The following is a 122709-nucleotide window of genomic DNA, read 5'->3' as shown; positions in this document are numbered from 1 at the left end:
CCCCAGGGACCTGAGCGAGCCCCAGACCCACACCGAGGCAAGCTCTGGCACCCAGCCGGTGCCCCCGGAGCAGCCCTGTGAGCCACCACTCCTGCTGCCAGGACAGGCGTTGCAGCCACACAGGACCAAAGGAGGTCTCAGGGCAGTGCCAGGACGGGCCCTGGTTCCCAGTACCAGGTGTGCCCACGGAGCCACTGTGGGCACTGATGGGGCAGCCCCCGGAGATCCCCGGGGCATCCAATGAGCTGGTCAGTGTGAGCAGTCACTGTGTCGTGCAGACCCTTTGCTGCAGCAGGGCCGAGGGCAGAGGAGGTCTCACCCAGGCTGGCAAGCCCGGGCAGCACCCGGTAAGGTGCCACGTAGACACTGCTGAGGCACCACACGTGGGGCGCTCTGTGCTATCTGCCTGGACCTTGGACTTGGCTGTGGCCTGTTCCTCTTTCCAGCCTTCAGCCAGTCTGCCAGGAGCAGGGCAGGAACAACACGGGCAGTTCTGCCAGCCCCTGCCCCCCTGCCGCAGCCAATGCCTGCTGCACATGCAGGAGGCAGAGCCCTGCTTCAGCCTTGCCTGGGGGTCAGGCGCTCGTTTGTTCCCGTTCTGACATCTGAAACAGGGTTTTCACAAACCTTGGCCATAATCTGGGGCAAACTTTGCAACCAGTGTGCTACAGACCTCCCCTGTTGTCTGTGACACATTGAAAAGCAAGGATTTCCTCACATTCCCCCCAAAACTCGTGGTGAATTATTTTGCAAAGTTTAAAATCATTCTCAGTGCAGAGTTCACCCTGAGCCCCCAGCTCATAGTGAGCCCCATAAGTGCACTTCAAGATTTGCTACCTGAGCTGAAAGGAGGTTGTAGCCAGGTGGGGTTGGGCTCTGCTCCCAGGCACCCAAAAGCAGAACAAGAGGACACAGCCTCAAGCTGCACCAGGGCAGGTTCAGGCAGGATGCTGGGAAGAAGTTCTACATGGAAAGAGTGATTGGCATTGGAATGGGCTGCCTGGGGAGGTGGTGGAGTCCCCATCCCTGGAGGTGTTTAAAAGGAGGCTGGATGAGGCACCTAGTGCCCTGGGTTAGTTAATTAGAAGGTTTAGGTGGTAGATTGAACTTGATGATTCTAGAGGTATTTTCCAACCTGGTGAATTCTGTGATTCTGTCATCTTCAGTGATCCACAAAATCACAGAATTGGAGGAGTTGGAAGGAACCTCTGGAGATCATCAAGTCCAAACCCCTGCCAAAGCAGAGTCACCCAGGGCAGGTCACACAGGAACACACCCAGATGGAGCTTGAAAGTCTCCAGAGAAGGAGACCCCACAGCCTCTCTGGGCAGCCTGCACCAGGGCTCCAGCACCCTCCCAGCAAAGAGGCTTTTCCTCATGTGTAAGTGGAACTTCAGTGACCAGTTTGCATTCACTGGAAAGAATCACAGTCAGTCAGGGCTGGAAGGGAGCACAAGGATCAGGCAGTCCCAACCCCCTGCCATGCCCAGGGACACCCTACCCTAGAGCAGGCTGCACACAGCCTCAGCCAGCCTGGCCTCAGACACCTCCAGCCATGGGGCCTCAACCACCTCCCTGGGCAACCCATTCCAGCCTCTCACCACTCTCCTGCTCAACAACTTCCTCCTCACCTCCAGCCTTGCTTCATCCCCCCCCCCCATTCCTGCCACTCCCTGAGAGACTAAAAAGTCCCTCCCCAGTTTTTTTGTAAACCCCCTTCTTGACACCCACCCTTCAGATATTTATAACCACTGATAAGATCCCCTCTCAGTTTTCTGTTCTCCAGACAAAACAGCCCCAAGTCCTCCTCAGACAGATGTTCCAGTCCCTTCATCAACCTCACAGCCTCCATTGGACACTCTCCAGTAGTTCCCTGTCTTGAACTGGGGAGCCCAAAACTGGAGACAATACTCCAGCTGTGGCCTCACCAGGGAAGAGTAGTTTGATCCTATAGTGAACAGTGTGGGCAGAAAGACAAAGAAAGGAACTGTAGCCCTAGAGCAAGTCCATGTGCAAGTGATTGATGTTCAGAGTGCTGCAGGCACACCAGCACACCTGATACCACACCAAGCACTTGTGTAAATCAAAAGGTGCTCAAAGAGTAGCATGGATGTTAGGAGCAAATACTGCACCACGAGGGTAGTGGAACATTGGAACAGGTTGCCCAGGGAGGTGGTTGAGGCTCTATCCCTGGAGATATTCAAGGTGAGGCTCAAAAGGGCTCTGGGCAGCCTGATCTAGCTGAGGATGCCCGTTTGCCGCACAGGAGGTTGAACTGGATGACCTTTGGAGGTCTTTTCCAAGCCAGACCATTCTGTGATCCTGTCCTATCCATTGCCCTGGGACAGGTTCACCTCAGTTGTGCTTTCACTGGGTTACATCACCAACAGCCTGTTGGTCACAGCTCTGCAGCACTGGCTCACAGCAGCAGGCTTTGACACTTATCCATGCACTTGTCAGAGACACCAAGGCTGTACATCTGCTTTGCTCTCTTGAGACCCCACCTGCAGTCCCTGGGGGCAGTTCTGGAGCCCCCAACACAAGCAGGACATGGAAGTGTTGGAGGCAGTGCAGAGGAGGCCACCAAGATGCTGAGAGGGCTGCAGCAGCTCTGCGGTGAGCACAGGCTGAGAGAGTTGGGGCTGTGCAGCCTGGAGAAGAGAAAGCTTGGAGGAGAGGTTGGAGTGGCCTTGCAGGATCTGAAGGGGGCTCCAGGAGGGCTGGGGAAGGACTATTGACAAGGTCTGGTGATGAGAGGAGGAGGAGGAGGAATGGGTTTGAAGTGGCAGAGGAGAGATTGAAAGTGGATGTTAGGAAGAAGTTGTTTGCAGTGAGGGTGGTGAGAGACTGGCACAGGTTTCCCAGGGAGGTTGTGGAGCACAGAAGCACCCAATGTGATCAAAGATCAAAGATCCCATTGGGTGCTTCTGTGCTCCACAACCTCCCTGGAGGTGTTCAAGGCCAGGCTGGATGGGGGCTTGAGCTATCTGCTCCAGTGGGAAGTGTTCCTGTCTATGGCAGGGGGTTGGAACTGGCTGAGCTTTGAGCTCCCTTCCAACCCAAACCATTCTATGACTCTGCCATCTCATGTTTAAGTAGTCAGTGCCTTGACTACTCATGTACACCCCAATCCTTTCCCTGTCGTCACTAGTGGATTTGGGACACCAGATGGCACAAGATAGGCTCCAAATGGATGGAATGGGATGCAGAGAAGAGGAAGGAACAGGAAAAGGAAGAGAAAAGCATTTTCAGAGCTAACAGGGAGTACATGAAACAATAACAGGATGTTATTTATCTTATACATCCCATCACAGTTTCATTTACTGCAGTAGTTCAAGTAGGGAAGCTCTGTGTTGTAAATGACTCACAGTGACTGCAAAGCTGTGAGACTCAGGGGAAAAAAGAATCACTTCAGAGATGGGAATATGCTATTCCCTTAGAACTGTAGTGTTTTAAAAGGGCTTGCTGGCATAGCTAGGGAGACCTTAGGCTCAGGGGTGACCTTATTGCTGTCTACAACTGCCTGAGGGGTGGTTGTGGCCAGGAGGAGGTTGCTCTCTTCTCTCAGGTGGCCAGCACCAGAACAAGAGGACACAGCCTCAGGCTGTGCCAGGGGAGATTTAGGCTGGAGGTGAGGAGAAAGTTCTTCCCTGAGAGAGTCATTGGACACTGGAATGGGCTGCCCGGGGAGGTGGTGGAGTCGCCGTCCCTGGAGCTGTTCAAGGCAGGACTGGACGTGGCACTTGGTGCCATGGTCTGGCCTTGAGCTCTGTGCTAAAGGGTTGGACTTGATGATCTGTGAGGTCTCTTCCAACCCTGATGATACTGTGATACTGTGATTTCAGACCCAGAGAGTCACAGAGCAACCCACTGCTTCCCTTGGGAGATGATTCCAATGTCAGCTGTGCTCATGGGGAAACATTTCCTTCTGCAGTGCAATAGGAATGTCCCCAGCAGGAACTTGTCCCTATCAGCCCTTCTCTTTTCCACAGGACTCCTTGTCAAAAGGGAGTCTCCATCCTCTTGACATCCTCCCTTTCTGTACTGGTCCATGGTGGTAAGGTCTGCCCTAAGCTTTCTATTCTCAAGGCTGAAAAACCCCATAGCTCAGTTCATCCATAAGGAGCAGGCAGATTTCATTTAGACACACATTGCAAAACCAAATCCATGTCTGCCTGTGATGCACTATGGTATTGTTCTGGCAGCACTCAGCAGCCCTCTAAAGCAGAGACCTAATGTTAGTTCACCCTGCAGTGGGGTTTGATGAGGGCTGAAGAGTTCCCACTGCACCCTCAGCAAGTTTGCAGATGATACCAAGCTGAGTGGTGCAGCTGATAAGACTGAAGGATGGGATGGCCTCCAGAGGGACCTGGATAGGCTGGAGAGCTGGGCTAAGGAGAATCTCATGAGGTTCAACAAGTCCTAGAGCCGGGTCAAGCCAATCCTCAATATCAATCCATGCTGGAGGATGATGAGGTTGAGAGCAGCCCTGCAGAAAAGGCCTTGGGGGTGCTGGTGGGTAAGAAGCTGGACGGGAGCCAGCAATGGGCACTGGCAGCACAGAAGGCCAAGGACAGCCTGGGCTCCATCCAAAGCAGTGTGGGCAGGGATGGAGAGAGGAGATCCTGCCCCTCTGCTCTGCTCTGGGGAGACCTCACCTGCAGGGCTGTGTACATTTTTGCTGCCCCCAACACAAGAAGGACATGGAGCTGCTGGAGTGGGTCCAGAAGAGGGCCACAAAGATGATTTGGTGGCTGGAACACCTCTTCTTTGGAGACAGGCAGAGAGATTTGGGGCTGTTCAGCCTGGAGAACAGAAGGCTCCAGGGACATCTTAGAGCTACATTTCAATATCTAAAGGGGACCTAAAGGAAGGCTGGGGAGGGAAAGGGCTTTTGGTGACAGGACAAGGGGCAAAGGTTTGAAACTGGTGCAGGGCATTGTTAGGTTGGATATCAGGAGGAGGTTCTGCACAGTGAGAGTGGTGAAATACTGGAACAGGTTGCCAGGGGATTAGGTTGGGACCCCATCCCTGGAGACAGTGAAGGACAAACTGGAGGAGGGCTCTCAGCAAGCAAATCTAGTTGCAGGTTGTTGGGGAGGGGAAAATTAATTGATGCGAGATGATATTTTCCAAAGTTACTCTTGTTTATTAATGTTCAGAGAATCAGAGAATCAGGCAGGTTGGAAGAGACCTCCAAGATCATCCAGTCCAACCTGGCACCCAGCCCTATCCAGTCAACCAGACCATGGCACTAAGTGCCTCATCCAGGCTTGGCTTCAACACCTCCAGCCACGGCCACTCCACCACCTCCCTGGGCAGCCCATTCCAATGCCAATCACTCTCTCTGACAGCAACTTCCTCCTCACATCCAGACCAGACCTGCCCTGGCACAGCTTGAGACTGTGTCCTCCTGTTCTGCTGCTGGCTGCCTGGCAGCAGAGCCCAACCCCACCTGGCTACAGCCTCCCTGCAGGCAGCTGCAGACAGCAATGAGCTCTGCCCTGAGCCTCCTCTGCTGCAGGCTGCACCCCCCCAGCTCCCTCAGCCTCTCCTCACAGGGCTGTGCTCCAGGCCCCTCACCAGCTTTGTCGCCCTTCTCTGGACACCTTCCAGCACCTCAACATCTCTCTTGAATGGAGGGGCCCAGAACTGGACACAGCACTCCAGGGGTGTCCTGAGCAGTGCTGAGCACAGGGGCAGAAGAACCTCCCTTGTCCTGCTGCCCACACTGCTCCTGAGCCAGCCCAGGATGCCATTGGCTCTGCTGCCCACCTGGGCACACTGATGGCTCATCTGCAGCTCCTCTCTCCCACCACCCCCAGCTCCCTCTCTGCCTGGCTGCTCTCAGCCCCTTTGGCCCCAGCCTGGAGTGCTGCTTGGGGTTGTTGTGGTCAAAGTACAGAACCCTGCACTTGGCCTTGTTCAGTCTCATCCCCTTGGCCTCTGCCCACCCATCCAGCCTGGCCAGGTCCCTCTGCAGGGCTCTCCTACCTTCCAATGTTGCTATTCAGAACTCTGCCACCCCCCACCACTGATTTGAATAATCTTTGGGTTCTTACAGGGTTATGGAAACATTCCATGGCTAATATCTACCTCTAATAGAACCAGCAAAACACAGAAACATGACATGAACTGGAAGAGACTATTCCTGCGCTCAGATGCTGCTTGTGGTCAGTCTGCCACCTGCCCAGCAGCTGGGCTCAAGGAGCTCTTTCTGCTCCCTGGCAGAAGGCAGTAGAGAATTACAAAGAGGCATCTAAGCATTTACTCACAGTTTCTTATGCTTACCCACTCGTGGAGCCCTAGCCACAGTCCAGACAGTGCCCAAATGCTTTCAGGGGTCTCTGTCTTGTTGGACATTGAGGCTTGAATTTTCCTGGCTCCTGGGGACGGGATGCAGACAATCTCTGCCCTTGTCTGCTGGCCTCTTCTGGGTGATCTGTGTATGTGTGCAGGGATTCCAGGCAGGACCTGCAGGTGCAGAGCAGATGTGGTGCAGTCTCAGCAGGGTGTCACACTGCCCACACAGGCCGATCGTGTGCAGGCATCCAGGGGCTGCTGCTGGTGAGTGTGGCCGTTTGAGCTGATCCTCTAGCTCAGACACAGGGGAGAGATGAACATTCCAGGGACAGGCCACATAAATGGCAACAATAGATAAATTAATGTAATTTCATTGGAGCATCAAGAACTTAATGTCCAGAAGCACAGCTTGTTCTGCCCCTTCTCCTGCTGGCTTCTGCTGCTGCAGCTTCGCCTATCTTCCCCGGCTGCTGCTTTGGCTGCTGCTGCTTCTGCTGCTTCGCCGCCGCTTGACCCCTCCCCCATCTCCCTTAAGGTTATTGTATTGTTGGTTTTTTTTCCCTTCCTTCCTTCTCTAGTTATTATTTCTCTTTCCATTGTTATACTATAAGAAAATACTGGAGGCTGAGCTCGTTGGATCGCTTGAGCCCAGGAGTTCTGGGCTGCAGTGCCCTATGCCGAGCGGGCGTCCGCGCTAAGGCCACCATCAATATGGTGAGCCCTGGGGAGCTGGGGCACACCAGGTTGACTGAGAAGGGTTTTGTGTTGTGCTGAGTCGACTTCTCCCCAGGGGGAACCTCCCCCAACCTGGGACATCAATTCTTGGTGCTTTTTCCAAACGGAGACTTCTCTCCTTCTTAGGTGCATTGGCCAGGACTCGAACCTGGGCCACCAACACAGTGAGGTGCAGCAGTGGAGGTTAGCAGGCAGCAGTAAGGCAGTGTGCAAGAGCAGCAGGGCTGGGCACAGCAGAGGGAGCAGGCACAGAGCAGGGCAGCAAAGCAGGGAAGCAAAGCAGGTTGTTCACCTGCATATCTCCTTTTAGCAATGTGGGCTGAGATTCATTGCCCATTGGACACAGAACAGCCAACCAGGATGGCAGTTAGCCAAACCTTACCATATCAGCCAAAGCCACAGGCTCACTTCTCCCTAATTTGGGAAGAACACAGGCCTTGCACTAGGCAGGCACAAGCTGAGTGTGTGCACCTTACCCCACAGGGCCCTGGGCAGCCCAGACTCAGCGGCTCCAGGTTCTTCTGCGTCCATTTCCCATGCCTGCCTCTCTGGTGGAGCAGCAAAGCATGCCTAGGCAAGGCAGGGCATGCACAAGCCTACTTTGGGCATATCAGGCCTACCATAACAGAGGTGTCCCTGCTGATTGCAGTGGTGTTGGATGAACTGACTGGCAAGGGTCCCTTCCAACCCAGACATGCTGTGATTCTGTGAGTGATGCAGATGAAGGAGGTGTTGCACACCTGCTGCCCCAGCTAGCAGCAGTCACTCTGTGTGCAGTGTGTGGTGATCCAGTGAGACCATTCCACGGCCAGTGTCACAAGGTGCCTAATGAAGGTTGTAGCTGTGATGCACAACATTGACATCTAAGTGCCTTACAGCTTGTGAGAGCCTCAGCCAGCAGCTGAGGGTTGCAGCAGCCTTCTTAGATGGATGCTGGATGACTCATGGTGCTAATTTAGCTAGAAAGGGTCCCATGTGAACTAGAGCCCTTGTTGCTTCTGCCCTAAATTGGCTTTTAGTACAGTGCTGCTGCAGGTAGCATAGACATGCACATAGAGCACTCACAAAGCTGTTTCTGCTCATTGAATCAGAGAGATTGGAAAAGACCTTTAAGGTCATCAAGCACAACCACAACACAGCTACCATGGCCACTAAACTATATCCAGGAGCCAATGGCATCCTGGGCTGGCTCAGGAGTGTGGCCAGCAGGACAAGGGAGGTTCTTCTGCCCTGTGCTCAGCACTGCTCAGGCCACCCCTTGAGTGCTGTGTCCAGTTCTGGGCTCCTCAATTCAAGAGAGATGTTGAGGCTGCATCAGGAGAAGTGGGGCCAGCAGGGCCAGGGAGGGGATTCTCCACCTCTACTCTGTTCTGCTGAGACCCCACCTGGAGTCCTGCATCCAGCTCTGGAGCCCCTGGGACAAGAGGGCTGTGGAGATGCTGGAGTGTGTCCAGAGCAGGGCCAGGAGGATGCTGAGAGGCTGCAGCAGCTCTGCTGTGAGCATAGCCTGAAAGAGTTGGGGCTGTGCAGGCTGGAGCAGAGGAGGCTCCCAGGGGACCTTCTTGTGGCCTGCCAGGGTCTGAAGGGGGCTCCAAAAAAGCTGGGGAGGGACTTTTGAGGCTGTGAGGGAGTGGCAGGAGTGGGGGGAATGGAGCAAAGCTGGAGGTGGGGAGAGTGAGGCTACAGGTGAGGAGGAAGTTGTTGAGTGTGAGAGTGGTGAGAGGCTGGCATGGGTTGCCCAGGGAGGGGGTTGAGGCCCCATGGCTGGAGGTGTTTGAGGCCAGGCTGGCTGAGGCTGTGTGCAGCCTGCTCTAGGGTAGGGTGTCCCTGGGCATGGCAGGGGGTTGGGACTGCCTGATCCTTGTGGTCCCTTCCAGCCCTGACTGACTGATTCTAGGTGCTGGAAGGTGTTTGGAGCAGGGCAGCAAGGCTGGGGAGGGGCCTGGAGCACAGCCCTGTGAGGAGAGGCTGAGGGAGCTGGGGGGGTGCAGCCTGCAGCAGAGGAGGCTCAGGGCAGAGCTCATTGCTGTCTGCAGCTGCCTGCAGGGAGGCTGTAGCCAGGTGGGGTTGGGCTCTGCTGCCAGGCAGCCAGCAACAGAACAGGAGGACATAGCCTGAAGCTGTGCCAGGGTAGGTCTAGGCTGGATGTTAGGAGGAAGTTCCTGGCAGAGAGAGTGATTGGCATTGGAATGGGCTGCCCAGGGAGGTGGTGGCGTGGCTGTGGCTGGAGGTGTTGCAGCCAAGCCTGGCTGGGGCACTTAGTGCCATGGTCTGGTTGGTTGGGCAGGGCTGGGTGCTAGGTTGGGCTGGCTGAGCTTGGAGCTCTCTTCCAACCTGGTTGATTCTATGATTCTATCTGCACATTTCTTCACCACCTCTGGCATGGGAACTCCATCACCTCCCTGGGCAGCCTGTTCCAATCCCTGACCACTCTTGCAGCAAAGATTTTTCCTAATGTCCAACCTAACCCTCCCCTGGCACAAGCTCAGGCCATTTCCTCTCATCCTATCACTAGTTACTTGGGAGAAGAGACCAACACCAGCTTCACTCCCACCTCCTTTCAGTGAGTTGTAGAGAGCAGTAACATCTCCCCCCATCCACTCCTCATATGATGACCTCCAGACCCTTCATCAGCCTCATTTCTCTGGACACACTCTAGGATCTCAGTGTCTTTCTTGTGCTGTGGCATCCAGAACTGAGCCCAGTAGTCAGGGTGTGGTCTCCACAGGTCTGAATACAGGGCACAATCACTTCCCTGCTTCTGCTGGCCACATCATTGCAGATCCAGTCCTGGATGCTGGTTGCCTTCGTGGCCACTTGGGCATGCAATATCTCATGCTCAGCTGCTGTCAACCAGCACCCCCAGATCCTTTTCCATCAGGCTGCTCATGCTGCAAGTGAACTCCCCCTCCCTCCCTCCAGCACAGAGTGAGACATTCATTGCTTCCTGTGCTTGCCTGAAGCCCTTCACGATGTAATTTCCTGCTCACTGTCACCCAGTGCAGCAGTGCAGAATAATGCCTCTGAGACCTGGTTCAGTTAATGCTATCTCCACCCACAGCAGCAATTCTTCTTCTGTGGAAAGCATTAGCATGATGCTGGCAATACCACCTGTCCCAGGGAGATTAAATTCAACACATCCCAGATTCACTGCAGCTAACTTTCTATACTACAGCCCCTCCAAGCTCAAGAGGAACCAGTGAGCCATGGCTTTGAAATGGCAGCAGGGTGGGTGCCACCACAGTGCTGGGCCCAGTCCTGTTCAATATCTTTATTGATGATCTGGAGCAGGGAATTGAGTCCAGCATCAGTAAGTTTGCAGATGACACCAAGCTAGGAGCAGTGTGGAGCTGTTGGAGGGTAGGAGAGCCCTGCAGAGGGACCTGGCCAGGCTGCATGGGTGGGCAGAGGTCAATGGGATGACACTGAACGAGGCCAAGTGCAGGGTTCTACACTTTGGTCACAACAACCCCAAGCAGCACTCCAGGCTGGGGACAGAGTGGCTGGGAACAGCCAGGCAGCAGTGTGCCCAGGTGGGCAGCAGAGCCATTGGCATCCTGGGCTGGCTCAGGAGCAGTGTGGCCAGCAGGACAAGGGAGGTTCTTGTGCCCCTGTGCTCAGCACTGCTCAGGCCACCCCTTGAGTGCTCTGTCCAGTTCTGGGCTCCTCAATTCAAGAGAGATGCTGAGTTGCTGGAAGGTGTCCAGAGAAGAGCAACGAAGCTGCTGAAAGGCCTGGACCACAAACCCTATGAGGAGAGGCTGAGGGAGCTGGGGGGGTGCAGCCTGCAGCAGAGGAGGCTCAGGGCAGAGCTCATTGCTGTCTGCAGCTGCCTGCAGGGAGGCTGTAGCCAGGTGGGGTTGGGCTCTGCTGCCAGGCAGCCAGCAGCAGAACAAGGGGACACAGCCTCAAGCTGTGCCAGGGGATCTTAGGAGGAAGTTCCTGGCAGAGAGAGAGTGATTGGCATTGGAATGGGCTGCCCAGGGAGGTGGTGGAGTGGCCGTGGCTGGAGGTGTTGCAGCCAAGCCTGGCTGGGGCACTGAGTGCCATGGTCTGGTTGGTTGGGCAGGGCTGGGTGCTAGGTTGGGCTGGCTGAGCTTGGAGCTCTCTTCCAACCTGGCTGATTCTATCGTTCCATGATGGCATTCAGCATCAGGATCGATGGGGCTCTGAGCAACCTGATGCTGAGATTTTGTAATCCTATGATTCTCCTCAGCAAAGGCTTCTGCACTTTACCAGCTCCTGATGTTGTGTTTATGGTACCATCCACTTCCCGTCATGAACTGCCCAACAGAGGGCAGAGGGAGCCTTCATTCCGACTCCTCTGCGCCTGAGGACAGCAGCATTCCAGTAAGTTTGGTGTGGTCCAGACGGTGGCTTTGCAGAAGAGCAGGGCTAGTCCAAGGGTCACAAGGAAGCTGTGCTTTTGTTGCAAGAACCCTGGAAATTATTTACTTGTCAGCAGGCTCTCTGGACACACTGAAGCAAGAACTAGAAGGTAATAAATGAACTGGTAGGCTCAGGGGTGACCTCACTGCTGTCTACAACTACCTAAAGGGACATTGTAGCCAGGTGGGGTTGGCCTCTTCTCCCAGGCAACCAGCAATAGAACAAGGGGACACAGTCTCAAGTTGTGCCTGGGAGAGTATAGGCTGGATGTTAGGAGGAAGTTCTTCCCAGAGAGAGTGCTTGGCATTGGAATGGGCTGCCCAGGGAGGTGGTGGAGTCACTGTCCCTGGAGGTGTTGAGGCAAAGCCTGGATGAGGCACTCGGTGCCATGGTCTAGTTGACTGGCTAGGGCTGGGGGATAGGTTGGACTGGATGATCTTGGAGGTCTCTTCCAACCTGGTTGATTCTATGATTCTATGAAGGGAAGCTTTAACTACATTTACCTCTTGCTTTCCTTATAGCTTCAATAAGTGAAAATCCACCAGGTTTTGCTTCTTAGAGGAAACCTAGGGCCAGGCTGTTACACAAGGGGCTGGGTTAGACACCAAGAGCCTGAGGCTCTGAGCTGGTGGTAAGCACAACAGCATCTTCTCCTTGCTCTCACAGTTGTAGCAAGCATAACATGAACTGTGGAGCAAGCCCTGAGCCTTGCAGAGCAAGTTTAACCAAGTGAGTTCTCCCTTAATCCAGCCTGGGAAACAATGAGCACTGCACCTGGCATGTTAATGGCATGTGATGGGAGTGGTACAGCAACCTCCCTGCCCCTTGCTGTTACTCACCTGAAGCTTGCAATTCAGCCTCCCAGTTACTTAGTGCACGCTGAGCAGGAGAGAGGTTGGACCGAGCCAGGCTCTGCTCAGCGATCTCCAGTGACAGGACACAGGGCAGTGGCTGCAAGCTGCAGCAGAGGAGGTTCCACCTGAACGTAAGGAAAAGCTTTCTCCCTGTGAGGGTGCTGGAGCCCTGGGGCAGGCTGCTCAGAGAGGCTGCAGAGGTTGTGGAGGCTTTCAAAACCTGCCTGGCTGCGTTCCTGTGTGACCTACTCTAGGTGATCCAGCTCCGGCAGGGGGGGTGGACTGGATGATCTCTAGAGGTCCCTTCCAACCCCTCCCATTCTCTGATTCTCTGTGAAATGGTGAATGAGCACAATCAGCACTCAGCAAGGGACACTGAAAGCCTGAGCCTGTGAGCTTCCTTGCAGCCCAAGACCAGAGGTTTGGCTCAGAGATCTTGTTCAGAAGAATAATGCTGCAGCTGCAAGGCACAGAGAGACCTCTCACTTATCAGGATTGATAGCTTGGGTGGCTTTGTCCTTTGCAGTGGAGGGGGAAGAGCTTGGTGTAGGTGAACTCTTAATTTTGGGTAGATGAGGTCTCCAGACCTAGGTGAAGGTAGGTGGTTGTGGAGATGGTTTGGAAATCATCGGTTTGCCTGGCCTGGAGGAGAGGAAAATGAAGCACTTAGTGCCATGGCCTGGTTGATTGGACAGGGCTGGGGGATAGGTTGGACTGGGTGATCTTGGAGGTCTCTTCCAACCTGGCTGATTCTATGATACTATCATAAAAGAACTGCATAAGGTAAAGAAAGCACAGACCCCTGCAGCCAAGAAAGCCTCCTAAAGTGGTCATGAGGACCAGCAGTCCATTCACTTTCTTTGGCTTTGGATCAAGCCCCAGGTACTGCAGTTGGACCTTCTCTCTCTGCATTAGTTTAGGCTCTGCCTTGATGAGCATCTGCTGTGCTCAGAAACATGAGCTGCTTTATACCAGTGCAATTGGCAAGGAGCTCAACCACTTAGGGGGTGAATCAGCCTTTCTGATGAGGATAATTTACCAGTGTATAAACGAGGGAGGTTATCAGGGTGGGACAGGGATAAACCTGGCTCTAAACAAGATAAAGGCTGCCTCTCTACTAGCATCTCCATTTCAAAAGCTTTTCTCAAGGAGCCTAGGAGAAGCAGGCATCCCTCACACCACCACTGGCCAAATGCTTGTGCTCCTGCCACTGAATCACAGAATTGTCAGGGTTGGAAGAGACTCAAGGAGCATCCAGTTCCAACTCCTCTGTCATGGGAAGGGACACTTCCTACCAGATCAGGTTGCCTAGAGCCACATCCAGCCTGGCCTTAAAAACTTCCAGGGATGAGGCTTCCACCACCTCCTTGGGCAACCTGTGCCAGGCTCTCAGCACCCTCACAGTGAAGAACTTCTTCCCAAGGGGAAGAACTTCCTTTAAGAGTCCTAGACACAGCATGGTGCCTGTGGGTACCCTGCATTTCCACCCTGCTGTTTCACCATGCTCCCAGCTGGCCTGATGTGCTAGTTTGAAGCAGGGTAGAATGTTTTGGTGAGAAAAACTAGACCATAGGCTGTGAAAGGAAAACAAGGGTGATGTCTGCTCCCCTCAGAGTCTTGCTGGAGGAGAAGGGTAAACATTAGATAGCACTCTCACCATTTTTTGTGGCACTTTCTGGCTGGGTTCTGACTGAGCTGCAGCTCCCTAACCTCACCTTCCATTTGGACTAACTCACCTTTGCTTTATAACCTGTTGGCTGAACCTCTGTTCTTCCTTAGGACTGGGGTAAGGTTGAGAGGGGCAGGGGTAGTTGAGAGCCCCTCCTGGGGACTCAGGTTTCTGGCAGGGCTGTTGTGTTTCTGTATTACCTTTTCCCTTGTCTCTTTCTGTCTATAACTGTATATACTGCAAATATCTGCTTGTATATGGTGCTAGCTGTAAATAAATAGCTTCATTTTATATTCCCAGAGCCTGCTGAGACTAGCTGGGTACTTCTAAAAGTGTGGGGGGGGGCAGGGTACACCCAAACCATCACACCTGAAAGCTGCATGCAAAGTCTGTTCAGGCAAGAGCTTCAGTGGACTTCAGCAAAGCTTTGACACTGTCTGCCACAAGAAGCTCCTAGCCAAGCTGGCAGCTCATGGTTTGGACAGATTCACTCTGTGCTGGATTAAGAACTGGCTGGATGGCAGAGCCCAGAGAGTGGTGGTGAATGGTGCCACATCCAGCTGGCAGCTGGCACCAGTGGTGTTCCCCAGGGATCAGTACTGGGCCCAGTCCTGTTCAATATCTTTATTGATGACCTGGACAAGGGGATTGAGTCCAGCATCAGTAAGTTTGCAGATAACACCAAGCTAGGAGCAGTGTTGATCTGCTGGAAGGTAGGAGAGCCCTGCAGAGGGACCTGGACAGGCTGGATGGGTGGGCAGAGGCCAATGGGATGAGATTTAACAAGGCCAAGTGCAGGGTTCTGCACTTTGGCCACAACAACCCCAAGCAGCACTATAGGCTGGGGACAGAGTGGCTGAGAGCAGCCAGGAGGAAAGGGACCTGGGGGTACTGATAGAGAGTAGGCTGAAGATGAGCCAGCAGTGTGCCCAGGTGGCCAAGAGAGCCAATGGCATCCTGGTCTGGCTCAGGAGCAGTGTGGGCAGCAGGACAAGGGAGGTTCTTGTGCCTCTGTGCTCAGCACTGCTCAGGCCACACCTGGAGTGCTGTGTCCAGTTCTGGGCCCCTCAATTCAAGAGAGATGTTGAGGTGCTGGAAGGTGTCCAGAGAAGGGCAACAAAGCTGGTGAGGGGCCTGGAGCACAAACCCTATGAGGAGAGGCTGAGGGAGCTGGGGGTGTGCAGCCTGGAGAAGAGGAGGCTCAGGGGTGATCTTATTACTGTCTACAACTACCTGAAGGGACATTGTAGCCAGGTGGGGGGTGGCCTCTTCTCCCAGGCAACCAGCAATAGAACAAGGGGACACAGTCTCAAGCTGTGCCAGGGGAGGTTGTTGCGGAGGGCAGGATTAATTCGTGGCCGAGTCGAGAATTTATCAAAAATAGATATTTTTTATTTTTACAAAACTCGCCCCCACAACTATATATACAAAGATTAATTTCGTTTGATAAACAGGTTAAGTTGCATGAGAATTCTACGAGGATACCATTAATAATCTGACTATATATATTTGGAAGTCAGAAGTTGGAAAAGGACTCAGCTATTAATTAATAGCGGTTTCTTACTAAATTAAGCTAAGCCAAATAACTCACTCAGGCTGGCTCCTGCGGTCTGTCTTCCTCCTCCAGCGGCTGCAGGAGTCGCTAAGGGTCGTTAAGGGTCGTTAGGCAGACAAAGGTGTGTGCCTAACACCAAAGCAAGTCCTTAGTCTCTCTGCAGTCCAGGCACAGGAGAGTGAACGAACTCAGGCAGAGACATACGTCCAACACGGGCAAAATCCAAAGCGGGAACCCCAAAGGCGGGAAGACCCCCAATATTTATAACCTTGGCTAGACAAAGGGCAGAGTTACCACACTTTAGGCGCGAAAGCGCACGGCCAATCCCAGCCTGGCTCCAGCGCGGGAACTCACGGGGCAGTCCCCGCCCCCTTCTCGGCTGCAGGGCAGGCGAGGGGGGGGGAAACCAGGCGGCTTTTCCCCTTTCCCCCCGAAGTCCGGGCAGGAGAGGAATTTAGGGGTACAGGACTCCAGGACATAGGTATAGGCTGGATGTTAGGAGGAAGTTCTTCACGGAGAGAGTGATTGGCATAGGAATGGGCTGCCCAGGGAGGTGGTGGAGGCACCGTCCCTGGGGGTCTTCAAGCAAAGCCTGGCTGAGGCACTTAGTGCCATGGTCTGGTTGATTGGATAGGGCTGGGTGCTAGGTTGGACTGGATGAGCTTGGAGGTCTCTTCCAACCTGGTTGATTCTATGATTCTATGATTCAGCTTAAAGAACACACAGCATATTTCCCCTAGCCCAGCACCAGCGTTCCACATCTTCTCCTGGAAACTCCAAGATGTATGGTGCCATGCTTTTCAGACCCAGGGAAAAATAATGCTCAGCCTTTTGTGTGGGGGAAGAGAGGGACAATTGTTCCAGCACCTTGTCCTTGCTTTAAAACTACCTACCTTGGTTGTGTCACTTCCGTTCTCCAGACACCTAATCACTCCTTCCCAGTCCTCTGATTATGCACCATAGAGCAATTGAGTAATAAAACACTTCATTAAACAGTCTCATGTCTTTATTTCACCCTTTAATTAGACTACTCTTAAGTAATAATAGCTTCTCACCAACCTGAGGGGTTTGTTCATTCCTTCTCCAGATAACAGGAAGCAATTTACCTTTTCCCACTGATACAGTTCTAAATCCTAAGTCCAAATGGATCAGTTCTGATTCAAAAGTCAATTCAAATAGGTACAGTGGCAAAGGGCAGATTTAGACTGGGTATTAGAAAGGAATTCTTTACAGTGCCTAAGTCAAATGGATCAGTTCTGATTCAAAAGTCAATTAAAATAGGTACAGTGGCAAAGGGCAGATTTAGACTGGGTATTAGAATGGAATTCTTCATAGTGCCTAAGTCAAATGGATCAGTTCTGATTCAAAAGTCAATTAAAATAGACACAGTGGCAAAGGGCAGATTTAGACTGGGTATTAGAAAGGAATTCTTCATAGTGCCTAAGTCAAATGGATCAGTTCAGATTCAAATAGATATAGTGGCAAAGGGCAGATTTAGACTGGGTATTAGAAAGGAATTCTTTACAGTGCCTAAGTAAAATGGATCAATTCAGATTCAAATAATATAGTGGCAAAGGGCAGATTTAGACTGGGTATTAGAAAGAAATTCTTTACAGTGCCTAAATCAAATGGATCAGTTCTGACTCAAAAGTCAATTAAAATAGATATAGTGGCAAAGGGCAGATTTAGACTGGGTATTAGAAAGGATTCTTCATAGTGGCTAAGTCAAATGGATCAGTTCAGATTCAAATAGGTACAGTGGCAAAGGGCAGATTTAGACTGGGTATTAGAAAGGAATTCTTTACAGTGCCTAAATCAAATGGATCAGTTCTGACTCAAAAGTCAATTAAAACAGGTATAGTGGCAAAGGACACTGGATATTAGAAAGGAATTCTTTACAGTGAGGGTGGTGAGCCACTGGCACAGGCTGCCCAGGGAGGTGGTGGATGTCCCCTCCCTGGAGGTGTTCAAGGCCAGGTCAGGTGGGGTCTTGGGGGCAACCTAGGCTGCTGTGAGGTGTCCCTGCAGACAGCAGAGGGGTTGGAACTAGATGATCTTTAAGGTCCCATCCAACCCAAAGCATTCCCTGGTTCTACGATGTGGCACTGTTGTTCTCATGAGTGAAATCATCAGTTCAGACTCTGTTAACAGAGCAGCACAACAAAAGCCCTTTTTTTAGGGATGAGAATTTCGAGGCAGTTAAGACTGATGTCAAAATACTCTGTTTTGAACAGCATTAGCTGCACTAATTACCCTACTTAACAGAAAGCTCCAGAAGACTTAGTTGCAGCTTGTTTGTTTTTTATAAAGTGCTTTGAAATCCAGTCATGAAAAAAGATGGGAAACCAAAATGTTCCTCTCTTTATAAACCACCACCTTGACAGAGCCTTAGGTGAGACAGAAGTGTGAAGCCACTGGCAAAGGTTCCAAATAGCTTAGCAGCTAATGGGTGCTGATGACTATGCAACAGTCACTGTGTGATGCTGGCTTGGGGCTGTGTCTAGCCCCAGGTGAGTAAGGATTCACACTGTCAACATTGCTTCCATGGAGGGATTTCAGTCCAGATCTTCAGGACCAGCTTCTGTTGTTGACTTAGCTACATTACCATTAGTGGTTGACCTGCTGAAGAGGAGCTCCACAGAGAAGAACCTTGGAATCCCTGTGGACAGTGTTCTCCATGGTACAGCAATGTGCTTGGTGGTCACTAATGGTGTCCTGGAGTACTGTGTACAGTTCTGCAGCCCCCAGCACAAGCAGGACATGGAATTGTTTGAGCCAGTCCAGAGAAGGCCACCAAGATGCTCAGAGGGCTGCAGCAGCTCTGCTATGAGGACAGGCTGAGAGATCTGGGGCTGTGCAGCCTAGAGAAGGCTTGGAGGACACCTTGGAGTGGCCTTCCAGGATCTGAAGGAGACCTACAGGAAGGCTGGGGAGGGACTATTGACAAGGTCTTGGAATGGCAGGATGAGGAGGAATGGATTTAAACTGGCAGAGGCGAGTTTCCAACTAGACGTTAGGAAGAAGTTCTTTGCAGTGAGGGTGGTGAGACACAGTCACAGGTTGCCCAGGGAGGTTGTGGCTGCTCCTTCCATGGAGATGTTCAAGGCCAGGTTAGATGAGGCCTTGAGCAACCTGTTTTAGTGGGAGGTGTCCCTGCCTATGGCAGGGGTTTGGAACTGGATAAGCTTTGAGGTCCCTTCCAACTGAAACCATTCTATGATTCTATGATTCTACACTCAGGTGCACTGAGAGTGTGGCCAAGGGTTCTCTTCCCTCTCTACTCATCCCTAGTTGGACCACATCTGGAATATTGTGTACAGTTATGGGATCTCCAGTTCAAGAGGGACAGGGATCTACTGGAGAGAGTTCAATGGACACCTAAGAGGATGATGAATGGACTGGAGCAGCTGCCTAGTGAGGGAAACACTGAGAGACCTGGGGCTGTTTAGTCTAGAGAAGAGAAGACTGAGAGGGGATGTTCTCAGTACCTACTCATATCTGAAGGGTGGCTGGCAGGAGGATGGAGCCAGGCTCTGTGCACTGATGTCCAATGATAGGACAAGGGGTGACAGAGGTAAGCTCAATCACAGGAGATGCCCTGGAGCAGGCTGCCCAGAGAGATTGTGGATCTCCTTCTTTAGAGAGACCTACCTTGATGTGTTCCTGTGTGACCTGTACTAGGTAACTCTGCTTTGCAGGGGGTTTGGACTAGATGATCTCTGGAGGTCCTTTCCATCCCTTACCATTCTGTGATCCTACGATCCACAGACTGAGTCTGTAAGTGAAGGTGGATAGAAACCTTGGGAAACTCAACAAAGACAAACATGGGTGGTCCAAGATGGTTCTGAATCAGGGAGGCAGTAACCCCAATTCAGCAGGACATGAGGCCAACTGCCTCGAAAGCAATTTGGTGGAAGAGATGCTGGGGACCTAGGAAAGAGTAAGAGTGCTCCTGTGACAAAGAAGAGTAACTGAATCCAGGTCTGTGTCATCAAAAGTGCAATCAGCAGAGTGAGATAAGGGAACCTTGCTCTTTATTCTACAGTGGTAAGACTCCATCTGCCAGTGCTGGGTCCAGTTTGATGTCCCTGTGTAAAACAGGCACCGAGGTACCAGAGTCCAGGGGAGGAGACCAAGATGATCAGGGGTGGAGCACAGGACATGCCAGGAAATGCAGTGAGAGATAGTCCTGTCCAGCCTAGAGAAGCCAAAGAGAGGCTTTCTGCTGTCTGCAACTGCCTAATGGGAGGGTGTAAAGAAAACAGAGCTCTACTCTTTACACAGGCTGCCCAGGGAGGTTGTGGAGTCACCATCCTGGAGGAGTTCAAGCAGTGTGTGAAGATGGCCCTTTGGGGCACAGTTTAATGGCCACAGTGATGTTGGGTTGATTGTTGGATTCAGTGAGCTTTTCCAACCCAAACAATTCCATGATTCTGTAAAACAAGCCAAATGTTAGATACCAGCTGGGAGGGAGAACAAATACACTGCAAAGTGAACCCAGTTATGCAGATGCAGAACCCCAGCTGATGAGCCTGAGCTTTGCTGTCCTGCCAAGACAGAAATCTGCCCTGCAAGAATGGATGAGAGAGGATTGCTCATGCAGGCAATGCATGAGAGAGAAATGTCTGTTGATTAAGGCTTGTAGAACTGATGTTAATTGGTTTTAATTTCATAAAATCATAGAATCATGGAAAGGTCTTCAAAGATCAACTTGTTCAAAGCCCCCTGCCATCGGCAGGGACATCTCCCACCAGCCCAGGTGGCCTCATCCAATCTGGCCTTACACACCTCCAGGGAGGGAGCATCCACAGCCTCCCTGGGCTACCTGTGCCAGGGTCTCACCACCCTCACTCTAAAGAATTTCTTCCTAATCTCCACTCTCAATCTCCCCTCTCCCAACTCAAAGCCACTGCCCCTCCTCCTATCAATACAAGCCCCTGTCAAAAGTCCCTCCCCAGCTTTCTTGTGGGCCCTCTTCATTTGAATGGATGTAGGCTGGGGTCAGAGTGGCTGGAGAGCAGCCAAACAGAAAGGGATCTGGGGGTGCTGATTGATACCCACCTGAACATGAGCCAGCAGTGTGCCCAGGTGGCCAAGAGAGCCAGTGGCATCCTGGCCTGCATCAGGAATGGTGTGGCCAGCAGGAGCAGGGAGGTCATTCTGCCCCTGTACTCTGCACTGGTTAGACCACACCTTGAGTGCTGTGTTCAGTTCTGGGCCCCCCAGTTTAGGAGGGACATTGAGATGCTTGAGCGTGTCCAGAGAAGGGCAACGAGGCTGGGGAGAGGCCTTGAGCACAGCCCTACGAGGAGAGGCTGAGGGAGCTGGGATTGGTTAGCCTGGAGAAGAGGAGGCTCAGGGCAGACCTTATTGCTGTCTGCAACTACCTGAGGGGAGGTTGTGGCCAGGAGGAGGTTGCTCTCTTCTCTCAGGTGGCCAGCACCAGAACGAGAGGACACAGCCTCAGGCTGTGCCAGGGGAGATTTAGGCTGGAGGTGAGGAGAAAGTTCTTCCCTGAGAGAGTCATTGGACACTGGAATGGGCTGCCCGGGGAGGTGGTGGAGTCGCCGTCCCTGGAGCTGTTCAAGGCAGGACTGGACGTGGCACTTGGTGCCATGGTCTGGCCTTGAGCTCTGTGCTAAAGGGTTGGACTTGATGATCTGTGAGGTCTCTTCCAACCTTGGTGATACTGTGATTAAAATGTGGATCTCTAAATGTATGTGGAAGTGGTCATATACCTGCAGGAGAATGCAAAGACTTAAAGGTTAATAGGACACTTTTAGAGAGGCAAAAAGCCCTCAGGCTCCAGAACTTATTTCAGCTGTTGAGTTTGCTTGATTCTCATGCTGGGTTTCTAACTTGCTCCCCAGGGCTAACAGAGCTTTCTCAGCATGCACAGGCTCTGGCTAAGCAGCAGTCAGTCTGTGCTGGAACTGAAGTGATTCTTGTGCTTGAAGTTACATTCATATATACCCTGGGCAATCATAACTGCTGCTTGGCACTAAAACAGCTATGTTATCCTGCTAGGGGGAAACTATCTCAGCTGTTTTCTTGCTCAGGCCTCAACATCAGAAACTCTCCCTTCATTGTAGTGATGAAATCTTTCTTTTTGGAGCTCAGTGTGAAGTAGGGAAGATGAAAGAGATTTTCTCATCCCTACCAGTTCTAAGAAAATGCTAAACTTTGCACTTTTATTTTCCTGGCAAACCTCATGCATAATCATACTGAATGGCCTGGGTTGGGAAGGAGCTCCCAAGCTCATCCAGTCCAACCCACTACACTCAGCAGGGTCATCCTCCACTAGATCAGGTTGTCCACAGCCCTGTCCAGGCTCACCTGGAGTATCTCCAGGGATGAGGCCTCCACCACCTCCCCGGGCAACCTCTTCCAGCATTCCAGCACTCTCATGGTGCAGAACTTGTTCCTCATGTCCAATCTAAATCTGCTCTGCTCTAGTTTGAAACCATTGCCCCTTGTCCTGTCCCTGCAGACGTTTGCAAAGTCTCTCTGCAGCCTTCTTGTAGCCTCCTTCAGGTACCAGCAGGTTGCTAATAGGTCTCTCTGGAGACTTCCCTTCTCCAGACTGCACAACCCCAGGTCCTTCAGCCTGGCTTCATAGCAGAGGTGCTCCAGCCCCCTCCTCTGCACCTGTTCCATTAGGTCCATGTCCTTCCTATGTTGAGAGCTCCAGACCTGGACACAGGTCTCCAGGTGAAGTCTCACCAGAATCACCTCACTTGAGGTGATTCTCTTGCTCTCTGAAACCAAAGGAGTCTTCCTTCTGATTTCAGTGCAAGGAAAATGAACTCATTGCTCACTGTCAAAAGAGGAGGTGTACTGTCATTTCTATGTGTTCAGTTATGCAACAGTGCATTCTGGCTGAGAAAAAATACACTTGAAACAAGAAAGGGTTTAATGTCAAGGTTATGTAACAGCAATTGCTTAATTGCCATGGTCTGGTTGATTGGATAGGGCTGGGTGCTAGGTTGGACTGGACGAGCTTGGAGGCCTCTTCCAACCTGGTTGATTCTATCTGCAGTGGATACATTTAAACCACATAACCTTAGTTGTGTGTTAGGAAGCCAGCACTGCTGCCAGTGATCATAGAATCAAGCAGGTTGGAAGAGACCTCCAAGATCATCCAGTCCAACCCAGCACCCAGCCCTGGCCAATCAACCAGACCATGGCACTAAGTGCCCCAGCCAGGCTTTTCTTGAACATCTCCAGGGATGGTGCCTCCACCACCTCCCTGGGCAGCCCATTCCAATGCAAATCTCTCTGCCAACAACTTCCTCCTAACATCCAGCCTAGACCTACCCCAGCACAACTTGAGACTGTGTCCCCCTGTTCTATTGCTGGTTGCCTGGGAGAAGAGGCCAACCCCACCTGGCTACAACCTCCCTTCAGGTAGTTGTAGACAGCAATGAGCTCTGCCCTGAGCCTCCTCTTCTCCAGGCTGCACACCCCCAGCTCCCTCAGCCTCTCCTCATAGGATTTGTGTTCCAGGCCCTTCACCAGCTTTGTCGCACTTCTCTGGACATGTTCCAGCACCTCAACATCTTTCTTGAATTGAGGAGCCCAGAACTGGACACAGCACTCAAGGTGTGGCCTGAACAGTGCTGAGTACAGGGGCAGAAGAACCTCCCTTGTCCTGCTGGCCACACTGCTCCTGATGCAGCCCAGGATGCCATTGGCTCTCTTGGCCACCTGGGCACACTGCTGGCTCATCTTCAGCTACTCTCTATCAGTACCCCCAGGTCCCTTTCCTCCTGGCTGCTTTCCAGCCACTCAGTCCCCAGCCTGTAGTGCTGCTTGGGGTTGTTGTGGCCAAAGTGTAGAACCCTGCACTTGGCCTTGTTCAATCTCATCCCATTGGCCTCTGCCCATCCATCCAGCCTGGCCAGGTCCCTCTGCAGGGCTCTCCTGCCTTCCTAGCTTGGTGTTATCTGCAAACTTACTGATGCTGGACTCAATCCCCTCATCCAGACCATCATGATGGCCCAGTTGTTTGTCTGGCAGAAACTTGGGTTACTCACAGTGTCTCTTTGTGCCATCATAAATTTCCAGTCATTAGTGTAACTGTGATAATGCAGCACCACAGAGAGCCAAAGGTTCCATAGGTATTCTTGTCAATGCAGAGGAGCATTAGCCTGGCCTGCAGGGCTGCTTTGATAATCACTTGTTTCCACTGTATATGCACACACACACACACACATATATATATTCTCTCTGTGTGTATATACATACAAGAAGGACACTGAGTTGCTGGAGCATGTTCAGAGAAGGGCAGCAAAGGTGATGTGGCAGTTTGGGTGTTACCTGCTCGCCCACACTTATGAAATCACCCAGGCTAGACTCAGCCAAGCTGGAAGTTAAGGAATGAAGCTTTAGATTTACAGCTTAGCACAATTTACAAGCATATATACACAGCTACATGCAAGTTAAAAGTAATACAGAAACACAAAATAGGCCTCCCAGAACAATCGGGCTGCCAGGAGGGCTCCTGACCCACACCTCTTCCACCCCACCACCTGCTCCTTCCCTCCCTTCAGAAATAACCAGATCAACCCACATATATCTCATGGGATAAATCTGGAGGGATCTGAGGTGAGATGTCAAAAAGATGCCAAGGAGGTCAGAGGCAAAAGGGTTAGGTCAGATTAGAGCTAAGGCAGAAGCAAGCAGAGAGACCAGACCACCAGAAAGAAGGAACAGAACTGAGAGCTGAGCAGTGTATGAGAAGTGAGTGTCTTATCTATATTGTGACTGGTTGTGTTTCTCAGCAGAATGAGCGATGCAGGGTACTGGTTTGGGGTTTTTTTCTTTCTTCTCACAGCTAAGGATTTCATTTCTGTCAGTAAAATATTCCAATTAGCCTCAAAGTAGCATAGGGTCTGGAGGACAGGGCTGGGGAGCAGCAGCTAAGGGTGTTTGGCTTGGCAGAGGCTGAGAGACCCCTTCCCTCTCTGCAGCTCTGTGAAAGGAGGTTGGAGCCACGTGGGGGTTGCTTTCTTCTCCCTAGAAACAAGTGATGAGAGGAAATGGCCTCAAGTTGCATAAGGACAGGTTTAAAGTGGAGGTGAGGAAAAAATTCTTCACTGAAGGAGTGGTTAATCATTGGAACATGCTGCTCAGGGAAATATTGGCAGCACAGTCCCTGGAAAAGGTCAAAATACATAGAATCATGGAATCGAGCAGGATGGAAGCTCCAAGCTCATCCAGCCCAAACAATCTCCCAGCCCTGCCCAACCAACCAGACCATGGCACTAAGTGCCCCAGCCAGGCTTGGCTGCAACACCTCCAGCCACAGCCACTCCACCTGGGCAGCCCATTCCAGTGCCAATCACTCTCTCTCTGCCAGGAACTTCCTCCTAAGATCCCCTGGCACAGCTTGAGGCTGTGTCCCCTTGTTCTGCTGCTGGCTGCCTGGCAGCAGAGCCCAACCCCACCTGGCTACAGCCTCCCTGCAGGCAGCTGCAGACAGCAATGAGCTCTGCCCTGAGCCTCCTCTGCTGCAGGCTGCACCCCCCCAGCTCCCCCAGCCTCTCCTCACGGCTTAGCGGTGGTCTTGGCAGCGTTAATAGCTGAAGGTCTTTCCCAGTCATTACGATTTCACGAGAATTCTTCTCGGGGACCTGGCCCAGGAGATTTCCGTGGGTAGTGAGTGGGATGACCGGGCCCAAACGGCTCCCTGCTGCTCCACCTGGGCGAAAGCCAGCTACGGCCCGGAGAACCAAGTGCCATTGCGAAGCGTTCAGCACCGCAGCCCAGGCACACCACCAGCAGCCACCAGCACCGCACCGCCGCGGAACGCACCCGCGGCTCCGCCGACACGCCGCGGAACACGCACACCGGCGGCTCCGCCACACCACCGCTGCGGAACACACCGGCGGCTCCGCCACACCACCGCTGCGGAACACACACACCGGCGGCTCCGCCACACCGCCGCTGCGGAACACACACACCGGCGGCTCCGCCACACCGCCGCTGCGGAACACACACACCGGCGGCTCCGCCACACCGCCGCTGCGGAACACACACACCGGCGGCTCCGCCACACCGCCGCTGCGGAACACACACACCGGCGGCTCCGCCACACCGCCGCTGCGGAACACACACACCGGCGGCTCCGCCACACCGCCGCTGCGGAACACACACACCGGCGGCTCCGCCACACCGCCGCTGCGGAACACACCGGCGGCTCCGCCACACCGCCGCTGCGGAACACACATACCTGCGGCTCCGCCACACCACCGCCGCGGAACACACACACCGGCGGCTCCGCCACGCCGCCGCGGAACACACACACCGGCGGCTCTGCCACACCACCTCCGCGGAACACACCGGCGGCTCTGCCACACCGCCGCCGCGGAGCACAGCCCCGCCGGCTCTGCCACACCGCCGCCGGGGCGGGGGCGCGTGGCGCAGGCCGCTCGGCGCGGGGCATGCCGGGAGTGGTAGTTCTGGCGCCGCCCGTGGCCGGCGCGGACTCTGCGCGCGCGCAGCTGCCGCCCGACTTTGTGAAGTCGCTGGCGGAGGTTGGGCCGGGCCCGGCTGCCATCTTGGCCGAGGGACGGAGCAGCTGCTGCGCCGCCGAGCCCGGTGAGAGGCGCGGGGAGTCCGCGCTGCGGGCAGGGGGGAGCGGAGGAGAAAGGAGGAAGGGGAGGAGGAGATGGTGGTGGTGAGGAGAGGGAAGGGACGGGACATTGCGGCGCGGCGGGACGCAGCGCAGTACGGCAGCCCCGTCCGGCAGCCCCGTCGCTCTCCTCGGCTCCCGACGGCCGTTACGCGGTGGCGAAAGCAGGGGGACGAGGGAGACCCCAGCCGGCTTCGGCTTGGCTCTCTGAGAGTCCTTTCGCCCCCAGAGGCGTGCTTCACTGAAGTGGCCTCTCAGCGCCGCGCTGCCTCCCCGTGTCCTGGTGGGGGTAGCTCTTGGGCCGGGGGCCCGGGCTGGAACGGCAGCATCGTTCCTTTCCCGGGACATGGGGCGGCGGTCCCGGGACCCCTGCGTTCCCCTGCGGGAATTGCCTGGCCCCGCGTCCCTTTCTCCGGCGTTGCCGGCCTGCGCTGCGGAGCCGTTTCCCCGCTCCGGCTGGCAGGGACACCAGCCCGGACCGTGGGCTGTGGTGTCCATTCCCCCCAGCTCTTCATCGCCTCTTCCACTTGCGCCTAGCAGTATTTGCTTTTCTACCCTGGTCACATCCTGCTATCCCCTTTCCAAGCTCGTTGTCGCTGAGATAAGCCTCTAAACCTTCACCCTCGCAGGGCCTTGGGGATTCGCTCCCGTCAGAGGCTTTGCTTTCCGGCAGCCGTTCCCGCGGCGCTGCCTCCTTGCCAGCCTTTGGGTTTAGTCCCCTCTGTGCTGGAGCCTCCCTCCGCGTTCGGCTGCTGCTGGAGCCGCTTGACCAGAGTTCGCTGCCTTTGTCCTGTCCGGGTGCAGCCGTGCCTTGGAGTAATGTTTCCCAGCGATAAAGCCAGAGTGTAGCTGTAGGTCTGTACCGACCTGTGTTCGCTCTTGTAAACACGGCGGAATGGCAGCGCTGCTGCTGCCAGCGCTGTATTTTGGAAACACGGACAGGTTCTAGCTGTTAACCCTCCTCCTTCCAAGCAGGGTGTCTTTGACCTTGTGTGGAGTAGTATTCCGATAAAAGCAGAAGAAGGTGTTTGAAGATGGCTTTGTCTCATCGGCTCTGGTAGTCAGAAACCCATCTTGCTTTAGTGGCACTAATTTAGGACGTTAAATTGTCCAAAGCACTTGGGATCTGTTTGTGATGCAGAGAGAAAGGCAGGTGTAGCGTTTGGGGTGTTGGTTGTTATTCGTGTGACATCCTTTACCCTTGAAGCTACAGCAAAACTTAACCCTTATACCTTACTTAGAGCTGACGGAGTTAGAAACCAGGGTATTTTAGACTATCCTTTCCCAATGTATTAGTGCTTATTTTAGCGAGTTTCTCGTTGTTTTGTGCCGGGGAAAGTATAGGCTGGATGTTAGGAGGAAGTTGTTGGCAGAGAGAGTGATTGGCATTGGAATGGGCTGCCCAGGGAGGTGGTGGAGGCACCGTCCCTGGAGGTGTTCAAGACTGGATGAGGCACTTAGTGCCATGGTCAGGTTGACTGGATAGGGCTGGGTGCTAGGTTGGACTGGATGATCTTGGAGGTCTTTTCCAACCTGGTTGATTCTGTGATGTCTTGAAAGAGAAAAGGAGAGAAATGCAGAGAGAGATTTGTAAGAAGCTAGTTCACGTCCAGAGAATGCCAGTCATTTATACCTGAAAAAGAGACATAGGTGGTCAAGAAGGAAACATCTACTTCAGTCTGTCTTTATTTCTGGCGATTTTAATGCTTTAAACAAAAAAAAATTGTTTGAAAAAAGAAATGAATATTCTATTTTTCCTCCTCTTAGAGTTGAGAAGCAGTTCTGATTTAACTAGTTACATTGCTCTTTGCTGCAGCCCTTTATATCTGGGCTTTCTCTGGTCTGCTTTCCTAGTTGCGCTTCAGCTGACAGTTTTAATCGCTACACTGAACTCATTCACCTTGAGTGACGATTGGATAATATGTAGCATTTGGATCCAAAGTGAATTTTATTGTCTTTAAAGCAAAGAACTGCTCGAGTGCATGTGGAAAAAAAAAAGGTGATGTTGCAGTGGAAAATAACTGACACTTCTGAGCGCTAACTTTGAAAGCTGCTTACAGATTAAACAGTTATTTTGGGTCTTAAGAGAGATTGGGAGAAGATTATTGATATATGTTTATTAGTTAAGTGGCATTTTGTTGCCTTCTCTCCGTTTTTCTCTCCCTACAGAAAGTTCTGTTTCTTTTCTAGTGAAATTTGAAGTTGCCCTGTTTATTTGTTTCCAAATGGTTCGAGGAGGTTTACTGCAGGACAAGTAAGCTAATGGGAGGACAGGTAGTATAGTGCAAGAGAAAACATTGTGCTAGAGTTTTAATGAATTGTTTCTAAGAAAGCTTGCTGTAGGAGTGCTTGAAAAAGAAGTTTCTGGAGAGATGAACAAAGTAAATTAACGTTCTTCTGGTTTACAGCATGTGTAATAGATAAGTTGCTTTTCAACAGCATTATCTCTTGATGATAGCATCTAAACAAACATCTGTTGTAAATTTAAGCTGTTTTAAACGATGTGGTAAACATATTCAGCCGTAGTCAAGTGCTTTTCGTGTCACAGCAAATCCAATTTCATTTCTGCTGGAAAGCAAGGTAAAGAGTCTGTAGGGGGAGAGCTGAAAACCCCTTGCGGGTGGTAATGGTGAAGCTTCTGGGAGTGCTTTCATGGGTACTGCTTGTTTCTGAGACTGTGTGTTTGGCTATCCTGTTCGTGTGATGTCCCAATTTTTGTCAGTCTGCTGCACTCATGTAATTGAAGGAACTACTTTCTGCTCTGCCACTTAATGAGGAGTGAATATGCCTGCATAACCTAGAGGAGAGGATTTGCCTCAGCCGCTTATTGTAACCGTACTTCACCCAGCTATAGCAGCCCTCTGGAGTGTCTGCTGCCTCAGAAGAGAAAGTAGACAAGCTGTGATTATAGTCCAGCTTGGGAATATTTGTTTTTTCTAGATACCCAAGTTATGAGACAGTAAAAAGTATTTCCAAAGGTTAAGCAATCTTTCTTGGGCTTGGTTCGTCTCTTACCTGAACTAACTCTGTGTCCTTGTTTTTGAGAAGGAAAAGTAGTTTTTCCTCCTTCGCCCTTCATCTGAAGAATAAAGCAATAAGCACTTGAGCATTTTCCATAAGTAAGTGACATTCAGGTTTTACTGTAGCACAGAGCTGAAGGATTGATCTTCGTGAGAATTGCAAATGATGCTTCATAGCAATGAAGGTGTTGTAACGAAACAGGCAAGAACATTCTAAGGAGAGCAAGACTGTTCCATCTGGCCAACTCTTAAGTTATGCCTGGAATTTCTACTTTTACTATACCAGGGCATACAACACATGAAACCAGCAGTGTTTAACTTCCTGGTAAAAACATCAAGGGCAGATAATTTCTTCTCTCCTTTGAGGAAACACAATACCAGATCTTGTTACACTGGCTACTCAAATAATGTAAAAACTTGGCAGTTAGTCTGCTGGTTCTTGGGGTTTTGTTATTACAGTCCTCTTATTTAGAAACTGATAATGCCTGCCTTCCCCCCACCTACCTGAGCTGTTGTGAATTGTGCTGGGAGAGGAAGCCTGTTGTTTCAGTTGTGAACAGAACTACTTAACATTTGCATTTGGATCCTTGAAGTCAAGATCTTAGCCTCAAATGGTACTGTTGAGTAAGAAAAGGCCTATTCTCTTAAAGTGGATTGTTAAGTTGTGTCGCGTGGAACCTCGTTTCTGATCCAGAAGTGTAAGCTAGGTGACTTACCACTTACCTGCAGATCTGCTTCGGGATCAGGGAGGTCGTGGTGGGCAGAGGCCAATGGGATGAGATTGAACAAGGCCACTTTGGCCACAACAACCCCAAGCAGCACTACAGGCTGGGGCCAGAGGGGCTGAGAGCAGCCAGGCAGAGAGGGAGCTGGGGGTGCTGAGAGAGAGGAGCTGAAGATGAGGCAGCAGTGCCCAGGTGGGCAGCAGAGCCAATGGCATCCTGGGCTGGCTCAGGAGCAGTGTGGGCAGCAGGACAAGGGAGGTTCTTGTGCCCCTGTGCTCAGTACTGCTCAGGCCACCCCTGGAGTACTGTGAACAGTTCTGGGCTCCTGAATTGAAGAGAGATGCTGAGGTGCTGGAAAGTGTCCAGAGAAGGGCGACAAAGCTGGGGAGTGGCCTGATTGCCTTAGTATTAGCTAAGCACCTGCTCATCTTTTTAAAGTCTTTTTTAAGCTGAGCAGAAGTAAGGTCAGTTAAGGTTTAAAGTGATCTTGAATAGAAAGAAATAGTATAGGCAGATCCATAATCTGGTTCTGATTTAATCATTAATTCATCAATTGGATAGCCATTTACAGTGCAATGTCCATCATGAGTAGAAACTTTACGACTGGAAGCATGTTTTTTTACTTAAAAATAAAATGGGCTCTTGATTCCTTCAATTTTCCATGATTGTGATGAAGCTTTTGCCTGTGCAAGACATTTGTAAGTGATTTGTGCCTTTTTTAGTTCTGTCTCCCCCAGCACAGTGAAAAAAGCTATAAAAGACTGGATGCTGGGCAAGTGGGAGAGTAGGTATGGAGAAGAGTGGATGGTGTTCATCTTGGAGATGCTTTTGATCAGCATCCATCCCTAGTGCCTGTCTCTGTCCTCAGCAATAGCAGTCATTTAATTATATACTAATAATCATTATTCTTGCTTGACAGAGTTGTCAGATACCAGCAGTGAAGAAATAAAACAATGGCTTTTAGAGCCATTTGAATGGGTTAAGATCTGTAGCTCCAAATACTGCAGCTGAACTTCTCTGACACTTCAGGTTTTATTCTTTGCTGGTGCCATGAGCAGCTCTTCTTATCTTCATTTATTTGCTGAGCAGCTAGGTGGGGTGAGTTTGTTTTTTATAAGGATTCCTTAACTAAGGGTTTTCTTTAACTTTGGCTTGTCAGAGCCTGAATTAATTGACCTTTAGATCACACTGATTAGAATCATACAATCATAGAATCAGCCAGGTTGGAAGAGACCTCCAAGATCATCCAGTCCAACCTATCCCCCAGCCCTAACCAATCAACCAGACCATGGCACTAAGTGCCTCATCCAGGCTTTTCTGGAAGACCCCCAGGGACGGTGCCTCCACCACCTCCCTGGGCAGCCCATTCCAATGCCAATCACTCTCTGTGAAGAACTTCTTCCTAATATCCAGCCTGGACCTCCCCTGGCACAACTTGAGACTGTGTCCCCTTGTTCTATTGCTGGTTGCCTGGGAGAAGAGGCCACCCCCCACCTGGCTACAATGTCCCTTCAGGTAGTTGTAGACAGTAATAAGATCACCCCTGAGCCTCCTCTTCTCCAGGCTAAACACCCCCAGCTCCCTCAACCTCTCCTCATAGGATTTGTGCTCCAGGCCCCTCACCAGCTTTGTTGCCCTTCTCCAAACACCTTCCAGCACCTCAACATCTCTCTTGAATTGAGGAGCCCAGAACTGGACACAGTACTCAAGGTGTGGCCTGAGCAGTGCTGAGTACAGGGGCAGAATAACCTCCCTTGTCCTGCTGGCCACACTGCTCCTGATGCAGGCCAGGATGCCATTGGCTCTCTTGGCCACCTGGGCACTCTGCTGGCTCATCTTCAGCCTACTCTCTATCAGTACCCTCAGGTCCCTTTCCTCCTGACTGCTCTCCAGGCACTCAGTCCCCAGCCTGTAGTGCTGCTTGGGGTTGTTGTGGCCAAAGTGCAGAACCCTGCACTTGGCCTTGTTCAATCTCATCCCATTGGCCTCTGCCCACCCATCCAGCCTGGCCAGGTCCCTCTGCAGGGATTATTTCATCTTTGTAGAGACTGCCTCTGTAAGAGTGTATGTGGCTTGTGTGCATGTTTATATTTCTTACTGCTGTAAATATGTCATTTCAGAGACCTGATCAAAAATGTAGCCATTAACACATAAAAGATATCTCTAAGGTGATAATGTGTTCAGTCTGATCTTTAACTAGGCCTGGGAACTTGTGTGAAAGTAGCTTTGCCTTTCCTGTCTGAGTTAAGATCTCCTGAGGCAATCCTCATATGGAGGGCACTTCACTCTCTAAAGGGAGTGAGAAAAAAGAAAACACAAGAACCTAGAAGATAAAAAGTAGCTGTGTGACTTGGCTTCTTTTTTTGCAACACCATAACAAGGCTGCTTCTGTTCTTAAAGCTAAGCTGTTCATCTAGTACCTGTGTTGCATCAATGATACAGCCTTCGGAGGAGCTGCCTCTTGCTCCAGCCGTTTGGAGTGTAAGAATGTGTAATGAAAACAGGAAAGAGAAGTGCTGGAGGTTTAGAAGAGCTCTGAGCACCTCACTCTGCATTCATACATTTTCTGCAGCTATCCAAAGGAAGCAGTTGTCACCTCTGTTTTCATGGCTTTTGACATTGTGGTGTTTAGTAAATACTGACCATGTGCAACATTTCTAATTCCATCAGAATTCCAGAAGAAAATGTCAGATCAACAGGCAGTTCTTCAGGTAACTGACAGAGAGAGAGCATTTACAAGGGCCTGCAGTGTACAGTGGCTTCAGACTGAAGATCAGCAGATGTAGATTGGATGTGAGGAACAAGTTCTTTACTATGAGGCTAGTAGAACACTGCAAGAGGTTACTCGGGGAGATGGTTGAGGCCCCATCCCTGGAGATATTCAAGGTGAGGCTCGACAGGGCTCTGGGCAACCTGATCTAGTTGATGGTGTCCTTGCTGACTGCAGGAGGGGTTAGACTGGATGACTTTTGGAGCTCCTTCCTAACCCAGACTATTCTGTGATTCCATGATACACTCAATTTGGGACTTGTTAAATGAAGTTTCCCACTAAGCCATGAGAAGACTTTTGCAGATGTGGCATGTGCTGTGTAATGGACTGACCAATTTCCAGAGCAGTGCTACAGTTGTTAAACATTTGCCTGAACCAGATCTAATTCAAGTGAAGGAATGAGCTGTCGCAAGGCAACAGTTGTTCTCCTGTGCACCCATCAAATCCGTGTAATTTGCCCTGTGGGAAAACCTGTTGGCATTACTGGTGGTTTATTTAGATGTTCTCAATGGTGTAAAGGCTTTAAACGGAGTCTTATGAGGTGTGGCACATCATTACTTTTTCCCTTCCTAGATCCCCTAGACAGGGATCTATTGGAGAGAGTCCAGCAGAGGTTACAAGGGTGATTAAAGGACTTGACACATCCAAGCTAGGAGCAGGTGTTGATCTGTTGGAAGGTAGGAGAGCCCTGCAGAGGGACCTGGACAGGCTGGATGGATGGGCAGAGGCCAATGGGATGAGATTTAACAAGGCCAAGTGCAGGGTTCTGCACTTTGGCCACAACAAGCCCAAGCAGCACTACAGGCTGGGGCCAGAGGGGCTGAGAGCAGCCAGGCAGAGAGGGAGCTGGGGGTGCTGGGAGAAAGGAGCTGCAGAGGAGGCAGCAGTGTGCCCAGGTGGGCAGCAGAGCCAATGGCATCCTGGGCTGGCTGAGGAGCAGTGTGGGCAGCAGGACAAGGGAAGTTCTTCTGGCCCTGTGCTCAGCACTGCTCAGGCCACCCCTTGAGTGCTGTGTCCAGTTCTGGGCTCCTCAATTCAAGAGAGATGTTGAGGTGCTGGAAGGTGTCCAGAGAAGGGCAACAAAGCTGGTGAGGGGCCTGGAACACAAACCCTATGAGGAGAGGCTGAGGGAGCTGGGCCTGTTTAGCCTAGAGAAGAGGAGGCTCAGGGGTGATCTTATTACTGTCTACAACTACCTGAAGGGGCATTGTAGCCAGGTGGGGGGTGGCCTCTTCTCCCAGGCAACCAGCAATAGAACAAGGGGACGCAGTCTCAAGTTGTGCCAGGGTAGGTATAGGCTGGATATTGGGAAGAAGTTCTTCACAGAGAGAGTGATTGGCATTGGAATGGGCTGCCCAGGGAGGTGGTGGAGGCACCGTCCCTGGGGGTCTTCCAGAAAAGTCTGGATGAGGCACTTAGTGCCATGGTCTGGTTGATTGGTTAGGGCTGGGTGCTAGGTTGGACTGGATGATCTTGGAGGTCTCTTCCAACCTGGTTGATTCTATGATTCTCCTATGAAGAAAGGCCTGAGACTGTTTAGCCTTGAGAAGAGAAGGGATTTTATCAATGTCTATGAATATCCGAGGGTGGGTGTCCAGGTGAAGGTGCCAGGCTCTTTTCAGTAGTGCCCACTAATGGGATAAGGACCAGTGAGTGTAAACTGGATCCCAGGAAGTTCTACCTCAGCATAAGGAAAAACTTCTTTACTGTGAGGCTGCTTCTTTGGGGACTTTCAAGCCCCATCTGGATGTGTCCTTGGGTGATCCTGCTTTGACAGTGTGACTGGACTGTATCAGGACCTGTATCTTCACCTGTATCAGGAATAGTGTGGCCAGCATGACTAAGGAGGTCATTCTGCCCCTTTACTCATCATTGTTGAAGCCTCACCTTGAGCTCTGCCTGTGCAGCTCTGGGCCACTCACTTCAAGGAGGATATTTTGAGGTGCTGGCGTGGATCCAGAGGAGAGTGACAAGACTGGTGAGGGGACTGGAGGGAAGGCCTGATGAGGAGAGGCTGAGGGAGCTGGGGATGTTCAGCCTGGAGAAGAGGAGATTTAGAAGGGACCTTATCACTCTCCACAACTACCTAAAGGGAAGCTGTAGTCAAGTGGCGTCAGGCTCTTCTCCCAGGCCACTAGTGACAGAACAAGAGGACACGGTCTGAAGTTGTGCCAGGGGAAGATGATCTCAGAAGTCTTTTCCAGCCTGGTGATTCTGTGATTAGGGAAGATGAAGGGTTTGATCAAACCACATCTGCCCAAGACATGGTGTCACAAGAACTCACCCTCCAGAGGTCCTTCCACCCCATGTTATTCTGTGACAGCAAAGTAATGCTTGCCTTCCGGGGGTCTGGGCAGCAGTGGCTGGCAGGGCACACAGAAAGGTGTTGCCAGGTGTTTGATCTCTGGTGGGTGCCTTCCAACCCCTACCATTCTGTGATTTTGTGATCCCTTTCAGCCCCTGCTCGGGCCCTTCAGATCTACAAGACTTTTATGGCATTAGTGACAATTAGAATTGATATTGAACATTTAAGTCTTGCTTTCATCTGGGATCTGAGCGTCTGCACAAAGTAATATTGTCCTGATGATGATATGAGAGGTGCAGATGCTTTCAGACTGATGTGTACTCACTTGGAAGCTGTGAACTTCCCAGTCAGCTGGATGTTTGAGTGTGGCAGATACCAACAGTTGGACAGTGTGGGAGTTGAGAAGGAAGCTACTTTGTAGACAGTAGTGACAGACTCTGCTAGGAGAGAAATCTCGTGCCACAGCTGGGATTTCTTTGCTTTCTGGAATCTCACTTTCTATTTTTAAAACAGTAGGCTTTGTACTTTGTGTTTCTGCCTCTGTGACTTAAATGCAGTAAGCTTCTTCTGCACTACAAACTAACTAAATAAATAAATAACAAGTGTCAGAACAAAATGTAGAGCAACTGTCAGAACTTTTCACATGACTTAGAATCAGAGTTTGTATCTGGAAGGATGTTTTGCTGATAAAAAAAGGGCATTAAACAGCATTATCACCCTGTAGACCTTTGTTGTGGTTTAAACCCACCCAGCTGCTTGCTTGCTGTCCACTGCTGGGATGGAGAGAGAATCTGAAGAGTCAAAGTGAGAAAACTCATGTGTTGAGCTGAAGACAGGTACAGCAAAAGGCAGGGGTGCAAGCAAAGCACAGCAAGGAATTCCTTCACTTCCCATCAGATGCTCAGCTGTCTCCAGGAGAGCAGGGCTGCATCACGTGTAGTGGTGACTTGGGCAGGCAAACACAGCTCCTTCCTTCCTCCTCCCTCAGCTTTATGTGCTGAGCTGGGCATCATATGATCTGCAGTATCCCTTTGCTCAGCCAGGATGAGCTGTGTGCCTTCCCAATTTCTTGTGCTTGCTGGTGGTGTGAGGAGCAGACAAGCCCCTAACTCTGTGTAAGTGCTGCTCAGCAATAAGGAAAAGATCCCAATGCTGCCAGCAATGTTTCCAGCACACATCCAAACTGTAGGCCCACACCAGGTGCTGGGAAGAAAATAAGCTCTGCCTCAGCCACAAACAGCACAGCCTGTACTCATACTCTGGTATGTGAATACCTGTTTGGTTTGTCACCCAGTGCCTGGATGTCCCTGTAGGGCTGTGTGTATGCTGTGAGAGGTGTTGTCACAGCAGGTTACACTGCTTACATCAAATGCTTTAGCAGGACATGCAAACTATGGCTAGTTAATTTAAAAAACACATAGAACTAAAGTTAGTTTGCAATTAGTACAAGCCCCAGGCTTTAATTTCCTGAAGGTATATTTGATTTAAATAGGTCATTGATTGTCAATTCAGGACTAAAGTTGACACAAATGTAGGACTGTGTGCTGGGAGGAGTGTGAAGGGAAAAGTGGGACCCCACTGCTTCAGCAGTATCGAGCTGCCCGGCTGGAGCTCACCATCTGCGCTGCCCTGATAGCTGCTGCAAGCTCCCTTGCTGTTACTCTTGTCCAAGTTACCTCTGGCTCACTGCCAAATTTAGGAGACAGTTTTCAGCTTCTTGAGAGGTGAGCTTTAAGATGTATCCCTGCAGTGTGGATGTTCCCTTGAAATGGAAGGTTGCAGCTAATGTTTGTTGTTGGCAGGTAGTCTGTTCTATTTTTAAGTGTGCAGTTGTCTTCCTACAGAAGATTTAGGATGTTAAGAGTGAAACTTTTTCATTCAAGGGTTTTATTTATTACTACAGTTAGAGGTCTTGGGTAACCCAAGATTTCAGAGAAGAAATAGCAAAAGGGCTTTTAGGGCAGCCCCACAAAAAAAAGTTAAGTGGAAGTGTTCACAGCATGTTAGGGGTTGGAAGGGACCTCTGGAGATAGTCCAACCCCTCTCTACCAGAGCAGGACCATAACCTAGTGCAGATCACACAGGAACACATCCAGACAGGTCTTGAAAGTCTCCAGAGAAGCAGACTCCACAACCTCTCTGGGAAGCCTATTCCAGTGCTCTGTGACCCTTACAGTCAAGAAGTTCTTTCTCATGTTGAAGTAGAGCTTCTTGTGCTGCAGTTTAAATCCATTGCCCATTGACAGTGTTGAAATGGTGCAGTTCTGAGCCTGGTTTCCTATAGCTTTTGGTCTGTTTTTCAGAGAGGTATGAGCTGGAGTGTAGCAAGCAGTTGTTTCACTAGGTTGGAATGGTTGTGTTGTCCACTCCTTGCCATGCTTTCATGTTACCATCTGATCTTCCATCAGCTATTCCTGGGAAGCAGGTGATGGACTTCTGCAGTTAGAAAACATGAAGGTGATTCTTCTGGAACTGAAGGATTTGCTTGCAGCAGTTTGCAGTTTTAAGAAAGACATTGACCCATAGTAGACTTTCAGATAGTTCAACATTCACTTGATCCTTTACTTTAGTAATGCCTAATTTAGGTTGGAAAGATGCAACCTTTGTTTCTGGCTGGCACTGCATTTAGAAAACAGGAGTATTGCCTCATTTTTTTGCTTGTGATACGTTTCCAGTTCTAGTTTCTGTGGTTATTTGTAATGCTTAAGCCTGTTCTGAGAAGCAGCTTATTTTTCTTATGGGGCAGTGGATGTGTATTCTTATGTTCATAGAATGGTTTGAGTTGGAAGAAATCTTAAGGATCATCTAGCTTCAACCCTGCTGCTATTAGCAGAGACACCTTCCACTAGCCCAGCTTGTTAAAGGCCCTGTCCAACCTGACCTTAATACCACCAGGAAGGGGACATCTGCAGCCTCCCTGGGCAACCTGTCTCAGTGGTCTCTCCACCCTTACTGTAAAGATTTTCCTCCTAACATTCAGTCTAAATGTGCCCTTCTCAAACTGGTTAGCTGCAGGAATTTCAGTGCGTTGACTCCAGTAGTTCTTGCTCTTACAGCAGAGTCAAGAGGAACTGTGCCTTATTGCATCTAGTTTATTAAAGCAAGTACAAACAGCATTTCTTTTTGAAGAGACTTCAAATAATCAGCAGATTTCAGGTGTGTTTTGTCACTGGTAGTAGAGAGTGATTCATGGTTTCTTTGAGCCTTGCCAGGTTGAGTTGCAGATCAGTGATGTCTGGTTTGGTTTATTGCTCCAGTACTGACAGTGACAGTCTGTTTAGCAAGATAGTTTTTCTCAGGCAGTATCATTTGTCATTCTGCTGATACCTCCATGGCCCTTTTTATCTGTGTTCTTGGAAGCAAAGTGGGGGCTTATCTGGGGCACTGTGTTGTTATCCCTTGAAGAAAGTAGGTCTGTTTACCTGTGAACCTTCATCAGTGGTACTGAACACTCAAACACCCTGAAAACAGTGTGTTGTGTGCTGTACAGTTCTGTGCTGCACACAGTAAAGAATCATGTTGAGATTTGTGGAGATCCCAGCTTTAGTATCCTTCTGAAGAGTGTCTGCTGGGCTTGAGTTTTCCAGGTGACAGGGTCTGGTTTTGGCTTTGCATTTACCAACTGCTAGTAAAGAACAGCCTTTCAAAAGGCCAGGTTTAAAAATACTTTTTAGAATCACAGAATCAACCAGGTTATAAGAAAGCTCCAAGCTCATCCAGCCCTGGCCAGTCACCCAGACCATGGCACTAAGTGCCCCAGCCAGGCTTGGCTTCAACACCTCCAGGCACGGCCACTCCACCACCTCCCTGGGCAGCCCATTCCAATGCCAATCACCCTCTCTGCCAACAACTTCCTCCTCACATCCAGCCTAGACCTGCCCTGGCACAGCTTCAGGCTGTGTCCCTTTCTTCTGGTGCTGGCTGCCTGGCAGCAGAGCCCAACCCCACCTGGCTACAGCCTCCCTGCAGGCAGCTGCAGACAGCAATGAGCTCTGCCCTGAGCCTCCTCTGCTGCAGGCTGCACCCCCCCAGCTCCCTCAGCCTCTCCTCACAGGGCTGTGCTCCAGGCCCCTCCCCAGCCTTGCTGCCCTTCTCCAAACACCTTCAAGCACCTCAGCATCTCTCTGCAATGGAGGAGCCCAGAATTTGACACAGCACTCCAGGGGTGGCCTGAGCAGTGCTGAGCACAGGGGGCAGAAGAACCTCCCTTGTCCTGCTGCCCACACTGCTCCTGAGCCAGCCCAGGATGCCATTGGCTCTGCTGCCCACCTGGGCACTGCTGCCTCCTCTGCAGCTCCTCTCTCCCAGCACCCCCAGCTCCCTCTCTGCCTGGCTGCTCTCAGCCCCTTTGGCCCCAGCCTGTAGTGCTGCTTGGGGTTGTTGTGGCCAAAGTGTAGAACCCTGCCCTTGGCCTTGTTCTGTCTCATCCCATTGGCCTCTGCCCACAAGGTCCTCTGCAGGTCTCTCCTACCCTCCAACAGATCCTCATCTGCTCCTAGCTTGGTGTCATCTGCAAACTTACTGATGCTGGACTCAACCTCCTGGTCCAGATCATCAGTGAAGATATTGAACAGGACTGGACCACGAATCACAGAATGTTAGAGGTTGGAAGAGACCCACAGAGATCATAGAATCTAACCCCTCTGCCAAAGCAGGATCACCTGGGGCAGGTCGCACAGGACCACATCCAGGTATGTCTTGAGTCTCTCAGAAGAGAAGACTCCACAACCTCTCTGGGCAGCCTTCTCCAGGTCTCTGTCACCCTCACAGTACAGAAGTTTCTCCTCATGTTGAGGTGAATCCTTCTGTGTTCTGGTTTGTATCCATTGCTCCTTGTCTTATTACTGCACACCACTGAAAAGAGATTGTCCTCAGGCACTTGACACCCACCCCTCTGATATTTATAGGCATTGATCAGATCTCTCAGTCTTGGCTTCTCAAGAACTGTAACAGTGGGTGAAGCTGTCATTCTTAACAATGAGCACAGGTGATTGTGTGATTTAGTAGTCAAGCTTTTTGCTTCCCATTCCCCCCAGAGTGAAAAGCTTTGCCAGTTTGTTTGTTTGATCAAAGGCATGTGTGAACCACTGATAATGAAATGTAGCACTGGGAGTGGAATGGGGAAATGTGATGAAAGTGGCATTCAGCTGTAAACAACAAGAAAAACTTAATGGCCAGAGATTACAAAATCCTCCCTAGATGCTGTCCTCTGTTATAACTGAATGTGTAGCTGCTTCTCAAGTGACTTGTTAAGGTGGATGCTGGAACAGAATGTAGTGGCCTTGTGATTTTAGTGTGAGAGCTGATAGTACAGAGTTGTTTCATTGCCACTTCTAATGCAGTGCCTTTGCAGTACATTTAAAAAGAGCTGGGATGCAAACCCAGCTTCTTCTGATGCCAGATCACAACATAACCACGTTAGTTTAAAGCTCAAGTAGTTCTCCATCACATCTCCTGGTCTCCATCTCTTCCACCTATCAGCATGAAATTAAGCCCTGAAGTTTCTGGAATTATCTCATGGAAGTTAATGATTTCCACCTTTTTAGTTGGAAAATAACAAAGCTGTAATCTGAACTGTGATGCTAGGCCACCTGGGGAGGTGGTGGGGTCACCATGCCTGGAGGTGTTCAAGCTGCATGTGGCCATGGCACTTTGGTACATGGTTTAATGGCCATGGTGGTGTTAGGTTGGTGGTTGGACTGAATGATCTTAGAGGTCTTTACCAATCAAAACTATCCTGTGGTGCTGTGATTTCTATGCTAATGAGATAGGGTAGCTAAATGTAAGCAGTGGCAGCTGTGAAATTATGGAGGTGAGTGGATGTGTTCAAAGCATCAGGCTGGAGTGGTAGAACTCCACTCATCGATGTGAGCTCATCAGCTTGCTGTGTGCTCTTCATAGTTATGCCTCTGTGATCAAGTTAGCTGTACACAGCACTGGGCAGCATCACTCTCTTTTGAGGCCTTGAGCGATCAATCAAGTCTGTTTGAGAGGTATCTCTGGCCATGGCAGGGAGATTGGAGTAGGCATCTCTGAGGTCCCTTCCAATTTAGGCCATTCTGTCATTCTATTACTGTCATCAGTGAAACTTCACTGATGTTTTCCCACTGAGGTTTGGTTAATTTATGCAGATACCTAGGAGAAACTTTTAGAAACAGAGGGTCAGTATCTTTTAAGTGACACTGCAGTCCAAAGTTGTGACAGGTGAGGTATTTTTTATGTAAATAGCTTGGAAATGCTGCAGAGATTAGGACAGAGGCTTTAGAGGTGTGTAAGTGAGACCCAGAGCTGCTTAAAGGGGAACTGTCTGGCTTTGCTCTGGAAAGTTATCATCCTGTGAGTTAAAGGGAAGGAAATTCTGAGGGGAATGAAGAGTTGGACACCTACCACTAGCAAAGTAAAATGGCTCTTAGAATTAGCACAGTGTTAACCATGATAGTCAATGGATTCCCCATCTCTGATGTTGTATAAATAAGGAAGGGATACCACAGGTACCACGGCAGTGGTATCTGACTGTGTGAGGTTTCTTATCAGGGCAAAGGCAAATGAAAATGAGCCAGGAAAGGAGTGTGCGTATGAAGCATTCAGCAGCATTCTCTCTGTTGGGACAGTTGAACTTAGCTTTTATCTTGGCATGTGTTTCAATCTGACATTGCCTGATTGTCATGAATTGAGACCAACCAATGCTTTTGTACCTGTGGTCCTGGATAGTTCCTAGAAGGTTGACTCAAGCTCTACTGCTTTGCTCTTTGTAAGGGAGAGCAGCAGTCAGGTAAATGGAAGTAGTTTTTCAAGCTACCAAAAAAACCCCCAACCCACCTACTGTAGGCCTGTGCTTTGAATTTTAATGCAGGACTTGAGAAAACCCTTTGAGCCTGGCAGTTCAGTTAGGTTTTCAGTCCACCCCACAGCCCTCTGTCTGGCTCCTACTTCTTTATCTTGTCTATGAGGGTGTTACAGGAGACAGTCTCAAAGATAATCAGCTTCCACTGCTCCCTTCTCACCTAGTAAGTCATCTCATCATAGAAGGCTGTCTGATTGTCCAAGCATGACTGCCTCTCCTGCAATCCATGCTGACCAATCACCTTTTTGTCCATGATGTGTTTGGCAGTGGTTCTTAAAGGATTTGATCCCTGGCCTTCTCTGGGCTTGAGATGACACTGACCAGTCTATAGCATCTTGGATCATCACAGGCTCATGGGATGTCAGGGGTTGGAAGGCACCCAAAGAGATTGAGTCCAACCCCCCTGCCAGAGCAGGACCATACAATTTAGCTCAGGTCACAGAGGAACACATCCAGATGGGCCTTGGAAGTCCTCAGAGAAGGAGATTCCACAACCTCTCTGGAGAGCATGTTCCAGTGCTCTGGGACCCTTACTGTAAAGAAGTTCCCCCTTGTGTTCCCTCCTGTGCTGTAGCTTCCATCCATTGCTTCTTACCACAGGGAGCAGTGAGCAGAGCCTGTCCCCTCACTTCTGACCCCCAGCCCTCAGATATTCATAAACATCTATCAAATCCCCTCTCAGTCTTCTCCAGACTAAGCAGCCCCAGGTCCCTCAGCCTCTCCTCATCAGGCAGTGCCCTCCAATCCCCTCATCATCCTCATAACCCTCTGCTGGACCTTCTGCAGCAGATCCCTGTTGCCTCTGCAACTGGGGAGCCCAAAACTGAAGGCAGTACTCAAGATGAGGTCTCACCAGGGCAGAGTAGAGGGGAAAGAGAGCCTCCCTTGAACTGCTGGACACACTCTTCCTAATATACACCCCAGGATCTCATTGGCCTCTTGGCCAGCAGGGCACATTGCTGTGCCATGAATGTTCTCCATCAGGACTCCCAGGTCCCTCTCCTTGGGGCTGCTCTCCAGCAGTCACCTCCCAAGCTGTGCTGATGAAGTTTATTATTCCTCCCCAGGTGTAGTACTCACCACTTGTCCTTGTTGAACTTCATCTGGTTCCTCTGTGCCCAGCTCTGTGCCCAGGGCTCTCTGGATGGCTGAGCAGCCTGCAGCTGTCTCAGCCAAGCCTCCCAGCTGGGTGTCAGCAGCAAACTTGCTGAGCAGCCTCTGTCTGTCTGTGCCCTCAGCAGTGGCATTGATGAAGATGTTGAACATCACCAGACCCAGCACTGATCCCCTGGGGGACTCCACTGGTCACAGCTCTCCAGCTGGACCTGGCACCACCATTGATCACCACTCTTTGTTCTCTGACTTGTAACCAGTTCCTAATCCACCTCACTGCCTGCTCTTCCATGCCACACTTCCTGAGCTTGCTCACTAGGATGTCATGGGAGACAGTATCAAAGGCCTTGATAAAGTCAAGGTAGACTACATCCTCTGCTCTCCTTGAATCTACCCATTCAGGTATGGCAGCATAGGGTGCTATCAGGTTAGGTAATCATGGGTTCCCCCTTGGTGTTGGTCTCTTCTCCCAAGTAACTGGTGATAGAATGAGAGGAAAAGGCTTAAGTTGTGCCAGAGGAAGTTTAGATTGAGTATTAGGGAGAGTGTCTTTGCTGCAAAAGTGGCCAGAGGTTGGAACAGACTGCTCAGGGAGGTGGTGGAGTTGCCATCAATGGAGGTGTTCAAGAAGTGTGTAGATGTGGTGCTTCAGCATACAGTTGAGTGGTCATGGTGAGTGGGTTATGATTGGACTCAATGATATTGAAGGTCTTTACCAACCTTAACGATTCTCTGAGTCTTGTTCTTTTGAAGCAATGAGTAGCATTTGCTTTCTTGCAGTACCTGCAGTGTGGAGAATCACTCAGAGCACTTGAGCAGCCTTTTCACTTTCACATGGCTCAGTATAGGCTATCCTGAGCTCAAGCAGGACTTGGGAGAGCATCAGAAATGTCAGGTTTCACCCATGGGTTTCTCTAGTGCGTGGAACAAGTGGGGAAGGAAAGTTAAACTCTCAGCATCTCTGTAGGTGCTGAATGCTTGCTGAAATTTATCCTCCTCCCTGTGAAAGGAAACACTTGTTTGCACGGGAAGTGGTACTCAACTGCTGGTCTTCCTTCCACATGAAACAATGAGTTCTGTGGTCCAGCTCATTGCTGAGGCCTCAGAAATGACATCTGTTACCCTCTTTGAAGACACAAATACTTTGTGCTTTGTGACAGAGCTTAGAATCGTAGAATCAGTCAGGGCTGGAAGGGACCACAAGGATCAGGCAGTTCCAACCCCCTGCCATGCTCAGGGACACCCTACCCTAGAGCAGGCTGCACACAGCCTCAGCCAGCCTGGCCTCAAACACCTCCAGCCATGGGGCCTCAACCACCTCCCTGGGCAACCCATTCCAGCCTCTCACCACTCTCCTGCTCAACAACTTCCTCCTCACCTCCAGCCTCACTCTCCCCACCTCCAGCTTTGCTCCATTCCCCCCACTCCTGCCACTCCCTCACAGCCTCAAAAGTCCCTCCCCAGCTTTTTTGTAGCCCCCTTCAGACCCTGGAAGGCCACAAGAAGGTCCCCTGGGAGCCTCCTCTGCTCCAGCCTGCACAGCCCCAACTCTTTCAGTCTGTGCTCACAGCAGAGCTGCTGCAGCCTCTCAGCATCCTCCTGGCCCTGCTCTGGACACTCTCCAGCATCTCCACATCCTTCTTGTAATGGGGGCTCCAGAACTGGATACAGTACTCCAGGTGGGGTCTCGGCAGAGCAAAGAGGGAGAATCCCCTCCCTGGCCCTGCTGGCCACACTTCTGATGCAGCCCAGGGTCTGGTTGGCTTATTCCAGTTAAATAGATGCTTTAAATGTGTTCTTAATCTGTTTGACTGAAAAAGTCCTTACTACTTTAGTTTTAACTGATGTGGTCATACCTTTGAAATATTTTATTTTCTTCAGAAACAATTTTCTGGCCTAAATTCTGTGCAGAAGGGAAAAGGCAGGTTTGACCCAGGGATGGAGAGTGGGAAACTTTGGGATTTTCTTTTTAAAGCTTTATAAAGGAAAATGTTCTGTGAGAAAATCTCCACTGAAACTTGAAACAAAGTGACTAAGCATACCCATGCATGAAAGTACTTACATCCACTTGGACAGAGCTGAAGGAGGAGAACAACAGTAATGCCAAAGGATGAGGTTGCCCAGGGAGGTTGTGGGTGCCCCCTCCCTGGAGGTGTTCAGGGCCTTGAGCAGCCTGGTCTAGTGGAAGGTGCCCCTGGCCGTGGCAGAGGGGAGTATTTTGCCTGTGGACCTGTCTTGCTTCCTAGCTCCACTTGATCACATTGCATTGCTTGCTGATACAGACACAGCTGCAGTAAACGAGGCTGAGGAACAGACACAGAGTTCAGAGTGTAAATGGCTGTTGTCATTCTGATAGGCACCATAACAGGGAAGAGACAGGTCTGCTACAGTGTTTTCAGAAGGAATGTGCAAGGTGTTTGTGGAAATAACAGTACAGGAGGTGACAAATGGATCTGTAACAAAAGAATAACCTATTTCAGCAGATATTTCCCTCAGTGAGACTCAGAAGCCTTAAGGTATGGCAGTAAGCTAAGAGAAACTAAAAGGGAGCAACCAGCTTTTATTTAGAAAGGAATGATTTTAATTTTCCTTGGATGTGTTCAATATGAACAAACGTGGGGGCTGGGGAAGCAGTAAAAGCCTTCAAGAAGTGCCAAGTGGAGGCTTCCAGATTAATTCTTACCTTTTTTTGTCTCATAGCAGCAGGCAGGAGGAGACTTTGGATGAAGCTCTTCAGATTTCTTTCTCATGCTTTCATAGAGTCACAGAATGGTCTGGGTTGGAAGGGACCTCCAAAGCTCATCCAGTACAACCCCTCTGCAGTCAGCAGTGATATCCTTAACTAAACAGGTTGCCCAGAGTCCTGTCCAGCCTCACCTTCAATTATCTCCAGGGAAGGGCCTCAAACACCTCCCTGGGTAACCTGTTGCAGTGTTCCAGCACCCTCATGGTACAGAACTTCTTCCTTACACCCAATCTCAATCTGTTCTGCTCAATTCTGAAGCCATTGCCCTCATCCTATCACTGCAGGCCTTTAACAGTCTCTCTCCATCCTCTTTGAACGACCCTTCAGGTACTGGAATTAGGTCTCCCCAGAGCCTTCTCCTCTCCAGGCTGAACACCCCCAGCTCCCTCAGCCTGTCTGCACAGCAGAGCTGCTCCAACTCCCTGATCATTTTCATGGCCCTTCATAGAGTAGAATCAGCCAGGTTGGAAGAGACCTCCAAGATCATCCAGTCCAACCTAGCACCCAGCCCTCTCCAGTCAACCAGACCATGGCACTGAGTGCCTCATCCAGTCTTTTCTTGAAGACCCCCAGGGACGGTGCCTCCACCACCTCCCTGGGCAGCCCATTCCAATGCCAATCACTCTCTCTGCCAACAACTTCCTCCTAACATCCAGCCTAGACCTACCCTGGCACAACTTGAGACTGTGTCCCCTTGTTCTATTGCTGGTTGCCTGGGAGAAGAGGCCACCCCCACCTGGCTACAATGTCCCTTCAGGTAGTTGTAGACAGCAATGAGGTCAGCCCTGAGCCTCCTCTTCTCTAGGCTAAACAAGCCCAGCTCCCTCAGCCTCTCCTCATAGGGTTTGTGTTCCAGGCCCCTCACCAGCTTTGTTGCCCTTCTCTGGACACCTTCCAGCACCTCAATGTCTCTCTTGAATTGAGGAGCCCAGAACTGGACACAGTACTCAAGGTGTGGCCTGAGCAGTACTGAGCACAGGGGAAGAACCTCCCTTGTCCTGCTGCCCACACTGCTCCTGACCCAGCCCAGGATGCCATTGGCTCTGCTGCCCACCTGGGCACACTGCTGCCTCATCTTCAGCCTACTCTCTATCAGTACCCCCAGCTCCCTTTCCTCCTGGCTGCTTTCCAGCCACTCTGTCCCTAGCCTGTAGTGCTGCTTGGGGTTGTTGTGACCAAAGTGCAGAACCCTACACTTGGTCTTGTTAAATCTCTGGACAAAGTTCTTCTCTGGACCCTCTCCCTCAGGTCTGTGTCCTCCTTGTATTGAGGGCTCCAGACCTGGTACGATCTTTCATGGTAAGGTCTTAAATAACCTGTTGCTAACCCAAGATGAGTATTTGACTGAGGTGCTCAAGACAGGGATTTTTACTTTGTAGGAACCTCTGAGCCAGCTGGAGCATAAATGTAGCTCTAGGGCTAAATGAGATTTCACAGGGCAGACAGAGCAAACACTCTTGCTGCTTTGGGTAACTGTTTTGTAACTATCTTGGACTTCAATGCCTCTTTGTGCTCAAAGTGGCCCTTTGTGATAAAACTGGAGTAATGTTGAGAAACATAATCTCCAAATTATGGAACAAAAGAAGGTTTTTTTTCCTACAGTCAGGCTCCAATCTTAGTTAGGTAAAGTCTCTCCACAGCTGCATGCTGTGGAATATTATGTTTATGAAACAGATGCCATGCAAAACGTGCACTGAATGAGGTTAACCTGTCAGCTTAGTGCACAGGCTAACAGGACTGCTTCAATTGGCTACATTATCTGCTTTTTCCTTGAGGAATTTCTCTTGCAAAGTTATCACTGGAAAAGATTTCTACTTTCTAGGTGCTTTAATTTTAGAAATAAAACAATGTTGGGTTTTTAATCTGCACTTTAAAAAGATTTTTTTGTCCATTAAGGCTCCTTCAATATGTCAGAAAACTGAGAGCACTCAGACAGTGATCTGTGCAACACTAATCCTCAGCACCAATTGCCTGTCTTCCACTTCCAAAGACAACTGGACACAAGAAGCTCTTCTGAATCCAAAGTTTCTACTTCCCTAACCTGAAAAACTCTTAGCCTGACTATCAAAACAAAGATTTCCCAAGCAAAGAAAGAATAACTCTGGAAATGTTGAGGTCAGACACCCAGCAGTATTCACACTGAAGCCTTCAACTCAATACATCATATCCCACAGCACCCCCCTGGAGAAGCTGGCAGCTCAGGGCTTGGATGGGTGGACACATTGCTGAGATAAGAACTGGCTGGATGGCTGGGCCCAAAGACTGGTGGAGAATGGATTTAAGTTCAGTTGATGGCTGGTCACAACTGGTGAACCCCAGGGCTCTGTACTGGGGCCAGCTCTCTTTAATATCTTTACCACTGACCTGGATTTAGTGGAGCTTAGTAAGCTTGCAGATGACACTAAATTGGGCAAGACTCTTGGACTACTGGAGTGTAGGAAGGATCTTCAGATAGACATGAACAATCAGTGGGCTGAGGCCTAACAGCTAAGTGCTGGGTCCTGCACCTGGATCACAGCAATCCCATGCAGGCTCCAGGCTTGGGGCAGAGTGGCTGGAAAGTGCCCAGCACAAATGGATCTGGTGGTGCTGGTTGACAGCAGATGAACACGAGCCTGTGTGCATCCAGGTGGCCAGAAGGCCACCAACATTGTCATCTGGATCAACAGTAGTGTGGCCAGTAGTAGTGCCCTGTACTGGACACTGGTGAGGCCACACCTCAAATACTGGGTTCAGTTTTGAGCCCTTCACTTGAAGAAGAACATTGAGGAGCTGGAGCACGTCCAGAGAAGGTCCATAAAGCTGAGGAGGGATCTGGAGAACAGGACTGGTAAGGAGGGAGCTGTGGGTGTTTAATCTGCAGAAGAGAAGGCTGAGGGGAGACCTTGTTGCTCTCTACAACTACCTGAAAGGAGGCAGCAGTGAGCTGGGGTTGGGCTCTTCTCCCTAGTACCAGGTGACAGAAGGTGAAGAAATGTCCTGAAATTGTGCCAGGGGAGGGTTAGGTTGGACATTAGGAAAAAGTTCTTTGCTGTAGGCATTGGGACAGGCTGCCCAGTGAAGTGGTAGAGTCCCCATCCCTGGAGGTGTTCAAGAAATGTGTGGACATGGCACTGGGGACATGGCTGAATGGTTTTGGTGGTGCTGGGTGGATGGTTGGACTCACTGATCTCAGAGGGCTTTTCCAACCCAAGCAGTTCCATGATTCCATGATAACATCAGCAACCACCAGCATTCCTTATTCAAGCTGCACTAATCAGGAAGAAACTGCTCTACCAACTTCAACCTGCAGAGAAAAATGCTTCCAACAACACTGCTTGCAATCCAAAGCAAACTGTCTTCAGGCCTCCCAAACCAAAGCCTCACACCAAAATTAGAACTAATTCATTCATTAGCATTTCTATGCAGCAAGAAGCCTGCCTGCAGAACCTGCACCTCAGCAGAAACATTGCATAGGATTTTTTTGGTGGGACCAGTCTTGTTCAACATCTTTGTGGGTGCCATGGACAGAGGCACTGAGTGCAGCCTCAGCAAGTTTGCTGCCCACACCAAGCTGTGTGGTGCAGCCAACATGCTGGAGGGGCAGGGATCCATCCAGAGAGACCTGGACAGGCTGCAGAGGTGGGCACAAGATCAGGAGGTTCAGCAAGACCAAGCACAAGGTCCTGCAGCTAGGTCGGGGCAATGTCAAGCACAAATCCAGGCTGGGCAGTGAGTGGCTGAAAGGCAGCCCTGAGGAGAGGGATCTGGGGGTGCTGCTGGCTCAACAGGAGCCAGCAGTGTGCACTTGCAGCCCAGAAAGCCAAGCAGAGCCTGGGCTGCAGCAGCAGAAGTGTGGCCAGCAGGGCCAGGGAGGTGATTCTCCCCCTCTGCTCTGCTCTGCTGAGACCCCACCTGGAGTCCTGCATCCAGCTCTGGAGCCCCTGGGACAAGAGGGATGTGGAGATGCTGGAGTGTGTCCAGAGCAGGGCCATGAATGGGCTGCCCAGGGAGGTGGTGGAGTCATTGTCCCTGGAGGTGTTGAAGCCAAGCCTGGCTGGGGCACTTAGTGCCATGGTGTGGTTGCTTGGCCAGGGCTGGGTGCTAGGTTGGGCTGGATGAGCTTGGAGCTGTCTTTCAACCTGCTTGAATCTTTAATTCTATGATTCCTGTGAGCACAGACTAAAAGAGTTGGGGCTGTGCAGGCTGCAGAAGAGGAGGCTCCAAGGTGAACTTCTTGTGGCCTGCCAGGATCTGAAGGGGGCTACAGAAAAGCTGGGGAGGGACTTCTGAGGCTGTCAGGGAGTGACAGGACTGGGGGGAGTGGAGCAAAGCTGGAGGTGGGGAGAGTGAGGCTGGAGGTGAGGAGGAAGTTGTTGAGCATGAGAGTGGTGAGAGGCTGGAATGGGTTGCCCAGGGAGGTGGTTGAGGCCCCCTGGCTGGAGGTGTTTGAGGCCAGGCTGGCTGAGGCTGTGTGCAGCCTGCTCTAGGGTAGGGTGTCCCTGGGCATGACAGGGGGGTTGGAACTGGCTGCTCCTTGTGGTCCCTTCCAGCCCTGACTGATTCTGTGATTCTATGAAAGCAACAACAACAACAAAAAAGAACTGGGAAAAAAAAGACCTGTCAAGAACCAGCACTGCAAGAGAGGAAACTGAAAGAAAGAAAATCCTGTCATTTGACAGTTTCTTCCCCTTTCAGTAGTGCATTCAGTGATTCCCCTACTCCAAGCTATGTCAGGCAGGACAAAATGGTCAAAAGAGCCTTTGCCACCAACTCAGACAACTTGGCAATGCATTTCCTTTGTAACTGAAAGGATGTCAGCTTTTGCTAACTTTCAAGAGATGCTCAAAGAGGGGGAAAAAATAGAACTAAAGAGACAAAAGTCTTCATGACCATGGTATGTTGATTCCAAAAAGCCTGGCAAGAATAGGCACTGCAGAGAGCTGCACAAGGTAATTAAAACCATTTGTGAAAACAGTGAGTCTATTTTTATTTCAGCTGTTTCCTTCTCATGGTACAATCCATTTCAAAGAGGACAGCACTTCGTATGTGCAAACCACCACCAAGCTCAAGCCTGCTTCACTGCTGGAGCCTTGAAATAGAAGAATACCTAAAATGGTTGGGGCTGAAATGCCACCCTGGGAACAGAAGATAGATTGGACTTGGCATGCCTGTTACCCCAGGGGCAGAGAGAATGAAAGGGAGAGGAGGACAGAGGAGAGGCAGTCAAAGTGGCATCCTAACTACCCTAGATTTTCCCACTGCTGCATTTACTGCTATTAACTGGACACTAACTGGGTCAGCTGCTGCATTTTACAAACCACTGCTTGCACAAATTCATCTCAGCCTTTTCAACTTCTTTTTTATCACCTTTTGTTATTATGTAGCTTCAACCCCACGCTGCACTGCCTCAGAACCACATTTTGTCTTAATACCTCTGTGACAGAAGAAGTTTTCAGTGGCAGTGCCCAAGCAGAACAACCATAGAATGGGTTGGGTTGGAAGGGACCTCAGAGATCATTTGGTTCCAACCTCCCTGCCATAGGCAAGGACACCTCCCACTAGAATAGGTCCCTCAAAGCCTCATCCAACCTGGCTTTGAACACGTCCAGGGAGGTTGTGGAGCACAAAATGTGATCCATGTCTGAGTGCTTGTAGGAAAGCTGCTGAAGGCTGCTGGTCTGGGGTTCCAGAGTCTTTGCTGCTGGAATTTGAAGTCCTTCATGACACAGAGCAGAGCCACCTTTTGATGCTGCTGTGTGATAGCAGTGTGCAGTCAGACTGGTTATTAGGACCCAGGAAAGTGCTGTGTCAAAACACAGTGTGGGGGTTTCCAGGAAGGGGACAGCTCTTTGCTGTTCAAGTCTCCTTTTCACCTGCTCACACATCCCCTCATGTTTCAGTTACTCTTTCCCTCACACTTGTGTCGTTGCTTTCAAGCACCAGGATGGGCTTTTTGTGTGCATAGTGCCTGGGTGATGGCGCTACCTGTAGCTGTCATCTCTTCCTTGTGGTGGCAATGAAGTATTTGCTAGACTGTCACAACAGGTGTTCTGTTAGTCACAGAATGGGTCGGGTTGGAAGGGGCCTTCAAAGTCATCTTGTTCCAGTAGCCCTGCCATGGGCAAGGACACCTCCCACTAGCCCACGTTGCTCAAGTCCCCAGCCAACCTAGTCCTGTACTCCTCCAGAGAGGGAGCATCCACAGCCTCCCTGGACAACCTGTGCCAGTGTCTCACCACCCTCACTCTAAAGAATGTCTTCCTCATCCCCACTCTCAGTCTTCCCTCTTGTAGCTCAAAACCATTGTCCCTCATCCTGACACTCCCAGCCCTTGGCAAAAGTCCTTCCCCAGCTCTCCTGGAGCCTCCTTCAGGTACTGGAAGGCTGCTCTAAGATTTCCCTGCAGCCTTCTTCAGGCTGAGTAGCCTCAACTTTCTCAGTCTGTCCCCTTAAAGGGAGGTTCTCCAGCCCTCTGATCATTTTTGCAGCCTACTCTGGACATTCTCCAACTGATTCATGTGCTGGGATCTCCAGAGCTGGCTGCAATGCTGCAGGTGGGGTCTTGTTTGGGAGATGAGTTGTTTCATGCTAGCCCTTTGCTTTAGGTTCTGGCTTACTTCAGCCTCCATGGATCTGGAATGAAAGCTCATGATGGTTGCTGTGGCCTTATCTGGGGAACCTTTACAGCTGCAATCTGTTTTCCCATTGGGCTGACAGGAAAAGCAAGGGCACACGAGGTGACATAAGGCTGCTGACACTCTCCTCTTTGAAGCACAGGCCCTGTGCTGGCCAATCAGCTGTGCTGTAGTCCTAGCAGAGTGGAAGCATCCCAGTCTTGACACAATTGCTCCTCAGTTTTATTGTTGCAAGAAATGGCCTTTGTAAAAGCCATTCCTTTACCCTTTGTTTTGCTGGGTTTGTACGTTTCCTTTTAGTCTCCCTTCATGGCATCTCCATGATAATTCTCTACAAGGTAGCAGAAAAGCATCCAATAGAAAGATTCAGGGTGGTAATTATTTAAAATAGAGTCAAATACTATAAATTAGAACTAAGCATGTTGCATTAGACCTCACCTGGGGCTCTGTGGCCAGTTCTGTGGCCAGCAATGCAAGAAGGACGTGGGTGTGCTAGAGTGGGTCCAGAGAAGGCCACAAAGATGATCAGAGGGCTGGAGAACCTCTCCTACAAGGACAGGCTAGGAGAGTTGGGGCTATTCAGCCTGGAGAAGGGAAGGCTCCAGGGAAACCTTAGAGCAGCCTTCCAGTACATGAAGGGGCTACAGAAATGCTGGGGGGGGACTGTTTAGAAGGGCTGGAGGTGATAGGATGAAGAGCAGTGGTTCGAAGCTGGAGCAGGGCAGATCTAGATTGGACATCAGGAAGAGGTTCTACACAGTGAGAGTGGTGAAATACTGGAACAGGTTGCCCAAGGATGTTTTTGAGGTCCCATCCCTGGAGACATTGAGGGTCAAACTTGATGTGTTCCTGGGCAGCCTGGTCTAGCTGGAGGCATCCTGCTGATGGCAGAGGTTTGCACAAGATGACCTTTGAGGGTCCCAATGCAAGCTGAGAATCTGTGATTTAAAGGAAATGTGACTTTTGAATCTGATCTACCACTGTACTTTGTAAGGGTGTAGAAATGAGTCTGTGAGCAGAACAGAACAAGGAAGTGGTTCTTATGTTGAGCCAGAAGCACAGTGGATCATATCTTAAAATCAAGCAGACCTCTGAGCTCATCCAGCCCAACCTAGCACCCAGCCCTATCCAGTCAACCAGACCATGGCACTAAGTGCCCCAGCCAGGCTTGGCTTCAACACCTCCAGCCATGGAGACTCCACCACCTCCCTGGGCAGCCCATTCCAATGCCAATCACTCTCTCTGCCAGGAACTTCCTCCTAACATCCAGCCTAGACCTCCCCTTGTATATCTGTCATACACATTAACTAGGGAAAAACCTAGGATGCACTTTTTTAAGACAGCATCATGAATGAAGTTTGTACTTCAGTGTCAGGAATTTCCCATGAGCAATCCTCCCCCTGGAGGTGTTCAAGGCCAGGCTGGATGAGACCTTGAGCAACCTGGGCTAGTGGGAAGTGTCCCTGCCTGTGGCAGGGGATTGGAACTGGATAATCTTTGAGGTCCTTTTCAACCCAAAGCATTCTGTGAAGGAGTCAATATTAGGGAAAGGCCAGAGGCTGGACACTTCTTCTCCCATCTCTTATGCTACATGTGTCTTGCTGCTCCCTCATGGCAGCCTCTGGAGGTCCTATTACTTTGGTTATCCCAGGGTGATGAAGTTGTGTTTCCCACAAGTATATTTGTAGCTAGTACATTGCATTGGCTCACATGTTATCTTTGGGTCTACATCTCACTTGTTCTTATCAGAACAGCTGCCTGCATGTTAGCTCTGTCAATAGTTGAACTGTGTGTACACAGCAGAGGGAAGGTGCCAGCTGCCCTATCAGTGCTGCCTCTAATCTGGGGAGCACAACTGTTGATAGCAGTGGAGTTACCACACCAGCAGCTCAGGAATTTGCCCCAGAGGCTGATTGTGAACCCAGCCTGTGCTGTGCTTCACATGAGTTCAGAAAACATCTGGATTTTACACTGCAGCAGATGTTTTGTGGCTTTACTGCATTTTCAGTGGAGGTGTGGTGCTGCTGACAGGCAGTAATGGCAGGGCAGCTAAGCTGCCTTCTGCTGCTGCAGCCCTCTTTGTTCCTGTTCCTTAACATAAATATCCCTTGATGTAAACCTCAGCATTGCTTTCCTTTCCAATCTGTACTCAACACTTATAATCTGGGTCTGATCTTTTTTTCCTGGTTGATTGCTCAGCAGTTTCTTTCTGTGTGTTTTCTTGTTTGGGCAAAACTGACCATGTCCTTAGAACTTATTTTAGAGTCAAACTGGTGAAAATGTAAAGCAAGAAGAATAGATTCCTCCAACCTCTCTTTACTTTCAAGATGAGGCTTGACCTTGTAGTTGCTTTCCATTACCTAAAGGGAACTTACAGGAAGGCTGGAGAAAGGCTTTTCAGGAGGGTGTCTAGCAGTAGGACAAGGGAGAATGGGTTTAAGCTGAGGAGGAGTAGGTTTAAACTGGATCTTGGGAAGAAGTTCTTCATTGTGAGGATGCTGAGACACCGGAACAGGTTGCTCAGAGAAGTTGTGGATGTCTCCTTGGAGGTATTCAAAGCCTTGAGCAACCTGGTCTAGTGGAAGGTGTCCCTGCCCATGGCAAGGGGGTGAACTCAATGATCTCTTATCTCTAGAGGTCCCTTCCAACCCAAACCATTCGATGATTCATTCTGACCTATTCATGTCATCGTTCAGGTAAATGTAGAACCAAGTTACCCTCTTCAATAAATCATTTCTTTAGCAGCTAAACCCTGGTGCTGAGTAGAGTTCCCAGAAGGTAAATTGGTGTAACCCTCTGAAGACCTCTTAAGCCTTTGATAGCATTTTTCTTCTATTTATACTCCCTGATGTTGTGGGGTTAGAACATCCTTCTCACCTCTTCCCTGCCTTTGCTGTAACCAAGAAGCACTCAAAGCTGCTCTTCTCCATGCTTGAAAAACAAGTAAAGATCCTCCATTTATGCCTTCCTCCTTCTGAAAATGTTTGTAGCACCTGAGCTGCACTCCCCTAGAATTTCTCCTTTCTCCCACACCACTCACAAAAAAAATCTGTTGATGTAAGTTTGCTGATGTGGATCAAAATGCCCCTGAAGATGCAAGCTTGGTCTCACAGCATCAGGTCATGCCAGAGGGGAGGCTTCCCAGAAGGCAAATGTTGTGAAAAGTGGAATTCAAGTGACTGAATCCCAGTTTCCTGCTGTGAGGTGGATTTATTTTAAGCAGTGTTTGTTCAGACCTGCCTGAGTGCAAACAATGGCACATGCAGCTATGGAACTGGGCTTGGTTTATCTAACAGTCTGCACACAGGGCTGGCATGTTCTCCAAACCAGCAAACCTACCTGGGAGTGGGTCTGCAGCCACTCAGGAAGGTCAGGCAGGCTTCTGAATGGTTCTTTGCATGGTCTGCTGTGCTGCCCCATGCTTCTGTCACAGCTTTCAAACCTTTTCAACTGATGTTGGGGTTGCTCAGCCCAGCGAAGACTCTAAGGGGACCTTAGAGCTGCCTTCCAACACCTGAAGGGAGCCTACAGGAAGGCTGCAGAGGGAGTTTTCATGAGGGGGTCTTGAGACAGGGCAAGGAGGAATAGTTTGAAGCTGAGGGAGAGTAGGGTTAGACTGGAGCTAAGGAAGAAGTTCTTCAGTGTGAGGGTGATGAGACTGGAACAGGTTGCCCAGAGAGATTGTGGATGCCTCCTCCCTGGAGGTGTTGAAGGCCAGATTGGATGAAGCCCTGGGTAACCAAATCTAGTTGAGAGGTGTCCCTGTCCCTTCCTTCTGGACCCTCAGCCCTCAGATACTTGCAGACATTGATCAGATGCCCTCTCAGTCTTGTCCTCTCCAGACTAAGCAGCCCCAGGGCTCTCAGCCTCTCCTCATCAGGCAGTGCTGCAGTCCCTTCAGCATCCCTATAGCCCTCCCTTGGACTCTCTCAAGTAGATCTCTGTCCCTTTGGATTCTATTTCTGCTTCTTCACAATATAGTTCAATAATCATTCTGGATTTTTACTGGGCTAATTAATCTATTTTAGCCTTGATTCTTAAGAAATCTGTATCTCTGTGTATATGTATATATATATAATTCTAGCAGCCAGTCCTCATCTGCTCTCTTCTTCCTCTTTTCCTGTGTGCTGCTCCAGTTGCTGATCTGTTCCAGGTAAAAATGGATGGAGGTGGAAGTATTAAAGTTGATTACATGTCTCTGTGTTAGGAAGAACCTTAGTGGCTGGAGTACATACATGCAGGGCAGGGGAGAGCCTTGAATTAGTGCCCAGCTGAGAGAAAAGCAGCAGTGTGAGTTCAGTGATCAAATATTAATAAAAATAATTTAATGAGTGCATTTAGCTTCAGTAGGTGCTTCTTTGTATGCCATATGTGCTTGCTGTGTGACTTCAGCTTCAAATTAGCACTTTGAGTAGCTGCATTTGGATTGCATGCAGCTCCTCTTGGAAATGCAAACTCCTTTAGGCTCTCCAGGATGTCTGTGTTGCTCTAGGCACTATGGAACTGCTTTCTTAAAGCATGAAGGGTACCTGGTGGGTTTCATAGAACTAAGCACAGGATCAGAATTAAGAGTTGCTCTCTAAATCTCTTGGATTTCCTGGAATCATAGAATGGAGGAGTTGGAAGTGATCTCTGGATGCCATCAGGTCCAGCCCCGCTGCCAAAGCAGGATCACCTAGGGCAGGTCATACAGGAGCGCATCCACGTGGGGCTTGAAAGTCTCTGGAGAAGGAGACTCCAGAATGTCTTCTGAGCAGCACCCTCACACAAAGACATTTCTCCTCGTGTTGAATTGGAACCTCCTGGGTTCCAGCTTGTACCTGTTAACTCTTGTCCTATCACAGGACACCACCAAAAAGAGCCTGGCCCCTTCTTGACACCGCCCTTCAGATATTTGAAACCATTGATCAGATCTCCTCTTAGGCTGCTCTTCTCCAGACTAACCAGCCCCAGGCTCTCAGCCTTCCCTCATCACATGGATGTTCCAGTCCCATCATCATCCTCATAGCCTCGGCTGGGCTCTGTCCAGTATATCCTTGTCCCAGGTACTTTAGAAATACTTTCATTAAAAGCTTTTCTACTCCACCTGGGTTTAGGTTTGTGATTCACATTTGGATTCTAGTAATTAACAGTGCTGAACCCCACTCTATAGAAGCAAGTCATTGGTGCCATTCTCTCCAGTGGGTAACACTAGCATCAGCAAGCTGTAGGAAGCAAAAGACTGAGAGCCCAGGGGCTGTTTAGACTGGAGAAGAGAAGGCTGAGAAGGGAACTGATCAATGTGTACAAATACCTGAGGGTTGGGTGTCAAGAGGAAGGTGCCAGGCTCTTTTCAGTGGTGCCCAGAGCTAGGACAAGGAACAAGCTAGAACCCAGGAAGTTCCACCTCCACATGAAGAGAAACTTCTTTGGAGTGAAGGAGCTGGAGCCCTGGAGCAGGCTGCCCAGAGAGATTGTGGAGTCTCCTTCTCTGGAGACTTTCAAGGCCCATCTGGATGCATTCCTAGGTGACCCTGCTTTGGCAGGGGGGTTGGACTCATTCTCCAGAGGTCCCTTCCAACCCCTACCATTCTGTGATCTTGCTACTTTGGAAAGAGCTGTGGGTTTATACAAATGCTTAGTTCAGATTGCAGCCTCTAAAAAGAAAATGAATGATACTCAGATGTGATCTCACAGAGTCACAGAATGGTAGGGACTGGAAGGGACCTCTGGAGATCGAGTCCAACTACCTTGCCAAAGCAGAGTGACCCAAGATCACATCCAGATGGGGCTTGAAAGTCTCCAGAGAAGGAAACTCCACAACCTCTCTGGGCAGCCTGCTCCAGGGCTCCATGACCCTTGAATTAAAGAAGTTCTTCTTCATGTCTAGATGGAACTTCTGATGTTCAAGTCTGTGCCTGTTACCCTTGCCCCCTCCCATTACAAGTTCTGTTTTGCATGGCAGGCAGAGAGTAGCCCTGCACTTGTTCAGGCTGCATGGTGTTATCAGCTGCTGAGTTCACAGATATCAGGTGCTTAAGCTAACAAGTACCTTTCCCTGTTGGAAGTGATGCTGTGTGCAGAAAATGACCCAAGGGCTGGCCCCTGATACTTGATCTGCTTTGGGATTCAGATTTGTGGCTGACCAAAGCTGTGCAGCAGTGGGCTGGGAGATTTGCATGTGCTGGTTAGGCAGCTCTTGGACCAGAGCAGCAGAGCCTCACAACAGATGGGAGCCTAAAGAGAGGGAGATCAGACAAAGAACTGGATCAATGCTTTTGCAGTAGGTTATGACCACAGAAGACAGTGAGGGAATGGCACAAAGGAGGGAACAAGACATGAGGGGGATGCAGTAAGTAGCCTAGAAGCTGTAGTGAGCAGGTAATTTGGACTCCATAATAACCCCTTCCTTTTCTGGTGGTGCTGTTGATTAACCCCAGCCAGCAGCTATGCTCCAAGCACCACACAACTGCTTCTTCTCACTCCCTTATCCCTGGTCAGATGAGGAGGAGAACTGGGGGGCAAAAGACAAAAAAAAAAGTAAAACTTGTGGGTTGAGATAAGAAGAGTTTAATAATTTAAATGGACTAAAATATGACAGTAGTAACAATAATAATAATAGTACTGAAAAGGAAGTTAGTGAAGAAAAGAAACCCAAGGAAAGGCAAGAGATGCTCACTGCAGTTGCTTATCTCCTGCTGACCAATGCCTGAGCAGTGATCAGCCCCTCCTGGCCAACTCCTCCAGTTCACATACTGGACATGATGTTCTGTGGTAGGGAACATCTCTTTGGCCAGTTTAGGTCATCTGTCCTCTCCATGCTTCCTCCCAGCTTGTGCACCTGCCCACTTGCAGAGCATGGGGGAAGTGAAGTCCTTGACCAAAGATAAGCAGTAACTAAACATCAGTGTGTTCCAACAGCTTAAACCCAAACCACAGCACTGTGCCAGCTACTAGAAAGAGACTGTCTCAGCTGGAAGCAGGGCAAGCAGGTAGCCTGCTTTGATAATGCTGTAGAGGACTTGCTGATGCATAAGGGTTGGACTTGATGATCTATGAGGTCTCTTCCAACCTTGATGATACTGTGATACTGTGATACTGTGATATCTAGGTTAGTTGGTAAGGGGTGTTGAACTGAAAGCGTCTTCTGCAACTTACTGGATGGCTGCTTCCAAAGTGATGTCTCTCCTGAATGCAGTAGCACACTCTTTCATTTCTCTCTGAGACTGAAGCTGTATGCTGCATATTGTCCACTTTCTCCCTCCTGCCTCCCAAAACCCAACAGTGAATTGAGTTCACCAGTAGGCATACTGGCTTGCTGTGGTGCTGGGAGGACCAAGCTAGCACAGGTATGAGGGCTGGAGTGTTCTAGGTTGGGCTGTAGATGAAGATTGTCTTACTCTCTTTCAGAAGTGATGTATTTCCTTGTGTGGCCAAGTGCTTTGTAGAATAACAGCATGGTAGTTTGGGTGTTCCCTGCCCCCCTCCCCCCCCCCCCACACACACACTTTGGAAGCCACCCAGACCAGACTCAGCTGGCTCTGGACATTTGAATGAAGCTTTTATTTACAGCTTAGTCACTGTACAAGCAGATATTTGCAGTGCATGCAGTTATAGACAGAAATAGACAAGGGAAAAGGTAATACAGACACACAGCAGCCCTCCCAGAAACCTGAGTCCCCAGGAGGGGCTCCCAACTGCCCTTCTGCCTTTCCCACCCTCCTTACCCCAGTCCCAAGGAAGAATGGAGTTTGGCCAGGGGGTTAGGAAGCAAAGTGGATTAATCAGACACAGCAGAGAGGCTAGAGAGAGAAATGCAGCTCAGACAATGCCCCAAGAAGAAGTGCCTTATCTATGTTGGATTCCTGTTCTTACACATCTCAGCAAGCCTATGAGTGAAGTAGACATCAGCACTGTGTCTCTTTCACAGCCTGTGATCTAATCCTTCTCACCAAACCATTCTAGCTGGCTTCAAACTAGCACAAACAGCCCCTGTCTGTAGGCTTGAAATGAAGGCTCCAGAGAGACCTCAGAGCAGCCTCCCAGTACCTGAAGGGGACTACAGGAGAGCTGGGAGGGACTTTCAACACGGGCTTGGAATGACAGGAGGAAGGACAGTAGCTTTGAGATGGGAAGGGGCAGACTTGGATTAGTGATTAAAAAGAAATTCTTGACAGTGAGGGTGAGGAGAGACTGGCACAGGTTGCCCAGGGGAGGTTGTGGTTGCCTCCTCCCTGGAGGTATTCAAAGCCAGGCTGGATGAGGCCTTGAGCAAGCTGGGCTGGTGGGAAGTGTCCTTGCCTATGGCAGTGGGATTTGAGCTGGACGATCTTTGGGTCCCCTTTCAACCCAAACCATTCTGTGCACGCTGAGAACAAAGGAGATGCAGAAGCAGGATTCTCTAAAGTTGAAATTCACATTTTCATTTAATAGTTTTGCAGCCTTTTTCCTGTGCTTTGCTGTGCCTGTGTGGGCTGTGGGGGGGTTTAAAAGAAAGAAAAACTAACCAGCAAATAAATAAGTGACACTTAACAGGGGAAGTTAAACTTCTTAACAAGGCCAAGTGCAGGGTTCTGCACTTTGGCCACAACAACCCCAAGCAGTGCTACAGGCTGGGGACTGAGTGGCTGGAAAGCAGCCAGGAGGAAAGGGAGCTGGGGGTACTGATAGAGAGTAGGCTGAAGATGAGGCAGCAGAGTGCCCAGGTGGCCAAGAGAGCCAATGGCATCCTGGGCTGCATCAGGAGCAGTGTGGGCAGCAGGACAAGGCAGGTTATTCTGCCCCTGTACTTAGCACTGCTCAGGCCATACCTTGAGTGCTGTGTCCAGTTCTGGGCCCCTCAATTCAAGAGAGATGTTGAGGTGCTGGAAGGTGTCCAGAGAAGGGCAACAAAGCTGGTGAGGGGCCTGGAACACAAAGCCTATGAGGAGAGGCTGAGAGAGCTGGGCTTGTTTAGCCTAGAGAAGAGGAGGCTCAGGGGTGACCTCATTGCTGTCTACAACTACCTGCAGAGAGGCTGTAGCCAGGTGGGGGTTGGCCTCTTCTCCCAGGCAACCAGCAACAGAACAAGGAGACACAGCCTGAAGCTGTGCCAGGGCAGGTCTAGGCTGGATGTTAGGAGGAAATTGTTGTCAGAGAGAGTGATTGGCATTGGAATGGGCTGCCCAGGGAGGTGGTGGAGGCACCGTCCCTGGAGGTGTTCAAGAAAAGCCTGGCTGAGGCACTTAGTGCCATGGTCTGGTTGACTGGCTAGGGCTGGGTGCTAGGTTGGACTGGATGATCTTGGAGGTCTCTTCCAACCTGGTTGATTCTATGATTCTATGATTGATTCTTACCCGGGACTTGGAGCATCCAAACAGGCAGCTGTTTGCAGACATGAAAGGTAGAGTGAACTCAGAGGTTACAACATCATTCATTCTCAGTTTGTTGGCAGGTTCAAGGGGTGGAATCAAAGAAGCTCTTCTGTCCAGGACATGAATATTTACAGCTCGTCTTACAGCAGAGACCAAGCTCTTTGTAAATCTCCCTCTGTTCTGGGAAAATGGAAAGGGAGTAGAGAGAAAAGCAGCTTGGTAGGCTTGTTTGCAGTGTAATGGATCTGTCTACATGGCAAAGAGCAGATGGTTTAACTTGGAGTTTCTGAGGATTAAGGGAATGGAGAGCCTTAGGGAGCTGGAGCTCTTCAGCTTGGAGAAGAGGAGCCTGAGGAGTGACCTCATTAGCATCCATAAATATGTGCAGGGTGAGTGCCCAGAGGCTGGAGCCAGGCTCTGCTGGGTGATGCCCAAGGACAGGATAGGAGGCAATGGTGGAAGCTGAGGCATAGGAAGTTCTGTGGAAACATGAGGAGGAATTTTTTCCCTGTGAGGGTGCCAGAGCCCTGGCACAGGCTGCCCAGGGGGGCTGTGGAGTCTCCTTCTCTGGAGATATTCAAGCCCTGCCTGGATGTGTTCCTGTGTGATCTGCTACAGGAGATCCTGCTCTGACAGGAGGTTGGACTGGCTGAGCTTTGGAGGTCCCTTCCTGCCCCTGACATTTTGTGATTCTGTGATTGAAATGTTTATGTTGTCTCTTCATCCAGATTCAAGATCCAGCCCCTATTATGGCTGGCAGTGGGTCCAGGTCAGGACCATCCAGTGGGTTGTCCATGAAATCACAGCTGCAGATCACTGGTAAGCCTTTTGAAAGGATCTATCTTTTCTGGTTAGCAACATGGAAGTGTTTTTGAACTCAAGTTTCTGGTGTGTCACATTCCAAGAAGTTCTCAGCTGTACAAAGCCCAAGAGAAATTGCCCAGTAAAATTGGTGCTGTTATGTCATCATTGCTTGGCAGAAATAAAGCAATTCAGGGTTTAGCTGAATTGTATTTTGGAATGATTCATTTAGGGGTAAAAGGAAAAAAAAAAGGAATAAAGGGAGGAATAATTGCTTAGAATGATTTTAGTCTTATTTTGGGATGCTGTTAAGTGAATGCTCCAGAACAGTCCTCTTTGAAATGTGGCAATGACTGTGATGCTGCTTCCAGTTCCAAACACCTGACACAGTACCAAGCCTAACACTCTCCTAACAATCTTGTTGCATCACAAGCTAAGTGAATCTGAACTGCTCTGCGTTCAGTGTCACTTATTGCTTCTCCCTTGTTACATATTCTTAGGACCAGGCTTTAGAAAGAGTGAGTAATGCTGTCAGCACACCTGAGGGAGGGGATGCCATCCACAGGGACCTGGCCAAGCCAAGCTTGAGTAGAGGGCCCAGGTGAACTTCATGAGGTTCTACAAGCCCAAGTGTAAGGCCCTGCACATGGGTTGAAGCAATCCTCGTTATCAGTACAGCCAGGCTGTGAAGGGATTAAGAGCAACCCCACAGAGGATACTGGTGATGAAAGGCTGGACATAAACTGGCAATGTGCAGCCCAGAAGGCCACCTGTACCCTGAGCTGCATGAAAAGAAGTGTGGCCAGTAGGTCAGGGGGAGTAATTCTGCCATTCTCCTTCACTCTGGTCAGACCCCATCTGGTGTACTGCATCCAGCTCTAAAGTCAGCGTAGCAAAGATGTGAACTTCCTGGAACAGGTCTGGAGGAGAACCACAGAAGTGATCAGAGGGCTGGAACACCTCTGCTGCAGGGACAGGCTGAGGGATTTGGCACTGTTCACCCACAATTCAGGCTCTGGGGACACCTTATTACAGCCCTTCAGTACTTAGGACAGGAGTGGTGTTCCTCAGGGATCAGTGTTGGGACCACTTCTGTTTAACATCTTATTAAGGATGTAGAGTGGATCAGTGGATCAGCAGAAAGCTCAGAGGCAACAGCAGGTTGTGTGGGAGCTGATCTGCACCAGGGAAGGGAGGCTCTACAGAGAGACTTAGAGGGATTGGATCCATGGCCAATGTTAATGGGATAAGCTTCAGCAAGGCCAAGTGCCAGCTCCTGCACCTGGGCCACACCCCCAAGCAACACTCCAGGCCTGGGGCAGTGTGGCTGGAAAGTGCCTGGCAGAAAGGGACCTGGGGGCTGTAATGGGCAAGCAGCTGAGCAGGAGCCAGCAGTGCCCAGGTGGCACAGAAAGCCAATGGCAGCCTGACTGGGGTCAGAAATGCTGTGCCCAGCAGGTGAGTGGTTTGGCTTGATGGCCTCAGAGGTGTTTAAAGGTCGTTTAGATGTTGTGCTTGGAGGCATGGTTTAGGGGTGAACTTTGTAGAGTGAGGTCAGTGGTTGGACTTGGTGATCTCAGGGATCTTTTCCAACCTTTATGATTCTATGATCAACAGAAGTCTGACCAGCAGGACAAGGGAGGTGATTTTCCCCCTTCTGCTCTGTTCTGCTCAGAACACCACTTGCAGCACTGCATCCAGGTCTGGGGCCTCCAGCACAAGAAGGATCTGGAACTGCTGGCATGGGTCAAGAGGAGACTACAAAGATGATCAGAAGGCTGGAGAAACTCCCTTGTGGGGACACGCTGAGGCAGTTGAGGCTGTTCAGCCTGGAGAAGAGAAGGCTGAGGGAGACCTTAGAGCAGCCTTCTAGTACCTGAAGGGGCTCTAGGAGAGCTGGGGAGGGACTTTTGCCAAGGGCTGGGAGTGCCAGGATGAGGGACAGTGGCTTTAAGCTGGGAGAGGGGAGACTGAGAGTGGAGATGAGGAAGAAATTCTTTAGAGTGAGGATGAGGAGACAGTGGCACAGGTTGCCCAGGGAGGCTGTGGATGCCCCTGCTTAGAGGTGTTCCAGGCCAGGTTGGATGAGGTCTTCGAGAACCTGTGCTGGTGGGAGGTGTCCCTGCCCATGGCAGGGGAGCTGGAGCTGGATGAGCTTTGGGGTCCTTCCAACCCATTCTGTGATTTTTATAGTTAATTTCTGCAAGGTATCTGTCACACAGAGCAAGAGCTTCCCCTGGGAGCAGTTTACACTAAGCTCCTTCTCTAACCCTCTCAAGGGGCATGCACTATAAAGAGAACCTAGGTAGATTAGCCATATGGCCTCCAATCAGTCAGCTGTTTAGAAGGGAGCAGTGCAGCTGAGGCAGGTGATGAAAACACAGGAGAGCAGGTTGGTGTTTGTTAGAGCAGAGGGGAGTTCACCAGCCAGCTGGAAATGAGCTTTGGTTTAAGGAGTGGTTCATGGGTTTAGAGCAGACCAGTGCACCTCATGCTGCTTTTTCTTCATGATCTTTTCACCAGAGGTAGTGTCAATTTTCCACAGTTCCTTAGTGACAGCTCTAGATCACCTGTTCAGCTCTTGAACAAGCAAGTGGAATAATCTCCAGGAACTCTCTTGGCTGCTGCCAAACAGGAGAAGGTTGTGGAGGGTGTTTTCTGATTTCCACACCTGGGTGCTTAAAATGGGTATTATTAATTAGCATCTCATGTTCCAGAAGTACTGCTGCATGCTTTAGGCATCTGTGAGAGCTGCAGCCTTGTGTGGAATGATCTGGAATACAGCAGGGTGGGGTTCTTTTCATCCATCAAATCTATGTTTATGACCTGATACTGAAATCCTGAAGCACACAGCTGAAAAGTGCTATTTGCATTTGAAATCTCACTGAGTAACTTCTTCTTTTTCTCTTTCTTTACAGTTATTTCAGCAAAACTAAAAGAAAAAAACAAATGGTTTGGCCCTAGCCCTTATGTGGAGGTCTCAGTGGATGGGCAATCGAAGAAGACAGAAAAATGCAACAATACAAATAGTCCAAAGTGGAAACAGCATCTCACAGTGTAGGTTTGATGGTTTGATTTGGTTTTCTTTCCCATTTAATTGAGCTAAATTAATGCAGTTGCTGGTGGACTGAAGGGCTGCATCTTTGTTTTAACAAGGCATTCAGTGTCAGGTGATAGGAAGATATTTGGGTAGTTTTTGGAGGCAAATATACTAACAGCCTGGTGAAGAGGAGGCTGAGGGGAGACCTCAGCTCTCTACAGCTCCCTGCAAGGAGGTTGCTGTGAGGTGGGAGTTGGTCTCTTCTGCCTGGTATCAGGTGATAGGATGAGAGGAAATGGCCCCAGACTGTGCCAGGGGAGGTTTAGGTTGGAGCTTAGGAAAAATGTCTTTCCTGAAAGAATGGTGAGGAATTGGAGCAGGTTGTCCAGAGGGATGATGGAGTCCCCATCCCTGGAGCTGCTCAAGAAACCTGTGGCTTTGGCAGTTGGGGACATGGTTTAGTGGCCTTGGTGGTACTGACTTGAAGGTTTGATTTGATGATCTTAGAGGGCTTTTCCAACTCAAGCAATTTAATGTTTCTAGGATTTTACCTCTAAAAGCAACTTTCTAGTAAAAAGAGAAGTTGTCTGAGTCCATTCTGGGCTGTAACAGCAGTTGCTTTGCGATGCTTAGCTTTCTGCTCTTGTCAGAGTCCTTCTGAGATGGAAATGGGCAAGCCTGAGCTTTTAGGATCTTCCTAGCACTGCTAGAATTCCTTTATTCTCCAAGATCTGCCTGGCCCCATGGACAGTGTGAGCTGTCTTCATCTTGCTGCAGAATGATTGGTGAGATTTAACAGTTGTGAAGTGAGCGTTGCTTGGTCTGGAGCTGGAAGGCAGCTGCAGGAACTATTTCTGCTTGCATTTTTCTCCTCCAGTAAGGGACTGTCCCAGGACAGAACTGCAGGCATAGAGATCTGGGTGTCCTGCACAGGGAAGCCTTGATCAACAACTGTCAGGTTTAGGGAGGGACTCTGCTGATGGCTGTCCTAGGAGCCAAGATGCAGCATCTCTGCCACAGGTTGGCAGATTGAAACTGTGTGTTGGGCAGAGGCAACAATAGTGTGGATTTCTGACCTTAGCAGCCCACAAGAGATCTCAGAAAGAGCCTGGGCTCCTGTTTGGGCTATGTAGAGATTCACACTGCCTCTGTTTGTACTGTACCTGCTCTCTGGAAGGCTTCTTTCCAGTTAAAGCACTGTGCTTTGAGTGAATCACAGAAGGGCAGAGGTTGGAAGGGACCTCTGAAGTTCAGGTTCGTGTGTCACTAAAAACTCATTTCAGAAAAGCCTCAGGAAAGTGAAATGAGAGTAAAAATAAATTGTTGGGTTCTTCTTTGACTTCCTTGATTTGGAGTGAAGAGAAACTGTTGTAGCCAGGCTGTGGAAGTAAACCTGGACCAAATTCTCCTAGGAAATAAGCAAATTAGCACACAAATTAGTAACACATCCTGCTCCTGGAGGTGGTGAGGGAAGCTTTGGATTTGTTAAGCTGTGGAAGTTGTAGTGTGTTGTGCTGTGGACAGTAAATGCATTGTGGAGCCAGAAGTGTGCTAGCAGAATGGTAAATAATCCTGCTGCTTTGTCATCTCTGCTCTGAGTGTGTGGCAGCTCATTAGGGGAACAGGCATCTGCTAAAAATACTTGGAATAGTTTTTAGTGTTTCAGAGTGGTTAATCTTCTTATAGGATGTCCTAACATTTTCTGTCAGCCTCTTCAGAAAGCAAATTTGCTGTCTTCCCTCTCTGGGTGAGAAATCCTCACACCAGGGTACAACAGGTGCTGAACGCTGACGGAATAGGAACTTGCAAGAATCAATCCTGCACTCATGTTAATTGTGAGCTGAGAGTTCTTCTGTAGAGATTTCCCCTCAGTAGCCATACTCAGTCTGTGACCTTGATTTACATAACATCTAAACATGACTGCAGCCTAGAATGTGATAATTAGAAAAGGTTTGATGTTGCCACCATTATTTCTTTGTTTTTAAGTAATTTGAAGTGACAGATGAAGTAGGTTGCTGCCTTCCCCCACTTCCCCTGCCAACAAAAGGTCCTCACACAGTGCTCAATGTTTTTCTTTGCAGAATTGTCACTCCTGTAAGCAAATTAAACTTCAGAGTCTGGAGCCATCAAACGTTAAAATCTGATGTCCTCCTGGGAAGTGCTGCTCTGGATATTCATGAGACTTTGAAATCAAACAGCATGAAACGTAAGTGTGAGATCAGCAGTCCCATGGAATGCTGCAGAGTCTGACAGCAGCTGTCTGCTAATGAGTGCTGTGTGCAGCCCTGGAGATGAGCCCTAAGAACTCCTTTTGTTGCTACAAATTGCATCTATGAGCTCCCTCCTCTATTTTCAGGGAACGAGAAGAACACTTCAGCACAACCTTTCTGCGTTGTACACACTCTGCTCTGGTGTCACTGCCAAGATGCTGGTTTTCACTTTGCTCCTGTGTGGAGGAGTAAAAGCCTAATTAAAGAAGAGTGTTTCCATCTCTATAGCTTAAAAATAGGAACTCTGATACATTCCTGCCTCTAGACCAGGAAATGTGTAAAGCTACTTTTGTGCTAAATTGTGTTGAGACCTGGGGCTGAGAGTCTGCAGAGGAGAGGCTGAGAGGGACCCGAGCAATGTCTGTAGATAGCTGAGGGCTGGGGGGCAGGAAGGGACAGCCTCTGCTCACTTGTGCCCTGCCACAGGACAAGGGCAAGGGAGGGAAACTGCAGCACAGGAAGTTGCAGCTCAACATGGGGAAGAACTTCTTGGCTGGGAGGGTCCCAGAGCCCTGGCACAGGCTGCCCAGAGAGGTTGTGGAGTCTTCTCCTCTGGAGCCTTTCCAGCCCTATCTGGATGTGTTCCTGTGCGACCTGTGCTGGATTCTCTGCTGCTGCTCTGATAGGAGGATTGGACACAAATGTCTCCAGAGGTCTTTTTATTTCTTGTGTCTTAGCACTGGGTAGCCTGCAGGCACTGAGTGCATCCTGTGAAGCTGCACACCTGGAATACTGTATCCAGTTTCGGACTCTCCAGATCAAGAGAGACAGAGATCTACTAGAGAGAGTCTAACAGAAAGCTAAGAGGGTTAAGTGACTTGAAGATCTCTCCTATGAGGAAAGGCTTAGAGCCCTGGGGCTGTTTAGTCTGGAGAAGAGAAGGCTGAGAGGCTGATCAATGGTTACAAATATCTGAGGGGTGGGTGCCAAGGAGAAGGGGCCAAGTTCTTGTCAGTGGTGTCCTGTGATAGGACAAGGGGCAACAGGCCCAAACTGAAACTCAGGAAGTTCCACCTCAACCTGAGGAAAAACTTCTTTGGTGTTAGAGTGCTGGAGCCCTGGAGCAGGCTGCCCAGAGAAGTTGTGGAGTCTCCTTCTCTGGAGACAATCTCTGGAGGTTAAGCCCCATCTGGACATGTTCCTGTGTGATCTGCCCTAGGGCAAACTGCTTTGCCAAGGGAGTTGGACTCAATGGTGTCAGGAGGTCCCTTCCAACCCTTACCATTCTATTCTACTATTTGAGTGTTTGTTGACACTTTTAGATGAGGGAATGTAAGTGCAGCACATTGATAGCAGTGTAAGGAGCTACTCTCTTGCCAGTGTGGCTGTCCTGATGGATATGAGTGCAGATTACCTTGGGTAGCTGTATTGAGGCCAATGGGGTAAGATTTAACAAGGCCAAGTGCAGGGTTCTGTACTTTGGCCACAACAACCCCAAGCAGCACTACAGGCTGGGGCCAGAGTGGCTGAGAGCAGCCAGGCAGAGAGGGAGCTGGGGATGGTGGGAGAGAGGAGCTGCAGAGGAGGCAGCAGTGCCCAGGTGGGCAGCAGAGCCAATGGCATCCTGGGCTGGCTCAGGAGCAGTGTGGGCAGCAGGACAAGGGAGGTTCTTGTGCCCCTGTGCTCAGCACTGCTCAGGACACCCCTGGAGTGCTGTGTCCAGTTCTGGGCTCCCCCTTTGCAGAGAGCTGTTGAGGTGCTGGAAGGTGTTTGGAGAAGGGCAACGAAGCTGCTGAAAGGCCTGGACCACAAACCCTATGAGGAGAGGCTGAGGGAGCTGGGGGGGTGCAGCCTGCAGCAGAGGAGGCTGAGGGCAGAGCTCATTGCTGCCTGCAGCTGCCTGCAGGGAGGCTGTAGCCAGGTGGGGTTGGGCTCTGCTGCCAGGCAGCCAGCAGCAGAACAAGGGGACACAGCCTCAAGCTGTGCCAGGGGATCTTAGGAGGAAGTTGCTGGCAGAGAGAGAGTGATTGGCATTGGAATGGGCTGCCCAGGGAGGTGGTGGAGTGGCCGTGGCTGGAGGTGTTGCAGCCAAGCCTGGCTGGGGCACTTAGTGCCATGGTCTGGTTGGTTGGGCAGGGCTGAGTGCTAGGTTGGGCTGGATGAGCCTGGAGCTCTCTTCCAACCTGCTCGATCCTATGATCTGTAGGACACCAGGTACCCTGCTGTCATCCACTCTGTTCTGTTTCAAATCATTTCATCAAGAACATGTATTTACAGTTCTGTTTCACTGGAAACCAGTTACTTACCCTGCATACACCTTTGGCCTGGGGATGTGATGCAGGATCTTCCCACTCTAAATGTGAACCTTTATCATTAGAAAACTGTGAAACATTCTCCTCTGAAGGGAGCATTGGTACCTGCCCCTGATATCAATGAAGGCCTGAAGAATGAAGTGAATTACAGTTCATAACCATAGAGGTGGATGAATTGCTTTAGAAATGAGCTCTGTGGTTTGCTACTTGGATTTATCTGTCATGTGCTGGTCTAAGCTGCCATTCCTCTCTGTGTTTCTCCAGTTGAGCAGGTAGTTGTGACGTTGCATCTTGTTGGTGACCGAGAACCAGCAGAAGTGGTAGGAGATTTGTCTGTCTGTCTAGACGGGATGCAGGTAGATCCTGAGCTCCTAACCAACGGTGATGCCTCCAGTTCAAGAAGTAAGTAACTTTCCTTTCAAATGTGCCCTCAACATACTCCTGGTGAGGCTGCAGCTGGAGTGCTCTGTCCACTTCTGGGCTGCAACAGTTTGAGAGAGAGACAGGGAAAGATCAGAGATAGTCCAATAGAGAGGGGTCATGAAGATGATTATGAACTGGAGTGTCTTGTGAGGAGAGGCCGAGAGACCTCTGGGCTCTTTAGCCTGGAAAAGGGAAGACAGAGGAAACTTCTCAAGGGATATGAATTCCTAAAGGGTGAAGGTCAAGAGGATGAGGCTGGGCTCTTTGCAGTGGTGCCCAGGGATGGGAGAAGGGGCAGTGGATACAAACTGGAACACTGGAGGTGTCGCTTGGACTTACGGAAAAGCTTCTTTACTTTGAGGGTGACAGAGCCCTGGAGCAGGGTGAGCAGTGAGGTTGTGGAGTCTCCTCTGGAGAGTTTCAAAACCCACCTGGACACCTCCCTGTGTGAGCTGTTCTAGACAGACCTGCTTTAGCAGGGAAGCTGGGCTCAGTGATTTCCAGGGGTCCCTTCCACTTCCCTCATTCTGTGATTCTGGATTGAAAGCCTTTTTGGATGGAAGCTTAACCCAGCAGCTTCTGTGACTTGCTGTTTGTAGAGTGCAGAACTCTTTTGTGTTATTACTTGAGCAGGAATCCTAGTCCACAGTGGAGATTTTCAGTCTTACTGTAAGGAAAATAGGATCAACATCTTTGTTTTCTGGATTTTACTAACTCCTGCCTGCCAATACAAACTATAGTGAAAGCCTTCAGTTTTAATTCCATCTGTGCAGGACAGGTGGCAGAACATTTTCCAGGGTATTGTACATGGTAAAATAGAAGTATATAAGACACAATAACCCCAAGCAGTGCTACAGGGTGGGGCCAGAGTGGCTGGAAAGCAGCCAGGAGGAAAGGGACCTGGGGGTACTGATAGATAGTAGGCTGAAGATAAGGCAGCAGAGTGCCCAGGTGGCCAAGAGAGCCAATGGCATCCTGGGCTGGCTCAGGAGCAGTGTGGGCAGCAGGACAAGGGAAGTTCTTCTGCCCCTGTACTCAGCACTGCTCAGGCCACACCTTGAGTGCTGTGTCCAGTTCTGGGCCCCTCAATTCAAAAGAGATGTTGAGGTGCTGGAAGGTGTCCAGAGAAGTGTGACAAAGCTGGTGAGGGGCCTGGAACACAAACCCTATGAGGAGAGGCTGAGGGAGCTGGGCTTGTTTAGCCTAGAGAAGAGGAGGCTCAGGGCTGACCTCATTGCTGTCTACAACTACCTGAAGGGAGGCTCTAGCCAGGTGGGAGTTGGGCTCTTCTCCCAGGCAACCAGCAGCAGAAGAAGGGGACACAGCCTCAAGTTGTGCCAGGGTAGGTATAGGCTGGATGTTAGGAAGAAGTTCTTCCCAGAGAGAGTGATTGGCATTGGAATGGGCTGCCCAGGGAGGTGGTGAAGTCACCATCCCTGGAGGTGTTGAAGCAAAGCCTGGATGAGGCACTTAGTGCCATGGTCTGGTTGACTGGCTAGGGCTGGGTGCTAGGTTGGGCTGGATGATCTTGGAGGTCTCTTCCAACCTGGTTGATTCTATGATTCTATGTCCAGAAGGCTGCACTGGAGAGGCTGGCAGTGTCACAACTGGCTGGGTAGCTCTTGAGCAATTTTTAGGCTTGTGTTGTTTAGGAGTTTTTTGGAATCCTTTGAGATTTCATCTGAGTATCACAGGAAAATTGTATTAACAGAGGAGCTTTGTAAGCATTCTCTCTTTCAGCTTTCAGTCCACCTTTGCTTGTGTCTTGTTAAATTAATCAGGCACATGAAAGAGTTTTGTGAATTAAAGGTGAATGCTGAGATTCTGTGGGGTTTTGTGGAGCAGGGCTGAGGTGTCTCGATAGAGATACCTAACCAAAGGGACACATCTCCCTCTTGTGCAGTTCTTGGGGTTCATCTGTGCTTTCCTCCATTTCCTGAAATCCACCTGCTGAGATAGAAGGGTCCTAGTGAGTAGCAGGTGGCATGGAGGTGCTGGATTTGAGTACTAGTTACACTTTGGGGCTCAACAGCAAAGACATACATGGACATCCCAAGCCAGTGGTTCTGCGAGGGGGTCCCAGATAATGAGGGGTTAGGTGTGCATGAGGAAAGACTTAATGCTTTAAGCAGGCTGGCACATTCTTACTGTACTGGGAGCAGGACTATTCAGTCTGTTCATCAGTGCCCTGGACGAGGGCACTGCCAGCAAGTTTGGTGATGATAGCATAGTGGGAGCAGTGGGGACACCCCTCAGGCTGTGCTGCCATTCAGGGAGACTGAGACAGGCTATGAGATGGGCAGGGAGACATTGAATGAAGTTCAGCAAGGGCAAGTGGAGAGTTCTGCATCTGGGGAAGAACAACCCCAGGGATCAGTGAAAGTTGGGGAGCTGCTGGAGAGCAGTGAAGGGGAGAGGGACCTGGTGGTCCTGGTGGATGGAAGGTTGACCATGAGCCAGCAGTGTACTCTGCTGGCCAAGGGTATCCCAGGGTGCATTAGAAGGGCTGTGGTGAGTAGGTCAGAGAGGTTCTCCTCCTCTACTCTGCCTTGCTGAGGCCACATCTGAAATATTGTGTCCAGTCATGGGTCTCTCAGTTGAAGGACCTCAGGGAACTGCTTGAGAGAGTCCAGCACAGAGCTACAAAATTACGGAAGGGAGTGGAACATCTTCCTTAGGAGAGCCTGAGGAGCTGGGGCTCTTTGGCTTGGAGAGGAGGAGCCTGAGGGCTGCCCTCATGCATGGTTCTAAAGATGTGCAGGTGAGTGCCCAGAGGCTGGAGCCAGGCTCTGCTGGGTGACAGGACAAGGAGCAATGGTGGAAGCTGAGGCATAGGAAACTCCATGGAAACATGAGGAAGAGTTTCTTCACTGTGAGGGTGCCAGAGCCCTGGAACAGGCTGCCCAGAGGGGTTGTGGAGTCTCCCTCTCTGGAGATATTCAAGACCTGCCTGGATGTGTTCCTGTGTGATCTGCTCTAGGTGATCCTGCTCTGTCAGGGGGGTTGGACTGGATGATTTCTGACAGGTCCCTTCCCAACCCCTGACATCCTGTGATTCTGTAGAGGGCAAAGGTCCTTGCAGGCAAACACACTTTGTTTACTGAGTAGCTTTTGAAGTTATGACATCAGTTTCTGGGATTAAAATCCCTGTGGTGCACAGTCCTCCAACAGCTCATTGCCACAAGCCTTTACATGACTGCTTCCTTGTCTTTAGCTCACAGCCATACATCATTCCCATAGAAGTGATAACTGAGTTCTTTGTTAAGGACATCTGTTCAATTCTGTGGAAATGGAGCATTGTTCTGTCTCCACCACTGAGCACTTCATCCCCAGGTGCTGCAAATACTGGCAGGTATTTCTAAGCTGCAAAATGTTTGCAGATCTAGGTTGAGCTGCTGCAATTCTCTTTGGAGTGCAGCCCTGGTTTGTACCTGCTTGAATGCCTTTGTGCTAAATCATTTACAGAGAAAGAGAAGGGCCCAGACTGGAGAATCACAGAATACATTTGCTTGGAAGAGACCTCCAAGCTCCTCCAGTCCAACCTTTCACCCAGCCCTGAAGGATCAACACTAAACTGTGTCCCTAACTGCCAGGTCCACACAGTGCTTGAAAACCTCTGGGCATGGTGACTGCAGCAATGCCCTGAGCAGCCCATTCCAATGTTTGAGAACCCTTCCAGTGCAGAAATGTTTCCTAATGTCCAGTCTGATCCTCCCCTATCTCACCTTGTATACATTTTCTCTAGCCACAGAAAACAAACCTCTCCTGGTCTCTCATGGGATGAGATTGAACAAGGCCAAGTGCAGGGTTCTACACTTCGGCTACAGCAACCCCAAGCAGCACTACAGGCTGGGGCCAGAGTGGCTGAGAGCAGCCAGGCAGAGAGGGAGCTGGGGGTGCTGGCAGAGAGGAGCTGCAGAGGAGGCAGCAGTGCCCAGGTGGGCAGCAGAACCAATGGCATCCTGGGCTGGCTCAGGAGCAGTGTGGGCAGCAGGACAAGGGAGGTTCTTCTGCCTCTGTGCTCAGCACTGCTCAGGCCACCCCTGGAGTGCTGTGTCCAGTTCTGGGCTCCTCCATTGCAGAGAGATGTTGAGGTGCTGGAAGGTGTTTGGAGAAGGGCAGCAAGGCTGGGGAGGGGCCTGGAGCAGAGCCCTGTGAGGAGAGGCTGAGGGAGCTGGGGGTGTGCAGCCTGCAGCAGAGGAGGCTCAGGGCAGAGCTCATTGCTGTCTGCAGCTGCCTGCAGGGAGGCTGTAGCCAGGTGGGGTTGGGCTCTGCTGCCAGGCAGCCAGCAGCAGAACAAGGGGACACAGCCTGAAGTTGTGCCAGGGCAGGTCTAGGCTGGATGTGAGGAGGAAGTTCCTGGCAGAGAGAGTGATTGGCATTGGAATGGGCTGCCCAGGGAGGTGGTGGAGTGGCTGTGGCTGGAGGTGTTGAAGCCAAGCCTGGCTGGGGCACTTAGTGCCATGGTGTGGTTGGTTGGGCAGGGCTGGGTGCTAGGTTGGGCTGGGTGAGCTTGGAGCTCTCTTCCATCCTGGTTGATTCTGTGGCTCTGTGGTTGCTTGGTAGCCAACCAAAAAGGTGATTTTGGAGAAGTTGTTGCCTTTCCTGTTCTGCCTGTCATGATTGAAAAGGAAGAGAATATGAAAATCCAGGTCCTCCTGAATGAAAACACTGCTTGATTCTGCTGAAAGGCAGAGAAGGCTGAGGGGAAGCCTCACTGCTCTCTACAGCTCCCTGAAAGAAGGTTGGGGTGAACCCAACCCAAGGTGTTGGTCTTTTCTCCCTAGTATCAGGTGATAGGATAAGAGGAAATGGCCTGAAATTGTCCTGGGAGGGTTAGGTTGGGGATGAGGAAAAATGCCTTTGCTGCAAGAGTGCTCAGGGATTGGAACAGGCTACCCAGGGAGGTAGTGGAGTCCCCAGCCCTGGAGTTGTGGAAGAAGCTGCAGATGTGCTACTTCAGGATGCAATTTGGTGATCATGGTAGTTGGCTACAGTTGGACTCAATGATCTTGAAGGTCTTTTCCAGCCATTAATGATTCTATGATTCTAAGGCAGGATCCAATGTTCCTGAGCTGCCTGTGTTGGGGAATGTTGCTGCAGTCAATTGATATCCTCCTGCAGCTTCCAGAGGGTGACAGTGCCACTCACTGTGGCCTTGGTTTAAAACAAAGGAATGCAGACAGAGATAGGTGAGACAGCAGACGAGCAGCGCAGTGGAACACCTCCACATGCCAAAGAAAGGTGACTGGTTAAGAGTGCCTCTTGCCTTGGAAGTGATTCCCAATGTTGCTTATACTTCTGTTGTCTTTTGCTTTCTGGTTTTTAAGGTCCCACACAGAATGATAGCTCCAAAGTCCGAAGCGATGCACGGTAAGGCCTCTTTTCCCTCTGTTCTTCTTTGTCTTGCCTTGTGGTGTTTGCAGTTTGGAAGAAGGAATTGGGGGTTTCATGAAGGAGACAACTGCAAAGTTCCTGAGTATTCCCTGCAACACCAGCCTGAGATCTGAGCCTGACCTAAATAGTGTGCCCAGGTGGGCAGGAATGCCATTGACATCCTGGGCTGGCTCAGGAGCACTGTGGGCAGCAGGACAAGGGAGGTTTTTGTGCCTCTGTGCTCAGCACTGCTCAGGCCACACCTGGAGTGCTGTGTCCAGTTCTGGGCTCCTCCATTGCAGAGAGCTGTTGAGGTGCTGGAAGGTGTTTGGAGAAGGGCAGCAAGGCTGGGGAGGGGCCTGGAGCACAGCCCTGTGAGGAGAGGCTGAGAGAGCTGGGGGGGTGCAGCCTGCAGCAGAGGAGGCTCAGGGCAGAGCTCATAGCTGCCTGCAGGGAGGCTGTAGCCAGGTGGGGTTGGGCTCTGCTGCCAGGCAGCCAGGGACAGAAGAAGGGGACAGAGGCTCAAGCTGTGCCAGGGCAGGTCTGGGCTGGATGTTAGGAGGAAGTTGCTGTCAGAGAGAGTGATTGGCATTGGAATGGGCTGCCCAGGGAGGTGGTGGAGTGGCCATGGCTGAAGGTGTTGCAGCCAAGCCTGGCTGGGGCACTTGGTGCCATGGTCTGGTTGGTTGGGCAGGGCTGGGTGCTAGGTTGGGTTGGCTGAGCTTGGAGCTGTCTTCCATCCTGGTTGATTCTGTGATTCTATAAACACTCCACTCTGATTAATTCACACATTGGATTGTTTTCCTTGTGAGTCTCATCTTTTAGCTTCAGTTCCCTTCCATGCAATCCCAAAACAAAATTCCCCTTTTGCTTTGGTCTTGTTTTTTAGTATTTTTCCCCTTTGTATTCCTCATCCTTTTCCCAAGGATTAACCAAAGTAAAATCTATTAAATAAATCAGTGCAGTCCATTACTGAGCCTGTGGCACTGGCTAGCAAAAATAGAATCATAAAGTTGTTTTGGTTGGAAAAGACCTATGAGATCACAGAGCCTGAACTAGCAACAGTACCATGACCACCAAACCATGTCCCACAGTGCCATGTCCACACATGTCCTGACCATCTGCAGGGATGGTGACCACAGCACCCCTCTGGGCAGCCTGCTCCAGTCCCTCACCACTCTTCCAGGAAAGACATTTTTTCCTAATCTCCAACCTAAACCTCCCCTGGCACAGTTTTGGGCTACTACTTCTCATCCTATCACCTGATACCAGGCAGAATAGCCCAACCCCACTTCACAGCAACCTCCTTGCAAGGAGCTGTAGAGAGCAGTGAAGTCTCCCCTCTTCTCCAGACTAAACAACCCCAGCTTGCTCAGCTATTCCTCCCCAGCCCTGTTTTCCAGACCCTTCAGCAGCTTCATTGCCCTTCTCTGGACGCTGTTACACTGCTTTGGTTGGAGACATCAGAATCTGTTTAGCTTTGTTGAGATGGTACCAAAGCAAGCAAGAAGACACCCAAAGCTGTGCAGTGGTTCTGGTGTTTGAAGGTGGATAGCAGATCATGCTTGCTAGGATCAAGTGTGGCCATGCTTGATGGTGCATTAACCTGCAAGGAGCACCAGGCCACTTTGACTGCTTTGCAGTGCAGCAGATATTTTATCCTCCCACTCTGCTCTGCTGAGGCCACATCTGGAGTACTGTGTCCAGTCCTGGGCTATCTGGTTCAAGAAGGGCAGGGCCTTGCTGGAGAGGATACAAAAAGGGGCTACAAAGATGATTAGGGGACTGGAACATCTCTCTGATGGGGAAAGACTGAGAGAGTTGAGACCCTTTAGTCTGGAGAAAGAACAGTTTGAAGAAGAGGAGGCTGAGAGGAGACCTCATTGCTGTCTACAACTACCTGAGGGGGCATTGTGGAGGGACTGGTGCTGGTCTTTTCTCACAGGTAATTGGAGACAGAACAAGGGGGAATGGCCTCATGCTGAGGCTGGGGAAGTTTTAGATTGGACATTAGGAAAAAGATTTTCACTGAGAGAGTGGTCAGGGACTGGAATGAGCTGCCCAGGGAGGTGGTGGAGTCACCCAGCCTGGATGTGTTTAAAGGTGGTTTGGATGTGCTGCTTAGGGCTGTGGTTTAAGGTGAATCTTGCAGAGTAGGCTTCTGGGTTGGACTTGGTGATCCTGTGGAGCTTTGCCAACCTGCCTGCTTCTGTGATTTAAATTGAGAGGAGATCTCATCAATGCTGATCAGTATTTAAAGGGTGGGTGGCAGGAAGATGGGACCAGGCTTCTGTTAGTGGTGCCCAGTGAGAGGACAAGGGGTTATTGGCACAAACTTGAGCCTGAGTTCCACCTAAACATGAGGAGGAACTCCTTAAAGGGTGACAGAGCACTGAAGCAGGCTGCCCAGAGAGGTGATGGAGTCTCCATCTCTGGAGACATTCAAGACCTGCCTGGAGATGTTCCTGGGTGTCCCTCTCTGAGTGACCCTGCCTTGGCAAAGGAGTTTGGCCTTCATCTCCAGAGATTCTTTCCAACCCCTAGCATACTGTGATGCTGTGGGGCACATGCACACAGGCTGTTCCTTGTCTTTGACAGCTTCCCACCTAGTTTGAGGCTAACTGGAATATTTTAATGAGAAAAATGAGATGATAGGGCTGTGAAAAGAAAACAATGGTGATGGCTGCTTCACTCATAGGCTTGCTGGGGTGTATAAAAACAAAGACACAAACATAGATAAGGCAGATCAAATTTGATACCTTCAGGTGTCCAGTGATGCCACAGAAGCACTGGCATGGTCCTTTTCAAATGTTGGATTTCAGTGGGAAAACACAGGTAGAGTCTTGTCACCAGTGACTGGAAATGTCTGGACTGAGATGCTAGGAAGAACTCTTCAGCCTAGGAAAGAGTCCAGGAGGACCTTAAAACTGCCTTCCAATATCTGAGGGCATCCTACAGGAAGACTGCAGAGGGACTTTTCCTGAGGTCTAGAGAACTTTTCCTAGACATAGGACAAGGGAGAATGGTTTGAAGCTGAGGAAGAGTAGATTTAGGCTGGGCCTTAGGAAGAAGTTCTTGAGTACAAGAGTGATGAAACTCTGGAACAGGTTGCCCAGGGAGGTTGTGGATGCCTCCTCCCTAGAGGTGTTCAAGGCCAAGTTTGTTGAGGCCTTAGACTTCCAAATCTAGTTGAGAGGTGTCCCTGCCCATGGCAGGGGATTGCAGTAGATGGTCTCTGAGGTCACTTCCAACCTGAGCCAGTCTGTGATTCTGTGAGTGTCTCTGTCTGTTGGAGTGTGTGTGTCTTTTCTGCTTGGATCTGTGTAACCCAATTAATCACTTTGCTTCTAACCACCTCTTGCCTATCCTCCAACTCAGCTTTGTACATAAGGCAGACTCTGGGATAAGGTAGAGGGGTGGAAAGGAGGTGGAAGGGTGGTTGGGAGCCCTTCCTGAGGGCTCTGATTTCTGGGGGGGCTGTCGTGTCTCTGTATTACTTTTAACTTGTCTATGCCTGTCTAGAGCTGTAAATATTGTAACTGTCTGCTTGTATCTTGTGCTAAGCTGTGAATAGAAAGCTTCATTCCTTAACTTCCAGCCTGGCTGAGTCTAGTCTGGGGTGTGGGGGGTAACTCCCAAACCATTCACACCATCACATTAGAGACAAGTGGAATTCGTGGGCAGAAATAGCTGAGCAGTGAAATCCAGAGCCCGAGCCTGAAGCCAGGTTTGTAGAGCTGGGAAATAAAAGAGGAGCTTTCAGTGACAGATGTCCCAGGCAGACATCTGCTTCACAGCCTCTTCATTGGTGGAGATGTCCTACACCTCAGGAGATAACCTCTTAGTAGGTTCATAGAGATGTGGAGACATTTATCACTGTTATGAATGCAAGAATCTCACTTCATCCTAACTCTTAACACTCCATAATGTTTCCTGTCATCCCTGCCTTGTGAGAACAGTTCTCTTTTGTCTTTTCCTGCACAAGGACTGACTCCAACAGCCTTGAAAGCTCTGATGATGCTGCTGCCAATGAAAACAAGACTGTTAATGGCAGTGATTCTCCATTGCTCACAAATGGAAACTGCAAACCTTCCAGACCTCCCAGGCCTTCTAGACCACCTCCACCCACTCCCCGCAGACCCCCTTCTGTAGCAGGTATGTATTGTAGAGCCAGCTGCACATCCTGGGGGTGAAGAGCCACTTCTGATGCTGATTTGTACCTAGGATTTGTCATGCTAGATGCTTGGGCAGGTATCTTCTGAAGGAGTGGTTTGTAGCTGGCATTCAGTGCCTGTTGTTTCATCACTGCTCCTGTGCATTAGGAGTGTCCTATTTCCACGTCTGCTAACTAATGATTGTGGTGATTCAGCTGCATGTAGTGGAGCTGGGACCAAAAGAACACAGGTGAATGGTACTGCACTAAGACATCCACTGAGCTTTGAAGTGAAATCTACTGAAGAACTCCCAGAACTGCCTCAAGGCTCTAACACTGAGGTTTGAAACACAGGTTATTTGCTTCTATATCTATAGCTTAACTCTGAAATAGACTCATAGAATGATTTGGGTTAGAAGAGGCTTTAAAGATCATCCAGTTCCAACCCATGTGCCATGGGCAGGGACACCTCCTGCTAGCCCAGGTTGCTCAAGACCTCGTCCAGTCTGGCCTTGAACACCTCCAGGGAGGAGGCATCCACAAGCTTCCTGCAGTGGTATTTGTGGTATGGATTGTTGAATTTCACTAATCCACATGAGAGCAGTAATGAAGATACTTGAATTGTAATTTACTCTAAGAATTAATTATTTCCACAAGAGTATCTACAGTGAGGTATTCACTGTCTCCAGATCCTGATTTGAATAGGTTCAGGTATTAGGATCATAGAAATTTTGGGGTAGGAAAAGCCCTGTAAGAACATCAAGTCCAACTGTCAACCCCAACACCACTGTGGTTATTAAACCATGTCCCAAAGTGCCATGGCCGCACATTCTTGACCTCTGTGTGCAACCTGTGCCAGTGTCTCCCCACCCTCATGCTAAAGAATTCCTTCCTCATCTCCAGTCTCCATCTCCCCTCTCCTAGCTCAAAGCCATTGTCCCTCATCCTGTCACTCCCAGCCCTTGTCAGGAGTCACAGAATCACAGAAACTTCCATGTTGGCAAAACCTCTCAGCATCCCCAAGTCCAACCTAGAGCCCTACTCTACAAGACTCACCTTAAACCATAGCCCTAAGCACCACATCCAAACGAGCCTTAAACAATCCAGGGTGGGTGACTCCTCCACCTCCCTGGGCAGCTCATTCCTGCCCCTGGTCACTCTCTCAGTGAAAACCTTTTTCTTAATGTCCAGTCTAAACATACCCAATCTCAGCTTGAGGCTATCTCAGCAGTCCCTCCCTAGCTCTCCTGTAGCCCCCTTCAGCTACTGGTAGGCTGCTCTAAGATCTCCCTGAAGCCTTCTCTTCTCTGTGCTGAAAAGCTCCAACCTGCTCAGCCTGTCCCATAGGGAAGGTTCTTCAGACCTCTGATCATCTTTCACAGTATCACCAAGGTTGGAAGAGACCTCACAGATCATCAAGTCCAACCATTTAGCACAGAGCTCAAGGCCAGACCATGGCACCAAGTGCCACGTCCAGTCCTGCCTTGAACAGCTCCAGGGACGGCGACTCCACCACCTCCCCGGGCAGCCCATTCCAGTGTCCAATGACTCTCTCAGGGAAGAACTTTCTCCTCACCTCCAGCCTAAATCTCCCCTGGCGCAGCCTGAGGCTGTGTCCTCTTGTTCTGGTGCTGGCCACCTGAGAGAAGAGAGCAACCTCCTCCTGGCCACAACCTCCCCTCAGGTAGTTGCAGGCAGCAATAAGGTCTCCCCTGAGCCTCCTCTTCTCCAGGCTAACCAATCCCAGCTCCCTCAGCCTCTCCTCGTAGGGCTGTGCTCAAGGCCTCTCCCCAGCCTCGTTGCCCTTCTCTGGACACGCTCAAGCATCTCAATGTCCCTCCTAAACTGGGGGGCCCAGAACTGAACACAGCACTCAAGGTGTGGTCTAACCAGTGCAGAGTACAGGGGCAGAATGACCTCCCTGCTCCTGCTGGCCACACCATTCCTGATGCAGGCCAGGATGCCACTGGCTCTCTTGGCCACCTGGGCACACAGATCCCTCTCTGGCTGCTCTCAGCCACTCCGACCTCAGCCTGTATCTCTGCATGGGGTTGCTGTGGCCAAAGTGCAGCACCCTGCACTTGGAGCTATTGAACTCCATCCCCTTGGCCTCTGCCCATCTGTCCAGGCGGTCAAGGTCCTGCTGCAGAGCCCTTCTGCCCTCCAACCCAGCTACATCTGCCCCCTGCTTGGTGTCATCTTTGTGACCTCCTTTGGACCCTCTCCAACAATTCCATATCCTGCTTGTGCTGGGGACACTTGAACTGGGCACAGTGCTCCAGGTTGGGTCTCAACAGAGCAGAGGGACAGAATCCTCTCCCTCCTGCTGTTCACACTTCATAGCAGCACTTCAGATACTCATTCATTACTCCTGCACTGCAATGGGCAGGTTTTTGGGTTGGGTTTTTATTTCTTTTTTTTTTCTTTTCTTAATCTAATTATTCTCCAAAGCTTTAAGTAGTCCTGCAAAGTTAGTTGATGCTTTTAGGTTAGCTCCTTTCCCTCCCCAGACACTGCCATCTGCTTCAGTAGTTTCATTATTACAAAGTGGTAAATGCTGAGTCTGGGGGGGAAGCTGTGACACAGTCATTACAATTAAAGATGATCTTAGTGTGCTTTTACTCCCAGCCACAAAATGGCATGCAGGAAAATGCTGGAAAAGTGTAAAGGCTGTATGTATTCTCCTCCCATTCCAAGAACTTCTCTCTGTGCCATATCCTGGGACCTGGCCAGGCTGGAGAGCTGGGCTGAGGGGAATCTCATCATGTTCAATAAGGCAAAGTGCAAGGTCCTGCTGCTGGGCCAGAGTTATCCTCAAAATCAATTCAGGCTGGAGGATGATGAGATTGAGAGCAGCCCTGCCAAGAAGGCCTTGGGGGTGCTGGTGGATGGGAAGATGGACAGAAGCCAGCAATGGGCACTTGCAACCTAGAAGGCCAAAGGCAGCCTGGGCTGCATCCAAAGCAGCATGGCCAGAGATGGAAAGAGAGGGTCCTGCCCCTCTGCTCTGTTCTCCTGAGACTCCACCTGCAGTGCTGTGTCCAGCTGTGGGGTTCCTCAACACAAGGACATGGACCTGCTGAAAACAGGGCACTGTTCAGAAGGACTTGTAGTGATAGGACAAGGGGCAATGGTTTGAAACTGGAGCAGGGCAGATCTAGGCTGGACATCAGGAGGAAGTTCTGCACAATGAGAATGGTGGAATACTGGAACAGGTTGCCCAGAGGTATGGAGGAGGCCCTGGCCCTGGAGGCATTCAAGATCAGACTTGATGTGTCCCTGGGCAGCCTGATCTAACTGGAGATGTTCTGCTGAGTGCAGGGGGCTTGGACAAGACAAACTTTGAGGACCCCTTCAACCCAAGGCAATCTGTGAAGCTCTGAAAGTGTTGTGCTTGTCATCCCTTAAATTACTGTACCAAATAATGAAAGAAGGGATGCAAGCAAGTGAGTTTTGTTTAGAACTGGTCAGTGTTTATGGGATGCAGCCCCCCTGCTTTGGTAAAGATGGTTTGTCCCCTGAGAAATACCAACACTGAGCCTTTGATGGCAGTTCTGGGATTAAAGCCCAAGGGAGACATGGTTGCTTTTTAGGTTGTGTGTAAGATGTGCAATGTCTGTGTGCTTGGAAGTGCCAGTCCCTGCATCTTTACTTCTGTGGTTCATTGCTGCTGAAACAGATTGGTGGTCAGTGTCAGTTAAAGGCTTTTCTTTCCCTTCTCTCTTTGATATCTCTGAAACCACAGCCACTGTAAATGGTCCTTCATCCACATCCACGGAGAGTGATGGAGCCAGTGCAGGCTCACTGGCAGGGACAGCTGCAAATACATCTACAGAACAGAGCCCTGAGGGGGCAACAGCTGCAACAACAGCTCCTGCAACTCCTGCACTCACCACACCACCGGTATCAAGACAAGTCCAACCAGCAAATCCTCCTCCTCAGACACTTACTACAGTCAGTCAAGGTCCTCTTCCACCTGGGTATGAGTGCAGTGATTTATTGCTTTGTGGTTTGGTTCGGGTTTCTCTTTTTGTTCTGTGCTGACTTGTCAGTGTTAGGTTAAAGCTTTGACTTGATGATCTTAAAGGTCTTTTCCAATGCAGGAACTCTGTGATTTCTGGGTTTGTGGTGGGTGTAACAAAACATTTGTGACCTCTGCTTCCAATCCTCCCCCAGTATTAGCTTGGACATTTTCATCACTCTTCTGTCTGGTAGGCCTCCGGGCATGGTTTATTCAAGCAAAGAACCTTTCAGCTACCTTTGGTACTTGTCATGCATTCCCATGTCAGCAAAACATGGAAGTTTTGTGTTTCACTGTTTGGTGCACAGCTGCTGCCTTCCACTTAGAGTCAAGGTAGTGAAATACTGTTACAGGTAAGCTGAAGAGAAGCTGCTACTGCAGGATATAATCTCTGGTGCGTCCTGAAGTGTAGGACTTCATACTGCAGCTCCTGGGAGTAGTGTGGGCACAGTGTTGTGTTTCAGGCACATGTGGTGAAAAGAAGACTTAGAGGGGATCTAATCAATGTCTATAAATAGCTGAGAGATGGGGGTCAAGAGGGAGGGCACAAACTCTTCTCCTGTCTCAGGACAAGGAGTAAGGGATGGAAACTATGGCACAGGAAGTTCCACCTCAACACGAGGAGGAACTTCTTGGCTGGAGGGGTCCCAAAGCCCTGGCACAGGCTGCCCAGAGAGGTTGTGGAGTCTCCTTCTGTGGAGCCTTTCCAGGCCTGTCTGGATGTGTTCCTGTGTGACTTGTGCTGGATTCTCTGGTCCTGCTCTGGCAGGGAGTCGCATTCAAATGATCTATGGAGGTCCCTTCCAACCCCTAACATCCTGTGGTCCTGTGGAATTTGCTAGATGCTGTATCATGGAATGGTTTAGGTTGGAAAGGACCTTAAAGATAATCTCATTCCAACCCTCCCTGCCATGGTGCCATGCGCAGGGACCCCTCCCACTAGCACTGGTTGCTCAAGGCCTTATCCAGCCTGAGCTTCAACACCTCCAGGCAGGGGGCATCCACAACCTCCCTGGGCAACCATGTTCTAGTGTCTCCCCACCCTCACTCTTAAGAATTTCTTCCACATCTCTAGTCTCACTCTCCCCTCTGCCAGCTCAAAGCCATTGCCCCTTGTCCTGTCAGCACAAGCCCTTGTAAAAAGTCCTTCCTCAGCTTTCTTGCAGGCCTGCTTCAAGTCCTGAGATGCATTGCCTCAGAGCTCTCATTTAGATTCTAAACTTTAAAAGAAAGGGAGTTGCCTCTTAGCTGAAACAAAAGCATCCCAAAGTGAACGGTGTAATTGGTGAAATCTCTGCCTGAAATTGCAGGCAGCTGAAGCAAAAGGTAGGAGAGCTCTGAATTACTTTGCTTACTCACAGGATAACTGGGAGATAGAAGTGCAGTCTTGAAAACATCTCATGCTGCTTTACCCTGTAGATTGACACAAAAAAGGTAAGTTAGGAAGGCTTTGTCCCTGTGATGTCACATTTGATGTCTGGACTCACAGAACAGTTTTGGTTCAAAATGCTCTTTAAGATCATTGAGTCCAACCATCGACTCAACACAACTGTGGCCACTAAACCATGTCCCCAAATGCCATATCTTGAACACCTCCAGGGATGGGGACTCCACCACCAACCTGGGCAGCTTGCACCAATTCTTCACCACTCTTGTACCAATGAAAACTTTTCCCCATCTCCAACCTTACCTTCCCCTGGCACAATTTCAGGCCATTTCCTCTCCATCTCCTGATGCCAGGAACAAGAGCCAAACCCCACCTCACTGCAACATCCTTTCAGGCAGCTGTAGAAAGCAGTGAGGGCTTCCCTCAGCCTCCTCTTCTCCAGACTAAACAACCCCAGCTCCCTCAGCTGCTCCTCCCCAGCCCTGTTTTCCAGCCCCTTCCCCAGCTTTATGCTAACAACAGAGGTCAGTCAGGATCCCAAATGCTGCAGATGCAGAAAGTGCAACCAGTGCCTTTATGAGCTCTGCAGGTATGTGATCCTTGCCAAATCTGCATGGGTTTAGGATTTAAATTGCATTAAAATTGTTCCAAAAGGGCTTTATGCTCTGCAGGTGATTCTATTCCACAGGTTATTGATGTACTTGATACTTAATAGAAACTTTTGCATCAGGAATGGTGTGGCCAGCAGGAGCAAGGAGGTCATTCTGCCCCTGTACTCTGCACTGGTTAGACCACACCTTGAGTGCTGTGTTCAGTTCTGGGCCCCCCAGTTTAGGAGGGACATTGAGATGCTTGAGCGTGTCCAGAGAAGGGCAACGAGGCTGGGGAGAGGCCTTGAGCACAGCCCTATGAGGAGAGGCTGAGGGAGCTGGGATTGGTTAGCCTGGAGAAGAGGAGGCTCAGGGCAGACCTTATTGCTGTCTGCAACTACCTGAGGGGAGGTTGTGGCCAGGAGGAGGTTGCTCTCTTCTCTCAGGTGGCCAGCACCAGAACAAGAGGACACAGCCTCAGGCTGTGCCAGGGGAGATTTAGGCTGGAGGTGAGGAGAAAGTTCTTCCCTGAGAGAGTCATTGGGCACTGGAATGGGCTGCCCGGGGAGGTGGTGGAGTCGCCGTCCCTGGAGCTGTTCAAGGCAGGACTGGACATGGCACTTGGTGCCATGGTCTGGCCTTGAGCTCTGTGGTAAAGGGTTGGACTTGATTATCTGTGAGGTCTCTTCCAACCTTGGTGATACTGTGATGCTGTGATTCCAACTGAAATGGCCTGTGAGGGCAGGAATTTCAGTTTCCCAGAAGCTGAAGGTGGATGTGTGGAGTGTGATTTGGAGACAGACATTGCTGCTGTTGTGAGCATTGCACCACTGTGTGTTGTACAGTGCTGCAGTGCACCTCGTGAGCAATGGTTGCTTGCAGCACAGGTGGCCAAGCATGTCCTGGGCTGCATCCAAAGCAGTGTGACCTGCAGGACAGGGAGGGGATTCTGCCCCTCTGTTGTAGTGAGACCCCACCTGGAGCACTGCCTCCAGTTCTGTGGCTCCCAGCACAAGAAGGATTTAGAACTGTTGGAGAGGGTCCAGAGGAGGCCATACAGACACTCAGAGGGTTGGAGAACTTCCCCTAAGAGGGCAGGCTGAGGGAGTTCTTGAATACATCTCCTCTTGAATACTGCATTCAGTTTTGGGCTCCCCAGTTGAAGAGGGACAGGAATCTGCTGGAGAGATGGATGAGGAGGGGACTGGAGCACTGCCTGGTGAGGAGAGGCTGAGGGCCCTGGGACTGCTTAGTCTGGAGAAGAGAAGACTGAGATGAGATCTAATCAATGTCTATAACTATCTGAGGGCTGGGAGTCATGGGGTGGGGGGACAGGCTCTGCTCACTGCTCCCTGGGATAGGACAAGGAGCAATGGATGGAAGCTGCAGCACAGGAGGTTGCAGCTCAACACAAGGGGGAACTTCTTGGCTGGAAGGGTCCCAGAGGCTTGGAACAGGTTCTCCAGAGAGGTTGTGGAGTCTCCTTCTCTGGAGCCTTTCCAGGCCTGTCTGGATGTGTTCCTGTGTGCCCTGAGCTAGACTGTGTGGTCCTGCTCTGGCAGGGGGGTTGAACTCTATGATCTCTTTGGGTCCCTTCCAAGCACTAATATCCTGTGAGCCTGTGAGTTGAGGCTGTTTGGCCTGGAGAAGAGAAGGCTCCAGGGAGATGTTAGAGCAGCCTTCCAATACCTGAGGGAAGAGAGACTGGGGAGAGACTTTTGACAAGGGCTGGCAGTGCCAGGATGAGGAGCAATGGCTGTGAGCTGGGAGAGGGGAGAGTGAGAGTGGAGATGAGGAAGAACTTCTTGGGAGAGATGGTGTTGAGACACAGGAGCAGGTTGCCCAGGAAGGTTCTGGATGCTCCCTCCCTGGAGGTTAGTTGGGGCCTTGAGCAATCCTGGGCTAGTGGGAGGTGTCCCTGCCCATGGCAGGAGATTTAGAGCTAGATAATGTATAAGGTCCCTTCCAACTCAAACCATTCTGTGAAGCTGTGAACCAAGTCTGAGTTTCAAGCATTTTATTTAGAAGCAGGCATGTTATGAAAACAAACATTTTTCATCTTCATACTGTGGATGAATATTTGAAGTAGCTTGAGCTGGAGACAGCTGAAAACACTTTCTTCTTTACAGCTGGGAGCAAAGAGTAGACCAACATGGCCGAGTCTACTACGTGGATCATGTGGAGAAGAGGACGACGTGGGACCGGCCGGAGCCTCTTCCTCCAAGGTGAGCCAGGAGAGGCCCTAGGATTGGCTAGGCTGTGTCTGGAGTTTTCAGACATTGGTTGGCTGGCAGTTCCTGGAGCTAGAAAGCAGGCTTGTGAAGGGAAAGGTGAACCCAGTGCAAACAGCTGCTCTGGCCTGTGTCCAGCATGCTCTGCAAAAGCACACGGTGCATGGTATGGCAGAGAGGTGACTGTCAAAGCTAGCACAGTCTGAGTTGCAGCACAGGAGGTTCCACCTCAACACAGAGCCAGTGGCATCCTGGCCTGCATCAGGAATGGTGTGGCCAGCAGGAGCAGGGAGGTCATTCTGCCCCTGTACTCTGCACTGGTTAGACCACACCTTGAGTGCTGTGTTCAGTTCTGGGCCCCCCAGTTTAGGAGGGACATTGAGATGCTTGAGCGTGTCCAGAGAAGGGCAGCGAGGCTGGGGAGAGGCCTTGAGCACAGCCCTACGAGGAGAGGCTGAGGGAGCTGGGATTGGTTAGCCTGGAGAAGAGGAGGCTCAGGGGAGACCTTATTGCTGTCTGCAACTACCTGAGGGGTGGTTGTGGCCAGGAGGAGGTTGCTCTCTTCTCTCAGGTGGCCAGCACCAGAACAAGAGGACACAGCCTCAGGCTGCACCAGGGGAAATTTAGGCTGGAGGTGAGGAGAAAGTTCTTCCCTGAGAGAGTCATTGGACACTGGAATGGGCTGCCCGGGGAGGTGGTGGAGTCGCCGTCCCTGGAGCTGTTCAAGGCAGGACTGGACGTGGCACTTGGTGCCATGGTCTGGCCTTGAGCTCTGTGCTAAAGGGTTGGACTTGATGATCTGTGAGGTCTCTTCCAACCCTGATGATACTGTGATGCTGTGATACAAGGGGAAGCTTCTTTAGTGTAAGGGTCACACAGGCTCCCCAGAGAGGTTGCAGGGTCTCCTTCCCTGGAATGTTCCTCTGTGATCTGTGTTAGACAGCATTGTCCTGCTCTGGCAGGGGGGTTGGACTCGATGATCTCCTTGGGTCCCTTCTGACCCCTAACATCCTGTGAGTCTTTCAAGGCCTGTCTGGATGCATTCCTCTGTGGTCCTGTGAGTTTCCTGGCCAAGCTGAAGCAAGTGCATCCCTACTGAGAAACTGATTTCAGTTCAAGACAGCAGATAGCCTCAGCTGTAAAAGGAAACCAAAACCACAGGAGAGTATTTTGGGCCAAAGGTAACTCTCAGCTGAGGCAAGAATACCCTTGGTTGCCTCTTTATCCTGAGGTTACTGTTTTTAGTCTCTTCTCTTGTCTCAGCCTTACCAGCTGCTGATCTGCTGCGTTCTTGGAAACAGCTTTGCTCATCAGGCTTTTCCAGCTGGTAGGATCAGACCAGCCAATGCTGTCAGCTCTGCATGGAAGGGGAGTTCAGATTGTTTCTGTTGCTTGTAGCTTTTTTTAATGTAAGCCTTGAGAGGCTGAGGGACCTGGGAGTGTGCAGCCTGGAAAAGAGGGGGCTCAGGGGGGACCCCATTGCTGTCTACTACCTGAAGGGAGGCTGTAGCCAGGTGGGGTTGGGCTCTGCTGCCAGACAACCAGCAATACAACAAACCTCAAGCTGTGGCAGGGCAGGTCTAGGCTGGATGTTAGGAGGAAGTTGCTGACAGAGAGAGTGATTGGCATTGGAATGGGCTGCCCAGGGAGGTGGTGGAGGGGCTGTGGCTGGAGGTGTTGAAGCCAAGCCTGGCTGGGGCACTTAGTGCCATGGTCTGGTTGGTTGGCTAGGGCTGGGTGCTAGGCTGGACTGGGTGAGCTTGGAGCTCTCTTCTAACCTGATTGATTGTATGATTCTATGAAAACATGAGAGTGGTCTGCTGCTCTCCACTCATACTCAAGTGGTTCACATGCTATGTAAAATTAGAAAGTGAAACCTGTGGCATAGTCAAGAGATCTTGATATTGAAGAACAAAAACCTGGCAGATGGTCTCCTAGAGGCACCTCCTCTGTCCTAGTCAATTTATTTTGAGCTCTGAGAGGACTGATTGGTGTCTTAAACTTCCCTTCTTGTTCGACTTTCAGACATAGAACTGATTTCATATGAGCTGACAATCCATGAAATAACCAACCCAGAACAAAGCACCACACCTACTCCCCTTTTCTGCCAAATTAGAGTGTGAGAAAATCTTGCATTGGACAGCCCAAACTGTCAGGGCATTTTGCAGATTGTTGTCATTCAGGTGGGACAGGTTCAAGGCAGTAATGACAGTGAAGTACTGACAGTGCTCTTTGTAGCTCTTAAACTGCTTCCAAAACTCCTGAGAGCACAGTAAATGGAAGGAGTCTGACTTGGAAGAGTGTGCAATGAGGTGAAGGTGATTCTTGACACATAATTTTAGTTCTGACATAGTTTCAGTGGAGGAAAGCAAACCTCAAGCCATGCTTGATATCCACTTCAACATCCTGCTGCTTCACCTGGAAGTGCTGCTTCAGCCCTTGACATTGTCTGCTGCTGACAACTGTTCCTTCCCCGTGTGCTGGGCTGCAGCCAGAGCAGTGTGGGCACAGGGCAAGGGAGGGGATTCTGCCCCTTGGCTCTGCTCTCCTCAAACCCCACCTGCAGTCCTGGGTGCAGTTCTGCAGCCCCCTGCACAGGAAGGACAAGGAACTGTTTGAGCCAGTCCAGAGGAGGCCACCAAGGTGCTGAGAGGGCTGCAGCAGCTCTGCTGTGAGCACAGGCTGAGAGAGTTGGGGCTGTGCAGGCTGGAGAAGAGAAGGCTTGGAGGAGACCTTACAGTAGCCTTCCAGGATCTGAAGGGGACCTACAGGAAGGCTGGGGAGGGACTATTGACAGGGTCTTGTAATGACAGGATGAGGGGGAATGGGTTCAAACTGGCAGAGGGGAGATTCAAACTAGAGGTTAGGAAAGGGTTCTTTGCAATGAGGGTGGTGAGACACTGGCACAGGTTGCCCAGGGAGGTTGTGGAGCACAGAATCACCCAATGTGATCTTTGATCACATTGGGTGATTCTGTGCTCCACAACCTCCCTGGAGATGTTCAGGACCAGATTGGATGAGACCTTGAGCAACCCGTTCTAGAGGGAATTGTCCCTGCCTATGGCGGGGAGGGTTAGAACTGGCTGATCTTTGAGTTTCCCTTCCAACCTAAACCATTCCATGACTCCCATTTGTTTTTTTCCCAAGCTGGGAGCGACGAGTTGACAACATGGGGAGGATTTATTACGTTGACCACTTCACTAGAACAACAACTTGGCAGAGACCAACCTTGGAGTCCGTCCGGAATTACGAGCAGTGGCAGCTACAGCGCAGTCAGCTGCAAGGAGCTATGCAGCAGTTCAACCAGAGATTTATCTATGGGGTAAGGACCTTCTGCTCTGTGGCTGTAAAAGGGTTCTCTCCAAATTTCTAGCCCTCTCTCTTCTCTGTGTTGAAAGTATGTTTGGGTTTGGGGCATGCTTGTGGCTGATGAGGCCCTAGGTTGATTCAGTTCTTGATAACAGTTCAGGCTGGGGGATAACGACATTAAAAGCGTCTCTGCAGGAAAGGACTTGGGGTGACATCAGCCAGCAGTGTGCATCTGCAGGTCAGAAGGTCAGTGGCATGCTGAGCTGCATCAAAACAAGCAGATGGAGAGAGGGCATCCTGCCCCTCTGCTCTGGTGAGACTTCACCTGTAGCATTGTGTCCAGCTCTGGGACCACCAACACAAGAAAGATGGGGACCTGCTGGAGTGGATCCAGAGGAGACCACAAAGATGATCAGAGGGCTGGAAAACTTCTGCTATATGAACAGACTTGGGAGAGTTGGGGCTGTTCAGCCTGGAGAAGGGAAGGCTCCAGGGAGACCTTAGAGAAGCCTGAAGGGGCTACAAGAGACTTTTGACAAGGGCTTATGGAAATAGGATGAGGAACAACAGTTTGAAACTGGAGGGAGGTAGATTTAGGTTGGAGATCAGGAGGAATCTCTTCAAAATGAGGTTGGTGAAGCACTGGAACAGGCTGCCCATGGATGTGGGCAATACCTGAAAGGAGGTTGTAGCCAGGTGGGGTTGGGCTCTGCTCTCAGGCACCCAGGGACAGAACAAGAGGACACAGCCTCAAGCTGTGCCAGGGCAGGTCCAGGCTGGATGTTAGGAAGAAATTCTTCAGAGCAAGAGTGATTGGCATTGGAATGGGCTGCCTGGAGAGGTGACGCAGTCCCCATCCCTGGAGGTGTTTAAAAGGAGGCTGGATGAGGCACTTAGTGCCATGGGTTAGTTAATTAGAAGGTTTAGGTGATAGGTTGGACTCCATGATCCTGGAGGTCTCTTCCAACCTGGTTAATTCTGTGGTTAAGGTCCCATCCCTGGAGACATTGAAGGTCAAACTTCAGTGGGCTGCCTGATCTAGTTGGAGGTGTCCTTGCTGACACAGAGGAGTTGGACAGGTGACCTTTGAGGATCCCTTCCAACCCTATGCAATCTGTGCATCTGATTTTGCCCACAAGGACACCAGATTTGTTGTGATCTATTCTTTGTGATGATATCTGTGTGTGTGTGGTACGGCAGGAGGTGATAACTGGAGGCCTTATCCATGTCCTTGCCATGACTGCAGGCAGCATGTGCAGTGCAGTGATTATTTATTTGTCAGCTGAACTTAGGTGGTGAACTTTGATAATTTTTTTGTATAACATTGATAAAAGCCTTGATTCAGAACAAAGCACAGCTCATTGTGAAGCTGGTTTATTATCTGTCTTGGGCAGGGATGTGGAAGGTGAGGGAGCAAATGGAACATGGTCCTGCTGTAGGTAAAACTAAATCATGCACACTGAATGTTAGGAAAGCAGAGAATCACAATCACAGAATCAGGCAGGTTGGAAGAGACCTCTAAGCTCAGCCAGCCCAACCTAGCACCCAGCCCTAGCCAACCAACCAGACCATGGCACTAAGTGCTCCAGCCAGGCTTGGCTGCAACACCTCCAGCCACAGCCACTCCACCACCTCCCTGGGCAGCCCATTCCAATGCCAATCACTCTCTCTGCCAACAACTTCCTCCTCACATCCAGCCTAGACCTGCCCTGGCACAACTTCAGGCTGTGTCCCCTTCTTCTGGTGCTGGCTGCCTGGCAGCAGAGCCCAACCCCACCTGGCTACAGCCTCCCTGCAGGCAGCTGCAGGCAGCAATGAGCTCTGCCCTGAGCCTCCTCTGCTGCAGGCTGCACCCCCCCAGCTCCCTCAGCCTCTCCTCACAGGGCTCTGCTCCAGGCCCCTCCCCAGCCTTGCTGCCCTTCTCCAAACACCTTCCAGCACCTCAACATCTCTCTTGAGTGGAGGAGCCCAGAACTGGGCACAGCACTCCAGGGGTGTCCTGAGCAGTGCTGAGCACAGAGGCAGAAGAACCTCCCTTGTCCTGCTGCCCACACTGCTCCTGAGCCAGCCCAGGATGCCATTGGCTCTGCTGCCCACCTGGGCACACTGCTGCCTCCTCTTCAGCCTACTATCTACCAGTACCCTTTCCAGAACTTTAACTCCATTGTTAGCTCTGAGGAGTAGCAGACTTCACAGAATCACACAAAGTATCTGGTTGGAAAACCTCATGAAATTCAGTAAGGACAAGTGCAGGGTCCTGCATGTGAGGAGGAATAACAGTAGGCACCAATACAGGTTGGGGCTGCCCTGCTGGAAAGCAGCTCCATGGAGAAAGACCTTGAAGTGCTGGTGGGCAGCAAGTTCTGCATGGGCCACCATGTGCCCTTGTGGCCAAAAGGGCCAATGATATGCTGGGGTGCATGAAGAGCAGTGTGGCAGCAGGGCTAGGGAGTTTCTTCTCCCCCTCTGCTCTAGTGGGACCACAGCTGGAAAACTGTGTCATTTTGGGCTCCCCAGTGCAAGAGAGGCAGAGACCTGCTGGAGAGTCCAATGGAGAACCATGAGGATGATTAGGGGACTTGAGCATCTCCCCTGTGAGAGCCCTGGGGCTGGTTAGTCTGGAGAAGACTGAGAGGGGACCTGATCAATGTCTGTAAATGTCTGTCTGAGGGGTGGGTGTCAGGTGGCTGGAGCCAGTCTCTTTTGGGTGGTGCACAGCAGTAAGCCAAGGAGCAATGGATACAAACTTGAACACAGTAAGTTTCATCTCAACATTAGGAGAAACTTCTTTACAGTGAGGGTGACAGAGCCCTGGAGCAGGCTGCCCAGGGGGGCTGTGGAGTCCTCTCCTCTGGGGACTTTCACAACCCAACTGGATGCATTTCTGTGTACACCACCCTGAGTGGTCTCGCTTTGGCAGTGGAGTCAGACTGGCTGATCTCTGGAGGTCCCTTCCAACATCTGCCATTCTGTGCTTCTGTGAGAAGACCTCAAAGATCACCCAGTCCAACCACTGCAGGGACAAAACTAAACCAGTAGCTTATCTAGGTGCTGAATTTGCTGTACGAGCGGAGAAAATAATGGACCTCAGAACTGATGCACTGAATGCAGGAACAAAGTGGTTTGTTTTCTGATTGTTTTGGGTGCCACTGTACACATTTGCCTCCTCTGTAGGCAGAAGCAAAGTGATTTCCTTAGCACTGTAGTTAGTTAAGCATGCCAAGGTCTGTGAACCAGGCCTTCTCCAAGGAGGACTCCTCCTCGTTGTCATCTTTGCTTACGTGGAACATGAAGAAAAAAGACATTCACTTCTGTAATCCCTGATGGCTGTGGTGGAACATCTGGGAAGCAAATGACCAGTCCTTAATGCACTGTTTGTTTGTGTGTCTTGCAGAACCAGGACTTCTCATCCACACAGAACAAAGAGTTTGATCCTCTGGGCCCTCTGCCACACGGATGGGGTAAGAGTGACTCGCAGATGCTTCGTAATGCAGGGTCATTAAACACTGAAGCATGCTTCTGCCAAAGTACTTTGACAGCTGTTCTAGGTCAGCTTTTTAACAGCAATATCTGGATTTCAAATCATGGAAAATTATATCTGATCAAAAGGGATGGTAAAAAACAGAGTCCTGACAGAGTCCCTCAATTCAAGAGAGATGTTGAGATACTGAAGCGTGTCCAGAGAAGGGCAGCAAGGCTGGGGAGGGGCCTGGAGCAGAGCCCTGTGAGGAGAGGCTGAGGGAGCTAGGGGGGTGCAGCCTGCAGCAGAGGAGGCTCAGGGCAGAGCTCATTGCTGTCTACAACTACCTGCAGGGAGGCTGTAGCCAGGTGGGGTTGGGCTCTGCTCCCAGGGAGGCAGCACCAGAAGAAGGGGACACAGCCTGAAGCTGTGCCAGGGCAGGTCTAGGCTGGATGTGAGGAGGAAGTTGTTGTCAGAGAGAGTGATTGGCATTGGAATGGGCTGCCCAGGGAGGTGGTGGAGTCACCGTGCCTGGAGGAGTTGAAGCAATGCCTGGATGGGGCACTTAGTGCTCTTTGATTGTCTAGGGCTGGGTGCTAGGTTGGGCTGGATGAGCTTGGAGCTCTCTTCCAACCTGCTCGATTCTGTGATTCCATGACAGGGATGTACAGTTTCAAATTAGACTGGAAACTATAAAGTGTTCTGGTTTTACTCATTGAAGTTGTCATAGTAGCCTCTTTCACACTGGCACCCTTTTTTTTTATCACTTTCCTCATGGAGGATTCCCCTGTCCCACTCCATTCCAGCTAAATCAGACTCCAGATCCCTTCTAAATCAGCCAAATTCCCTCTCCAAAACAGTTCTTACAGAGCACTGTTGGCATCGAAACCTTTTTTATGATTACAAATAATCACTTAGAATCAGAGAATCAGTCAGGAAAGGACCACAAGGAGCAGCCAGTTCCAACTCCCCTGCTATGCCCCTACCCTAGAGCAGGCTGCACACAGCCTCAGCCAGCCTGGCCTCAAACACCTTTACCCTGAAACACCTCCAGCCCTGGGCAGCCCATTCCAGCCTCTCACCACTCTCCTGCTCAACAACTTCCTCCTCACCTCCAGCCTCACTCTCCCCACCTCCAGTTTTGCTCCATTCCTCCCACTCCTGCCACTCCCTCACAGCCTCAAAAGTCCCTCCCCAGCTTTTTTGGAGCCCCCTTCAGATCCTGGCAGGCCACAAGAAGGTCCCCTGGGAGCCTCCTCTGCTCCAGCCTGCACAGCCCCAACTCTTTCAGGCTGTGCTCACAGCAGAGCTGCTGCAGCCTCTCAGCATCCTCCTGGCCCTGCTCTGGACACTCTCCAGCATCTCCACAGCCCTCTTGTCCCAGGGGCTCCAGAGCTGGCTGCAGGACTCCAGGTGGGGTCTCAGCAGAGCAGAGCAGAGGGGGAGAATCCCCTCCCTGGCCCTGCTGGCCACACTTCTGCTGCTGCAGCCCAGGCTCTGCTTGGCTTTCTGGGCTGCAAGTGCACACTGCTGGCTGCTGTTGAGCTTCTCCTCCAGCAGCACCCCCAAGTCCCTTTCCTCAGGGCTACTCTGCAGCCACTCACTGCCCAGCCTGCATTTGTGCTTGGCATTGCCTCCACCCAGCTGCAGGACTTTGCACATGCTCTTGTTGAGCCTCCTGAGGTTGGCTTGTGCCCACCTCTCCAGTCACTTCTTGACTTCCCCCTCACCTTGGAACAAACTAATTTACAGTGCTTTACAGGCATAACAATTTACAGTTGCTGTAACTGTGAAGAGGTGGTCAGAAATGTAAAGCTAATTTCTGGTACAACTATTGAGCAGATATAAAGAATTAAGTCTCACTGGTAGGCAAACAAACAAATCCAGGCTGGGTGCAGAGTGGGTTGAGAGAAGCCCTGAACAAGATTTGGGGGTGATGGTTGCTGAGCAGCTCCCTAAGAGCCAGCAGTGCCCTCATGCAGCCCAGCAGGCAGCTGTGTGCTGGGCTGCAGCCAGAGGAGTGTGGGCAGCAGGATAAGAGAGGGAATTCTGCCCTTTGGCTCTCCTCTGCTCAGACCTCACCTCCAACCCTGCCTCCAGTTCTGGTGTCCCCTGCAGAACTGGGACACAGCTGCTGGAGTGAGTCCAGAGGAGTACACAAAGATAGTCCAAAGGATGGAGTAGCTCTGCTGTGAGGACAGCCTGAGGGAGCTGAGGGTGTTCAGCCTGGGGAAGAGAAGACTCCAGGGGGACCTTAGAGCTGCCTTCCAGTATCAGAAGGGCTACAGCAGAGCTAGAGAGGAGCTTTTGACACGGGCTGGGAGTGACAGGATGGAAAATGGCTTTGAGCTGGAGGAGGAGAGATACTGGGCTGGAGATTAGGAAGAAATTCTTTCCAGTGAGGGTGGAGAGACTCCGGCACAGGTTGCCCAGGGAGGCTGTGAGTGCCCCCTCACTGGAGGTGTTCAAGGCCAGCTTGAATGAGGCCTTGAGCCTTGACCTGGGCTAGTGGAATGTGTCCCTGGCCATAGCAGGGGGTTGGAACTGAATAATCTTGAAGGTCCTTTCTGACTCAAACCATTCTGTGGATCCATGAGTAAGATGAAAAGATGCTGAGTCAGAGGAGCTACAGAGGAGCTGAAGACAGAGACTGTGGCTGGATCTCTTGATTGATTATTTATTTAGATAGAGGCAGTCTGAAGCAATCCATTAAGCAGATATTAACATTTGCTTTTTCCTCCTGGGTCTTTTCAGAGAAGAGAACAGACAGCAACGGCAGAGTTTATTTTGTCAATCACAACACACGAATCACCCAGTGGGAAGATCCCAGGAGTCAGGGGTAAGAAACTGCTTCCAGCTCCATGGAAATCTGGAGTTAAAATCCAGCAGAGTAGTGAGGCTGAGAGCTAGGAAATGCTGCCCAGAGCTGAAGCCTGGGCTGTGCTACACAAACTGCAGCCAGCCTGTTACGGTAGTGGCAGGGAGCAGCCTAAATGGAGGCTGTCAGGATTTGGTATGAGTGCCAGGGCAGCCTTGGCCAGCAGCAGTGAGCTCATTCCTCACAGCAGCCACCACTCTATCAACAAGACAGCTCCTTGGGGTAGTGCTGGGATGGGGCACAGCATCCTGAGGAAGAATTGGAGTATTTCCTGGAGATTCCTGTTTGAGTCCCAGAAGTCCTTTCCAACCTGAATGTTTCTGGGATTCTGTGATGTCAGTTTTGGAGTAAAAACTGAATTAGAAGATGAAATTCCCTTGCTGAAGGGAAGAAGAAACCAATAAACCTTGCTTACACCTTCCCCTAAGTGTCTATTTGCTGTTGCTCCAGGTGCTGCAGTTGAAGGAGCTAATGTTTGTTCATGTGCTCATTGTGGCCTAATTGAGAGCTGCCAGGAAAAATCACAAGGGCAAAAAAGACAAAGCCAGAAGAGATACTGAATGGAAGCTTTCTCAGTCTGTAGTCTTTCTAGAGCTACCAAAACTTTTGCTGTCTGGGCTACCGTTGAGCTGCCTTCATGCAGTAAGCTGATCAGTTCCCATGTGTGTTTTCTTGTACCCACAGCCAGTTAAATGAGAAGCCCCTGCCAGAGGGCTGGGAGATGCGTTTCACTGTGGATGGCATTCCTTACTTTGTGGATCACAACAGGAGAACCACTACCTACATCGATCCCCGCACCGGCAAGTCTGCTCTGTAAGTGCTGCGGCCATTAGAGACCTTTGTGTTCAAACGGCTGCGGTTAGTAGGTGGAGAGAGGTTCTCCTCCCCCTCTGCTCTGCCCTGCTGAGACTGCATCTGGAGTGGTGTGTCCAATTCTCCCCCCCACACACAAGTTCAAGAGGGACACAGAAGCGCTTGAGAGAGTCCAGCACAGAGCCACAGAGATGATGAAGGGAATGGAACATCTCTGTCACAGTATCACAGTACCACAGTATCACCAAGGTTGGAAGAGACCTCACAGATCATCAAGTCCAACCCTTTAGCACAGAGCTCAAGGCCAGACCATGGCACCAAGTGCCACGTCCAGTCCTGCCTTGAACAGCTCCAGGGACGGCGACTCCACCACCTCCCCGGGCAGCCCATTCCAGTGTCCAGTGACTCTCTCAGTGAAGAACTTTCTCCTCACCTCCAGCCTAAATCTCCCCTGGCACAGCCTGAGGCTGTGTCCTCTCGTTCTGGTGCTGGCCACCTGAGAGAAGACAGCAACCTCCTCCTGGCCACAACCACCCCTCAGGTAGTTGCAGACAGCAATAAGGTCTGCCCTGAGCCTCCTCTTCTCCAGGCTAACCAATCCCAGCTCCCTCAGCCTCTCCTCGTAGGGCTGTGCTCAAGGCCTCTCCCCAGCCTCATTGCCCTTCTCTGGACACGCTCAAGCATCTCAATGTCCCTCCTAAACTGGGGGGCCCAGAACTGGACACAGTACTCAAGGTGAGGTCTAACCAGTGCAGAGCACAGAGGCAGAACGCCCTCCCTGCCCCTGCTGGCCACACCATTCCTGATGCAGGCCAGGATGCCACTGGCTCTCTTGGCCACCTGGGCACACTGCTGGCTCATGTTCAGGTGGGTATCAATCAGCACCCCCAGATCCCTCTCTGTTTGGCTTCTCTCAGCCACTCTGACCCCAGCCTGTATCTCTGCATGGGGTTGTTGTGGCCAAAGTGCAGCACCAGCACTCGGAGCTACTGAAGCCATCCCCTTGGACTCTGCCCATCTGTGCAGGCGGTCAAGGTCCTGCTGCAGAGCCTTTCTGCTCTCCAACCCAGCCACATCTGCCCCCAGCTTGGTGTCACCTGCAAACTTGCTGATGACTGACTCCATGCCCTCAACCAGATCATCTATGATGATGTTACAGCAGAGACCAAGCCCTTTGTAAACCTCCTTCTGTGCTCTGGGAAAATGGAAGGGAAGTAGAAAAGCAGCTTGGTAGGCTTGTTTGCAGTGTAATGAATCTGTCTACATGGTAAAGAGCAGATGGTTTAACTTGGAGTTTCTGAGGATTAAGGGAATGGAGAGCCTTAGGGAGCTGGAGCTCTTCAGCTTGGAGAAGAGGAGCCTGAGGGGTGACCTCATTAGCATCCATAAATATGTGCAGGGTGAGTGCCCAGAGGCTGGAGCCAGGCTCTGCTGGGTGATGCCCAAGGACAGGATAAGAGGCAGTGGTGGAAGCTGAGGCATAGGAAGTTTCATATAAACATGAGGAGGAATTTTTTCCCTGTGAATGTGACAGAGCCCTGGAACAGGCTGCCCAGGGGGGTTGTGGAGTCTCCTTCTCTGGAGATATTCAGAACCTGCCTGGATGTGTTCCTGTGTGATCTGGTCTAGGTGATCCTGCTGTGGGTTGGACTGGCTGAGCTTTGGAGGTCCCTTCCTGCCCCTGACATTCTGTCTGTGCTTCTGAGATGTTCAGAAGGGATTTTTGGCAGGCATCGTTTTGGAAAGGTTTTTTTTAACTCTTTGTTTGTTCTTTTATGCAGAAACTTTTACCTGTAACAATATTTCTTCGTTTTCTGAGGGGTTCATGGTTGTTGTTGGGTTTTTTTCTCTTTGGTTTTGGTTGTTTTTTGGGTTGGTTTGGGGTTTTTGTTTGTTTTTTTGGCTGGGATTGGTTTGTTTTCTTTTCATCTGCTGCTGATTGTGCCTGAAGAAGGTGGAGTTTTGAACATGTGAGAGTCCTTCTTCCCCAGGTAGCATTTACAAGATCTGAAGGTAATACAGGAACTTCATCAGTGCTGTTGATGATCAGATCCATTCCTTTCAGTCAGCATCACAGCATGGCAAGGGTTGGAAGGGACCTCTGCAGATCATCTACTCCAGCTCCACTGCTACAGCAGGGTCACCCAGAGCAGATTACCCAAGACTATCTCCCAGTAGGATTGGAATGACTCCAGAAATGGAGTCTGCAGTCTGCTCCAGTGCTCAACAACCCTCAACATAAGGAAGTTCCTCCTTGTGTTTAAATGGAACTACCTGCTTCAAGTGTACTCCAACCTTTCTTCTTTTGACATTTCACAGCATCCCAGGATGTTAGGGGTTGGAAGGGACCCAAGGAGATCATTGAGTCCAAGCCCCTGCCAGAGCAGGACAATCCTATCTGACACAGATCACAGAGGAACACATCCAGACAGGGCTGGAAAGGCTCCAGGGAAGGAGATGCCACAGCCTCTCTGGGCAGCCTGTGCCAGGGCTCTGGGACCCTCACAGTCAAGAAGTTCCCCCTTGTGTTGAGGCAAAACCTCTTTTGCTGCAGCGTACACCCATTGCTGCTTGTCCTACCCCAGGGGGCAGTGAGCAGAGCCTGTCCCCCTGCTCCTGGCAGCCCTCAGATACTTAGAAACATTGATCCAATCCCCTCTCAGACTTCTCCTCTCCAGACTAAGCAGCCCCAGGGCCCTCAGCCTCTCCTCATAAGGAAGCCCTCCTGTCCCCTCATCATCCCTGTAGCCCTCTGCTGGACCCTCTCCAGCAGGTCCCTGTCCCTCTGCAACTGGGGAGCCCAAACCTGAAGGCAGTGCTCAAGATGAGTACTGCTCAGCAGGGCAGAGCAGAGGGGCAGGAGAACCTCCCTGGCTCTGCTGGACACATCCTCCTAATGCACCCCAGGATCCCATTGGCCTCTTGGCCCCCAGGGCACATTGCTGTGCCATGGGCAACTGTTAGCCACCAGCACCCCCAGGGCCCTCTCCTTGGGGCTGCTCTCCAGCAGTCACCTCCCAGCCTGGGCTGCTGCACTTTGTTATCCCTCCCCAGGGGCAGGACTCTGCACTTGTCCTTGTCTGGTTAGGAACCAGAATGGAGTTAAACCCAGAATTATTTCCCATCTTAAATTAACTGAGGGTCAGTCCATCCTTACTGTGAGAACCTTTTTAGGGTGGTGAGAGACTGGCACAGGTTGAGGGTGGTGAGACACTGGCACAGGTTGAGGGTGGTGAGACACTGGCACAGGTTGCCCAGGGAGGTTGTGGAGCACAGAAGCACCCAATGTGATCGGAGATCACATTGGGTGCTTCTGTGCTCCACAGCCTCCCTGGAGGTGTTCAGGACCACTTTGGATAAGGCCTTAGGTGACCTGTTCTAGTGAGAGGTGTCCCTGCCTATGGCAGGGAGTTGGAACTGGCTGAGCTTTGAGCTCCCTTCCAAACTAAACCATTCTATGCAGTCAATAATCAGATGCTGTCTGAGAAGTTCCCTCTGCTCACTCCACAAGTTAAGCGATGAATTTTTGTTTGGTGGTTGTTGTTGTTTCAGTTCAAACCCAAGAAAATGACACCCAAAAAAACCCACTCCAAACACAAATCAGAATCTTCCAACTAGACACTGCAGAGCTTTTACTGAAGTGACAAAATCACTTGGAGAATTGACTTTTCTTCTCCCTTTTCTTCCAGAGACAATGGGCCCCAGATCGCTTACGTGCGTGACTTCAAGGCAAAGGTTCACTATTTCAGGTTCTGGTGTCAGGTAAGGATTCAGTTCTTGGCAACAGCTCTTTGCACTTAGGGGTTTTGTTTGCATGCTTTAAATGCACTCTTGCAAGTGAAAGCAATCCAAACTCAAGATAGAGGTGAGTTAATTTAGGAGGGGGTAAATACAAGACTTTAAAGCTAGGTGAGCTATGGCTGGGATTTGTTAGATGTTGGTAGAAGGTGATCAGCCCAGACACAACCCTGTGCTGGGCTGCAGCCAGAGCAGTGTGGGCACAGGGCAAGGGAGGGGATTCTGCCCCTTGGCTCTGCTCTCCTCACATCCCACCTGCAGTCCTGGGTGCAGTTCTGCAGCCCCCAGCACAAGCAGCACATGGAAGTGTTGGAGCCAGTGCAGAGGAGGCCACCAAGATGCTGAGAGGGCTGCAGCAGCTCTGCTGTGAGCACAGGCTGAGAGAGTTGGGGCTGTGCAGGTTGAAGAAGAGAAGGCTTGGAGGAGAGCTTGGAGTGGCCTTGCAGGATCTGAAGGGGCTCCAGGAGGGCTGGGGAGGGACTATTGCAAGGTCTTATAATGGCAGGAAGAGGGACAGTGGGTTTGAAGTGGCAGAGGGGAGATTCAAACTAGATAGTAGGAAAGGGTTCTTTGCAGTGAGGGTGGTGAAACACTGGCACAGGTTGCCCAGGGAGGTTGTGGCTGCTCCCTCCCTGGAGGTGTCCAAGGCCAGGTGAGGCCTTGAGCAACCTGTTCTAGTGGGAGGTGTCCCTGCCTATGGCAGGGGGCTGGAACTGGCTGAGCTTTGAGCTCCCTTCCAACCTAAACCATTCTATGATTTGTTAAAACTTGTTAGAATGGAGGAAGATATGAGCTGGCAGCCCAGAAAGGTAGATGTGTGCTGGGCTGCATCAACAGAAGTGTGACCAGCAGGACAAGGGAGGGATTCTGCCCCTCTGCTCTACTCTGGTAAGACCCCACCTGGAACACTGCATCCAATTCTGGTGCCCTCAACACAAGGAGGACCTGGAACTACTGGAGCAGGTTCAGAGGAGTCTGAAGAGATGATCAGAGTACTGGAGAACCTCACCTGTGGGGACAGGCTGAGACAGCTGGGGCTGCTCAGCATGGAGAGGAGAAGGCTCTGGGGAGACCTTACAGCATCCTTCCAGTAGCTGAAAGGAGAGAGCTGGGAGGGACTTTGGGCAAGGGCTTGTAATGACAGGATGAGGAGTAATGGCTTCGAGCTGAGAGAGGGGAGACTGAGACTGGAGTTGAGGAAGGAATTCTTTTCAGTGAGGGAACACTGGAACAGGTTGCCCAGGGAGGGCAAGAAACCTGTGGATGTGGCACTTGGGGACATTGCTTAATGGCCATGAGGGTGTTGGCTTGATGGTTAGACTTGATGTTCTTAGAGGGCTTTTCCAACCCCAACAATTCTGATGTCTGACCCAGGATCTGGAGGCCTGATTACCTCACTGTAGACAGCTTTGTTGGAAGCAGTTTTTTCTTGGAGTAAATTACAGTTCAGATACTTTCATTACTGCTTTTATGTGGATTAATGAACTTCAACTTTACCTCTTAAACAATTCATACAACAACTCCCAGTCCAAACTGTGCCTTGGGAACTGACTGTATGCTTCACCTCTACCAATTTCATTTCAGCAACTGGCAATGCCACAACACATAAAGATCACAGTGAGCAGGAAAACATTATTTGAGGACTCCTTTCAACAGGTATTGTATTGAAAGATCTTTAGGAGTGGGCATGATGAGCTGATTAAACATTGATCTTTTGGCATCTTCCTAATGGTGTTTTCAGTGAAACTAACAAAGCATTACTGGTTTAATAGTTTGGATACAGCCACTTTGGTGAGACCTCACAGGTCTGAAGTCCTCAGCACAGGAAGGACGGAGAGGGTCCAGAAGAGGGCCACAAAAATGCTCTGAAGTTGAAGCAGCTCTGCTGTGAGGACAGGCTGAGGGAGCTGGAGGTGTTCAGCCTGGAGAAGAGACTGCTCTGGGGAGACCTAATAGCAACCTTCCAGTACCTGAAAGGGGCTACAAGCAGGCTGCAGAGAGATTGTTTGCAGAGGCCTGCAGGGACAGGGTGAGGGACAATGGCTTTAGACTAGAGCAGAGCAGATTGAGATTGGATGTGAGGAACAAGTTCTGTACCAGGAGGCTGCTGGAATGCTGCAACAGTTTGCCCAGGGAGGTGCTTGAGGTCCCATTCCTGGAGATATTCCTGGTGAGGCTGGACAGGGCTGTGGGCAACCTGCTCTAGTGGAGGATATCTCTGCTGAGTGCAGGGGGTTGGACTGGATGAGCCTTGAAGCTCCCTTCCAACCCAGCCCATTCTATCACAGATTCTGTATGTTAAAAGGTCAAGCTGAAATCTGAAGTTGTGGCCCCAAAGGCTGATTAGTCTGATAGAGCAGGTGATTCGTTTTTGCCTTTCCTTTGGAGGGCAGTGCTGTTATAGAGCAGCTCCTCATCCTCAGGGAGTTTTCATGTTGTGCTTCATTTTGCTGACACAGGTCACAGAAGCAGGAGCTATCTACCAAACTGCTTTCAGCTGATCTAAGTCAGGGTCTTAGGAGTCTTTAAATGATGTCTAGAGGAATCCGTAGTTTGTTTGGAAGCACTGTGTGTTTCAGACATGCTGTGCTCTTACATCTTTCAGTATAGTCATAGCTTTGTTCCCCTTTTCACTTGTTTGACTCTCCAGAGACACCTTTTGAATCCAGTGGGTAGATTTGCTTTCCTACCATGATATCTAACTGCAAGAGCAGCGGAAGCAGTGTGGTACCTACCACGATAAGCTTTGCGAGTGGCTCTTTGCTTGGCATTTCACCATTTTCATTGCAAGGAATATTTGTGACACCCAATACTTTGTTCATCTTTAGAAAAGGAGCCTCTGCACAGTTGCATCATGTGTATATGTAGATGATGTATCAGTAGCAAGCCACATCCATGGCAGGCATGGGGAACAGTAAAAGGACAGCAAGCCTGAAGCTCTGTGGCTCCGTTGTTCAGTATAGGCACAGTGATTACAACCTACAGCACACTACTGCTTTGTCAAAGTGATTTTTACTCCAAAAGAACTTTATTTCATTGAATTTATCCCTCTGTTGTGGATCTTCAAAGTGAGGGGAAAAATATTACCTATTAATATTTTGGAATCAAGAGGCTGTTAATATTAGGCTCTCCCTTTTCTTGACCCATCCTTTGTGTTAGGCGTTAATGTGGCTTTAAAACCCTCGAGGGTGATCTCCTGCAGCCTCTCTGTTGGGACAGAGGGATGAGAAATAAGCAGGGTTTCAATGTTTATACTTGGAGGCATGGGGAGATGGTAATAAGAATATAAAAGGGCCTGTTGCAGATGGTTTCTAAATGCAAAAGCTGTACTTAAACAGCTGCAGAGAGTGCTGGCTGGTGGCCTGCTGTGACGCTTGTGTATCGGCAGGTCTTACGTTGTTAGCAGTGGAAATTCTCCTGTTGTAGGTGTACATGGCCAGAGAGGCAACACCTTCAGAGCAGCATCTGAAAAGGTCTTTTGAGAAATGTGCATATTTAATGTCTAGGTTCTAATTTAAATTTCCCAGAGACTCAAATTGTAGTTGATAGAACCAACAACAATCTGTAGGATGCCCTTTCCTCGTCCCCCTTCTTTCCCAAACCATTCTGTAATGTTTCATGTGCAGTAGGATCAGATGTAAAAACCTGCAAGTGATATTGCTGGGTGATCAGGGACTGAATCAGAGGGGTCCATGGTGAAATTGTTCTGCTAAATCTGAGTATCACTGATTTAGCCTTGGTTTCCATTTTCTGTGCTGACGTTTTGGTGCCTGTACATAGAGGTGCATAGGCATATGAAGGGAGGCTGTAGCCAGGTGGGGGTTGGGCTCTTCTCCCAGACAACCAGCAATAGAACAAGGGGACACAGTCTCAAGTTGTGCCAGGGGAGGTCTAGGCTAGATGTTAGGAGGAAGTTGTTGTCAGAGAGAGTGATTGGCATTGGAATGGGCTGCCCAGGGAGGTGGTGGAGTGTTAAAGAAAAGACTGGAAGTGTTAAAGAAAAGACTGAGTGCTGAGGCACTTAGTGCCATGGTCTGGTTGACTGGCTAGGGCTGGGTGCTAGGTTGGACTGGATAATCTTGGAGGTCTCTTCCAACCTGCTTGATTCTGTGATTCTATGATTCTAAGAAAAGAAATCCTGTAACTGAAAATGAGCTCCAGCCTTATTTCTCAAACTGCACTTGGTCCTTTTACAGTAGCCATAGAGGTAATAAAATGGTACTGGAAGGAATGAAGAGACAGAGAATGCAGTGGCACAAACATCAGCAAGGCTTCCCTAGCAAACAAAATGCCTGATCAGTAATTTTAGTGACACAACCACCAAGACCTGAGTTAAGTTTTGTACTTCTTGCTTTTGTATATTTATGCATCCATTCTATACTTTGCTATACTTTCATCCATCCATCCTTTGCAGCTATCTCTGTTGGTGATGATAACTACAGAAATCCAGGAGAGGTTCAGGATTGTTGTTTCCTTTTCTTTCACATCTTTTGCCTTTTTAATCTATGGAAATCAGTTTGCGTTAACGCATCAAATCCCACAGAGCATTGCCTAGGCAGGTAACTTGCCATGCTCAGAGCTCACTTTATGGTCTGAATTATTTGCAGATGACACTAAGCTGGGGGCAGATGTGGCTGGGTTGGAGGGCAGAAGGGCTCTGCAGCAGGACCTTGACCGCCTGGACAGATGGGCAGAGGCCAAGGGGATGGAGTTCAATAGCTCCAAGTGCAGGGTACTGCACTTTGGCCACAACAACCCCATGGAGAGATACAGGCTGGGGTCAGAGTGGCTGAGAGCAGCCAGACAGAGAGGGATCTGGGGGTGCTGATTGATACCCACCTGAACATGAGCCAGCAGTGTGCCCAGGTGGCCAAGAGAGCCAGTGGCATCCTGGCCTGCATCAGCAATGGTGTGGCCAGCAGGAGCAGGGAGGTCATTCTGCCCCTGTACTCTGCACTGGTTAGACCACACCTTGAGTGCTGTGTTCAGTTCTGGGCCCCCCAGTTTAGGAGGGACATTGAGATGCTTGAGTGTGTCCAGAGAAGGGCAACGAGGCTGGGGAGAGGCCTTGAGCACAGCCCTACGAGGAGAGGCTGAGGGAGCTGGGATTGGTTAGCCTGGAGAAGAGGAGGCTCAGGGGAGACCTCATTGCTGTCTACAACTACCTGAGCGATGGTCGTGACCAGGAGGAGGTTGCTCTCTTCTCTCAGGTGGCCAGCACCAGAACAAGAGGACACAGCCTCAGGCTGTGCCAGGGGAGATTTAGGCTGGAGGTGAGGAGAAAGTTCTTCCCTGAGAGAGTCATTGGACACTGGAATGGGCTGCCCGGGGAGGTGGTGGAGTCGCCGTCCCTGGAGCTTTTCAAGGCAGGACTGGACGTGGCACTTGGTGCCATGGTCTGGCCTTGAGCTCTGTGCTAAAGGGTTGGACTTGATGCTCTGTGAGGTCTCTTCCAACCCTGATGATGCTGTGATACTGTGATTAACTGTGTGCTGTTTGACAGCAAATAGCAGTAAGTGTGGTCGGTGGTTGGAGCTGTTTGCATAAAAAGAATTGACTGTTTTTCTTTCACTAAGATAATGAGCTTCAGCCCTCAGGATCTGCGGAGACGTTTGTGGGTTATTTTCCCTGGTGAAGAAGGCTTAGATTATGGAGGTGTTGCAAGGTAAACTAAACTGAAATTGCAAAGAATACTTCTTTTTTTTCTGCAAGTTGTTGATGTGGAGACTTCCCAAAAGCAAACAGTTCAACTGCAGTGCTCTCAAAATGTTAGTGAGGTTTATTGCTTGTCATCCCTGAGAGTGATCTGAAGAGACAGTTCCTTCAGGTGCACGGCTGCCTTAAACCTGTGTAAAGTTATGTTCAGTTTGAGTTAGGACTTGCTTTAATGGTCTCTGTGATTAAAGAGGTGCAGAAATTACTGTGAGAGCTGGAGCTGTTCAGCCTAGAGAAGATAAGGCTCCAGGGAGACCTTAGAGCAGCCCTCCAGTAGCTGAAGTGGACTACAGGAAAGTCGGGGAGGGACCTTAGACAAAGGCTTGTAGGGATAGGAGAGGCAGTGGCTTGAAGCTTGAGGAGAGTAGATTGAGACTGGAGATGAGGAAGAAATTCTTCACAGTGAGGGTGGTGAAACACTGACCCAGATGGCCCAGGGAGGTTATGGCTGCCCCCTCCCTGCAAGTGTTCAGGACCAGACTGGATTAGGCCTTGAGCAACCTGGGCTAGTGGGAGGTGTCCCTGCTTATGGCAGGGGGGTTGGAACTGGATGATCTTCAAGGTCCCTTCTAACCTAAGCCATTCTATGAACCCTTAGTATCCAAGTAGAGATTTAGTGAAAAAGTGAATAAAAACCTACTTTGAAGACTCAAATCCTTATTAGAATGGCACCTGTGTTAATTAGCAGTCCCTAAAGCCCCATGGTTTTAATCAGTGGTAGGCTTTTAATCTGCTTATTTAGATCTGGATGTTTTTCATCCAAACCATTGCAAATTCATTCCTAACCTGTGTTAGTTGCAGTTTGGGCTAGAATTGCTGTTTGGTAAAGATGTCACTTGGCACCTATGTGCCACTAAGTTCCTAAGTTGGGGCTCTTCAGAAGGCTTTGAGGAGACCTTGGAGTAGCCTTCCAGCATCTGAAGGGAGCTACAGGAGGGCTGGGGATGGACTATTGACAAGGCCTTGTAATGACAGGAGCAGGAAGAATGGGTTTGAAGTGGCAGAGGGGAGTTAGAAAGTGGATGTTAGGAAGAAGTTGTTTGCAGTGAGGGTGGTGAGAGACTGGCACAGGTCGAGAGTGGTGAGACATTGGCACAGGTTGAGGGTGGTGAGAGACTGGCACAGGTTGGGGATGGTGAGACACTGGCAGAGGTTGAGGGTGGTGAGATACTGGCACAAATTGAGGGTGGTGAGACACTGGCACAGGTTGCCCAGGGAGGTTGTGGAGCACAGAAGCACCCAACGTGATCTTTGATCACGTTGGGTGCTTCTGTGCTCCACAACCTCCCTGGTGGTGTTCAGGACCAGGTTGGATGAGCCCTTGAGCAACCTGTTCTAGTGGCAGGTGCCCCTGCCTATGGCAGGAGGTTGGAACAGGCTGAGCTTTGAGCTCCCTTCCAACCTAACCCCTTCTATGATAACTCAGACATGAGGTAGCTTAAAACTACTTCTTTTTGGTTCGTCCCATTTAATTTATTTTGAATGTGTCTTTATTGTTTGTGTGATTACAGGGAATGGTTCTTTCTGTTGTCACATGAAGTTTTGAACCCAATGTATTGCCTGTTTGAATATGCAGGGAAAGATAACTACTGCTTACAGATAAATCCAGCCTCTTACATTAACCCAGACCACTTGAAATACTTCCGATTCATTGGGAGATTCATTGCCATGGTAAGTCCCAAAAGGAGTTCTCCTGAGTAAAGGTTGTGGCAGCAGGTGGAGGATTGAACAATGAATTTTGGAGGTGAAGCTATGTCTTGGTTCTAATTTAGATTTCCCAGAGACTCCAATAGAGTTGATAGAACCAGTAACATTTTCTAGGATGCCCTTCCCTCTTCCCCCTTCTTTCCCAAAGGAAAAGGAATTAGATGGAGAGAGAGGAAAGCTAAAGCAGACCCAAATAAATAATGTCAGTGTGATTTGGAATTAAAAGGAGAAAAGTTTAACAGTAAATAAAAGGTATATGAGGTAGGGGAGTTACAAAGGTATAGGGAAGGGGAAATAAGATACAAAGTATGTAAAGATACAACCAGATTTGATGGCAGTGGGGTTATGTCCACCTCGTGGTGATGATGGCCACATGGTAAGACAAAGAGCAGCAGGAAAACAGGAGTGGTGATGCTGGCAGGCAGGCAGGGAGAGAGAGAGAGAACAGGAGGTTCCCCCTGCTTTTGTGGATCTTAGGAAGGGGGGGGTGCCCTGACCATCACCTGGTTAGGGAAGTTACAGAGGTATAGGGAAGGGAGAACAAGATCCAAAACATGTTCATATCCAGCCAGATGTTAATGGCAGTGGGGGTTTGTCTCCCTCCAGGGTGATGGCCCCGTGGTGAAACGAGAAGCAGGAACAGGATGGGGGTTGCTGTTGAGCAGGGGTGCAGGGAGATGGAGAGCAAACAGGGAGTCCCCCTGCTTTTATGGGTCTTAGACAGGAAGGAGGAGTGGGCTAACCACCATCACCTGCTAGTGTTCAGACCCACCCCTGGGGAGGGGGTCAATACCACCTGGAGTCAGGTTCAAGATCGCTCTGCCCAGGAGGGTTAAGCTGTACAAGCAATTATCAGCGAGGGATGGGCTGGAGAAGAGGAGGCTCTGAGGTGACCTTATTGTGGCCTTACAGTATCTGAAGGGGGCCTACAAAAAAGCTGGGGAGGGACTTCTCAGGATATCAGGGAGTGACAGGACTGGGGGGAATGGAGCAAAGCTGGAGGTGGATGGGTTCAGGCTGGATGTGAGGAGGAAGTTGTTGGTGATGAGAGTGGTGAGAGGCTGGAATGGGTTGCCCAGGGAGGGGGTTGAGGCCCCATGGCTGGAGGTGTTTAAGGCCAGGCTGGATGGGGCTTGTGTGCAGCCTGCTCTAGGGTAGGGTGTCCCTGGGCATGGCAGGGGAGTTGGAACTGGCTGCTCCTTGTGGTCCCTTCCAACCCTGCCTGATTCTATGATCCTTGGTGTAAGTTCATTCAGCCTGTTAACAGTTGCAATGTTCTGGAGCGTTTCCATTCTTCAGCTGTCAAAGTTGATTGGTACAGAGTAGAGAATTGTTGGCATAGTAAATGCTTGATCATGCCTGGCATTTATTTTGTCTGTTTTCATGTCCTTTCAGGCATTGTTCCATGGGAAATTCATTGACACTGGTTTCTCTCTGCCCTTCTATAAAAGGATCCTAAACAAGCCAGTGGGACTCAAGGATTTAGAATCTGTTGACCCAGAGTTTTACAACTCTCTCATCTGGGTAAAGTGAGTTTGATTTGATTTTGTTCTTGAAGTGGCAATACAGTGGCTTTGAGTCTATTCCCTTGTGCCAGGAAGCAGGTGGAAATGTATTGCTATAACCCCCACTGGAAAGTTTAACACATCAATTGAAGAGCACTGCTGCCCTTTTTACTGGGATTTTAGATACACAAAGTATAATTTTACACTTCAAAGCCTCTTCTGGTCCCTTGAATCTTCTGCACAGCATCTGGCATTCTATTTCTGATGGGCTTCAGTAGACATTATACAGATGTGGCAGTCTTGAACACCATTCTCAAAACAGCTGGAGTGAATTCCACTGAGACCTCAAACAACTCAGCACAATTCCACTCAGTGTTTCTCTCCCTACTACGTGTTTAGGGAAGAGAAGTTGAGTGCTATAATAACGTGAAGGTAACAAATGTAGTTCAGTAAATCCTTCTGCTAGTCAGACTTGATGTTTGATTTAGAGGTTGATACCAAAGATTTAATGCTTTTAAGTTAGTGTTCATGCATTTCCCCAACTCTCCTTGGGATTTTTGCTCCAAGCTGAATGAGACTTTCTGGTGGCCTTCCAGTATCTGAAGGGGGCCTACAGGTAGGCTGGGGAGGGACTACTGACAAGGTCTTGGAATGACAGGACAAGGGGTAATGGGTTTAAAGTGGCAGAGGGGAGATTGAAACTGGATGTTAGGAAAGGGTTATTTGCAGTGAGGGTGGTGAGACACTGGCACAGGTTTCCCAGGGAGGTAGTGGAGCACAGAAGCACAGAATGTAATCAGAGATCACATTCTGTGCTTCTGTGCTCCACTACCTCCCTGGAGGTGTTTGAGACCAGGCTGGATGAGTCCTCAAGTGACCTGTTCTAGTGGGAGTTGTCCCTGCCTATGGCAGGGGGTAGGAACAGGCTGAGCTTTGAGGTCCCTTCCAACTAGAACCATTCTGTGATTCCTCGCTGCATCCTTGGCAGCCATCTGGCTATCCTACCTTACAGGGTCACAGGATGGTAGGGATTTGAAGGGGCCTCTGGAGATCTTCCAGTCCAAGCCCTGACAGAGCAGGAGCAGAGAATGCAGTGCAGGACACACAGGAACACATCCAGACAGGGCTGGGAAGGCTCCAGAGAAGGAGGCTCCACAACCTCTCTGGGCAGCCTGTGCCAGGGCTCTGGGACCCTTCCAGCCAAGAAGTTCTTCCCCATGTTGAGCTGCAACCTCCTGTGCTGCAGTTTCCCTCCCTTGCCCTTGTCCTGTGGCAGGGCACAGGTGAGCAGAGGCTGTCCCTGTGCCTCCCTTCCTGCCCTCCAGCCCTCAGCTATCTACAGACATTGCTCAGGTCCCCTCTCAGCCTGGTATGATCTGGTATAGGTGATCCTGTTCTGGCAGGAGGGTTGGACTGGCTGATGTTTGAAAGGTCCCTTCCAGCCCCTAACCTTCTGTCCTTCTGTGATAGGTAATTCATGCAGAGCACAGAGGCTTTCTGGATGGTAGCACCAGGCTGTGGCTGGTAAATGTAAGAGCTGATGAAAACTTCATGTGTGCACATTGGTAGTGAGTCAGTACTTGGTGCAAACCATCCACAAAGGAACATTTCCTTTCTTTAGCTCCAAACCCTTAAACTTCTTCATGCCCATCCCCTCTGAGGAGTGTGAAGTCTCAACACACTCTCACTCCAAATGACATGAGTTTGGTTTTTTTTTTCCTTCCAGAGAAAATGACATTGAAGAATGTGGCTTGGAAATGTTTTTCTCAGTGGATAAAGAAATTCTAGGTGAAATCAAAAGCCATGATTTGAAGCCAAATGGTAGCAACATCCTAGTCACAGAAGAAAACAAAGAGGAATACATCAGGTGAGCCTGAAGGAGGACTTGAAAATACTTTTTATCTCCTTTTTCTTTCTTTAGCTCTAGCAAGAAAAGATTAACTATGAAATCAGAAGCATCATTCACCACCACTCTCTGGGCCCAGCACTCCAGCCAGTTACTGACCCATACCAGAGTGAATCTGTACAAGCCAGGAGCTCCTGTGCCAGGAGCTGCTTGTGGCAGATGGTGTCAAAGGCTTTGCCGCAGGCCAGGCAGACTCCATCCACACTCACCAGGCAGGAACCTGATTATGATCAGGAGCTCAGGTTGGTCAGGCAGGATCTTCCCTTCCTAAACCCATGCTGGCTGGGCCTGATCCCTTGGCCATCCTGTAGGTGCTTTGTGATGGCACTCAGGATGACCTGTTCCATGCCCTTGCCTTGACTTCAGCTGTCCTGGCAGGTTAGGCTTGCCTTCAGCATACCTGCTTCTGCCTGGGCTCAGGTTCTTTGGGTCTCCTGCCTGCTTCTCACACAGTCACAGAATGTGTGCAAGCACACTTCCCTACCTCCTCACCATCTGCCTAGCACCAAAGCAGATGTCCTCTAAGGAGTGAACTTGATGCAATTCATTCTCCACACAACCACCACTAAGGGCTAGACTGCTGTTTGCCAAGGAAGTAGGAACACATGGAGAAAGATGCACCCATTCCAGGTGCCCCCCACCAGAGACCATGCTGCACAGCTGGGCACTGCCTGGAGCCAACTGCAACAACACCACAGAATGTTAGAGGTTAGAAAGGACCTCCAGAGATTGAGTCCAAGCCAAAAGCAGCATCACCCAGGGTAGTCTGCACAGGAATGCATCCAGGTGGGTTTGGAAAGTTTCCATAGAGGGAGACTCCACAACCTCTCTGAGCAGCCTGCTCCAAGCCTCCAGCACCATCACACCAAAACAAATTTCTTCTCATGTTGAGGTGAAACCTTCTCTGTTCCAGCTTTTATCCATTGTTCCTTGCCTTATTACTGCTCACCACCCAGAAGAGCTTGGCCCCCTCCACCTGCCCCCCACTGCTCAGAGATTTGTACATGTTGATCAGATCCCCTCTCAGCCCTCTCCAGACTAAGCAGCCCCAGGGCTCTCAGTCTGCCTCCATAGGGGAGATGCTCAAGTCCTCCAGTCATCCTCATGGCTCTCCATCAGACTCTGTCCAGCTGATCCCTGCCTCTCCTGAACTGGGGAGCCCAAAACTGGACAAAGTATTCCAGGGCAGTGTAGAGGGGGAGAAGAACCTCCCTAGTCCTGCTGGCCATATTTTTCTTGATGTACCCCAGGATGCCATTGGCTCTCTTGGCCACAAGGGCACATTTTTACCCTTACATTAATGGGGAGTGGCCTTTCTACCACAGAGCAAAGTTTCATGGTGAACAGAAGCAAAAATGGATCTTTCCAAATGGCCAGAGCTGTTCCTTGGTAAGCCAGCAGTCCTCTTTATCTTCAGCAGGACAACCTGACCTAGCTTTTACCTTCTGGCTAATGACTGAGATTTCTGGGGGCAATGTTAGACAAATCTAGCTCTGCATTTTGGGGTTTTTTTGGTTCCTTTCTTCAGGTACCTGGAGACTGCTGTGCTCTCATTAATGAGTAGATGCTGCCTCTTCTTTGAGTCTAAAATACTTTCCCTTGGAAACACAGGGGTTTCACTTCAAGAAAACACAGAATTGCTTGCACAGGACAAAGGTGTCACAGATTGCATTGGCTTGGAAGGGACCCTCAAAGGTCATCTTGTCCAACCTCTCTGCAGTCAGCAGGGACACCTCCAACTAGATCAGGCTGCCCAGGGCCACATTAAATCTGATCTTGAACCACATCCCTGGGCAGCCAGTATTTCAGCACTCTCACTGTGCAGAACTTCCTCCTGGTGTCCAGCCTAAGTCTCCCCTGCTCCAGCTTCAGACCACTGCCCCTCAGCCCATCACCACAAGCCCTTCCAAACACTCCCCTGAAATGATACAATGCTCTATCCCTAGAACTTTCTGAACTTCCCTTTTTTCCAGTCTTTTACTTTGTTGCCCAGCTCCTCCTAAGTCAGGGAAGCAAAGATCTGAGCTTGGCTTAGCACAGGCCCTTTTAATTATCTTTCTGTGTGTCTTCTTTTCCAGGCTAGTAGCAGAATGGAGACTTTCCCGAGGTGTTGAGGAGCAGACACAGGCTTTCTTTGAAGGCTTCAATGAAATTCTGCCACAGCAGTATTTGCAGTATTTTGATGCTAAGGAGCTGGAGGTAAGAGATTGTTTGGCTGTTGCCAAATGCAGGTGGGTACACAGCAAACACTTCACCTGCAGTCATTATGTCTGAAGAGCAGAGCTCACCAAGGCTGACAACTCTGTTGTGAGAGGAACTTCATGAAGTGCTATTTGGTTCCTGTGTTCACCTTCACCTTTCCTACTGACATATTTCTAAAGGCCAAGATTCATAGAATCATAGAATGGTTTGAGTTGGAAGTGACCTCAAAGATCACCCAGTTCCAACTTCCCTGCCATGGGCAGGGACACCTCTTGCTAGCCCAGGTTGCTCAAGGCCTCATCCAGCCTGCCCTTCAATGCCTCCAGGCAGGGGGCATCCACAGCCTTCCTGGGCAACCTGTGCCAGTGTCTCACTTACCTTACTGTAAAGAACTTCTTCCTCATCTCCAGTCTGAATCTCCCCTCCTTGAGCTTCAGCCTGGTCCCCCCTCGAGCTTCAGCCTGGTCTCCCCTTGAGCTTCAATTCAGTCACCTTTCATCCCTTCACTACAAGCCCTTGTAGAAGGTCCCTTCCCAGCCTTCCTCAGGCACTGGAGGGCTGCTATTCTGCCAGTAAAGAATGATCAGATTGCTCTTGTGTTCCTCAGCAATTTGATTTGCCTGTGTTCAAAGAATGAGTAACTTGACAGAAGGGAGATAGAACCAGATGGGCAGTGGATGACCACATGTGGACAGCACCAGGTTCTAGATGGTTTTGGTCTCTCCAAATTGCACTTCCTGAGGCACCTATTAGATTTTAAAAGAGAAAACTATAACCCCAAAGCATTATTTTCCTAGCAGAGAATTGTGTGGCTGGGCAGTGATAAATTGTTCCTGCCTGGAGTGTCTAAACACAAGCAATTGGTCATTGTTTTCCTCACAGGGATGCTTTCTGTCTTGTGGCTTCTCTGAATGCCCTTCACAAGCACTCCTCATCCCTCACTCTAAGTTTTGGATGTGGTTTCAAATTAAACCCAAGAACTCCTGTTGGGGTGAGTCCAGAGGAAGGCCACAATGAGCCTGGAGCACCTCTGCTGTGAGGATAGGCTGAGGGAGGTGGAGGTGTTCAGCCTGGAGAAGAGAAGGCTCTAGGGGGGACCTTAGTAATATGTGAAGGGGATCCTACAGGGAGGCTGCAGAGGGTCTGCTTATGAGGGTGTCTAGAGACAGGACAAAGGTTTGAAGCTGAGGGAGAGCAGGCTTAGACTGGAGCTGAGGAAATCATTTTTCAGTGCAAGGGTAGTGAGACTCTGGAAGGTGCAGCCCTGAGTGGTTGTGGATGCCTCTTCCCTGGAGGTATTCAAGGCCAGACTGGATGAGGCCCTGAGCAGCCAAGTCTGTCTGAGAGATGTCCCTGCCCATGGCAGGGAGGTTGGAGAAGATGATCTCTGTGGTGCCTTCCAATCTAAACCATTCTGATTCCATGAGCTGTCATTGCAGATGCCTCTGAGTGTGACTGCAGTTGGTAGTCATTTTTTCACGTGTGGGAAGCTGTAGAATGAAAGTTATGACTTCTACTCAGGTTTATTTCCCTTTTCCTCCCCTAAAGGTGCTTCTGTGTGGAATGCAAGAAATTGACTTGACTGACTGGCAGAGGCACACCATTTACAGGCACTACACCAGGACCAGCAGACAGATCGTGTGGTTCTGGCAGGTTTGTACACTTAGCTTTCTTCTCAGACCAACAGCAGTTACAGAGCACAGCTCCAGCTTGGTAAACAACAGTCAGAAACCCTGAAGAGGTGTGGGAGTGAATTGTGTCACTGTAATCCAGCTGGTCCCAGCAGTCCTGTGCTTCCTTGGTCTGTGGATGTAAGTGGTGATAAGATCTGAATGTCAAATCTAGACCTGAAGGTTGATTTCAATTCCTGTTTTTCAGTTTGTGAAAGAAATAGACAATGAGAAGAGAATGAGGCTCTTGCAGTTTGTGACTGGAACATGCAGATTGCCAGTGGGAGGATTTGCTGACCTCATGGGTATGCATTAACAGTGCCACTAAAGCACCCAGTTACATGTTACACACACCTGGAGTGTTGCATCCAGTTCTGGGCTCCCCAGATCAAGAGGGACAGGGATATACTGAAGAGTGTCCAAGGGAGGCTGTGAGGATGATGAAGGGAGAGTGATTTGCCATTGGAATGGGCTGCCCAGGGAGGTGTTCAAGGAAAGACTGCATGTGGCACTTAGTGCCATGGTCTGGTTGACTGGCTAGGACTGGGTGCTAGGTTGGGCTGGATGAGCTTGGAGCTCTCTTCCAACTTGGTTGATTCTATGATCTGTCTGATGGGGAAAGGCTGAGAGCCCTGGGGCTGGTTAGTCTGGAGAAAAGAAGGCTGAGGGGAGAGCTTATCAATGTCTGTAAATACCTGAAGGGTGGGTGTCAAGAAGAAGGGGCCAGGCTCTGCTCAGTGGTGCCCTGTGATGGGACATGGAGCAATGGACACAAACTGGAACCCAGGGAGTTCCTTCTCAACATGAGGAGAAACTTGTTTGATCTGAGGGTGCTGGAGGCCTGGAGCAGGCTGCCCAGAGAGGCTGTGGGGTCTCCTTCTCTGGAGGCTTTCAAGCCCCATCTGGATGTGTTCCTGTGTGACCTGCCCTGGGTGACCCTGCCCTGGCAGGGGGGTTGGACTTAATGATCTCCAGAGGTCCCTTCCAACCTTACCCTTCTGTCAGCACTGAGTGCTGGGACAGCACAGAATGGCTGCGGCAGGAATCATCCTCCCAAAGTCCTTCTGTTCTCAGTACTGCAAAGATCACTTCACACATCTCCCTCTGGGCAGGTGCAGAGAACTCCTTGCCAGGCCATGCAGGAGAAGTCAGGTAGCTACTACAACAAACCCCTCCTTCTCTGGAGGCATTCAAAACCCATCTGGATGTGTTCCTGGGTGACCCTGCTCTGGCAGGGATGTTGGACTTGTTCTCCAGAAGTCCCTTCCAGCCCCTGTTTCTGTGGTATGATTATGGGCAATGTAAATGAATTCTCTAGTGAGTGCTGTTTGTAAGCTTTGCATGTACTTGAGCTGTGATGGAAGAAGAGCTGGAGGGAAAGCTTCACCTTTTTGTAGCTAGACCTATGCCTTGTTTGTTTGGATTTCTTACAGGGAGCAATGGACCCCAGAAGTTCTGTATTGAGAAAGTTGGAAAGGAAAACTGGTTACCTAGAAGTCACACCTGGTGAGTAGGCAGCAGACCAGAGCACTGCTGCTGTTCTGCTTCTGCTGACAGCAATCTGCCTGGGGCTGTGGGAAAAGCACACACTGAGTTACACCAGAAAACTTGGCTGCCAAGAAAGAGCTGAGCTTTGGAAGGCTCTTCTGGCCTGGGGTAGATTCCCTGGGCAGGTAGAGATGGGTGAGAAATTGTATCCCTCGAGGATACAACTGGAACCAGTGCTGTTCACTCTCTTCATCAGTGCTATGGACAGTGAGATTGAGGGGCACCCTCAGCAGCTCTGCAGGTGACACCAAGCTGAGTGCTGTGGTTGATGAGACTGAAGGACAGGATGGAATCCAGAGGGCCTTGGAGAGGTGGCTGAGGAGACCCTTAGGAGGTTCAGTAAGGGAAAGTGCAAGGTTCTGCACCCAAGTCAAGGCAACCCTCAATATCAGTCCAGTCTGGGGGATGATGAGATTGAGAGCAGCCCTGCAGAAAAGGATTTGGGGGTTCTGATGAATGAGAAGCTGGACAGGAGCCAGCAATGGGCACTGACAGCACAGAAGACCGATGGCAATCTGGGCTGCATCCAAAGTAGCATGGCCAGAGATGGAGAGAGGGGATCCTGCCCCTCTGCTCTGCTCAGACCTCACTTAAGGAGCTGTGTCCATCTCTGGGGTCCCCAAAACAGGAGAGACATGGACCTGCTGGAGAAGGCTCAGAGGAGGGTGACAAAGATGCTCAGAGGGCTGGAGAGCCTCTCTTATGGGGACAGGCTGGGAGAGTTGGGGCTGTTCAGCCTGGAGAGGAGAAGGCTCTGGGGAGACCTTAGAGCAACATTTCAGTATCTGATGGGGGCCTACTGGAAGACTGAGGAGGGACTGTTCAGAAGGGCCTGTGGGGATAGGACAAGGGACAATGGTTTGAGACTGAAGTAGGGGAGATTTAGGTTGGACATTAGGAGGAGGTTCTGCACAATGAGGGTGGTGAGATGTTGGAACAGGTTGCCCAGAAGTGGTTGAGGCCCCACCCCTGAAGACATTCAAGATCAGACTTGCTGTGGCCCTGGGCAGCCTCATTTAGTTGCTGCCTGTAGGTGATTTGGACAAAATGGCCCTTGGGGGGTCCCCTCCAACCCGAGGCAATCTGTGAATTCCATGGATTTGTGTAGCACTGCAAAGTTCTCACCAGCAGCATGGAGAGATTGGGGCTGCTCTGTGTTAGCACTCCACTCCACCTTGCTAGCAGTGGCCACATGGACACTTGCTCTTCCCTAGGGAAAAGGTAGCTTCTGCTCAGGTCCATCTGTGGATAGTAAGAACAGCCAAACTTAACATCTCAGATGTGAATGGTGACCCTAACCATGGAGCATAGGGTAGTGATACTGCTCACCAAGTGCACAGCATTGCTAAAGTGGCACTGTTCAAGCTCTTGAACAGGGACATAGAACTGCTTGAGAGAGTCCAGCACAGAGCCAGAAAGCTGCTGAAGGGAATGGCACAGCTCTGTTAGGAGGAGAGCCTGAGGGAGCTGGGGCTGTGCTGCTGGCAGAGGAGGAGCTGAGAGGCGACCTCAGCAGTGGTTATCAGTGTGTGCAGGTGAGTGGCAGGAGGCTGAGCCAGGCTCTGCTGGGTGATGCCCAGGGACAGCACAAGGGGCTCTGGTGGAAGCTGAGGCAGAGGAAGCTTCATTTTAATATGAAGAGGAATTTTTTTGCCTGTGAGGGTGACAGAGCCCTGGAACAGGCTGCCCAGGGGGGTTGTGGAGTCTCCCTCTCTGGAGAGATGTGTCCCTATGTGATCTGGTCTAGGCGATGCTGCTCTGGCAAGGAGGTTGGACTGGCTGAGCTTTGGAGGTCCCTTCCAGCCCCTGCCATTCTGCTCTCAGGAATCCATAAATCTCTGTCAGTTGTCAGCCCTTCACCAGAACATGGGTCCAGGTGTCCAGCTCCACAGCACACAGTTGAATTGCCCATAGATTTTCTCTTTCACTGCTGAAGTCTTCCCTTTGCTTTCAGTTTCAATCGCTTAGACCTTCCACCCTATAAGAATTACGAGCAGCTGAAGGAGAAGCTGCTCTTTGCCATCGAGGAGACAGAAGGATTTGGGCAAGAGTAGCTGAAATTTGCACCTTGAAGAATGTGAACTCAGCACGATGCAACGTTCTTCACTTCTGCTTGTTGCACACTTCCTTGTAAAGTAGACTTGACTTGGATTTATTTAACCGTACTAAGGTGTGAGTAAGAGGATGTAATCCTGAGGTTCTCTCCAAATTAACTCTGGATTCCTACTGAGCACTTTCAGAAATCAAATGAGCAATCAGCTATGGCTACAAATGACTTCTTCTGCCCTAAGTAGAGGTTTGAATACAGCTTTGGGCTCTGCTTTGTTGTACCATTCATTAGGTGGAATGCGTCCTTTAACGACTGACAGGTTTTTAACAATAGGTTTCCTCTTTCCTTTTTTAGTAGCATTTTTTGCTACTGATGCACTGGGAAGTTGATTGGTAGCTGCAGTGCTGCAGCAGCATCCTAAGCCTCTTTGCAGCAGAGTGAGTCCAGCCAGCTTGTAACCATCCTCTGTGGACTGTGAGCAAATCCATTGTGTAAGCTCTTTTTACTAACTCCAAGCGTGGCCAGACTGTTTGCTTTTCCCCCCTTCACCCAGGGGCTGCTCACATGCCAGCTGGACTCGAGCTGCTCTTTAAGGGGATGTCAACCTGTGGCACAACTCCAGGGCATAGCTTTGCTTTGGTTAGGGTTTTTGGTTTTCTTTCCTTTGGCCCAACCCTGCTAAGTTCAGCAAAACAAACTCCTGCCCAAAGCGACTGGAAACCTTTCTGTGTGCCCTCAGAAGACTTCTGAGCTGTTTTCTGTGTCACACATGTAACTCTTACATCAATACTAGCACTGTGGTACTTCACTTGTTCTGCAAAAGACAAGGCCAGCTGGGGCTGCAGTGGCTCCAGCTGGGGCTGCAGTGGCTCCAGTTGGGATTGCTGCCTGCAGACTGGTGTTCCTCGTCTGGTGTCGGTGGGTGTGCTTCTCAGTGTTGCTATTCTTACTTGTTGCAGTCAGCTTTGCTCTGAAGACCTTCTTGGGCTCTCAGGAGGGAGGTACAAAGCAAATGGATTCAGAAAAATGATAATCCTTTATCACTGTTGTTGCTGATAGGTGATACTCTGGCTGAGGCTATAGGAAACTCAGACATGGATTCCAGCTGTTGGAACAGCTGGAACATCAGGAAATAGTCCTGTAAAGACTGAAGCTGAAGTTTTGAGGGGAAGGTTTCTAAGCTAATGCATCCTAAGCTGCTTATGGCTAAGTAACTTTTATAGTGAGTTCCTATTGGATTAAGAACCTTTTTACTTCATTTTAGAATCAATTCTCTTCTGGTTTACAGTAACCTTTTGCATTCTACTGCTCCTTTAGACTGAATGCACTTTTTGGGTATGCTCTTTCCCTTGTCTGAAGGGAGGAAAACAAACGTCAATGAGATAAGCTGTTAGCTACAGTGAGAGAGGTGAGACTTGAAGTAGCATGGCTATGGTCAACTCATTCCCTTGTCTGAAAGGAGAACAACCTTCAGTGAGGTGAGCTGTTAGCTACAGTGAGAGAGGTGAGACTTGAAGTGTAGCATGGCTATGGTCAGCTCTTTTGTTGTCTGAAAGGAGAACAACCTTCAGTGAGGTGAGCTGTTAGCTACAGTGAGAGAGGTGAGACTTGAAGTGTAGCATGGCTATGGTCAGCTCTTTTGTTGTCTGAAAGGAGGAGAAAACCTTCAGTGAGGTGAGCTGTTAGCTACAGTGAGGTGAGACTTGAAGTGTAGCATGGCTATGGTCAACTCTTGTTGTCTGAAAGGAGGTGAACAACCTTCAGCGAGGTGAGCTGTTAGCTACAGTGAGAGAGACTTGAAGTGGCATGGCTATGGTCAGCTCTTTTGTTGTCTGAAAGGAGGTGAACAACCTTCAGCGAGGTGAGCTGTTGGGCACAGTGAGAGAGGTGAGACTTGAAGTCTCATGTAGCACATACTAAAGCATAACTGCAGCTCAGAGCTTTAGGACAGAAGCTGTTTGTAAAAGGCTCCTGGGTAAGGGAGCTGAAAC

The 122709-nt window shown here is 50.2% G+C and overlaps 1 protein-coding gene across 6 annotated transcripts; it reads left to right on the top strand.

The window, feature by feature from the left end:
• Positions 1-26048: 26048 nt before the first annotated feature.
• ITCH (itchy E3 ubiquitin protein ligase) lies at positions 26049-120989 on the top strand. 6 transcript variants are annotated; one of them, XM_064167386.1, is made up of 24 exons: positions 26049-26107; positions 62342-62432; positions 65333-65471; positions 67536-67660; positions 70241-70378; positions 75730-75772; positions 79761-79930; positions 83674-83908; positions 88056-88151; positions 91305-91479; positions 94861-94927; positions 97681-97765; positions 98489-98617; positions 102307-102379; positions 104000-104071; positions 107992-108080; positions 109642-109801; positions 111233-111366; positions 113069-113209; positions 115327-115447; positions 116999-117103; positions 117329-117425; positions 118554-118626; positions 120623-120989. In XM_064167386.1, exons 2-24 carry the CDS (start codon positions 62363-62365, stop codon positions 120720-120722), a joined length of 2637 nt encoding a protein of 878 aa, XP_064023456.1. In that variant the 5' UTR covers positions 26049-26107; positions 62342-62362; the 3' UTR covers positions 120723-120989. The 6 variants fall into 6 exon arrangements, with proteins under 6 accessions (XP_064023456.1, XP_064023462.1, XP_064023458.1 ...); XM_064167388.1 differs by lacking the exons at positions 26049-26107; positions 62342-62432 and adding an exon at positions 64857-64939; XM_064167391.1 differs by lacking the exons at positions 26049-26107; positions 62342-62432 and adding an exon at positions 65005-65055.
• Positions 120990-122709: the final 1720 nt, after the last annotated feature.

The sequence above is a fragment of the Pogoniulus pusillus genome, chromosome 29 (assembly GCF_015220805.1).
Source record: "Pogoniulus pusillus isolate bPogPus1 chromosome 29, bPogPus1.pri, whole genome shotgun sequence".
NCBI classification, from domain to species: Eukaryota; Metazoa; Chordata; class Aves; order Piciformes; family Lybiidae; genus Pogoniulus; species Pogoniulus pusillus.
Note: the sequence above shows the minus strand (reverse complement) of the source record. Positions and strands in the feature narration are given on the sequence as shown.

What these genes read in the sequence shown, in the direction of transcription:
- ITCH (XM_064167386.1), top strand. Translation starts at nt 62,363, where the DNA reads ATGGCTGGCAGTGGGTCCAGGTCAGGACCATCCAGTGGGTTGTCCATG. An exon ending in ATCACAGCTGCAGATCACTG is followed by an intron (nt 62,433 to 65,332) that starts GTAAGCCTTTTG and finishes CTTTCTTTACAG; the next exon opens with TTATTTCAGCAAAACTAAAA. An exon ending in GATTATGGAGGTGTTGCAAG is followed by an intron (nt 108,081 to 109,641) that starts GTAAACTAAACT and finishes GTGTGATTACAG; the next exon opens with GGAATGGTTCTTTCTGTTGT.